Here is a 143214-nt window from a genome sequence, read left to right as displayed (position 1 = left end):
GCAATGCACTTTTCGTTAACTGTTCTGATCAAGGGTGAAAGAGATAATGGGTCAAGACTGAAGAACCCATCACTGAAAGTTTTTAAGTAAGTTGAGCTAGCCACACACATATACACCCCACCCGTCTTAACATCCTTCAGAATAGCAAAGCTGGGAACATTCTAAATAAGGATCTGGTAAAGCAGTCCATTCAAACAGGAGAACTTGGTGGCCGTCAAACAATGAATACACTTATACATGCTAACGTGGGAGTGTCTAGGCTGTGCTGGCGCAAGGAAAAGTGCCGAACAGCTACAACAGTACTTGTGGACTGAAGTCATGGATATTCTGGGATCACAAGAAACTTAACAGGGAGGAGTGGGGAAGTGTAAGTGGGTCGGTAGTTATTTAAGATAGTCTCCTAAGAATGGCATAGGGCTAATTGATTTGGAGCCCAGATGCTTCAAATATGAACAAAAACCATGAGAACGAAATTTTCTAAAAATTGTAGGCTTTTTTATTCAGTTAAGAGGTAGACAGATGAACATGGAAGGCTGTCCCATTTAACTTGCCCAAAGTTCATATTCCACTCCATTCATCCATCCCACACTGCCAGAAATTGTAAAGAAATAACCAAGACTGCCAGAAGGCTTTTTCTTCCTACTTCTTTTTAGCAATAATAGTGAACTGCTGGCAAAGAAGTTACTACTAACTTAAATTTTCACTGTGTCCAAAGAACCTCGTCCCTATAAGAAGTTCCCACATATGCCAATAGAACCTGCCACTACCGACAGGAGGGCAGAGTACAAATGGCTCTATTTCTCTAAGAGACTACAAGGGAAGCTTCAGTTATGTTTGTTGTTAAGTCCCTGTGCATGTTAGGGCAGAAGCTGGTGAAACCACCAAAGCAGAGCACACTGCGTCAAATGGCTCTGAATGGTTGTTTTAAAAAAAAAAAAAAAAAAAAAAATCGCAAGTTATCTTCAGAGACAACATTAAAACATAATGGAATTGAAGCCTGATACAAAAAGTAGAGAATTATGTACAGGAATTCACAGCCCAGAAGGAAAAGGGACCTCAATAGGAACCAGTGGAAACCTGGCTATTTTACATAGCTAATTTTGAGACAAGTCATATTTAGCACAAAAGCAATTATAGCACAAGTAACACTTCCCTCCCACAGCTCCCAAACTTTAAAAAGACTCTTGTCGGTCTTCTGTAACACTGTGATCCTTCTTCAAAGGAGCAGGAATGTGTAAGGTGGCCCCAAACATCGACACGAATTTTAATCTCCAACAGCTTCACGCTCTGAGGATGACATATTTGAAGACTGCCATAATAGCAGCACTGATCACGCCAGAAATGGGGACGGTAACAAACCAGGCCATAAAAATGTTGCGGAAGAGTCGCCAGTCAACAGCCTTTTTGGATCGGAGCCAGCCAACAGATACAACAGAGCCCACCTAGCAGAGAAAGGGATCAAGGAGACTGGTTAGTAAAGGCCAATGGTATTTTGGTAACAGACACATGATCTTATGTAGGTAAGGAGCCCCAAGCAGCTGATGAGACTGATTCCATGAAAGATGGTCTGTAACAGGATAAGAAGCAGATTACCCACGGGAAGATGAAGGCAAAAATGTAAAAATCCAATCACTACATCTGTGGTAATTGGGGTAATATACGAGAACAACATCTCCTTTCTCTCTCCTGAGCTACTGGAATTTTCATCAACTGCTTTAATAATGAACAGTTTTAATAAATTATTTTAAGTTTCAGGTTTGCCAAACATCATTTTAGAGGAAGACAGTTATTAAACCTCATAGCCAATCACCTGGAGATACCCTAGAAGAAGAAGGATGACTCACAGGCTGCATGATGAACCAACTTAAATTGCCTTAAGGAAGCCAGTTTTTTTTTTTCTAGTTATTACATGGCCATTAGGCAACTTCAGAATTCAACAAGATTCTCCGTACTTCAATTCTGAGGCTATGAATATAAATAACGCTGCCCTTCAACAGCCCAACAAGCCTCATAGATGGGCTAACTATACAGAAAAGGACTTTTGCCATCATTTAGGGAGAACATACAGTATTGGCTTAACTAAGAGTACTAGACCCAAGGAATTGTAAACTGTAAGCCTTTACATTATTGCAGTCATTTGTCCTAAATTTGTGAACTCTTCAGGACTCCAACAGCATAAAACTTTCTAAACTACAGTTATCACACTTGAAAAAACAAACAAAAAACTTCTCCATGTTACTAGAACCATTCAATAGACACAGCACATATACATTACACTTACTTTACAATGTGTTGTACTGATGGGAAGACCAATATTTGATGCAATTACCACCGTGAGGGCAGATGCTAGTTCAATACTGAAGCCACTGTAGACAAAAAGATTACTTGTCAAGAATGGAAGCTGTTTTATAAGCTAACATTACCTCAAAGTTAACACAATCTTACTGTGCTCTACTCAGTGACAAAACCTGACACTAACCTAACATCTTTAATTTGCTGTAGGTCCTGAAATCTATTCTAAGATTTTATTTATTCATTATTCATTTGAGAGAGAGAGAGCATAAGCGGAAGAGTGGTAAGAGGGAGAGGGAGAAGCAGACTCCCCACTGAGCAGGGAGCCCGATGTGGGGCCAGATCCCAGGACCTGGAGATCATGAGCCGAAGGCAGACATGTAACCATCTGAGCCACCCAGGCGCCCCTGAAATCTAATTTAAATCAGGCTCTCTTCCCTCTTCTCTAATGTTTTTGAGGTTTTAAGGGTTCCTAGAAGCCCATTATTAAAGTTTGCACTTCTATCTGGAAGAATTTAATAAACATCAGTCTTAGCTCTCAAGTAAAGACAAATAAAGGACAAGTATACAGAGCTATTCACTCCACACACACACCTTTCTCAGAAAAGTCGTATTATTAAGAGACCACTGGAGATGAGTACTTGACCAAAATTATGTTTAAGGGCCAGACAACATGTAAAATTGAAAAAGTTCACAACAATGAGAGTAACATCAGGACCTTATACAAGCTTGGGTTACATTAGCTGAAGATTTGTGTGGTAACACTACACAGTATTATGTATCCTAAGAAAATGAGCATTAGCCTAAGACCTGCTTTACCAACTTACCTAGAAGGTGTGATTGGTGTCAGATCTTTTCCCATGGTCTGGATAACTCTCCTTCCCCAAACCCACAGACCAATACAAATACCAACTCCACCATAGAGCAGAAGCCATATTGGTGTTGCTACTTTTGAAGAAACATCTCCCGTGTCATAAACCAGATACAAAGCAACCAGAGGACCGATGGCATTGCTGAAAGAAAAAAAGAGGACAAAGATGATTTTTCAGGCAGAACTAGAACTTGGCAAGATCCAGTTTGCTAAATGACCTACTAGATTATTTAAAGCAAAGCTGTCAAGCTCATTTAGCAAACAGTCCTTTCAAAAGAAATAAATAAATACACAGCAGAAAAAAATGGAAGCTGCTCTCAGAGAAGGGTCCCATGCATTTGGTGGCCCATCATCCAACATGTAGCCTAGAACAACTCTGGTTCCAATGACCAGTTTACAAACGACAGAACTACGGCCAACAACCTCCAAATTCATTCCCTAGGGCAGTGATTTTTAAGCTTTTCATCTCAGTATTCACCGAATTTACTATCACAAAACTGGATCCTATCTTGATAGACAAGACCTCTCCATGAAGAATATCTGTGTTTATCATCTACAGAAACATTCTTTGTAATCTCTCTAAAGGAAAAAAAAAAAAAAAAAACTTTTTTTTTTTTTAAGATGTTAAGTAATCTCTACACCCAACATGGGGCTCAGACTTACAACTGAGATCAAGAGTCGTGTGCTCTACCGACTGAGCCAGTCAGGCACCCTTATAAAAAAAATTTTACTGCCTGTTTTATTAAGTCAATAACTGCTATTACCTCACCCTCTCTAGCTTATTCGTGTCCCACGGGGTGGTATGGGACCAAAGCCACAAGCATAGCCTTATAAAAAGGGTAAGGTGATACAAAAATAGAAAGCGTGATGCTGTGATTCCAAGTCAACTGACCTGACGTCATTTCCACCATGGGCAAATGACCCAAAGCAGGCTGTAAGGATCTGCAGGAACTGGAAGAGGAGAGACACCTCTGGTTTATCCTGGTCATACCATTCTTCTAGAGAGCCGCTACTTCCTTTTCTGTCACCCAGACCCATCTCTGCCTTCTTGACACTCATGTCCATCTCGGATGCCGAGTGAATGTCAGACACAGCATTGCAGTAACTGGTGTAACTGTCCATTCGAATTCGCTTCTTGCTGTCTGCATTCGGCCATGTCAGTTTCTCCATTTCTTCACCTTTCTGTTCACCTTCTTTGGCACGGAATGAATCCAGAGGCATGCCACAAATTGCCATGGTGTAGGAAGTATAGCTATTATTGCGCCTCAAGGGTTTGTCGCCAGAGTCTCCCATGCAGTCTCCCACCTTGGCAAGATGTAATTTATGGAGCAGCTCTTTGTACAAGCCAGAATCTTTATGCACGGTGTGATACTGATAGTGCCCACTGGAGTTTATCTGGTTACTGACGGCTTGATTGAACTGAACAAGGTTCCCATTAGGCAACTGCACTGCCCCTGGCCAAGACCAGAAACAGTAACATTAAAAACAAACAGCATCAGGTCCAAACAGCAAGCCTCCTCCCCAGGATAGGTAACAAAGCCAAACTCTTATTTTCCCCACTGAAGAAACTCTACTCACCATTCATGGTGCTATCTATGCTGGTTTCCTCTTTCAGATCCACGCTGGGAAGCCTCTCTCGCTCTGGAGCTTCCTCCAAGTCTCCAAGTTTAAACGAGACTGTTCTCTCCTCCACCACAGCCCGGAGTGGCACAGTGGCAGACCCTACCTCAGAAACAGGATTCCTGGTTTCAATATCGCTGAGAGACAACTTTGTTTCTTCGTGGTCTTCTTTCAAGCTATTCTTTTTTTCCATTAAAGGGCTTTCAGAAGGACTAGACTTTATTTCTCCTAGAAAAAAGGGGGGTTTTTTTGGTTTGGTTTTGACCAAACTAACTCATTCCAGATCTCCCGTCTCCCCATCTAAAAAAAAATCCATCTCAAAGTAATATACTTTGGTGAAAATTCAGGATAATTTTCCCTGTCTGCTTCACTTGGCTTATCTCCTATCTTTCCTTTGGAAAGAAATCAGCAATGCTTCAGAAGTCACAAACTTTTTCAGTAAAGGGCCGACAGTAAAATATTTTAGGCTTTATGGGCTCTGCTGCATATTCTTCTCCTTCACAAAACAAAGATTCTGGTTTTACAAGGATAAAAACTCTTCCTAGCTCCCTGCTGACCCATTCTGAGGTGAAAGGTACCTAAAAAGCATGAGATGGACAAACTGAAATTTTACACTGCATCTAATTCATGTTCTTTTTAAAAAACGAATGCCCCCAAATTTCAGTCCAGGAGTTCAAGCAAAGGAACACAGCTCAATGCAGGCAACTAAAGATGACCACTTGAATTCCCACCTCTTTAAAACAGAGGTCTGCTTTAATGTTCTGCCTTCTGGTGCTGAATGCCATGACTAGGCAGGAATATTTTCTGCTCAGTCTACCAATGCCCAGTACGTTTACACGTTCATTCAGGCAGCACAACCACGCTATAGAGCAGAACCATAAAACATTAGCGAGACTTGTCTCCTCTTCTTCCAGACTGGGGGAAGAATGAGGTCGGGATGTCATGCAAGTCTCATTCCCACTGTGCGCACGGCACAGGCAGACTAGCACAGACTAGAGTCTCTCCGAGAGGGCTCAGTGCAGCTGCATGACACAGCACTCCTCCTAGTGCCCAGCAGTACGTGCATCCCTCCACTGCCCAACGACAAACTTGAGATCACTAACCAAGCATTTGCAGATGGAAAGGGCAGAAAAAGGTTACTTTAACAGATCTCAAGCCAGTAAGGAAACAAATACAAGATTTAAATAAGACTGACACTAACGAACTTTATTCCGTATTTAATTACACTCTACTGCCCTTATGTAGTAATGGTCTAAATGATTCCTTCACATTAACACTGGAAAATATCTACCTCTAGAATTTGGGTGACAATTCAGAGAATTAACCAAATCGAAAGTCAGATATAAATATGTGACTTAGCTTTGCATGTCTAAATCTGAAGTTACACACAGAAGTAGTGAGGATAAAGTTTCCTCCTTGAAAATATTTTGTACCTACCCCCCTATTACACATTAAGATATCCTCACACTTCCAATTAATGTTAAGCTACTTCTCTCTGTATTTCTGTCACCAGCAAGTGACGCAGTAAAAAGTAGACTGAATCACCAGTTTGTCCCCCATTATATGTCAACTATTCCTTATGAGTAGGTCTCAGGTCATTTCAAGTCAATAAAAACATAGTTTGGACAATAAACCCATCTCCTGAAATCTCATTTAAAATTTTTGACTTTGCAAATCTATCCAAATAGTGGGTTTTTATTAAGTGATCACACACAAAAAAACAAGCACATTGCTAGATAAAATGTTCTGCTACAATTTGTTACTTACGTTCGATTTTTCTCTTCATCCTGGGACATACAAAGAACCAGACGATAAGGGCACAGAAAACTGCACATCCCACCGAGATGAGGATGGTGCCCCACAGAGGAAGTTTGTCAAAGCCCAGCACTAGGAGATAAAATGGTGCATCTTGAAAACCCCAGGGCAACAGCCCCCTGCAACAATGTGTAAACCCTCCTCTGGGGACTCGGGGGTTCCCCAAGCCAACCCATCACCCTTTATAACTGCTGCCAGCCTTAGGTCCACAGGGTTTTAATTGTGCTCATAACTACACAAATTTGGGGGGGGGGAAATCCCATGGTCATCTGAAATCCACACCTCCACCTCTGGCTCACTCTCCACACCTGCTAGATTAGATTCGTGTCTCCCAAGCTCCTTCGAAAACTAGTTTTCCTTTCTTTACTTAGAAGATAATAAGGATCAACTATACTGAGGATCTGCAACTAGCTATGAAAAAATGGAAACCTTCCACTCCCTAAGCCTCCAGATGGTAGCTGCCACACATTATGTTTGCACATACAGATTTTGATGTTAAAAAAGAAAGGGGCCCCAAGACTCATATTTGTCATACTGACAGAATTCTCTGTGGAAGTTATCACATCCATTGTATTACCCTCCAGTAAAATCCTTTAACAAGATTATCTCTTAAAGAGGCATTATCAAACTAAGATACAGAAAACCAGAATATTATCAAAAGATAATAGTTCAAAGGGCTATCTTTCACAAAAAGAAAATAGTTTAGTGGTAATTTAATTAACAAGCCGTATCTTAGAGACTTGCCTACTTTTCACCTGGCTTTGGGATCATTAGTATCAGTCCTCATCTGTTTATCACTTAAATGCCAACAGGCTCCAAGCCACTAGCCTAATGACTGAAGCAAAGCACTACAGAATTCTATTTAAGCCTAAAAGATGTTATAATGATCTATAGTTCATCCAAGAATAGCTTGGCTACCTGCAGTTCTTTTGCTTTATTCTGATTAGGGGGGCGCCTGGGTGGCTCAGTTGGTTAAACGACTGCCTTCGGCTCAGGTCATGATCCGGCAGTCCTGGGATCGAGTCCCACATCGGGCTCCCTGCTCAGCAGGGAGTCTGCTTCTCCCTCTGACCCTCTTCCCTCTCGTCCTATGTCTCATTCTCTCTCTCTCAAATAAATAAATAAAATCTTTAAAAAAAAATAAAAAAATAAAAAAATATTCTGATTAGGAATTAAATTACTTATAAAATGGAAAATCTATTGTCCCCCCAATGATTAATATTTAAAAATCACATATAAATTGTGGTCCCTTCAAAACTAAAGTTCTATAGTGACTATAAATCTTTCCATTTTAATTCCTATCAATTATAACCATGTATTTAGTCACACAAACTAAAATATATATGAAATTTAATCAATGTCTATCACAATTTAAATTTGCCTGTGTTCCAAGTCAAAAAGGGGAGACGAGAAGGGGAAATTTTTCTTGTAAATGATCCACAAAGGACAGAACAAAAATATCCCAAGTTCCTTTTTCAAAAATGACTGAAAGTTTAAGTTTCTATTTCACTGAACTATGAGCTTTGCTGCTACCAGATAAAACAGTGCTTAGAGCCTCTCCTGTGAGGTTTAGCACAAAGAACTCAATTTAAAATAGAACGAAAATGCAGCATGCATGTTTTTCTTTGCCTGTACCATTTAGCAAGGAGTCTGGTATCCCCTAAGATCAATATTGTCATAAAGTTGTCCATTTTCCTTCCTAATTATTCCAAGAATAAAGACAAGGTTAAAAATACTTAGCTAATTCCATTTTTGGTGAGTGACTTATTACTTCAGTGAAGTTTAAGAAGCAAGTTACAATCCATTAGTCAGAAAAGTAATCAATTTAGCGGGCCCCAATGAAAATTAAAAACTAAAGAGAATTATCTGAAAATATGAGTGCACAGCACACAGTAAGAGTAAATAGTTTCAAAATACTATTCTGGTTTTCCTTCCTCTTTCTCTACATGGGTGTCTTGGGCAGCAATGTACAATGTATTTTTTCCAGTAGGTCACAGTGAAAAGATTAAAAGCCACTGACTTGACCATCAAGTCAAATGACCCTAGATAGCAAAACTGAGCTGATCAAAGCATGTACTGTCCTGTAAGTTACAAGTGATTGATCTTTTTCAGTTGTTAAATTGAACACGTATCATAATTTAATCCATGCTTTGCCTTAGTCCCAAAATAAAAGCAATAATTTCAATCTTTATATCCTCAAATTATTTTTCCTCTTAGCTGCATGAATTCTTCTTCCAAGTGCACTTAGACCAGTTGTTAAACATCCCAACTCTTCTCATTCAAGCAGATTCAGGGAAGTAAATTTAGTGCTTAGAAACAAAGGTAGCTCCATTTGGGAGAGAAAAATGAGAATATCCAGCAAACCAGTCCTAAATGACTGATTATTGAAGACCAAATATAACTAATGACTCTTCAGTAGTCAGTAGTTGAGGTATCACTTCCAGTATTTTTAGCATAGATAGGAGAAAGGGAGGGAGAAGGTCATATTATCGGTGGATCCTGTGAAGACTAAAGAGTAAAGGTCTGTAGTGATTTAGAATCTGAGCAGGTCTCTTTGGTTGAAAAACTATCTAGGTTAACTCAGCATACACTAGCCTGCAGCCTTCTGAAATGGGCGCAGGCCAGCCACCTTCTAGGAGATTTCAGCCCTGTAAAGCAAAAAGGGGTAAATTGGGCATTTAATGCAAGTTTTATAAACAACTTTAAATTCACATTTAAATATTTTGATATGTACTTACAAGGTGCTCCAGTATACATGATGGAAAAAAGGTTTATTCCAACTGTGCAGGCATAGAAAACTGGCAAAGCTCGCAAACCATTAGGAACTGGATCTGCCTGTAAAAGATCATAAGATCAATACCTTAAAAGGTGTTAAAGTTAATTCATTTCCACAGAACCTTGTAAAAGGGCAGGTTCGGGAATTACAGTGCCAGTTAATGGTCTCCAAGCAGTAGGAAAAGCCCAGTTGGCCTTGTTCCCGGAAGTCTCCCTACCAAGGCTGACCTCATCTTTTACATCTACCTGGATTTAAGTTTATGTTTGGTTTATTATTATTATGTGGGAGGGGGCTGCTATTTCTAACAAGGCTACCTATCCCAGTGACTGGTAATGTCCCAATTAATCAGTTTTATCACCCAGTGTTCTAAGGTATCTGATGTCCAGATATAAATTTGAGCATACATCTGAGATGTACATTTGTAAAAGATGTCAAGAAACAAGACTATGAGATGTTAGGACATTTCTCACCACGTCTGCAAAGATTTTTTTTTTTTTTAAAGATTTTATTTATTTATTTGACAGAGAGACAGTGAGAGCAGAAACATAAGCAGGGGGAGTGGGAGAGGGAGAAGCAGGCTTCCCGCCGAGCAGAGAGCCCGATGCGGGGCTCGATCCCAGGACCCTGGGACCATGATCTGAGCCAAAGGCAGATGCCTAACGACTGAGCCACCCAGGCACCCCTGGAAAAGATTTCTTAAAACCAAAACATGCAGAATTTACCTGCAACAAACATCTTTTCTAGACATCAACAGATATACCATTATTAATAATTTACCAAACTGCTAAGATAAAAATCAACTGTACACTAAGTCACCTCCTCATTCAACAGACTGTGCCAAACACTATTGTGGGCACTAAAATGTGGAAACGAATGAGACAAAGTTCCTGGCCTCAGAGAACTGACATTTACATTCTAGTAGAGAAAAAAGTAGCAATAAATACTATGAAGAAGATAAAGGAGGGTAAGGGGCAGTGATGGAAGGAGGGGCACACTGGGGAGTATCAGTGGAACATAGACACAAACGTGGTAAGTCAACAAGCCACGTGCATTCCTAAGGGTGGAAAAAAAAGCAAGCCACCTTGGGGGGGGGCGGGGATTGTATTCCAGACAGAGATATCAGCAAGTGCAAAAACCCTGAGGCAAAAACTCCAGATGTTTAAGGAACTGCAAGGCCAGTGTAACTGGAAATAAGAAGAGTTGCACTTACAACAAATATGTATTAATTCTACAGGAAAACATCGAAGTCAAACACTTAAAGAGAACACAGATTTGAATATACAGGGAAAACTAAACTATGAAGATATTACCCTAAAGGTTTAATGCTGTCTTGATCACAATCCAAAAGAAAATCTTGAGAAAGAAGAGAAAGACCCAAAGTGATTCTAGAGTTTCTGACTAAGGGTACATGGCTGGCTAAGTCGGTGGAGCACTTAGTCACGGTGGTGACTCTTGACCTTGGTTGTGAATTTGAGCCCCACACTGGGCACAGAGATTACTTAAAAATAAAATCTTTAAAAAATAAATAAGTAAATACAGCTTCTGACTAAGATAATCAATACATTGGGAAGAAGGAGGTAGTGGCTGAAGATGAACACAACAGAAGATGCCATTCCAAATCAGTAGAGATGAGCCCTCACTGAAAACCATTTTGAATTTTAGCTTCCCTATCCATACTTTAAATATGTATTTTTCTTCTAAGAACTATCCATGGTTTCAAGATCCTCCCCAAAATCAAAACCCATTAGGGTTCCATAAACCTTACATAGGGACTTCTCTTAACAGATTCTCAAATACTATTTGGTAATATGGTATCAAATCAAACTAATTAGAGTTGGGAGGAAGTAGCCTATGTTTTTATTTTTCTGTATAGCCCAATTATGTATTCCCTGAAGGTAACCAAAAATTAATTAGTTGGGGGGAAGGTAGGGAATGAATGATGCTACTACTGGTTTATTATGAAATACAGGCTCAGGGGCGCCTGGGTGGCTCAGTCTGTTAAGCATCTGCCTTCGGCTAAGGTCATAATCCCAGGGTCCTGGGATTTAGTGGGGCTCCCTGCTCAGCAAGGAGTCTGCCTCTCCCTTTCCCCCAGCTCACGTTCTATCAAATAAATAAATAAAATCTAAAAAAAAAAAAAAAAAAAGAAATACAGGCTTAGCCTAAAAAAAGGCTAAGTTCATAAATCAGCCGGGGGGGGGGGGGGTGATAAAACAAACCGTGTTCTCCCTTTAACTCCCTCCAGACTCCTCTCAGTCACTCACAAGAGGTAACCAAGGCTAACAACTTCTTAAAATTTTTATTACTGTATGACTTATCTAACACACACTTGAATCTTTACCTGAAAATAATGTAAATATCTCACCATCCAGTTATGTGAGATGTGAAAGGGGGGTCTTCATAACTCCCCATCTTCAACCAGAATAGTCCACTGTTTACATACTGGATGTTCCCATAAACCTTTGTCTAAAGAAAAAGGCTCCTCTGAGTTTGAAAAGATGTCCTAGATTTAATGTGATTCCTAACAAAAGGGAGAATGCTGAGCGACCTGTTTTCTCTAACTAGCATTTAAATACCCAACAGGGAAACTTTCCCTTATCCCCTATTCCTTGTTTATTGCCCCCAGTCCTTTAAAGGGAAGTACCTCACCTCCATTCTCCTTTTTCCTACTAGACCACCCAATACCCTTGAAACAGACACTGAGAAAACAGAAAACTTTTAAAAAGAAATTTTAATGTTAATTTCCAAAACAGAATCTTAAGTTGGGAAGCAATCTTAATGGTCAAATATTCAGACTTTAACAGCCAGGACCCCCAAAGGTTACCAGCATAAGGATGTTTTCTTGAGATTTAAAACCTAAGGTAACCAGAACTATTCACATTCATCACCTAAAGACTCACTGATAGACTGGGCACAAGGGTATATATGGGTCATGGGGAGGAAAGGGGGGTTTGGAGGTCAAGAAGGTTCTCAAAGTCAATATTGTTTTAAACACAATTCCAATCATTCTTAATCATGTCCATCCTCATTCCCACATAAAGAATATACAGTTAAGAAGTTAATATATTTAACTTTAGCTCTCAACTGTGGGTAAAAAATACCTGCCCGTGCATTTCTCAAATCAGAGATTCTGGGCACTAAAAATCCCTCCTCACACCTCAGAGCACCACCATTCCCCCTCCAAGAAAGAAGACAAGTTTGTTTTGTCTTGAGACACACAAAGCCTCTCCAGAATCAGAACAACCTGCTTCCCAGTAATCAACAAAGACCCAATGTAAACTTTTATAAAGCAGGAATCCCTAACGGGATCCTATTAATTCTTCTGGTTCTCTGGTATGGAGCAAGCTATATGGCTCTAATAAGAAGACTGAAAGATCTGACCAGTGACTACCGGTACAGCTCAAATCTAAGCATCGTGTTATCATATGCTACAACAGTTCTGGGGACTGGGAGGTAGGTGCTCATCATACCTGTTTGCTAAGTAGAACAATACCGAACTTCAAGGCCGTTAATAGTAACAATGAACTATTTACTCCCAAATTATAATCAACCTATAGATGTTTCAAATTTTCAACTGCTATATTCTGCCAGACTCAGGTCCGAGGAAAAGTGATTAATGAATCACGGTATTTCTACAGAGGTACAAATCCTTCCCTACAGAAGCTTACAACTAGACCAAACAAGTGGATCTGAATATATTCTTACCCCTTGGGATTAAGCTACCTATCTCTCTTCACTCAGATTTCTACCGTTTAGGAACATTTTTAAGAACTCACAATGGACCGTTAAGAGCCAGTCCCCTCAGAAAAAAGACAACTTTGTTTCCTGAGAAAAATGCATTTATTCTTACTAAGTAACTCAGTCCAATGACAACATCCCTTGTTGTCTACATTTATTTTGGAGCCAGCATCAGACTTCTTGATAAAAATGCTATTGGGTCACTCAAAAGGGATTTTCAAATGGGACAGGAAATTAAATGACTGTCTGGAAACTTTTTTTTTTTTTGCCAAGAAAAACAAAACAAAACAAAACCTACCTTTACTGGCTCTTTTACCTAGTCTAAGAAATTAGAGTCGAGTCACTGTGAGAGGTAAAGTCCCCACCTAGAAGCTTATAAACTGGTTATGATAATCAGCACTACAGAAGTAATTACGTGGAGACCCAAACTACTCAATTTAACTATCAGCTAAAAAAAAAGCCACAAGAGACATTGTGACTTACTGAACCCCAAGCTTGTAAGTCAAACTGGTCTGCATATGATGGTTTAAGTAAAGCAGTAATCAACAAACACCTGTACAAAGCCACCCTGAATAAATTTCCTTATTTTCTCATTCCCAGCCTCTCCTATTTCTTGGCACACCATAGTACTCATTCAATTTTTCCTTCTGAATGCATTCATTCTTGGTTACGGAAAATTTGTTTCTTTCAGAGAACTCAGCAACATTCAAGAGATATACGGAACATAAATTTTTTTAACTTTCTAAGGCCACACCAATCACATCTGGAAGAATGCTAACAGTCTGAATACCACGTGAGTATGACCCATCAAAGGTCATAATAGAGGAGAGAGAAAGATTACCTTACGGAGGATGAATGCACGAACAAGGAAGAATAAAATTCCAGACATAATACCAGAAAGCAGTGGAGAGATGAACCAAGACATCACTGGAACAGAACACAAAAAAAAAAAAAAAAAAAAAAGTCAATTAATGAAAAGCAGCAACAAAAAAAACCACTTTAAATTTTAATATTCTATCTTCAAAACTTTCTATTTTACACCATATATTTCATATAATGCCACGGTAGCACACGACAAGAATAAAAATTAAAAAACCATTTAGAATTAAACATACCAATTTTTATCAGTTCAGACCACTTGACACCCTCCTGCCCCTTTGCCACAAGGGAGAAACCAATGGTTGCACCAACAATACAATGGGTTCCAGAAATGGGAAGCTTCAAAAACGAAGCCACTAGTTGCCACACAGCAGAACCTGAAACACAGGCAAGTTTTATTAAATGGCAAAATTCTTAGGAACGCACTGCATTCTGAAGAAGAAAATCTGAAACGGAGAGCACAGGAATGGAACTACCCATTTGCTCACCCGCCACCAAGGAGCATACATAAAAAGAACTCACCAAACATCGCACTGACGGAGCCGGCCATCAACAGCTGTTGGGTCGAATTGTACATCTCCACGTCGATTAAGCCCTTCCTGATTGTTTCGCTCACTTTGGCCCCCAGTAGGACAGAGCCCACGGTTTCAAAGATACTCGCTAGGATGCAGGCTTGCTTGAGGGTCACTACACCTGAGCCCACAGCTGTACCAAACGAATTTGCTACATCATTGGCTCCCACGGAGAATGCCAAGACAAATGCAATAATGAAGCCCAGGATCAGCATCCATAGGTAGTCCACCAATGGACCAGAAGCAGCAGCAGCAGCAAAAGTACTGGTAGGCAGCGTTGTCACGGTAGATGCCATTCTCTAGACTAGTGGTTTGTTGTTGTTTTTTTTTTTAATTATAAGAGAATTACTGAGCGGCTTTCAAGATGTGTAAACAGAATATGAGGTATCAAAAATGCTATAATAAATAATATATATTATATAAAATTAAATACTGTAAACTACGGCACAGAAACCGAGCTGGGGAGTTACTGCTATACGCTGCGTCTGGGCATCTGTTGTCTGTGGTTTCTTTGGCTCTGGAGGGCTAAAAGCAAGGAGAATTCCATGGCGGAGAAGAGAAAGGACGCAAGTTCATCCTGGGGGGGGAGGGGGAAGAAAATAACAATAACAGCGAGCCCTGGGGGGACGCGTGCGGCACCCCGCGCTGGCCCACGCGGCTGGGGAACCCGGCCTTGTCCTCCTCCCGCACCCCCCGTCCCGGGCCCCGAGCAGGGCTCGCGAGGCGGTGGGCACGTGGCGCCGGGAACCCCCTCGGCCGGCGCGCGCCCAGCCCGCGCCCCGCCCCCCGCCCGCGCGCGCGCCCTCCCCACGAAAACCGGAAAAGAGCCGTTCCCGCGCGCGCGCGCCGCCCGGGGACCGCCAAAAAGGCCCGCGGGCGGGCGGGCGGGGTGGGGGAGGGAGGCGAACAGAAACGAAACTAGAATCTCGCCGCACCGCCCGCACCGGCCCACCCGACCGCCTCCCGCGCCACGGCGTCGGCGCCTGGCCCCGGGAAGAAGAAAGCCTTATCCACGGTGGCGCCACCACTCACCAGAGGAAACGAAGGGCCGAGCGGGAGACGAGAGGTGCAGGCTGCGGCGGTGGGTTGGAGCCACGGACGCACGCACCTGGGGTCGAGGAGGAGACGGCCCGGGGCGGAGGCTCCGGGGATGGTTCGGCGGGGCTTAGCGACCCACCCTGGAAGCACCCGCGGGCCCCTCAGCGGCCGAGAAGAACAAGCACGCAGCGCGCGCCGGCAGCCATCACTCTGGCGGTACACCCCGCCGGCCCCTACTTATAGCCCGGCGCCGCGACCCGCGTGACCCGCCGCGCCTCGCCCCGGCTCCAGAGCCCCGCCCCCGGGGTGGTGCAGCCCCCACCGGCCGGCGTGCCCAACCGGGTGAGCCCGACGGCGGCGCTCATTGGCCGGACCCGCGCCGGCGGCCACGCCCCCAGCGGGGAGCTTGTCCACGTGGGGAGGGCCAGCCCCCACTCTGCAGCCTCGCCCTGGCGTCTGTGTAGGGTCTCGGAGCACGGGTTAGTTCCTGGTGGAGACCGTGGGGGACCCTAGCGCTGCCGCCGGAGGTCGTCATGCGGGATTTTAGAGGCCGCGACCAAGGTCATTCCTAGTCCCCCTATCTCGCGGGCCCCGTTTCACAGTGCTGAGCGCTTCTCCAGGCTTCCTTTGAGCGCACTAGTGACCTGCCGCGTCCAGAGGCTACACCTAGCCGAGTTCCCCTCCGGTCCGTCCAGTGACGCTGCGGGAGAGCTCGAGCCCTCGGGCTCCGGATCCAGTCCTGGCACGTTGTCGCACCTGTGACTTGCCCTTGGCCAGACAGGCACTGGCCCTCGCCGGGGGAGGGAGAAGGCTCACGTGGTCGGTTTGCTCCCGCAGTCATGCACTTGGGTGAAAACAGAAAGACTGAAGAGTCACGAGAACCAGGTTGTCTCCCCGTTTATGGCGCAGAGCCTCAGGAAGGCTGTGGGTCATTAATTTCCTGTAGACCTGCGTTTTCTACGTCGTGGCTGTGGCGCGGGAGGAAGGACACTGCTTCGGATTCAAGTCCTGACTCCTACTTGCTGCAGTGTGTCACCTTGAGAAAATTCCAGATCTCTCAGACTGCATTGTCACTAATGTAAAATGTTAACAATCAGTACCTATTTTGTGGCAGGACTTAAATTAACGTAGCGCGAATGTGACCAGCACTCAGTAGGCACAGAATGCTAATTTCCGGTTTGCTCTTAATGTAAAAATGCCTGTTTTAGGATGTAGGAAAGGGTGGAAGGGGACGGTCTCTGTGCATCCCAGAAGCTTTTCTATTCTTTTGATGTAAAAATTGATTTCTGGGCTTCTACAGGGTATATAATACAGTTTTGACGTTAATAAGATTTGCTCTGCACATTTGGGGGCATTTATTCTATTGTGCAGCTTAAGATCAAAACTAATCATGCCGGGAGATTAAAGTCGTGCTTTCTTGTCGGGGTTGTAGTGAGATTGAAGAATTTCAACCAGAAATACTTACCAGGCTTAGAATGTTCTAGAGTCCTTTCCACCTTTTTGCCATTTCTAGTAGCAGGGCACTGAAGAGCAGAAGCAAAGAGCCTATAAATCATTGCTCTGTCTGGGACATCTATGGAGGCTTAAACTGCTCATGAGTATTCTCTGAGCTATCTAGAACATCTGATGGAGTTCTGTGAGTACCTTACAAAGCTCTAGGTCCCAAGGTCATGTCTGAAGCAGAAAGTGCATGTCTGGGAGCAATGACCCTAGAATGCAATGACCCTAGAATGCAATTCTGATGTAATTCTGGCACCTTAAAATGTACTCCTCCCTCCACCTTCAATTCATTCCAAGGTTATGAAAAAATTGAATAGAAGGACTGAGCTGTTAAAGGTCCTTAGTGTTCTGCCATTTTAAAACGATGATTTTGGGTTGGGGGAGATGTGTGTGAAATAGGTGAAGGGGATTAAGAGTACACTTAGGGTGATGAGTACGGAGTGATGAATTGCTGAATCATACACCTAAAACTGATATAACATTGTATGTTAATTATATTTGAATTTAAAAAATAATAAAATTTTAAAAATAATTTTCAAAGCAATTGTTTGTAAGGGAATTGCTTAGGACTTTTCAAAGCATGTGTGTCTTGTTTTGGTTTTTTTTTTCTTTTTGTCCATGGACATACTTTTTCTGGTCAGTGGTATTAGCTCTTCAAGTTCGCAGATACTTACTGGACAACCTCTTGAGTCAGGGGGTGGGGCAACCACTGTGAGTAGCCATCAGGGTAAGAGAGCATAGCCCAGGCCCCTTGGGATGGGTTTGCAGGGAGTCGGAGAGACGTGGGGCAGAGATTCAAAGAGACTTCCCCTTGCATTACAGGTGAATTACATTAACACCTGTAGGCTGGTCCTATCCTTCCTCCTCAGGACAACAGAGTGCCTCTGCCAACCAGGTTACAAGGAGGGAGAAGTTGGGGATTGGGGTGGGTCCTGACCACCTCACCAGGGGAGAGAGCATCAGTGGGGTACAGGCCTTAGAGACCTGGAGTTGCCTTGGTCCTGATGCCTTCATCCTCCCAGGGGGGAGGAGAGGTAGGACTCTGCCTGTAAGAGAAGTTACAGTGCGCTGAAAACGGAAAGAGGAGGTAGGAAGACCGCCACGTCAAACACAAATGGCACTGGTTCCGACCTTATCGCTGAACTTCGGAAAGAAGACAGAGATCCTAACAGATTCTCTGTTAGAATCAAGGTGTCGGTGCACGCTCTCTAGGATCTGAGTGAGGCCCTTTGGTCTGGTGGTTAAACACACAGACTATGAAGCCAAACTACCTATTCTGCTATTCACTAGTTATGTGACCAAGGACAAATAAATTCTCTGCCTTATTTTTTTCATCTGTAAAGGGGAGATGTTGAGAGTTCCTACTCTATAGGGCCATTGTGAGGACTCAAGGTATATAAAACTCTTCTAAAGTTCTCACACATGGCTGGCACTACTTAGGCATTCATACTCTCCTTACTCAACTGCTGAAGGCCTACTATGTGTACGTCAGCTGTCAGAGCTGCCGTCTGGGCCAAAAGCTCATTCAGACTTCTCCCGCTGCTCAGAGAAAATGAGGGGCCACATAAAACTGGAACCTGCTGCCAGAGGGGGAGGGGCAATGTGTGGCAGAGGACACATGGTGGGCTCACTGGCCTGGGAGTGGGAGGCCTGGGCCTGGCGCAGGCCCCGACTGCCCATAGGATCTTTGGTAGATCAGAGTCACTGTCACTGAGCTCACATGCCCAAGGGTCCCTCACCCATCCTCATCCTCAAAGAGGACAGAAAGCCTACTACGTGCTGCTAAAGATCAACTTGGGCACCATGGGTTTGGAGTTTTCTTGGAGATGTCTCCATCTCTCACTAACTTGATGGAGTTAAGCTTCTGAAAGCTGGGAAAGCAGACCCACCAGCACCCCCAGACCTGCCGAAGTGGGACAAAAGGAGGCAACACCACTTTTGCACTTCCTGAACCCGAGAGACTTGCAGTCAAGGAAATGCATCTGAGGTCACTGTTCAATGAGCAGGAAGTAAGCATTCTGGAAATAATCTACTTGGAGGGGCAGAGACTACAGTGGGAATGGGAACATTGTGGAGCCAGACTAGGATCAGAGGCAATTTCAGAGGCTGTCCATTAGGACTTGGATGAAGCAGGGAAGAGAAGGTAGGAACCTTTGAATAAAGGAAAACCACCTCCCTTCTACCCACCACTCCCTACCACTTGGCTACAGTCACAAATGAATGAGGTTGTAATATCTAGGGTTGGGATTAAATGTTTACAATGTGCCAAGCATTGTTTCAGGTGGTCTGTGTGTATCATCTCATGGAAGGCTCTCCATAAACCTCTAGTTGATGTACCTTATTTTACAGACAAACTGAGGCACAGAGAATGAAGGAACAGGTAAACCAGTAAAGAACCTAACAAACTGTGAGCTTATAGGTGCTTCTTCCCTGGCTGTCAGTAAGTGCAGGGGAGGCAAATATGATGCCCTTAGGTGTTAACTCTTATTTGCACTTAAGTTAACACATTTACTTCCCCCTTCTTTCCTCCTTATTTTTATTAATTCTGTTGCTTTTACTGCCTGCATTTTAAGCCTCCTCAAGTCCTGTTGGAATAGAAAGGGCATTTCTAGGAGACCTGACTCCAAGACTGTCCCCAGTTTCCCCAGAATAAGAGGAGGCAGGAAGCCAAGGGCACAGGTTCTCTCCAGAAATAAAGTCGAGGCAGTAGCCTGACCATGTTTCAGAGTTACTGAAAACTCCATTCTCTTGAAACTTCTCAAGAAAGGAAATCTAGGGGCACCTGGGTGGCTCAGTCGTTAAGGGTCTGCCTTCAGCTCAGGTCATGGTCCCAGGGTCCTGGGATCTAGCCCTGCGTCGGGCTCCCGGCTCCGCGGGAAGCCTGCTTCTCCCTCTCCCACTGCCCCTGCTTGTGTTCCCTCTCTCGCTGTGTCTCTCTCTGTCAAATAAATAAATAAAATCTTTAAAAGAAAAGAAAGGAAATCTATCTTGCGCCCACCTGTAGTCAATTCTTACAGGTAATAGGTTCAGAATAAATAATTAATAATAATAAGTGAATAATAAATAATAATAAAGTAAGGACCACGGATCACCATCACCACCAGCACTTTCCCCCCTGCTGTGGCTATGGCTGGCCACTGCCTTCAAACGTTTCCTCATTTCCCATCAAATAGGACTGGGCACCCAGTATCCATGGCTCTGCCCACCAGGTCCAAGGAAAGTTCCAGACAGAGACGGAGTGTAGGGGGAGGGTGCTTTCAAGCACTCAGACAGCCAAGCTCTGATGTGGAGACACTGGTTGAGACCCGTCTTAGGCCAGTGTCCCACAGCAATAAAGAGCCAGATTTTGGTTGCCTCAGGCAAATGGGTCAGTCCATTCCTCTGCCCACCCAAAGAGTGGAGGACAGGGCTACCCGCTCCAGACTTTATGTGCCTCCTCCTGACTGCTCATGGCCTGGTCTCTCCTTGGTGTTGAGTTCATGCATTTGGGTGTGATGGGGCCTTAGGACCCAGACAGAGGGGGCAAAAGTACAGTTCTTAGAGCTTGAAATGATTCTGAAGTCTCTAGTTCTCCTTCGAGCCAGCTTTCAGGACAGCCCAGTGTTTTTGAACACTTCTTCAGAAACACCTCTCTCTGGGGAGACCTAAACTGGGACTCCACTTTCTCCAAGGCCCAAATTTCTCAGCTCTTCCCGGGAAAGCAGGGAGGAAAGGCAACTTGCTGGAAACTCAGGAACTGTGTGTCATGAAGATCCTGTGGCAGAAGTGGGGGGAGGAGGTCAGCTCACTGCCACCACACCCCAGGACATGTGGTTTTCGGCTGAGAAAGTGAGTGGGCAGCAGGACGTGAGTCATCCACATAGCCATTCCAAGGACAAGGTAGAGGGTAAGGGCTCCAGGCACTGTGTCGCTTCCCCTAGCTCTTCGTTGGTTCATTCATTCAACAAATAGTTCGCCTTAGATCTGGCAGATAAACAAGATCGACCAGCCCATGCCCTCACAAAACACAAACTCCTTCTTACATCTAGAATTTCACACTGAGAACTGGCCACAGACACAACACCCAAGGAGGCAAAGTCAACCTTCTACCCCCCGCCAGACCTCTCACTCCTGTACCCAGCTCACACGGCTCCTTTTCCAGGACACCCTTATTATTGTTCTCTCAGCGAACATTTCCAGGGCCCAAGAGAGTGCCAGGTCACTCATCCCAGAGTCTACCCCCACACTGCCCCACCTCCTGCTCTCCATAGGCTCCCCCCTCAGCTGGCTCAGGGTCCCTCAGTCTTCGAATCGCCTCAGCAAGAGAAAGCTGGCCAAGAAGAACGCCACAGGGCCCCGTGGGTGAAGCTGAAGAAAAAGCTGTCTGTCTTGGGGGAGAGATCAGAGCCTAGGGAGGTCCAGAAATTCAGGTGTTTGGGGACTCAAAGAAGGGCTTCAGCTGGTGGAAGCTGCCTCGTGGGAGACCGCGGATCTGAGCAGAACCCAGTTTCTTCGTTTTCAGTGGGCAAGTCCATTTCCAGTGACGGGCACCTTCTTGCCCTCTGCCTAGAGCCTTGCTCCTTAAAGTGCGGTCTACAGACCCTCAGCAGGGCAGTTTGCAGAGTCTCAGGCCCCACCCAGACCTACAGAATCAGAATCTGCATTTTAACAAGGTCACCATGTGATACATATGTACATGACAGCTTCAGTAGCAATTACGGGAAGAATAATGATTCTTGTTACCTGGTAAGTTTAGAAACATTATGTTAACACATTCTTTTTCAGTTGGACATTGAAAAGGCATCCCTTTTTTTTTTTTTTTCTATATGGAGTCTCAGTTTCCTGAGGAGTGGTTCGCAGAGGAGGCTCTGGGGTCAGACGATCTGAAATTAGAATCCTGGCTCTACCATATCCCCGCTAGGCCCGCAGGCAAATCACTTCTCTGTGCCTCACACCCCCCCTCTATAAAGTGGAAATAACAGGGTTGTTACGAGGATGGAATAACTACAGTGCTCGCACTGTACCTGGCATTTAGCAAGCACGTGATACATTGGGATACTAATTGGATTTGGGTGTCCCCCAGTTTCCTACGCACTACATTTACCATCTTTTAGGCTGAAATGCTTCCGTAGTTGATGGTCTCATCAATTATGCACGGATTCTTCCTAGTTTTATTTTCCAAAGTTCCTGGGGGCAACTTACCGTCACTCCAAAATACATCCATTTCGGGAATGTCCGTTTATTTATTCCATACTTGCCATCCGCAGGGAATTGAACTTTTCTTTCCGTCTTTTTTTTTTTTTTAATTCCATACAGCGCTGTATTAGTTTCAGGTGTACAATATAGTGATTCAGCCATTCTGTATATTACTCGATGCTCATCATGACAGGTGTGCTCTTAATCATCCTCACCCTCTTCACCCATCCCCCCACCCCCCCTCGCCCCCTCTGGTAACCACCAGTTTGTTCTCTGTAGGTAAGAGTCTGGTTTTTGGGGGCACCTGGGTAACTCCATCAGTTAAGGGTCGGCCGTTGGCTCACGTCGTGATCTCAGGGTCCTGGGATCCAGGCCCTGGGTCGGGCTTCCTGCTCAGCGGGGAGCCTGCTTCTCCCTCTCCTCCCCACTCGCGCTCTCTCTCCCTCTCTCCCCTCTCTCTCTCTGTCTCTCTCAAAGAAATAAATAAAATCTTAAAAAAAAAAGTCGGGTTTTTTTTGTTTATCTAGGTTTTTTTTCTTCCTTCATGTGTTTTGTTTCTTAAATTCTACATATGAGTGCAATCATGTGGTATTTGTCTTACTCTGATTTGATCTCACTCAGTATTATACTGTCTAGATCCGTCCATGTTATTGCAACTGGCAAGATTTTAGTCTTTTTATGACTGAGTAATATTCCATTGTGCACGGTGTGTGTGTGTGTGTGTGTGTGTGTGTGTGTGTGTACCACATCTTCTTTATTCCTTCATCATATATGAACACTTGGGTTGTTCCCATATCTTGGGCATTGTAAATAATGCTGCAATAAACATAGGGGGGCTCATATCTTTTCAAATTAGTATTTTTATATTCTTTGTATAAATACCCACTGGTGGAATTACTGGATCATATGTTGAGTCTATTTTATTTATTTATTTATTTATTTATTTATATTTTATATAGTTAACAGTGTAGTTAACATACAATGTTATGTTTCAGATGCAAAATACAATGATTCAGCAGTTCCATATATTACTCAGTGCTCAAGATAAGTGTACTCCTCCTCCCTTTCCCCTATTTCACCCATCGCCCCACCCACCTCCATAATTCTAGTTTTAATTTTTTGAGGAACCTCCGTAATGTTCTCCGGAGTGGCTGCACCAGTTTGCATTCCCTCCAACAGTGCAAGAGCGTTCCTTTTTCTCTGCATTCTCACCAACACTTGTTTTTTGTGTTGTTGATTTTAGCCATTCTGACAGGTAAGAGGTGATATCTCATTGTAGTTTTTTTTTTAAGATTTTATTTATTTGACAGAGAGAGAGCACAAGTAGGGGGGAGTGGCAGGTAGAGGGAGAAGCAGGTCCTGAGCCAAAGGCAGACGCTTAACCAACTGAGCCACGCTCATCATAGTTTTGATTTGCCTTCCCCTGATCCTGAGTGGTGTTGATATCTTTTTATACGTCTGTGGGCCATCAGTATGTCTGTTCATGCCAATTTTTGACTGGATTATCTGGTTTTTGTGTGTTGAGTTGTATAAGTATAGATTTTGGATACTAACTACTGCAGGGAATTGAAGTTTTGGGGTGTTTTTTTTAAGTATTCACTACATGCAATGTGGGGCTCAAACTCAGAACCCTGACATCAAGAGTCACACACTCCCCCAATTGAGCCAATCAGATGCCCCAGGAATTAACTTTTTTGACTGTGACCTTGGATAATGCCTCCGATGATGACTCATAAAAACCTCAAATCTGTATATAAGGCTCTTATCCTCCTGGTTCTAGATAGCTCCAAAAGCTTTTTCATTTCATCTTCACATCTGTGTGATATAGATGTTGTTGAAAACCGACCTCCTGCTTTGGAGCCAAAATATAATGCAAAGATAGAGGTTGGGATAAAGAGTAATAATAGCTTCATTGCTTTGCCTGGCAGCAGGCTATGGCCTTCAAAGACTGCAAGCCTGCCTGGAGGAAAGGGCTTGGGGTTGGGGTGCGAGTTATAGGGAAAATTTGTGTATATGCTGCCAGCCTCCTCCGTCATTCGTCATTTTCAGGATGCTACCAGGTTCCTGAAATGAGTGACGAAGAAGGGAAGAGGGGAGGTTTGAAGAAGAGAGGAAAAAGGTTACTTTAAAATCAAGCTTCACTAAAAAAATAAAAATAAAAAAATAAAATCAAGCTTCGCTGAAGCATTAGTGCAGCCATTTTGATTTTTGTTCAACGCTATGCTTTTAAGTGGTTTCAGAGGCAGAGCAAGTATTACCACCCCATCTTACAGGGATATGAAAGTCCAAGAGCCCACAGCCAGAGAGTGAGTAGAGGACTAGGGCCTGAAACACTGGCACAGTGGACCCTGGCAGGGATTCAGTGAATGAATAACTCAAAGGCCAACGTTCTTCCCTCCAGATTTAAACCAGAGAAGCTGTTTACAGGAGTGAGGCTTTCAGGCCAGATAAAGGAGAGAGAAGGAAAGGAGAATGTACTCCATTTCCTAGTATGACCTCAATTTGCAAATATTCTGTTCCATTGTCCCCATAAAAATTCATATGTATCAGCCTTGTGTTCTGACTATCTGTTCACAAAATGTGGTCACTGAAACTATCAAGCTAAATAATATGTGCTCCCATTAAAAACCACACCGTGCAGATATTAAAAAGGAAATCCAGGCCCTAAATGGAGTCACTTATGCTAGGCCAAGTCACCAAACTGGGGCTTAGTCCTTAACCTAATGGCAGTTCCAGCTTTCCCCAAAAATGTGGTCTTGGGCGCCTGGGTGGCTCAGATGGTTAAGCGTCTGCCTTCGGCTCAGGTCATGATCCCAGGGTCCTGGAATCGAGTCCCACATCGGGCTCCCTGCTCCTTGGGAGCCTGCTTCTCCCTCTGCTTCTCTCTCTCTCTCTCCCTCTCTCTCTCATGAATGAATAAATAAAATATTAAAAAAAAAAAAAAAGAAATGTGGTCTTAACCGGTTGGCCAGGAATTTTCTGGTAAACACCCATGAGGTCATCTGTCACAGAGGCCCTCTCTGTCCCCCAAAGGAAGATGAGGTATCCACCTAATAAGACCCTTGCTCTTCCCCTTAAGAAGACCTTGCCTGAAAATATCCTTTCTTTTCTTTTGCTAATTGTTCTATCCTCACTGCCCTGCCCCCCATTTGCCTCTGTTTCTGCCTATAAAATCCTTCTATTTTGTGTAGCTGCTTGAAGCTCCTTTCTATTTGCTAGATGGGATTCTGCCTGATTCAGGAATTGATGAACAAAGCCAATTTGATCTTGAACTTTTTAAAGTTGATTTATTTTTCTTTAGTAATCTCTATACCCAACATGGGGCTTGAACCCCAAGATCAAGAGTCTCATGTTCTTCTGACTGAGCCAGTCAGGCACCCCAAGTTTGGGGAGGGGTTGTATGAATTTTTTTAAAGATTTTATTAATTTATTTGACAGAGAGACAGAGAGATTGAGAGCACAAGTAGGCAGAGCGGCAGGGAGAAGGAGAAGTTGGCTCCCCGCTGAGCAGGAAGCCTTATGCAGGGCTCGATCCCAGAACCCTGGGATCATGACTTGAGCCAAAGGCAGACGCTTACCAACTGAGCCGACCCAGATGCCCCTGAATTTTTTTTAACACAGAATACTATCTAGTTAAAAATGCCCCTCCATAGAACCCTATTTTTATAATCTATAATTGCTTTTTGGGGATTATAATCCCCCAAATAATGACTAACAGTTCAAGTTATCTGTATAAATATATACAGCTTTTTGTATGTCAGTCATACTTCAATAAAGTGGTTTTTTAAAAAAAATTCCTTGTGATACACATGCAAAAACATATAAGATATTCATATTTTCTATAATACATAATATACATCATTTTTCTTTTTTTAATCAATTGAAATACTACCATGCACAATTATACAACTTGTTCTTTCCACTTAACCTCGTCTTAGATACTTTTGCATGTCATTACAGATAGAGCTCTTTGTTTCTTTCCTTTTCTTATATGAATAACAGTCCACTATAAAGTATGTGTGTGTGTGTGTGTGTGTGTGCGCGTGCGCGCCCTAGTAGAGTAGCTGGGCCATGGGCTATGTGAATGTTTTCATTTTCTATGATATCGACACCCACCCAGCATATAAAGGAAAATGACAGTTTAGAGGCTCAGGATGTTTTAGATCTCCTTCAGATGACACGTGGTCAGGGCCTAATAGCCCACCCAGACCTCCATCCACACAAGCTACCCCTTCAGAGCGTCTTCACGCTCAGTCAGAATGAAACCTTCTGACTCAGCCCCTGCAATGGGCTTCCCCCCCCCCTTTCACTCTCGTCATCCCTGCACCAGCCTTTTTCCTCTCATGCTGTCCCTCCCAGCTTAGATCTGTCTTCCCACCCCATACTCTCAGGAACAGCCTCCCCCCACCCAGCAGGGAGCAAGCACCTCCTTCCCCTCCAGGGGTATGTTTGCTTCTCTGGTGAGGTCACCCTCACAGACACCTCCTGCTTGTTGATGCTCCTACCGCCGCTGGCTTGCTGGGGCGGTGGTGGTTCTGTGCTCAGCACAGGTGACCAGACCCTGAAGAGACACAGACTGTGCTGCTAAGAATTCTGTATCTGTAGTTACTCATTCACCATCTCAGCACTGGCTGGGAGCTTGCAGCTTAGAATTCAGACGATTAACCCAGTCCTCACCCCCTCTTCCTCATGGTCACCCCACTTTCACTTCCTGTCTGCCTGCTTGTGCCTGCGCGCCTAAAATCGGGGCCGGAGGCTTCACTACTGTCTACAGCCCTCTGGACGGTGTCTAGCCACCCGCACTGACCAGGTCCGATAGAGAAAAGAGAGGGAGTCCGTGGCCAGCCGTGGGGAAAGGGATAACTGCTGGTGCTCTGGGTCCCAGCCCCCGGGGGAAGAACGCCCCCGCCATTTGCAGACTTCCTTCTGCTGCCTAAACACAAGAATGAGGACCGTGGTCAGTGAGGGGACCCAGGACCCGGCCCAACACTGAGGGGCAAGGAGATGCAGAAGTTGTGAAATCCAAGATGAGCATCTCCAGCGACCTCTTCTGGGTCCGGTCCTCATTTTATCCGTTCTCCTGAGCGGATTCAGTTCTCTCACCTCTGGATCCTTCCTTCTACCTTCAAACTTTCGTGCGTTTCCTTTTGTTCCTACTTGTGGCTTCTTTCTGCTACACGCTCCTTGAGATAACGACCTCTACCTGTTACCTTCCCCTCCACCTGCTCTCCTTGACTGAAATATGTTGTCCCCTTCTCCATGGCAGCAGAAATCCCTATCACCTCCTAGCTTCAAACCCTGGGCTTTTCTCTGCTCCGTTCCTCTGGAAGCCGCTGTAGTTAACAATGCTAACAGACCTCGTTTTCCTCTGCTGACATCTGTTTCCAATTCCACGTTAGTCTCCTTGCCTGGTTTCGCTTACACCTTTCCCTTCCCGAGTCTCTCTCTCCCCACCTTGTCCCACTTCATCTCCCTTGGGAGTCTCCCATTTAATCCACTGCAGCCCTCCATCAGCACCTCCATCTCCGTCCTAGATGGCAGCTGCATACTTCTTCCATCAAATGTAACACATTTAAATCAAAATTTCTCTCAACTTCTCACACCCCACCCCAAGCAGCTGCCTTCGTATGACTTCCCTGTCGCAGGGACGAGAGCAGAGTCTCTAAGATGCTCTGGAGCTTCCCTGGTGCCTTTTGGATCCTTCGACTCCCACCCTGCACCAGTCTTTACATCTTCAAAATTTCTGGGGCGCCTGGCTGGCTCAGACAGTAGAGCATGCGACTCTTGATTGGGGTTGTAGGTTCAAGCCCCACGTTGGGTGTAGAGATATTTATTTTTTTTTTTAAGATTTTATTTATTTATTTGACAGAGAGAGACATAGCAAGAGAGGGAACACAAGCAGGGGGAGTGGCAGAGGGAGAAGCAGGCTTCTCGCGGAGCAGGGAGCCCGATGCGGGGCTCGATCCCAGGACCCCGGGATCATGACCCGAGCCGAAGGCAGACGCTTAACGACTGAGCCACCCAGGCGCCCCGGGTATAGAGATATTTAAAAAAATAAAATCTCGAGGCACCTGGGTGGCTCAGTTAGGTGTCTGCCTTTGGCTCAGGTCGTGATCTGGAGGTCCTGGGACGGAGCCCCACGTCAGGCTCCCTGCTCAGTTGACGGGGAGTCTGCTTGTCCCTCTCCCTCTGCCTCCTCCGCCCACTTGTGCTCTCTTGCACGCTCTCTCTCAAATAAATTGATAAAAATTTTTTAAAGATTTTATTTATCTGACAGAGAGAGAGTGAGAGAGCACAAGCAGGGGGAGCTGCAGAGGGAGAGGGAGAAAGAAGTAGGCTCCCCACCGAGGAGGAGACCCAATGCAGGGCTCCATCCCAGGACCCTGGCATCATGACCTAAGCCAAAAACAGACACTTAACTGACTGAGCCACCCAAGCACCCCTGGATAATATATATATATATATATATATATATAATTTTAAAGATTTTATTTATTTATTTGAGAGAGAGAGAATGAGAGATAGAGAGCACAAGAGGGAAGAGGGTCCGAGGGAGAAGCAGACTCCCCGCTGAGCAGGGAGCCCGATGCGGGACTTGATCCCGGGACTCCAGGATCATGACTTGAGCCGAAGGCAGATGCTTAACCGACTGAGCCACCCAGGCGCCCCTGTAAGGGACTTCTTGAAGCTGAAATGAAAAGGCACTATAATTAGTAAGAGGAAAACATGAAAGTATAAATCTCATTGGTAAAGGTGAATATATAGTAAAATTCAGAATAATCTGATGTGAAGGTGGTGGATTAATCACTTATTTATAAAACTAGTTAAAGGTTTTTTTTTTTAAGATTTTATTTATTTATTTGAGAGAGAGAGAGAGAGAGAATGAGAGATAGAAAGCACGAGAGGGAAGAGGGTCCGAGGGAGAAGTAGACTCCCCGCCGAGCAGGGAGCCCGATGCGGGACTCGATCCTGGGACTCCAGGATCACGACCTGAGCCGAAGGCAGTCGCTTAACCGACTGAGCCACCCAGGCGCCCTAAAATATCTTTTTAAAAAATAAAAAATGAAAATAAAATCTTTAAAAAAAATTTCTCCCTAATTCGGCTCCCGCCTACCTTCTCCCTTTCCTGGATTGTTTTGTGCTTTCATCATCACTGCCCTGTGCAAACACCTCCGAGTTCCTGTGCTGTGTGTGTGCTCCTTCTCCAGGCTGGCTCCCCCTGCCTGTCCCCACCCAGGAGCACCCCTACCTCATCTCCATTGAGACCTGTCTCTTCCAGCAAGTCGCCCCTGACTTCTACACAGCCTTTTCTCATGACCTTAGGGGGAGAAGATCTCCTATGTAAACTCAACTCCAAAATACAAGTGTCTGCCCCACACATTGGGTCTGTCATCCTAGCCTCTTGGCCTGTGTATTTGTCTCGTTTTCCCAGCAATGTTGGAAGCTCCTGGAACATCTTTGTGTTTCTCTGTGCCTTCCAGGATGGGATTGGTAAATTCATAAGCTCAGGGGTGAGACTAGGAAGGCAAAAATACGAGGCAGAGGGGGAGCAAGGGTGATGTGTAACATAAGAGAGGGTGCGGGGGCCTGAGTTGGCCAAACAAAACCCATCTGCAGGGTGAACAGACCTGTGGCCACCAGTTTGAGATCCTCACCCAGGTGCTATGTCCTGGCCACTCTTCCACGACTATTTCTGTATGGTTGATTTTCCAGAGGCAGCAGTCAGTCCCTCAGTGCCTGGCTAGTGAATCGGGTGACCTGATTTCCTTGGCCTGGAGTAGAAGGAGCAACGGGCCTCAGCAGCCCAGAGCTGTCACCTCTCTTGTCACACCCCCCCCCCCCCCCGCACTGTGCCGTACTTGATGTCAGGGGCTGTGACTTGGCTCTAGCTTCCTGTGAGGCCTAACCTGCAGTAGCTTTTCTCACTCACATACCAAAGAAAACATGGGCCTGCCCTCCCCACTCATGATCCAATCAATGCCAGCCAGACCAGCCTTACCCAGGGAGGCCCACTGGGCAGCATCTTTATCATCCGAAGCATTTGCTGCGCTGCATTTGCGTGCCTCCTTAGGTGGTAGAGGGACACAGGGCTGATAATGGAGGTGGGGGTAGGGGTAGAGACAGAAGGAAAAGAAGGGGAAAAAGCAAAGACAGGGGGGAAAGAAGCAGTGGGGGAAACATACAGAGCAACTGGAAACCCAATTTGGACTCCTCCGGGGGTCTGCCTCTCACACCTGCCCCCCCCCAGCCTTCTAAGTCCAGCACCTCACCCCTATTCCCAGCCTCCAGCCTCACCCCACTTCCAACCAGACTTTAGGCCGGACTAATCTGCCAAACCACTACTTTCATGAAGTCTTTCACCAGCTACCATGGCCTACAGGACCAAATGCAGCCGGCTCTGGCTGACGAAGGTTTTCCGTGACAGGGCCCTCAGACCATCCAGCTTCATTTTCCACTGATTCACAACAGAAAAAACATACCCTGCCCAGGCTGGCTGGTCACCTCTGTCTCCCTTCTGTGCACTGAAGCCAGTGGGCTTGCATGGTCACCTCAGAAAGTTAGCTGTTCCCACGTATTTCCCCTCATTCCCCTCCTCTCGGAAGCCTAGGGAGCAGTAGAGTGGTCCTCCTTCTACAGATGAGAAGAAACCGGGTGCAGAAGGAGTCTGTCTCCTTCCAAGACCACAATGCTCGCTCAGACCTTTGTCCTCTGCAGGCAACGGCCCGCTCCCTTTACCTTAGTTACGTGGGAGAGGTCAGCTCAGGGGAACGAAGGCCAGGTTCTCTTTCCCGTGTGACAAACAATGCTTACGGTGGGTTATAACTTGGGTGTGTAACAGAAAGCAGAACTAGGCAAACAGCTGAGAGGAATTCGTTTTCGTTTATTTTTAACCTACAGAATTGCTTGCTCAAATCCTTCTTCAAGGTAAATTTCCTCCCCTGTGGGAGACACCACAATGCTATCCTGCTAGAAGGCATTCAGTTAAGTTGAAAGAACAAAAACACAAAGGGAGTGGGGCCCAGAGGCAGGCACAAACCTGCTGGAATGTTCTAGAATCAGATTCCATCTTCCCTTCTGTGGTGTTGGGCCCTGTACAGAATGGAGCTGGAGATGTTTGTTGTTTCTTGCTTTGGTTTTTTTTTTTTTTTTGTCTGTTTGGGTTTTTTAAAAAGATTTTATTTTATTTTTTTTGTGAGAGAAAGTGCACACAAGAGCCAGCGTGAGAAGGCTCTCTGCTGAGCAGGGAGCCCGACTCAGAGCTCGATCCCAGGACTCTGGGATCATGACCTGAGCCGCAGGCAGACGCTTAACCGACTGAGCCACCCAGGCGCCCTGTTTCCTGCTTTGTGAAAGTGTGGTTACCACTATCACAGGACAAGCAGAAGCATAACTTACGTTTCCCAATGTAATGTGATTTATGTGCTACTCATGTTTCATGATCTGTGTCATTTCCAACAGTTACGCGGAAATTTTCTACCAGGACGATTAGCATGTTGGATTGAGAGGTGGGGGGGCGCATCATTGACCACCTTCCCTCCCTGTATTCCACTTACTTGCTCAGGGTGAGGCACAGCGGAGAAGAGGTGGGAGCTCTGAAGTCTCTGGGGTTGGGTTAACCAGCCAGGACAGGACTCAGGTGGGTCACCTTTGCACTCAGTGCTGGGCCCTGAGTTGACTGCCACCTGCCATTCTAATTAGTTCTTCAGCAACTCTAGTCCCAAGAGCCTGCTTTTGAGTGTCAAAGTTTACCCTAAAGCTCAGGTTTATCATCTTCCTTTCTTAAATTGTGAGGTTTCTACACAAAGGGAAGAGATAAGAGGGCTTTGTAAACTCCCTGTTGAATTCCAGCCACTGCTTCCTGCCTCTGGGTAGCACCTGCCCATCCTGCTCCAAAGTAGCTGGACCTGGCCTGCTTCTCCCTGCTCTCATCCTCCTGAGCCCCTGGCAACCCCCTACCCAGGCCACGATGAGGAAGAGATGGGCGCCTGCAGTCCCCCAAAGTGCAGCCATTCATCTCTTCTCAGCCGCACACCAAACCCTTCTTGACAGCCTTTCCCATGCCAGGCTCCGTCCAGGAATTAGGTCGAGCAGCCAGCACCGTAAAACAGACTTGCATTACAGTCTGGCGTGATAAGAGCAATCAGGGAGGGCTGAACAAAATATAGCTGGGGCAGCGAGTGCAATGGGAGGAACTCTTTTGGGCGGGGGTAGGGGGATGGTGGTGGTTAAGGTGTGTGTTAAGGAATGAAGGAAAGCTATGAGGGACTGAACAGCAAAGCTGCCAAAGGGTCGTTGTTGCCCCAAGCTGTGGTCCATCACGTGGTCGATAAAGCCCACAGAGCCCTCTGCTTCATAGTAAGGCCAAGACCCTTATGGTCTGCACATCCTCGAGCTGACGGAGGCCCTCATTTGTTTACAGCTTAATACTAATCTGATCCTGGCTTGGAAGGGAATCTCTTCTCATTTTAGCTATGACAGCTTCTCTTTGTACTTTAGGATCGTGGCTTTCCACCTGCAAGTCCCAATAAGCACTTTAAAAGAGAGAGAGAGAAATAAAAGAGAAAATCTCAGAGTGCATCCTACCTAGTAAGTATTATTTCTTGAAACTTTTGTTTCAGTTAGGTGTGTGTGTGTGTATGAGCCTGTGTAAACTGGGTCGTGGTGTAAAAAGTATTTCTTACTGAGAGCTGTGGATTAAAAAGTTTAGGAAACATGGTTTTAAGGGGAAATATCCATTCCTCAAGTAGACAAATACCATCAAAAACTGTATCTTGGTCTAGTGGAGAAAAAAGCAAGACTTGGCTCCTGTCCTTAAGAGGCTCTGAGCCTGGGGGCGGGAAGACAAACATATCACCAGGGTAGAATGTGAAAACCACACTGACAGAGGGGTGTGCACCCCCCCCCCCAGTTCGCAGGAGGAGGGGGCCACCACCTTGCCCCAGAGTCCCACTTCTCCCCTAGGAAGTGGTGTGTGGCTGCTCCTGAAAAGTGGCTGCTGGGGGGGTGGTGGGGGGGGTGGTGGTGGTAAAGGGAAGTGGTGTTCCCAACTTGGGGGCGGGGATGAACACAGAACTGCAGGGGGGCTGGTGCAGCTGGGCTAAGGCAAGGCTTGGGGGTGGGTGCTGGGGAAGGGAACAGGGGCCGTGCTGTCAGACAGCAATGAAATGATCAGAAGGGGCCAGATGATGACTTTATCCTCTGAGCGATGTGAGGTTAGTTCTATTGTTTCAAAAGATGATGACACCACACCACACCGAGGGCAGCAATCTGAAAGCCATTGTTGTGACAGTCCCTGGTTCAAGATAAACTTTTCAAGTTTATCTGAATATGGGTGCCGATAAAAACCCAGGATACAGTTAACCAGGAGTCTGATAATGATGCCCATATTTTTATTTTCTTCATGTTCCCGCTTTGCTGCTTAGCCAGAACCAGCATTGGTGTCTGCCCACCAGGCTCGGCCGGCTTTCCTTCCCTCCAATCACAGGGCCTCCTGGCTTTCTCTTCTCATTTCCTCTCATTATCCTTGCTGAGCACCAAACCTTCCAGCTGGGGAGGAGATGAGAAGGGGAAGTGCTTTCCCCTAACACTTCTCCTTGCATAGCCCGGGGGCTGCCCTCAGGCTGGCTTTAGACAGGTGCAAGGCTAACAGTCTGCCTTTCAGCTCAGCAAACAAACTGGGAGTGGCTTCTCTTTCTGCTTGTAAATCTTCGCTGAGAAAGTAGAGCTGGAAGAGAAGAGCAAAAGCAACCACAGGAGCTCGCATTTTACTTCCCCTTTATGCAAAAAGAGTTTTTAACCTGTTGATCCAGAATGTAGTGTCTACCTTTTCCTGGTAAGCTCATTGAGACCAGTAACTGGAAAGGGACTAGACAGATATCAAATATCAATATGCAGCTACTAAAGAGCTAACGTTTAGGGCCTGGGAATTCACTGACTTCATCCCAGCCTCATTGTGGACACCTTCCTCCCACGATATTCAACTTGACTTTGAACTCCAACAGGTCTCCAAGAAGGTTACGTATGTGCCCTTCCATGTTGTCCATCCTTCTGCAAAGGCTCCCCCACGCACCAAACCCCTCTCTGCACCTCTGCTCCCAGTGGGTTCTGCTGCCTGGAATTCCTTCGCCCCTTTCCCACACCTGCCTGAATCCTGCTTAGGAGGTTTCGGTTTCGCTCAAATCCCATATCCTCCAGGAAGCCAGCCCTCAAGGAATGCTCAGAATTCCTGAAGTCTTTATGGCCTTTAAATCTTTATGAATGATGAGGGACTCATTCATTTCCGTATTTTTATGGCCTCATGGTGTTAAATGTTAGTCACTAAGGCTGTAGATTCTTGGAACCCAGCGGGGACTAACTTCTACTTCTGTGCCTGGTACAGAGCTGAGTGTATCATATGATCTCAGAACTGAGACCTCCTACAAATCTGATACAAAATTCGAGTTCAAGTCCCTGGGAACTTGGAAGCTTCCTGACTCTCACTGAGACATGACTCCGTCTCTTGTAAAACTAGGATAGGAAAGTACCTAGCATTTAGAGACGTTGCCCAGATTAAGTGAACCGCAGGGTAATGTTTGACACATAGTAAGGGATCAACTATTTCTACTAGAATGTAAGACAGAAGTCAAAGGGCATTCCTTCTTACGTGCTTATTTCTAAGTATATTCCGTTTTAGGGTTTCCCCCCTCCTTGTGAGTTTTATTTTATTTTTATTTATTTTTGAAACGAGAAACATTAGAAAGGTTCCCAGAGCCAAGTCAGAAAAGAAGGTATTTCAGAGAAATGTCATCCTTCTCGTTCCCTCTGGCCTTTCCGTCCTTGTTCCCGCCGTGCCCTGCAGCTAACTAATCTCATTAGTCTGTTTTCCCCTTTTTCTCTTTTTTTCCCCTTGAATAAGTCGGTAAATGTCCTTATTTCCTCCCCCCAAATGATAGTCTTGAGAGGACGTGCTTCAGAGACCGGATTTTTCAGGACCCCAGTCATCTCTTGCACCGCTGCATGGGAGATGCTGGGAGCGGGAGCCCCCAGACGGTGGGAGCCCCCCGACAGGGGGGGCTGGCTGTTCCGAGTCCTCGGCCGGATGCCGCATGGTGAGAACGACTGACACTCCTCACCGGACTGGCTCTATCAAATACTTGCCCCAGGTCCCAAAGGTGTCCCTAGGACCGGTCATGAGGCCACAGCCCTATTCCTGCCACTCAGGAGGCTGAGCCCTAACGAAGCATCCCCGCCACGCCTGCCGACTCCCCAGGACAGGGTGACCGTGCCAGCCAGCCTGACCGCGTGGAGTATACGATTACATAACCCTGGATTTTTGAAAAACCACACTCAATACCTGCAAAGCCACTACAAACAGGCTGCATCCCTGTGACCTTCTTCACACAATACGGGGAAACAGCACTTCATGCCTCGTGGTCATTACTTCCTGGTGAGTTCTGGGGAATCGAGGCTGCAAGTCCCCTGCGTCCTTCTCTGTGGGACCCCATTTCAAGGAGGAGGAAAAGACGAGTAAATGGAAGCGTCTAGCCGTAGGGAGGTGGCCAGAGGAAGTGGAGAGCCACAGCTGGAGGTATTCATTGGAAAAAGCAGTGGGAGGGAAGGATTCTGTGTTGGAGTCAAGCTGTCCACAAGTCAGCTCAGAGGCTGTGACTCACTGTGAAGCAAAGGAGGGCCCTGTATCCTGGGGGAGGCTACTTTCTCCAAACGGGGGGGGGGGGGGATCGGTGGCCAAGGAAGGAAATGAAGTAATCCAAGACGAGGCAGCCCGCACGGCAGGCGGGGCTGGAAGTCCAAATCGTCCCCAGCTACTGAGTTTAATACTCACCCTGCACAAGGGGGGAACGACACTGAAGGGACCGGACTGGTGAGAAGGGGAACCGGGCCCGATCTTGGGCAAGTTGGTTTCCCTTCCCGGACCTGAAAGAGAGACCTGGCAGCCAGCATCCCAGCTCAGCCCGTGGCCATGTTTTCCTTTCCTCTCAGTGAGAAGCTGGTGAATGTAGGTGCTTTGGCGCAGGCTCGTGTCTCCAGCTCCCACAGCCACGGTCACTCCCCACTGTAGCACCCTGAGTCAGTGAGACAAATTTAGGCTCCCTGCCTGCCTTTGAAGTTATTTGAAATGGCAGCTCCTGGACCAGCAGCTCCAGAGTCCCTTCCAGCTCTGGGGCTCCAGGATTCCAGGCCTCGGAAAAAGAGTCTGAACAGTGAGTAGAAATAGGGCAAGCAGCCTGCACTGGGATGAGAAGGAAATGATCCTTCGTCCCAGGACCCTAGAGAGGGTGAACGGGGCAGAGTGCCAAGGCTGAGCATCTGCCAGGCAGAACAGCCGCAGCTTAGAGAGGATTCAAAACAGCCTCTTTTTTTTTTTGCAGCCTCCTGGTGCATCCTGTTTCTCTCGGGCTGCTGCCACCAGCGAGTGGGCACCATGCCCAAGCTTCAGTGGGCAGTGAGGGGGCTAGGTGCCCATCTGTCTGGTTCCTAAGCAGGTGGCCAGGGAAGCGGTGCCCAGGCTCCGGCTGCCCTCTGCTGGGCAAGCACAGATGCTGCTGTGGGGTCAGAGGCAACAGAAAGATCCAGAGGGGAAATAGGCGCCCCTCTCCTGGAGTCTCTGCGTCTGTGAAGGGCGAGAAGAGCGTTAGGTGTGGGTGAGGTCTTTGGCTGCTCTACCGCTTTCCCAGGAATGCTTGGTCTCCTTGGGTATCAGCACCTCTTAAAAGGCCTCTAGTGAGACAGTCTCCGGTCACACAAGTCTTCTGCAGTTAATCAAAATGATATTTCTGACATAAGGTCTGGCACAAGGATAAATATTTATTGAATAAATAATTAGGTCAGCAATCATCTCAGGTGGAAACTGCTCCTGGCTTTGTTTAGGAGAGCACTTACAGTTTTTGTTTTTTTAAAGATTTTATTTATTTATTTGACACAGACAGAGAGAGAGCACAAGCAGGGGGAGCGGCAGGCAGAGGGAGAGGGAGAGGCAGGCTCCCCACCGAGCAGGGAGCCCAGTGTGGAGCTCGGTCCCAGGACCCCGGGATCATGACCTGAGCTGAAGGCAGACGCTTAACCGACTGAGCCACCCAGGCGCCCGGAGCATTTACAGTTTATTGTCTCTCTTTCTTGAAATTCCTCTAACAGACCTCTTGCCTGGCTCTCCTGGTTCCAAGCTGCTTGTCTTGGTGATCCTACCTGGGCTTCCTTCCTCCTTTGGTCTCAGGGGCCTCTAACTCCTTAACCCCACTCCCAGCGCCCCCACTCCCACCCAGAGATGCTTACTAATCACATGAGACCTAATGCACAGCTTCTCCCCCCTTTCTCTCTATGTATGTTCTTCTGTCTCCCTCTGGACCCCTGGATTCTCTTTTGGCCTTTTAGTTCATGGGACTTAGAGATAGTGTCTCCTTCATACAGCAGCGACAGGCAAGTCTCTCTTTCCTCCATTAACAACTGACTGTTGTTACTTGAAACTTGTAACTTAAGATGTGGGTGGGAAGGGCTGGAAACTTCTGGTTTCCAGGAGGGACCTCTGGGAACCGCCCAGGGTTAGTCTGGGGGCAAGGCCAGGCTCAGGGAGGGGTTGAGGAGGGGCCTCAGGACCAGGCCCACGTGGCAGGATACTCCGCAAGCGCTAAGCTTTCCTTCAAGCCTGTCTGGGTATTCTTACACCGCCCCATGCAACCATCTCACCATACTTAGTGTGTGTGGTCCTTATGTTTTGCCCCGTTATGCTTATTTCTCTTACAACTTGTTTTTCCTGATCGATAATAGGGATCTAGGGGCACCTGACTGACTCATTCGGTAGAGCATGGGACTCTTGATCTCAGGGTCGTGAGTTAAGCCCTACATTGGATGTAAAGCTTACTTAATAAGAAGAAGACTAGGGATCTAACTTATTTTTGATTAGCTAGGTAAAATATATTGTGTTAAAAGATAGGGGCAACTGGGTGGCTCAGTTGGTTGAGCGTTCGACCCTTGAGTTCAGCTCAGGTCATGATCTCAGGGTCCTGGGACTGAGTTCTGACCGGGGCTCCACGCTCAGCAGGGAGTCCACATGAGGATTCTCTCCCTCTCCCTCTGCCTCTACCCCCACTCATGCTCTCTCTGTCTCTCTAAAATAAGTAAAATAAATCTTTAAAAAAAAATTAAACCGAGGCACATTAAAAATTGTTTATTTGAGCAAAAATCAATTTGAATCTGGCAGCATTCAGTCTAGCGCATAGAAAGGAGCTCTGAGGAGCTATACCAAATGAAAGACTTTCATAGCCAGATGGGAGCAGGAACAAGGAAGAAAGTCACACTAGGCAAAAAAAAAAGTGGATAGGGTATCGCAAGGTTACTTTCCTCTAGGGCATGGCAGGGGTCTCCCAGGCAGGTTGTCTAACTAGTGCTCATCAGATGGCTCCTGATTGACTGGTTTAGTATTTCCTTTCTGGGAGACATGAGAGTTTAACTAAGTTTTGGTTTGGTGATATGGGCTCAGCATGAACAACTTTATTTGGGGCCTGTTGTCTTGTTTTTAACAACTGGTAGGAAAAATTCAAAGGCTGAATAGAGTCAGTGAAAATTACAGTCACTCCCACTCTTTCTCCCATTCCCCTTCCCACGGGAGGTCTGCTGCCTTTTCCTTGTGGATCCTTATAGAAATAGTATCATGAACATACAGACACATGTGCATAGTCATTCATTCAATCAGTACTTACTGAGCGTCTGCTATGATCCATGGCCTGTTCTTGCCCAAAACACACAAAAATTCTTGCTCTAGAGAACTTACACTCCACAGAGAGGTGAGGGAGTTGGGCAGTAAATGAGATAAATCAAATCTGTGATGTGTTAGCTGCTGATACTGGCAATGGGAAACACTTAAGTAGGGTGAGAGTCTGGGGCCTGGTCCCGAATGCCCTTCCTCTTTGCTGCCACAGCCACACCCAGAGAACCTGGGGCTGCCGCCTGCCCCCATGAGTCATGCCTCCTCTGTGCTTCCTACTGCAAGGAGGGGCTGTGGCAGGCCCTGGGGGATCAATTGGGGAGCAACCAAAGGAGGTGTTGGGGTGGGGGCTGCTCATCTTCATTTATCCTGGGCCAAAGTTTGTGAATATTTTTCCGGCTTTAATTCTTTTTTTTTTTTTTTAAGATTTTATTTATTTATTTGAGAGAGAGAGAGAGAGAGTGCAAGAGAGCACAAGTGGTAGAGAGGGAGAAGCAGGGCGCCCATTGAGCAGGGAGTCCGACGTGGGGCTCAATCCCAGGACCCCAGTATCATGACCTGAGCCGAAGGCAGACGCTTAACCGACTGAGCCACCCAGGCGCCCCTGGCTTTAATTAAATGTTACCAGAATATGGGATGCCTGGGTGACTGAGTCAGTTAAGTGTCTGACTCTTGATTTCAGCTCAGGTCATGACCTTGGGGTCATGAGATTGAGCCCCACGTCTGTGAGATCAACCCCCCACGTCGGGCCCTGTGCTGGGCATAGAGCCTGCTCAAGATTCTCTCTCTCCCTTGCCTTCTGCTCCTCCCCCACTCCCTCTCTGTTAGAAAAAAAAAAAGTTACCAGAATACTCTGACTACTCTCCATCAGTAGTTCTTAAAGTGTGGTCTACAGGCCAGCAGCATCAGGTTCAGTACCATCTGGGAACTTGTCAGAAATGCAAATTCTTTGGCCCCACCCCAGTCCTACTGGATCGTGATTTAAGGCGTGAGTCCAGAAATCAGTGTTTTAACTAGTCTTGATATCTGCTCTACAGAAATGCTTTACCAATTCACATCGCTACAAGCTATGGTTAGAGCACACATTTTCTACAGTTTTATGAATTAAAAAAAAATCTTTCCCAAATTAAATCCTAGACTAGGGGTGCGGATTAAATGTTAAGAAGTAAAAGATAAGGGGCACCTGGGTGGCTCAGTGGTTAAGCGTCTGCCTTCGGCTCAGGTCATGATCCCTGGGTCCTGGGATCGAGCTCCATGTCGGGCTCCCTGCTCAGCATGGAGTCTGCTTCTCCCTCTCCCACTGCTCCTCCCTCCTGCTCTCAATCTCTCTCTCAAGTAAATAAATAAATAAAAATCTTTATTAAAAAAAGAAGTAAAATATAAATCTTATAGCTCCATTCTTCAAAAACAATGGTCAAGGCATTTGATTCTCTGGGCCTTACTATCCAATTTGTCATGTAAGAATATTCATTCAAACTGATGACTGACTTAGATCTAAGTTCCTATTCCTAAATTCTATGTTATTAAGAAGCAACAAGAATTGGAAATAAATGCGAAATAATCAAATTGCATAAAATGAGCTATTAAAACACTGATAGATAGTAATATATATTTCTATCCTTCTTTACAATGTCCAGAAGAAGCCGCAGACGGTACTGATGGGTGTTAGGCTGTATCCTAGGCAGTGTGTAAAGCACTCGGTGTGTAATCTTACCACATCAGCACAAACAAGAAACAATCAGAAGAATATCTTTGGCTTTAATTTACGAATGAGCAAACAGGCTCAGAGAGTTTAAGGATTTTGCCCGATAACACGCCTAGCAAAAGACAGGATCCGCAGTCAGGTGCTTTAATCTCAGTCTGTGCTCATTTTACTGAAAGCCACGTTTGTAGATACTGGTGCTTATCTGAGCCTAATCCCCGGAGCACTGTGATTCACTGGAGAGAGGATTAGGGAGGTCAGGAGGAGGGTAAGTGTTGGCCAGAGTCCATCTTATAGAAGGTCAAGTGGGATCCCAGACTCACCATGGGGCTATTTTGCCAGCCTTGCTTCCCCTACCAGAGGAATAGGTCTATTATGGTAAGAATGGCCAAATGAAGTCCTTGAACGGGGCCTCCTACAGCCAAGATAATACCCCAAAATTCTGTGCTTCTGGGACATCGCAGAAATTAGTTCCATAAAGATTTGAAAGACTCAGGGCTAATGATTTTTACCACATTTGCATTTACCTCCCCTGTGTGGTCGGTGTGAAAGGCTACTGGTGGGGAATGAAGGCAAGCGAATACAAACATCTTCTGGGTATGGATTTGCTTACCTGCCCACAGCACTTCTGCCAACATCGCTGTCCATAGATTTACAACTGCTTATTCAGTTACAAGGGTGTCCCACAAATTATTTGGCCATGGACACTATTTTATGACCAAAAATGTGGGCAGTGTGCCCAAATCACGGAATCCCCTGACGTTACCACATGCCGTATCTCATAGAAGCAGATAGCCTCCCAGAATGCTGTGCCGGCCTGCTGGAGTCTCGGTTGTGGTGGCAGTGTGAACACAAGGACTTTAGGGTCTGTAGTTGACCTGAGGGCACCTCCCTGAATCCCCATCAGGACTCATTCCTCCAGCTGCTGGGGTATTAACTGCTAGTGGCCCACAGTTGAGTCCCCTTCCAAGAATGACCTTGGCCCACAGGAACAATTGCATCCAAGGTCACGCACCCTCCACGATGTGGGACACACAGCGGTTTCAAGTATATGTAGAAGTTCTCTTGATGGTAAGAGACCCCGTTGGGCGGATGCTACAACAAGGACAGTGCCGGTGGGATGACTATCCGTGCAGGACCCTGCAGGCGCCCCCGCCCAGCCCTGCGGTGTGGGGGAGGCATCATAGGATGTGGTAGAAGAGCTGGTCCGGGCAGGAGCGCTTCACACCTCCTTCCCGCAGGCTGTCCACACTGCCCTCCCCCTCTGACCAGCTAGTCCTGGTGAACCCTTTATTTTCTTTTTAAGTTTTTTTAAAGATTTTATTTATTTATTTGACAGAGAGAGACACAGCAAGAGAGGGAACACAAGCAGGGGGAGTGGGAGAGGGAGAAGCAGGCTTCCCGCAGAGCAGGGAGCCCGATGCGGGGCTCCATCCCAGGACCCTGGATCGTGACCTGAGCCGAAGGCAGACGCCTAACGACTGAGCCACCCAGGCGCCCCCCAGTGAACTCTTTAAACTGCAAAAGCCAGTGACTGGCTGCTCCACAGGCTGGAGCCTTCAGGCATCAAAGGAGTCATGTTGCTGCATAAAAACGTGGCCAGACATCCCCAGATGCAGCAAGCCCAGAGGGAAAGTTGGTGCCAGCACCCCCGGCTTCTGGGGGGCATTAGTGCACCCAGGTCTCTGAAGACGCCTGGGCCTTGGTTCATAGATGGATCAGCCAAGTGAAAGGCCACTGGAATGCCCTTGGCCCCTGCAGCTTGTGCAGCGACAGAAAACAAGCGTTTAAAACTTTGCACAAAGAAGAAAACTCTTCCCAGTAGACAGAGTGGGAGTTAGTTATGCTTGTTCTGAATAAACCCTCCAAAATGGACCTTGCTCTACTTTCACTGATTTGTGGACAGTAGTCAATGAATTGCAGGGCCTGGATATACCGATCCTGTGAGCAGGAAAGGAGAGCAACCACTCAGGCTCGTGGTAAAGGAATACCTTAGACCTCTCTTGACTCTCGCCTGCACAACACCTGGCTGGGCCTGTCATCTTCCAGTACTTTGGTAACCTGGTCCCACACCATCACCACTGCCCTCAACCTAACCACAGGACACCCATTCTAGTGGAGACCTTAAATTAAGGACTTTCAAAGTAGAGAATCTCAGCCCAACACATCAAAAGAATTAATTTTCAGGATACTTAGGATTCTACTTAGCTTGATCTCCCCCCTGTAACCCCCCCAAAACCCAAACAAAATTCCCTTTGATTGCTGAATCTGTCTTACCCTCTTGACCCTGCTGACAAACGCTTGAGAGTTCCTCCTTTGAATACTGTGGAAGTATCCTTCTAGAAAGTATTCTCTCTTACAGGTTTTTCTGGTACTTAAATTTCCTTTACGTGGTTAATCCCAACCCCCAGTCTTGCAAGAACTGGACCTTGACTTCACATCAACAAAATGCTACTGCTAAGGTGATTCAAACCTACTGTTAGCAGAATCTAAGTCGTCTTGGTCGGGACACAGTGTTGAGGTTGGGCTGGGCTATGATAGCTAGACGTTACACTTCGAATATATCTTTGCCCCAAGTGAACAGTACTGTTTACAGTGAATATCAGGTATCTAATTGCCTGCCGCTCATAAACAGCCTGAACTCTCTAGTGTGAGTGGTGATGGATGATCACATTGCCTGGATTTTCTGCTGACCAGTCAAGGCAGGGTATGTATAATAACCAACACCTCTTCTGGCACCTAAATTAATGTCATATTAAATTGGCCTGGGCCTCGATGGGAAACCTGGTTGCAATCCATCTTCTTCCAGATTGGCCTGGTTGTCCTAAGAGGAATCATGGTCACTCTCATTCAGTGTTGCCTAAAGAAAGGAAAAAGGATTTGGTCTAAGCCCCTATCAGTATAACTAACTATAGCAGTTGAAGGGATGGTTTATATTTCTTTCTTTTTTTTTAATTTTATTTTTAAGTGAACAACATGGGGCTCCCAACGTTGGGGCTCTCCACCCAACATGGGGCTCAAACTCACAACCCCAAGATCAAGAGTCCCATGCTCTTCGGACTAAGCCAACTAAGTACCCCTAAAAAGAATTCTTTTTTTTTTTTTAAGATTTTTATTTATTTATTTGACAGAGAGAGAGAGACAGTGAGAGAGGGAACACAAGCAGGGGGAGTGAGAGAGGGAGAAGCAGGCTTCCCGCGGAGCAGGGAGCCCTATGTGGGGCTCGATCCCAGGACCCCGGGATCATGACCTGAGCCAAAGGCAGATGCTTGACGACTGAGCCACCCAGGCACCCCCCCTAAAAAGAATTCTTAGTAGGATATATGGAGGTCCAGAGGTGGCAAGGTAAAACATCTCTACCATAGTGCCCTGGTGAACTTGTATGCCTCCACATAGGCCATGTAAGCAAGGCTAAACTAAAGTCTAATGCATGTCTTGGAGGAACACCTTACTAACCCCCTGAACTATGGCAACATAGGCAGTCTTCTGAGGAGCTGTCAGGAACCAGTTTATCATCTGCCTCCCTGGTTCTGGAGAGGCATGGGGCTTTAAGCCTTACCCTCCCTTGAGGACCACCACAGACTATAAAACGGTGGCTATCGTTTAGAATTGGCACCTACGCTCATGGGGTGAGGATTAGACAGGACATCACAGCAGGGGGTGGGAATCTTGAGGGTCACCTTAGAATTCTGCCTACCACCCCTCCTGCCCCATATAGCATGGTAGCCTGCCATGGGTGCCATTCATTGGCCATGTTGCTGTCATTTGGCCCCTTTTGTTTTGGTGTCACCCTGCACGAGGTCCCCAGGGATCTGGCACCTCTGACTCCTCACACTTTTACTTTCTATATAAGTAATAAAGTGTCCAGTCTGAAAAGAGGCTCACTGTTTTCTTTGCCCACATGTCAGCCAGGCCTTACGCCACTGGAGCTACCACGCAGCTGCTTACAGGTTGCTTGGCCACAGCAGGAAGAGACCAGGTCTACCGAGTGGGGATGGACTTGGACTTGAACACCAGAGGAACTGCAGGACACGGCCAATGTGTCCAGCAGGAGCTGGGGGGATCGACTGGATTCTCCTCGTGCTGCATCCAATGAGGCAAAACATGAAGTTGGATAAGGGAGTGTGGATTCAACTGGGAGCCCTGTCATGCGGTACAGGATTTAGCACCCTAGCAAGGAGCTGGCGATGGTATTTTTTTTTTAAGATTTTCTTCATTTGTTTGTCAGAGAGAGAGCATGCGCACAAGCAGGAGGAGTGGCCGGCAGAGGGAGAAGCAGGCTTCCCCCTGAGCAGGGAGCCCCTAAGCAAGGAGCCCAAGTGGGGCTCGATCTCAGCACCCCGAGATCATGACCTGAGCAGAAGGCAGACGCCTAACCAACTGAGCCACCCAGGCGCCCCTGAGGATGGTATTCATGTTCTCGTGGCTGGCTCATGGAAACTTAGGACAAGCCAGGGCCCACACTAAGTGAAACAGAACTGTCAGAGCAGCCGTGGCAGACTCAGTGGGACTCAGAGCAGTGGGCCTGCTGGTGTAGAGAGGCCGCTGAGGACAGAAACCCACCAGGGGGCTGTGGTCCACAGGAGGACCTGAAGAACATTCTATTTCCCGAGTGATAAGGAATGTGCCGGCGAAGGCGGCCCGCAGCATCAGTGAAAAGTTCAGTGGTGGCTCCTTTCTAGGCCAGTGCTGGTGGGACATGCCGTTACAGAAAGAAGTATGCTTCTAATTCTAACGGGGGGTGACAGAATCTCCGAATAGTAGGGGCCAGGTGACAGCACGCCCACAGCCGGCAGCAAGGTGGGTGAGGTTACTGTAATACGTGACAAGGCGATGGTAATATATGGCAGTCAGAGGAGTCTGTTCTCACAGAGAATTACAGAGGTGGTATTAAACCACAGTATTCCTAGGGGGCAAGATACAGCTTAACTTATACAACAACTAAAGGGAATCAGGATGGATGATAAAGGCTCGAGGCAGCCATCTCAATAAAAAATTATGATCCTGAGGCGCCTGGGTGGCTCAGTCATTAAGCGTCTGCCTTCAGCTCAGGTCATGATCCAGGGTCCTGGGGTCAAGCCCCGAGTTGGGGGTGGGGTGGGGCTCCCTGCTCAGTGGGGGGTCTGCCTCTCCTCTCCCTCTTGCTGGCTCTCTCTTTCTCAAATAAATAAATAAAATCTTTAAAAACGCCACGTGGTCCTTAGCCCATGGGAAAGCCTCTGAAACTGTTTCCCCTGACCAAAATAATCCATCAAAAACATCACTCATCCCAGGGGGACCGGCCCAGAGTAGAACCACCATAAAGAGGAAAGAACAAGCAGGTGGAGGTGCCTATCAAAGGGAGAAAGATCCCCTTAAATCACATCTGGTTCCCACCCCAACCAGATGTGTCCTGGCAGAAGGCGGGTAGACAGCTGTGCACACAACCAAAGGGTGGCTCCAGTGATCACCACTGCCTCGCCTGAGGGGGTATCCAGGTGTCTTCTCAGGGGAGCTGAACAGGCTATCAGGGATGCAGCAGACAGTCAGTGATCTGGCAAATGGCTCTTTGGTATCCCTGTCAGTTTGCCCCAGGGTATAACTCTCCCACCCTCTGGTTGTGGTCAAAGATGATTTGGGGTGGAATTGGGAGCCCCTGAGACAAGTCTGGGTTAAGTAAGAAAAAAAAAAATCTTGCAGGGTCACAAGCAGGAGTAGACCAACTAAAAGTGTTTCCAGATAACTGCAGTCATATGCAACCTAATGAGCACAGAACTCCCTTTTGGAAAAAGAGCTCTGGGGATTTGGATTCTCTTCTAGTATCTGCTCTCCTCCCTCAGGATGGACTGGGGCAAGAAACACTGGAAGCAAGGAAAGGGGTTACTTCTACAAGCCCTGCAGCGTCTCTCCCAAAGACCAACTTTCCCCACTGCCTCCCCTGCCCTGGGGCTTGACCCCATCCTGCAAATTCTGCTTTTATTATACCGTCCTCCCTAGCTGCTCCAAACAGGAGACCTGCCCCTTCTCACCTAAAACGAAGCAGGGAACTCCAGCCTCTTCTGTCTTCCTACCTGTTGGACTTTTAACTCCCCTCCCTGCATTGCCAGTATCAGGAATCCTTGACCCTCAGCCTCTACGGCTCTCAGTCTGTGCCTCCCACATTCGACCCGTGAGTCCAGCAGACACAGGCAGGTGCCTCAGACTGCCTGAGTTCCTCTAAAAGAATATTTTAATCTTTCATCCTGGAGACAGCTGCTTGCTCATTTCCAGGCCTGAGTCATTCTTCAGGCAGCCCAGGTCACAAGTTATGATGAGCAGGAAAGCCTCTGGGTATTTAACGACCGAAGGCCCCTTCCTGTAGAAGCCCTCTTTCCACCATGTTTGGGCAAGTATTTGAGTTCCTACCATATGACAATCACTGTGCTTGAGCTGAGGATATAAGGATAACATCTAGACTTGCAGCTAACTTCTTGCCAGCAAGATTGGAAGCCAGAAAATGATGGAACCTACCCAGTGTTCTGAGATGAAATGACTGTGTGTCGGGGCTCTTTCAGGTTCAGGTTCAACAAGTCACCAGGAGGGCTCACAGGACTCAGCATACAGTCAGACTCATGCAATGATTTATTAGAGTAAAAAGATACAAAGGAAAAAAAAAGGAAATGGTGCATGGGGCACAGTCCAAAGGAAACCAGATGCAAGTTCCAAGAGTCCTCTCCCAGTGGAGTCACACAGAACACGCTTAATTCTTCCGGCAGAGTTATGACAACATGTGTGAAATGTTGTCCACCAGGGAAGCTCATTAGAGACTCAGTGTGTAAGATTTGTATTGGGAACTGGTAACGTAGGCACCTCTGTCTAGCACATGTCAAAACTCCAGCCTCCCAGTTGGAGAGCAGATGTTCAGCATAAGCCATATGCTACGGTTTCAACACAGGAAGCCATTCTTGTCAGTTAGGGAATGATGGGAACCCTTCTGAAAGCCAAGGACCCAGATGCCAGCCAAGGGCCATTCTTGTAAGCAGTCCTTTCTAAAGATAGCAGCCTTGGGCCTGCTATGTTAATTCTTTTTTTTTTTTTCCACTGACTGTCGACTTGGAATTTTGCAATCAGTAAAAATACTCCTGAAGAATGAAGCAAAATGAAGACATTTTCAAGCTAACAAAGTAGAGGGGGTGCCTCCAACAGAGCTTCAGTGAATTCTAAAGGATGTATTTTAGAAAGAAGGAGAGCATTCCAGAAAAAACCTGAAGGAAAGAAAGAAGAACATCTACGGTGCAAAACATGATAAAAATGTCTGCCAGGCTTAAAATAACAAGATGAGAAACAAAATAAGGGACAGAGGATGGGAAGTTAATGTATTCAAATATCCTTGTATGATGTGAAGGATAGTAAAGCTATTCATTAATTTTAGACTTTAATAAGTTAATTACGAGTGTCAAAATATCTAGGGTAAAAATTATTAGGCTAGAGATAGAAATCCCATACTTATTCAAAGAAAAAAAAGGAATTATAGACAAATACTTAATCAGTACAAAAGAAGCCAGAGACAAATAGAACTAGAAAGGAAGGCAAATAGAAAGCACAAAATAAGATGGCCAAAATATTCCAAACAGCTTGCTGATTATCATATAAATTGTAATAGAATGTATATCACACACAAATAACTGAAAATTTTCACTTAAAAGATTTATAGTAAAGGAATGCAAAAGGATATATTTAGACAAACTAAGGAAAAGAAAGCAGATGTGGCTATGTTATTATCAGACCAAATAGAACTTAAGGCAAAAAGCATTACTAGAGATAAAGAGGATCACCCCATTATGATAAAAGGTTTAATTCATCAGGACATGAAATAAATACAAACTGGTGCGAACCTAACTAAATAGCATAAAACACTGTATATAAATAAAAAATGGGCAGAACTACCAGGAGGAATTCACACTACTACTATCCATGGGATACTTTACACAGCATTTCCTGTAACACTTTGACCCAGATGTTACTATACTGACTACACCCAACAGCCAAAGGCCGAAATGTAACAAGCATTGTGCAGCGCATACTATTTTGAATCTCACATCGAACTTTTATGAAAAAGGACCCCACATCACATTTTTCACCAGATATCAAAGGATTGATGTCACTTCCTGACCACAATTCAATTAAATAGGAAGTATTAACCAAAAAAGAAAATTAGGAAACATCATATTTGGAAATGCATGAAATAACTTCTATTCTTTTTTTATTCATACTTTTTAAGTAGGATCTACTCCCAAAGTGGGGTTTGGACCCACGAGCTGAGATCCAGAGTCATACGCTCTACCTACTGAGCCAGCCAGGCGCCCCCTCATAAAATTACTTCTAAATAATTCATCTGTTGAAGAAGAAACCATAGTGGAAATCACTTAGGATGTAGAAATGAAAAACAATGACAATACTACCATATCACAAACGCTGTCTAGACATTATAGCCTTAAATGGTCATGTTAGAGAAAACTAAAGGCTAAAAATTAAAGACCCATGTAAGTAATTTAACTTAAAAAGTTGCAAAAAGACAAAATAAATGAATTTCTAGGCAGTGGATTGCTGCCTTAAAGTTATTGATATTTTTCTTGGTCTTATTAAGTCTCTCAGACACGCTTCTCCAACTTACACTCCTATTAGCTATGGTTGGAACACAATTTCTTACACCCTCACCAACATTTAAAAAAAATAATTTGCTAAATTAAGTCCTAAGATAGGGAGGGAGTACAGATGTATTTTTTATTTAATTTTGAAAAAAGATTTTATTTATTTCTTTGACACACAGAGAGAGAACACAAGCAGGGGAAGTGGAAGGCAGAGGGAGAGGAAAAAGCAGGCTTCTTGCTGAGCAAGGAGCCCGACACGGGGCTCCATCTCAGGACCCCGAGATCATGATCCAAGCCGAAGGCAGATACTCAACCAACTGAGCTACACAGGCGCCCCAGATTCTGGTCGATTTTAAAGCCTGTGCTCATTCCCCTAGATGCCATATTGTGCATAATGGCTCATATCTGAACCTAATCTCTGGAAAGGCAAAGTGCCCCATTGTCCATTGGAGAGGGAAGAGCTTATGGAGGTGAGTAGATACAGAGTTTTGGCAGCAGTCCGTCTCACAGTGGGTCAGGTGAGACCCTGAACTAATCTTATGGTTATTTCCCTGATCACATCAGATATACTTCCCAACTGGTGAAATCCCCATGTTTCTTCCCTGACCCAAAGAATAAAACCTATTATGATGGGACAGGTCAAGTGAAAGCTTCTAGAATGTCTCCCTCCCCACCTCCACCTTAGATACTCAACCAAAAATCAATGCCCTATCCCTGGGGTGAGGGGGGCATCCCTCTCTCTTGCTAGCACCATCCAGAATTACCACCAGCCAGAACTCAAAAGATGCAGAGGTGGTGATTCCCAACATATCTTCATTTAACTTACATGTTTGGAATGTACAAAATCCAGATGATAGGTTTTCACAAATTTAATCAGGTGATGATACCAATGCTCAGCAGGCCCATGTACAAGTGGGAATAGTATACATGGAACAGTTCCTGTATGACATGGCTTGGCCATAGTGAGTAATGGAGTCCATGCATGGGTTCAACAAAATGGCTTTTTTCTCACAAAGGCTGCTATGGCTGTGACATTGATGAATGTCCAATCTGCCGTCAAGGGAGGCCAACACTAAGCTATGGGAATTTGGAAATATGGTTCACTCTAGCCAAGTTGACACACTACAAAGACATCACAGTGACCAAACTGCCTTCCCCAGGTGTTTGGATAAGGAGGAGAAGAGAGAGTTGATTTTTGAGGAGGATGTTTCAAAGCTCAACAATACCAGAAGCCTGTGGATGATAGAGAGCATATAGATTCATTGAATACTTGGACTCTGAGTCCATTGTTGGGTGGCTTTGCAGGCTTTGCTACAAAAGGTGCACCATTGTCAAACTGTAAATGTTCCAGAAAGCCAAATACACTACAGTTTGGTTTCAAAGACCACAATGGTGGGCCCAGAGTCAGCTGATCAGACTGGAACAGCAACATCATAACCTTAAAAAGTGTCAACAATAGTGAAGCACTGTTGGAAGCCAAAAAAGGAGAGTCAAAAGGTCCAGTGTAGTCAATCCATCAAGAGTGGATAGAGCCAATGCCCTCTGTCCTGTGGCTTCCTTCACTGTGAGATAAAGGGGCCAACTTTTGGCAGAAGTCACAAGTCTGGTATGCAGTGAAGCTTCTGCATCAGAAACAGGGTCCTCGGCTTTGTGTCCAGTGTATGATGGTGGCTGTAGTGCCATGTTCAGGATGACCATGGGTCCAGGAGACAGTCTGGACCACACAGGCTTGACCAGCACCTTGACTCCACTCTCCTCAGAGAAAGGGCCCTTATGGGCCCAGTATGCTGAATCACCAACCACAGCTATTTTTCAGTTTGCAGTCCAAAGAGGGGTGTCTTTAATTTGTCAGTCAGTAGTTTTAAGTAACAGAGCAGATGGCTAGTCCACTGGGGACGATCCAAGAGTCAGTAAAAATATGACTGGTTCTGTAGAGTATCATCTAAAGCAATGGATCTTCCCTTGTGCATTTGAATTGAATTGGTGTTGCCACCGTGGAAAACAGTGTGGAGCCTCATCAAATAATTAGAAATACTATATGACCCAGTAATTTCACGACAGGGTATTTACCCAAAGAAAACAAAAATGCTAATTAGAAGAGATATAGGCACCCTATGTTTATTGCAGCATTATTTACAATAGCCAAGATACAGATGGAAGTGAGGTGTGTCCGTTGAGAGATGAATGAATAAAGAAGATGTGGTAGATATAAACAATGGAATTTTACTCAGCCATAAAAAAGAATGAGATCTAGGGGCACCTGGGTGGCTCAGCCGTTAAGGGTCTGCCTTCGGCTCAGGTCATGATCCCAGGGTCCTGGGATCGAGCCCCGCATCGGGCTCCCTGCTCAGTGGGAAGCCTGCTTCTCCCTCTCCCACTCCCCCTGCTTGTGTTCCCTCTCTTGCTGTGTCTCTCTCTGTCATATAAATAAATAAAATCTTAAAAAAAAAAAGAATGAGATCTTGCTATTTGTGACAACACGGATGGATGTAGGGGGCATTATGCTAAGTGAAAGAAGTCAAACGGAGAAAGACAAATGCCATATGATTTCACTTATATGTGGAATCTAAAAAACCAAAAAAACAAAGCAGAAACAAACTCATAAATACAGAGAACAAACTGGTGGTTGCCAGAGCTGAGGGGGTGGGAGGAAAGCAAAATGGAGGAAGGGGAGTGGGAGGTATAGGCTTCCAAGTATGGAATGAATAAGTCAGGGGGATGGAAGGCACAGCACAGGAAACCCAGTCAATGGTACTGTAATAGCATTGCAGGGTGACAGATGGGAGCTACACTTGTGGTGAACAGAGCATAAGATATAACAGTATTGAATCACTATGCCATACACCTGAAACTAATGTAATATTGTGTGTCAACTATACTTCAATTAAAAAAATAATAAATTAATTTTAAAAATGAAGCAATGGTTCTTAACCAAGACTGATTTTTGTCCAGGGGACATATGACAATGTCTGGAGACATTTTTGATCTCCATGACTGTGGGTTGGGATGCCACTGGTATCTAGTGGGTAGATGCCAGGGTGCTGCTAAACATATTACAATGCCCAGGACCTCCCCCCACTCTCACAAAGAATTATGAAGCCTAAAATGTCATTAGAGGGGCACCTGGCTGGCTCAGTTGGTAGAGCATTGTGACAGTTGATATCGGGATCATGAGTTTGAGTCCCACATTGGGCATAGAGCTCACTAAAAAAATAATAGTATAAGTTAATTAATTAATTAAAATGTCAATCGTGATGAGGTTGAGAAACTCTGGGGTAAGGCCGTTCAGCCCACTGTGCTGACTGGCCCTACTGTAGTTGATCTTCCAGAGTGGTCACTGGGCTGGATGGTTGTTCATCATTCTAGTCTATTTTTGTATTTATTTTAAATTCTCTATAATGAGGGGGCACCTGGGTGGCTCAGTCGGTTAAGCATCCAACTCTTGATTTCAGCTCCTGTCATGATCTCAGGGTTGTGAGATCAAGCCCCACATCAGGTTCCACACTGGGCTTGGATCCCGCTTAAGATTATCTCTCTCTCTCTCTCTACTTCTGTCCCTTCCCCTCTAAAAAAATAAAATAAATAAAATAAATTATCCGTAATGAAAAGTGTAATTAAATGTAGAGATCTAAGGAACCAGAATTTTGGGTAATCTTTTTTTTTGTTTGGTTGGTTTTTTTTGGAAGAGGGGAGGAGCAGAGGGAGAGGGTGGGAGAGAATCTTGAGCAGGTTCCATGCCCAGCACAGGGCCCAACAAGCAGGGCTCGATCTCACAATACTGAGATCAGGACCTGAGCCAAAAGCAAGATTCCGACGTTTAACCAACTGTGCCACCCAGGCGCCCCCCACCCCCTTTTTTTTTTAAAGAGTTAGAAGTTTATCAAATACGCCACAAGGGGTCAGTGGGCAGGCCAGCCGAGGAGAGGCAGTCAGCCCAGATTTTTTTTTTTTTTTTTTTTTGAGAGAGAGTATGTTTGTGTGCATGGGGCGTGAGGTGCAGAGGGAGAGAGAGAGAATCCCAAGCAGACTCCATGCCAAGTGCAGAGCCTGACACAGAGCTCAATCTCACCACCCTGAGACCATGACCTGACCTGAAACCAAGAGTCGGGACGCTTAACTGACTGAGCCACTCAGGTGCCCTTTGACTAACTAGAACTTAAAAACTTGAAACATTAAAAAACAAATTAATTAATTTTAGAAAAAGAGAAAGCAGAAAGAAAGAAACAAACAAGCAAAGGAAGAAACGCAGTACTCATGAGCATTCAGTCCCTGTTCCTCCCTCTCCCTAGTCCCTGGCAACCATGAATCCACTTCCCTGTCTCTGGATTTGTCAATTCTGGCCATTTTATATAAATGGAATCACACAGTATATAGTCCTTTGTGACTGTCTCTTTTTACTCAACATGATGTTTTCAAGGTTCATCCATGTTATAGCATATACAGTACTTCACCCCTTCTTATGGCTGAATAATATTCCATTGTATGGAGATAGCACATTCTGTTTATTCTTCAGTTGATAAATATGTGGGGTTTTTCCGCTGTTGGGCTATTATGAATAATGTTGCTATGAACATCCTTGCACAACTTTTTGTGTGAGTATGTGTTTTCAACTCTCTTGGGTAGAATCCACCTAGGAGGGGAATTACTGGCTCATATGGTAACTCCATGTTTAATTGATTGAGGAACTGCCAGACTGTTTCCCAAAGCAGTGGCGCCATTTTGCATTCCCACCAGAAATGTATGATATCATGAATACCATGGGTTCTTGCATAATGATGAATTTCATATTTCACAGTAGTGAAAAGCACCCACTAAGCACCCACCTTATTGCTTCTTCTCAAATTAAGTAAAAATCTTGATTTTAACAAGTGATTTTGCTGAAATGAAGGCAAAATAATTTAAAAATAAATATTTAATAATTCTGAATTCTACTTGTCTTTATTTTATTACCCATCCAACCATCATCAATTATCCGGACATGAGCAATAAATATTAAATGTAGTCATCTTTAAAATGTTGTCAACCTTCAGGTGCCTGGGTAGCTCAGTGGGTTAAGCATCTGCCTTCAGCTCAGGTCATGATCCAGGGTCCTGGGATCGAGTCCCTGTGTCAGGCTGCCTGCTCAGTGGGGAACCTACTTCTCTCTCTCCCTTGGCCCCTCCCCCCTGCTCATGCTCTCTCTCTCTCTCTCTCAAATAAATAAATGTTTTTAAAGATTTTATTTACTTATTTGACAGAGACAGACACAACAAGAGAGGGAACACAAGCAGGGGGAGAGGGAGAGAGAGAAGCAGGCTTCCCGCTGAGCAGGGAGCCCAACGCAGAGCCTGATCCCAGGACCCTGGGATCATGACCTGAGCTGAAGGCAGATGCTTAACCACTGAGCCACCCAGGTGCCCCTAAATAAATCTTAAAAAAAAAAAGTTTAAAAAAATAAATTAAAAAAATGTCAAATTTTATCATCTATAGCCATAGCTTTATACATGTTTTTTGATTTTGTTAATGTAAATATATATTTATCATGGGAGGAAGATAGGATGCTGAATAATTTAGCATCTTGTCAGTTTGACTTTTTTTAAAAGAAATTAGTATATGAATATTCTTCCTGAGATATTATAATTTGCATTTTGTTAGACATATATGACAATATAAGGAGAACTATCTTCATTTTCAAATTATTCTATGCATCCCATTTTAGAGACAAACCATTATTTCCAACCATTCATTATTCTAAGCTCTACAGCCGGTGTATCCTGTCCATTCATGTTTGTACACACGAAACCTAAATTCCAACAGAAGGAACGAGATAGTTCCACACTGCCTTCAGAAAGGCCAAGCCTGGAGTGTTCAGAGAGCAGGAAGAAGGCTGTGTGGCTGGGAATGTGGAAGGAAATGAGGTCAGAGAAGTAATGATGAGGAGGGTGCCCAGATCACAGAGGGCTTCCGAGGTGACTGTAAGGACTTTGACTTTTGCTCTGAGTGAGCTGATGTGCCCGTGCACAGTTTTAGACAGAGATGTGACATGTGTTCTGACTTATGTATTAAAAGGGATCCCTCTGGCTGTTGTATTGAGAACCCACCCAAGGGTGGGAGTGAAGTGGAAACGGGGTTGGCAGGGAGGAGGCTGCTGCAGAAACCAGGGGGAGTGACATTGGCTTGTGCCGGATTTCGTAACAGGAGGTGTGGCTCTGTTTTAAAGATGGAGCCAACAGAATGTCCTAATACACTGGCTCCTGAGAAAACAGGAGTCAAGGAGGCTCCGAGGTCTTTGACGGGAATAGCTGGAAGAATGGAACCGCCTGAGTTAGGGAAGTCTGAGGGTGGAGGGCTTGGTTCTGGGAGCAGGATCAGGGGCTCAGGTCTGAGCTTGGGAAGACAGATGTTTCAAGACATCAAAATAGAGATGTTGGGCAGGCAGTTGATTGCAAGTCTGGAGTTTGGGAGACAAGTTGGAGTGGAAATTAAACTTCAGAAGTTGGGGCGCCTGGGTGGTTCAGTTGGTTCAGCGTCTGCTTTCGGCTCAGGTCATGAACCCAGAGTCCTGGGATTGAGTCTCAGGGCAGGAGCCTGCTTCTCCCTCTGCCCTTCCCCACCATGCTTGCTCGTGCTCTCTCTCTCTCTGAAATAAATAAAATCTTAAAAAAATAAAAAGCAACTTCAGAAGTTGACTATATTCCATAGTTGCTGTTGCTGTGCCCCTCCCCCACCCCCCCACAGCCCCGGTCTATACTGCATGACTCAGAATAATAAATCATGCCTGGCCGCATGACTCTGAACGACAGTGACTTATGTGTGCAGCTTAAGAACATTGTAGTTGTGTGTTAATAGTCTGTCTTTGTGGATTAACTGTTGTGTTCTATAGGGAGACAATACTAGTCTAACTTTTTTTTTAAAGATTATTTATTTTGGGGAGTTGGGAAGGGGCAGAGGGAGAGGGAAATTCAGAATCTGAAGCAGACTCTGCACTGAGCGTGGAGCCTGATGTGAGGCTCGATCCCACCGCCCTGAGATCATGACCTGAGCTGAAACCAAGAGTCGGAGGCTTAACCGACTGCATCACCCAGACGCCCCTCTAATTTTTAACATTGTATCATGACTATATTTTCTAGGAGTCTGGATAACTCAGATAAGATGCCAGCATGACCCAAACATCACCGAATACAAAGACTAAATGATTAAGGTAGTTTCATCACAAACGGGAGGACATGTGTAACTGGATTAGGGAAGTAACCGGAGCAGATCACACCGCACACTGCGCAGAAAGCAGTGTCTGCTTGCGCATGTGCAGAGAGGTATAGGCAAACAGAGACGGAGTCTTACAAGTTCCGCGTAAGGCAGGTGAGCACTTCTAAATCTATCAATAGTGGAGGTGTTTTTGTCTCCCCGAAACATACCAATGCTCAGTAGAAACTAGCAACCACTGAATTGGCTTGGGCACACCACACGAACAAGCAGACATCATTGTATTGTATTGTTCCCTTAAATGCTCTGTAAAACTGAGCACCCTTCTATTTCCTGACTGAGATATTGCAACTCAAATGTCTTGCAGGCTAACCTAACCCTAAAAGGGAAATCCTGATAACAGAAGTGTTGACCCCTTAGGGTGCAAAACCGATTGTATTAGATCTTCCTATAGTTATTCATGCTATAGTTCTTCATCCTATAGTTAGGCAACTGCAGCATGGCGGCAAAGAGAAATGCCCCCCTCCCCCCCCCGCCCCAGCTCTTAGGTACTTTGGTTTGAAAAATAGAGTTTCAATCATCTTCTTAATTTCTGTGACGACTGTAATGAAATCGCAGAAAACATAAAAGATTGCTGATCTTTTATCAAAGACAAACTAGGCTTTTCTTATTTATTTGCATATTTGGCAGGCAGTGCAAATTTAAATTTCGGCCCATCCCATTCAGTCCACGTTTCTTACCAAGGAAAATGAAAAGATCCTACTTGTTAGATGTCCTGGACATCTTATGTACAACATTGCTAAAACAGAGATGTGATTTACTTACCTATGATACTGAGGCTTTCATAATGTGCATTTTGGTCATGTTTCCATTTCTTCAAAATGTACAGAAGCATTTAATGAGATTTTTTACTTGATCACTTGTACTTCATTACATAAAATCTGCTTTGACTTGCAGCTCAGCAAGCCCACATCACGCTGATTCCTGGTGTCAGTCTGATGTGATGCCATCAAGTTCACTACTCTCTCAACAAAAGCATGGACCATGGAAGAATTAGGGTTTTCAGTTTTACCACCACATAAAAGAGAAGGACATCCTCAAGAATGCAGGCAGTTTGGAGAATTATTACTGGAAAAGGAAATAGAAAAAGCAAAACTGAGGATGCCTGGGTGGCTCAGTTGGTTCAGCATCTGCCTTCAGCTCAGGTCATGATCCCAGGGTCCTGGGATTGAGTCCTGCATCAGGCTCCTTGCTCAGCGGGGGTTTGCTTCTCCCTCTCCTTCTGTCTGCCACTCCCCCTGCTTGTGCTTGCTTGCTCTCTCTCTCTCTCTCTCTGACAAATAAATAATATCTTTTAAAAAAAAGAAGAAAAACTCTTACTGTATCAGACAGAAACACGTGGTTGTTTTTTATTCAATAGAGGTAACTTGCTTTTTTTAGTTAGTACTATTGGGTTTACATTCTGCTTTTTAAAAGTCTTGCACTTATGTAGCTTAAGAACATACATGCTTGCCTCGACCCAGTTCCCTGGGGCTGGTGCTCTGCTGGGACTAGATGCCTGGGGGTCGTTCTGGTTCTTCATTTTTCTGGTCTGCATTTCCTCCTTTTCTTCACCAGGCCCCTGCACTGTTGCACCACAGTCATGGTGTTATCCCATGTGGCTTATCCTGGGAAGGATGAGATTTGCCTGTCAGCCCACGCTCTGCAGCAAAGGCAGCTCCAGGGACGGTGTCCAGGCATCTGCCCTTGAGAGCCTCAGGAGTGCAGGTCCCTTCATTACACAAACTTGTCTGTGTCCTTGGCATTTTTGCTGCTTCTTAATACTTTTCAGAGTGACATTCTTTCCTCTGTCCAGCTGACCCAACACACCATGCATCGCATAATTTCTGGCCCATCAGAGAAGAAGGAAGGGATTTGAATTATTTGGGTCTGACCTTGTCTTACACGTCACCATCTCGCTGGTAAATATTTATTGAGTTTCAAAAAGAAATACTATTGTGACACACATCGACTCCCTGGACTCTGAAACCTCTGTAACACCAGGGGCATCAAAGTAGGTTTGACAACTTTCAAACCTTAATTCCGAGCATGTTAATATTATAAAACACAGTCAAACAAAATTGAGGAATTCCACTAGGCAGTGGTTCTCAGCCTTGCCTGCATATTGAAATAGATTTTAAAATTGGGATATATATATCTACCCAGGTGCCCTAAAACTATTAAGTTTTTATGGTAGTTTAATGGGATATATCTATCCCAATTTTAAAATCTATTTCTAAATATATATATATATATATATATATATATATACACAAATATAAAGATTTTATTTTTAAGTAAGCTCTATACCCAACATGGGGCTCGAACTCACAGCCCTGAGATCAAGAGTCACATGCTCTACCCACTGAGGCAGCCATGTGCCCTGCCAGCTTATTTTCTTTCAGGATTATGAATTTCCTTAGAGAATCTGGCCTCTATTTGTACAGATTCTGCTCAAAAGTTTTTCACAGCATAAACCAAGTGCTTACCTACTGAAGGGAGTGCTAACTGAAATATTTATCATTCTTATTCTGATTATCTTTATCAACAAAGTCAGTATGTTCAATGGCAAGCACAAATCCTCAGTTCATCCACCAAAGGTGAAATGGAGACTCTCGATGACATACTCTGCTTTCTGGTTAACACACCCTACCTCCTCACCTCTGCACTCCTTTGACTGGCACATTCTGCCTCCTCAGAATCCTGAGGGTCATCAGCTCACTGGACCACTTCAACATCTGCACATGTACCCCTACACTGACACCTGTCTCTTCCCCACACCGTTCTCAATACTCCCTTAGGTTTCATGCCTACCACTTCTAGTTGGCCTCCTGGGTTGAATGGAGCCATCCTTTGTGAACAGAGTCAAGCATTTTGAAAGCATTCGTGTTACTGCAAAACCTCCACCAATGGTAGTTGTGGTGGGATGCAGTCATGGGAGGCAGCAGTGACGGCAGCAAAGGGAGTTGAGATGATGGTGGCTGCTGCGGAGGCAGCCATGACAGGCTGGGAAAATGGTGGCTGTGGCCATGGGTCTCATTGCAATGAATGGCCACAGGGTGGCTCCCACTGAGTGAACCCCACTGAAGCTGATCTTTGCTGGAGTTTTCTCTCCCCCAAAGCCCACTCTGCCTGTGTGTCTGGCAAACAGGAAGCAGCACGGAAATTAAAATCCCAGCCCCCTAAGTGACCCTGAACAAAATGCCTGATGGGGGTTAGTGTATAAATACCCCCATCCCTTGTGGAGGAAGAGTATGTTCTCCAGTTTCCAGAGTTCCCCAGAGAGTTAAGCTGTTGCCCAGTGATAACTTGCGCAATTGATAATGCAGCCTTGATATGCTGCTTTCCCTTCCTGTCTCACTTCCCTCTGCCCTGCCAGTGCTTTCTGAGGCCATCTCCCAAAAAGCGTTGCCTCAAAATCTGTTTCTGGGGGAACCCAACCTAAGATAGTGCATCATGAACCAAGGATTATGATTCAAGCACAGATGGCACATTAACAAAAGCCAACCCTATGCCAAGCCGTGAAAGTCTCAACATATTTCTAAAGATTGAAACCATATAAAGTGTCCCTAATTCAATTGCAATTAGGCAAGATAACGAGAAAAATCCCCACATGTTCAGAAATTTAAAAATAGTTTTAAACTTCTAAATAATCTGGGATCAATGAAAAATGCAAAATAGAAAAGCTTGCTTTGTGGGGAATTTAAGTGTGTACATTAGAAAAGAAAAAAGGCTAAAAATCAGTGAGCTAAACATTCACTTCAAAAATACAAAATTAAATCCAAAAAAGGTAATTATAAAAAAGATAATTAAGTTACAAACAAATATACAAAGAACACCAGCAAAGCCAAAAGTAAATTCTGGCAAGTAAATAAAAGATTAATAAATTGGTATACCATCAAGATGGAATAAGAAAAAAAAAAAGAGGGCACAAATAACCAATGTCAGAAATGAGAAAGGGGCTTTCACTACAGATTCTGTAGGTCTTAAAAAGATTATATAAGGATATTGTGAACAAATTTATAGCAATTTGAAAATTCAGATTATGTGAAAACTCCCTAAATACAATTCATCAAAATAGACACTATAGAAATAGTGAATAGAAATAGAATAGAATAGAAACTATTCTTAAGATTTACTTACTTATTTTTTCATGAGAGGCAGAGTCCGGGAGCCTGATGCAGGACTCGATCCCAGGCCTCTGAGATCATGACCTGAGCCGAAGGCAGACACTTAACTGAGCCACCCAGGCATCCCTAAGATTTATTTATTTTGAGAGAGAGAGCGAGCGAGCGAGCACACACTGTGGGGGCAGAGGGAGAGGGAAAGAATCCCAAGCGGACTCTGTGCTAAGCACAGACATGATGCCAGGCCCAGTCCCACGACCCTGAGATCATGACCTGAGCCAAAACCAAGAGTCCAACACCAAACTGACTGCACTACCCAGGCGCCCTAAAACTCTTAAAGTTTTTATGGTAGTTTAAATGTGGGCAAAATTCCTTTCAGCCAAAAGCCATTGAGAGGTGGTCTCCCCACACCTTTAATCTGGGTTGGCCCTGTGACTTGCATTGACCAATAGAACGTGACAAAAACGATGATTTTGAGGTTTCCTTTTTTGCTCTCTTGGACCCCTGACATACCACCAGTTAAGGAAGCTGATCTAGCCTACTGGAAGAGAGGCCACTTGAGAGATTCTAAAACGTAGTCTCGACCTGTTTTGTTTGTTCTTATCACCTTCTTTTATTTAATTGGGGGGAGGGGCAGAGGGCGAGGGAGAAACTCAAGCAGAATCCCCACTGAGCATGGAGCCTGACACAGGGCTTGTTCCCATGAGCCTGAGATCATGACCTGAGCTAAAATCAGGAGTTGGGCACTTAACCCACTGAGCCACCCAGGGCCCTCTTGTTACACTCCTTTAATTACATGGAGCAGAACCCCAACTCAAGCTTACCCAAGGAAAGTGGGGTTGGCTGAAAACAGACAAAGAAATCTGAGGACTCAATCCACAGCCCAAGAAAACTGAAGCTGGGAACAGAAAGCCATCAGGACCCAAGCAGCCTTTTCAGAAACCACAAGAACGATCACATTCCTTTCTCTCCCTGGGTTTTCTCTGGCTTGCATCACATGGCTTCTGGTAGCTCCCACAACCCTGACTGCAGGATCCCACCTTAGCTCCCAAGCCAACTGACAAGTCTGTCTTAAAGATCAAATCCCCAGGAGACACTCTGGCTCATTTTTCCAAATCAGAGCACAAGCCTTGGGTTTCCAACAGCCAGTCCAGGCAGCACTGGCCAGTCACTTCTAATTTCTGGAAGTTTGTGGAGTCACCTCCAGGGGGAAGTGGCCTGTCTGAATGGGGAATCTGGGTGCAGGCCCTGGGCACACTCAGCCGGACACGCCGCGCTCTCTCTCCTGCATCTGTGCCTGTCTGCCCTCTGCCCTTTAGGACCTGCCCCGTGCTGGGGAGCAGGGTGATCAACCAGCCGGGCCCACAGAACATGTACTCATGAGGAGAAACTGAGAAGCTGCCACAGCCACTGCTGGTCCTCGCCCACGTCCACTCAGCACTCTTCTGGGTGCTGAACGTTGCTTACTTGATTCTTGGCTACTCTCTGCTCAGGGCTCGTTGATGGCAGGGCACGTGACCACACATGGGGCAGGCAGAAGTGCAAGACGGTCACTGCCCATGAAAACGGCCCCCAGTGACAGACGGGCAGTTGGTGATCTATATCCCAACCTCCTTGCCCCTTAGATTGAGCCCAGCGCCCACTGTGATAACTGGCGCGATAACACACCTTTTACTGGCTGCCTTCCTCTCTGTCTCACCACTCCACTCCCCTGCAAATGTTTCTGGAATCACATTCCAAATATTCTATCTGCACTCCAATTCTCAGGGTTAGATTCTGGAAGAACACAAACCAAGACAGAACAGAAGTCCAGGACAGCAGACTCTAACCCACACTTCTCAGAGCAGCTGTTCCCAGTAATAAAGCCAGTATTTTCATCCCCATTGCTTAGAGCCCATGTCTATCACACAACTGGCTCAAAACTCAGGAGGAAAAGAAGTGTGATATTATTGCTCCCTAAACCTCAAGGAAACACTCAATAAAGACTCGGTAAACGCTCGAGTGGAAGCGAGAAAGAGCCTTTTCCCATGTCTGTGCGGCAGGAGACAGGAAGTGGCTGTTGGCAGAATTAACGAGGAAAGAGGGGTCGTCTTAACCCTGGTGAGCAGGCCCTTCCTAGGCACACTGCGTGAAGCTGGGGCATAGAGGAGCAGGGTTTCCGCCCAGCCAGCTCTCCCCTCAGTTTCCCCTCAGTTGCTGAAGGCAGAAGTCAGTCTGATATACAGAGTCTTTATTTATTGTGAGTCCTGCTGTCCAGAGAAGCCAGACTCCCATCCAGGCCCCTCATGACTCCACCTGGCCACTCTTCAGGACTGGGGGCATCAAGTGGCCAGTTGCTCAGGTCCAGTTTTCCTATGGTTCAAAGAGTCCTCAGGAGGCAGGAAGTGGCTTTGCCTATGGAAAAAACACATGAGCATCTACTAGCACCTATTTTGTGCCTGGCCCTGGGGCCCCCGCTGGGGGAAGTTATGTAGACAGCAGAGGCTGCCCCTGCCAAGTCCAGAGTCTGGAGAGAGAGAGAGGGTATCAGGTGATGGCCTTGGCCATCTGCCATGTGAACACGTCTGACACAGTGAACTGTCACTGGGAGCAGGGAAGGCACCATTTGCTGTATTTACTGAGCACCTGCAGTGTGCCTGGCATTGTTACAGGGCAACGGATGAAGCAGGCACAAATCTCTGACTCTAGGAAGAGACAGGCAACAAATAAACAATAAAAAGATGTCAACTGTCTACAAAGAGAAGTAAATCAGGGTAAAGAACACAGGTGTATGCGGAGGGGGAGGTACAAGGAGCATCTCAAATTGCCAGCTATGTGAACACAAGATGTCTTTGTATCATGTTCTGTGAGATGAGACTGCTTGTATGTAGAGTAGAAACCAGAGGCGGCCCAAATCTCACTGCCTGCAGTCAGGGGGGAAGCTGCAGCAGGGACGCCATCACCCGGAAGGAGGACGGTGAGGAGGACCAGGTGTGGGAGGAATCACTCTGGGTGCACTCAGGAGCCACGACAAGGCCGGAAAGGGGAGAGATGTGACCTCACTTCCATTTTTACAAGGTCCTGTGGCTGCCAGGGGAGAGCAGATTTCGGGGCAGGATGGCCACAGGAAGACCAGGGAGAAGCTGGCTGCTTAACCAGGGCGGGAGCAACGAGCTCTGAGCTGGAAAGGCGAGGCCTTTACTGTTCAGATGCCCAAAAAACTTGAAAGAAAGAACATATGACTAACACAGAGCCAATATACAGACTAAGAAACTAACATGAATAGTACGCAATCATTACTAAATCATTTCTAAGAATTAAAAGTCCTTCCTGCTGGTGTCCGCTCCTAGAGCCTGAACCTCTCACTCATTACTGCCATATTAAAACAAAACAAGGACTACAGGGCCTGGTAGAAGGGCATCTCCCCCATCTTTAACCCAGAACTCAGCTCTGAGACAGGAATGGGAATGGAGCAGTTACAAGGCAGTAAGATATAAGCCATACTGGAAGGAGCTCAGAGACCATGTGAGCCCGGGGAGGGGATGGGCCCACAGGAGAGGTTTTCGGAGGGAGTGGTATCTAAGCCGGAATAGCAAGCAGCCAGGTAGCCTAGGAAGGGCAGTCCAGGCAGAAGGAAACAGCTGGATAAAAGCCTGCCAGCAGGAGAGACATGCACTTGAGTAATTGCACCTTCACCAGGGCCAGAACACAGAGTATGATGTAGAAAGTGGAGAGCGGGGGGTGGGGGCAGAGTCCAGACCATGCAGGGCCCTATACAGGTTGTGTTGGACTTTAGATTTGGCCTGATGGAAGTGAGGAGCCATGGAAAGCTTTTTTTGTTTTTATTTGTTTTTTTAAAGATCTTATTTATTTGACACACAGAGAGAGAGAGAGAGAGCACAAGCAGGGGGAGTGGCAGAGGAAGAGGGAGAAGCAGGCTCCCTGCCCAGCAGAGAGCCTGACGTGGAGCTCGATCCCAGGGTCCCAGGATCATGACCTGAGCTGAAGGCAGACGCTTAACTGAAAGGTTTTTAAGTGAAACAGAACATGGGGTGCCTAGGTGGCTCAGTCAACTAAGCGTCTGACTCCTGATTTTGGCTCAGGTCACAATCTCAGGGTTGTGAGACTGAGCCCCATGTCAGTGTGGAGCCTGCTTAGGATTCCCTCTCTCCCTCCCTCTCTCTCTGTCTCCTCCCCGCTCACACTCCCTTTCTCTCTCTCTCAAAAAAAAATAAATAAATAAAATAAATAAGTGAAACAGAACATGGTCAGATTTCCTTTGGGATGGCTCTGGGACCATCACAGAGAGTGGACTGAAAGTGATAATACAGAGCACAGAGGCTCCAATGAGAGAACGTTAAGAGGGAGGTGGTGCAAGATGTGACTTTTGCCTTAGGAGCGCACAGTCCGGTGAGGGGAGGCAGTAAATATCTAAAGTAGCATTTCTCAGGGCGCCTGGGTGGCTCAGTCAGTTAAACGTCTGTGTTCGGTTCAGGTCGTGATCCCAGGATCCTGGGATCGAGTCCCGCATCAGGCTTCCTGCTCAGCGGGGAGTCTGCTTTTCCCTCTCCCTCTGCCTGCCGCTCTGCCTACTTGTGCTGGCTCTCTCTGTGTTAAATAAATAAAATCTTTAAAAATAAATAAATAAATAAAGGAGCATTTCTCAACTTTGTTTTTACTACTGCTCACCAAGGGGTCTTTTAAGACAGCTTTTAAAAATTGCAGCCATCCATGAAATCTTAATCCCATAGTTATACTGCATATCTGTTTATGTACTGTATACATTAAAGAGAGTAAGACTCATTTGCCCCCTCCTCACCCCCTCACCCAGTACAGCTGAGGGACAGTAAGGAAGGGAATAAGAGAGCAGGTAAGGAAGGAGGTGGTTGAGGTCAGCCCAAGGAAGAACACAGAGAACCCAGCAAGGACCTGGGATTTTGTTCTGTGAATGGGAAGCTACTGAAGAGCTCTAAGCAAATATGTAATGTGAATAGTTTTCAGTTCCTAAATCTTCTCTCTGCCCACTGTGTAGGGGGCAAGTGAGAAGGGATTCAGAGAGTCAGGGAAAAGGCTGGGGCAGGGATCCTGGAGATGAACAGTTCGGGGAGGTGTCTGGACTCAAGCAGGGACTATGGGAAGGGGCAAGAGGTGATCATGTTCTGGATCCCGGGTGCACGGTGCAGGTCTGTGTGGGGCGTAGGGTGGGGCTGAGAATAACTCCCAGGTCTTTATTCTGAGCAACCAGAAGGATGAAGGGGGTGAGAACTGATGAGCCCCCCCCCCCCCGCCTCACCTCCACAGCTGAGGGTGAGTGTGCTGGCCGCACCTGCTCAGCACACTGAAGGAAGCGGCGCACATGCTCTGCACAGTTGCCCACAGCTGCCTCATTCTGTCGAAGACACTCCTCAAAGGCCTCAAAAGGCTCAGCACAGGCCTGGCGGATCTGACGGATGATTGGGCTGTGGAGGAAGGGCATTTCAGGCATTCACACTTCCACTCCACCGCCTCCCCCCTCCCCCCCCACACACCCTGTCCCATTCTTGCCCACACTCACTGGGAGGACGTGCATTGAGCAATACTCATCTTAAGGTGATGACAGTCCCGCTGCCATGACTCAGGCTTGGCCGCCACACACTGGCCATATTGCTCCAGCTCTCGGCCACAGTAGCGAGCAGTGACCTCCAGGGCCGCCTGCCTGTGGGACATGGTGGGCTGAGGATAATTCCAGACAACAGACAAGAAAGGGAGTTCTGATCTTGGTAGGAGGATGGAGCAGGGAACAACACTAGGGATCTCGGGCAGATCCGGGAGTCTGAAGGATCCTGGGATAGAGCCAGGGAGATGGAGGAGGAGGTAAGGCATGAGCCCTGGGGATTGTGGAACAGCCTGGGGGCTTCTGGGAAGATGGTGGAGATCTTTTCCAAAAAAGATTTAATCATTCGAAGGCAAGCCTTGGGGTCCTGGAAGAAGGGTCCTTGAGTTCAGGCATTCCCTCGATAGGGCCTCAGAAGTAAGATCTTGAGTTCTAGGAGAAAACCTGGGAGCCCTAAAGGGGTTTGGAGTTCTAAAAAGAGGTTTAGAAGTCCAAGGGGTAAGGTCTTTGGTCCTGGGGAAGCGTCTATTTGACCAGAGTCTTAAAGATTAGGCCTGAGGACAGGGGTACTGGAGATGAGACTTGAAGCCCTGGGGTGGGTTTGGGGGTCCTAGGGTGGGTCTCAGAGTTCTAGGGACATGATGTGGAAACCCTGGGGAAGGTTGGGGCTCTTGGATAGATCTGGAGGTTCCTACAAGTAAGCTCTTGGGAACAAGATCTGGAAATCTAGAGCGGGACCAGGGGTCTAGGAACAAGTCTGTGGGTGATACAGGTGAGGTCTGGGATACTGTGCAGACCCGAAGGTTCAAAAGGTATGGTTAGGTGATCTAAGGGGATGAACCCGGAGCTCTAAGAACGGGTCTAAGAATCGTAGAGGTCCCGCGACAATTCTGCAGTCCTAGGGTTGGTGGTGGACAGTGCCAGGGGTCCTAGGGACAGCGATTGGGTGGGTGTTAAGGGTGGACCTGACAAGTTCCCAGTTACCACGAGGAAGAGGGGAGGAGTCTAAATGGTCAGGGGGCGGGGCCTGGACACTCGGAGGGATGAGACTTGTAATGGACTGCGCTGAATCCTAAGGGTCGGATCGCCGAGGAACAAAGAAGCCAATCCTTCCTCCCGGAGTCCTGGCGTAGGTCCAGGTCACGGGAAGAGAGGGGGTGCGGCGGCATATCCGGGGTAGGCGCTCCCGCTACTCACATCTCCAGGCCGGTGCCGGTAGGGAATCAGTCAGGGAGGAAAGTCCCGCCTTTTCCGGTACAGGTTGTCATGGCGGCGCCCAAGTCCGCTGTCCTTGCCTCGTTTTTTCCGGTCGCAGAGCCGGCAAGCGGACCATTCCATTCCCTTTAGGCCCAACCTGTCATGGCGGCGCCCTGTCTCTCCTTCCGGCCCCGCCTGTATTGGACGCGCCTGCGCAGCCATCGCGGGCCCCCATTCGGCTCGGTTGCTCTACCCCTTTCTACATCCGGCTTGCCAAGGCCCCGGCGGAATGCACCGGAAATAAGGGATGGGCGCCGGCAATAAGGGATGGGCGCCGCCTCGTGTGCTTCTGTCCTAGCCGTCCGCCCGGAGCTGGTGGCGAGCGGCTGCTCTGGCCACTCAACCTGGCGCCGTTGGTGGCCAGGTTGGGCGCCGTGGCTGCCGGCTGCTGGGCGCGGGGACTGGGAGCCTGACGCCTAGCCACCTCTGTCTTGCGCAGGCGCTCCCCGTCCTTTCGGGATGCTGGTTCGTGCGCGCGCGCGGAGCCGCGGGAAGGGGGCCACCGCAAGAGTGGGACCAACCGGCCTGGACGTCCCTTCGGCTCAGCCTGGGTTACCCAGACCAGGCCACCTCCTTCTTGGCATAAACCCTGGGGCCAGGCCGGAGTTGAGTGTTAATATTGGCTCCACGTCATTATGGGCATGTGTAGTTCTAATTCCTCCTGGTGGGGTACCGTTTCCATCTCTTGATCTGTCCTCCGGTGTGAGGCCTGGGGGTACGTTTTCCCCTCTTTGAGGTTGGGCGCGAGTATCCCATGATCAGAGAAAAACTAAGCATCAGCCCAGCCATCTAGTATGTGGATGTCTTCCCAGACTCCAACCAAAATGAACACAAAATGCACTTCATCATAGTGTTGAGGAACAAGAGCTATTTGTGAGCAAGTGTGCTCATCTGTAAATGGGGATAATGATAGTGAGATCCTTTACATAGGGCAGAGTGCCTGTGAACAGTTTAGGGCAGAGCGTGGACCCTCAGGAGTTCTGGATAAGTGAGACCTGTCACGGGAGCCTGTTACTGTGAGCTGTTCTGGTTGGCCCTTGACATATGATTGCCCCACTGACCATCCGAACCTGCCTCGGATGACAGGAGTAGGTTTGGAGCTATGGGCACCGAAGGAAAGCTTTTCAACCAAAGCCCTCCTATTCTTCCTTCTTGCAAAAACTTCCAAGTGTGGGGGCGCCTGGGTGGCTCAGTTGGTTAAGTGATTGCCTTCGGCTCAGGTCATGATCCCGGAGTCCCGGGATCGAGTCCCACATCGGGCTCCCTGCTCGGCAGGGAGTCTGCTCCTCCCTCTGACCCTCTTCCCTCTCGTGCTCTCTATCTCTCATTCTCTCTCTCTCAAATAAATAAATAAAATCTTTAAAAAAAAAAAAAAAACTTCCAAGTGTGTATTCTTGGTGGGAGAAGCGGAGGGGGGGGGGGAGAAGCACACCCTCAATGACAGAGAACACTCTGGCTTCAATTGTGGACTGAATCCTCATATTTTTCTCTCCTGGGAAAATGAAATCTTAACCTGTCCCTTGGCGCTTCCTGAGTCTTATCTCAAAGTCCCTGTAATGTGCTTCCTCAAGAGAAGGTGTTCAAACGTGGGCTCATTAGTAGGTACGATGAAGACCCCAAGAGGAGACACCCACTCTGGGAAGTGTGATACCTGTGCCTCCAAGCTTCTAGGTTGTTTTTGGGCTGTAGCTCAAGACTAACTTCCTCTCTAGGGATCAAATGCAAGGCAGACCTATGGAGTGAAGGCGACCTGGGTTTGAATCGGAGATCTTGGACAGAATCTGCTCTCTGGGTTTCAGTTTCCTCCATGACAGCTGCTTCAGGATGCCCTTGTGAGCAGAGACTGAAATGATACCTGCAGAGCACATGGTGTGGAGCACTTTGTACTTTCCTTTTTCTAGCCTTATCAGAATTTGTTACTGTATTTGCTTATTTTCTGCCTTCTTCAAGACCCATGAGGGAAGGGGCCTTGTATCTGTCTCATGGTCACCGCTGGATCCCCTCCATAGCATGGGGTCTGGCAGAGTAATAATGGGACAAATGAAACCATCTGCTCACAGGATTGCATGAGGATAAAATGAGATCCACTCATTGACTCGTATGATACTTAAGTGCTATATATGTGCCAGGAACTGGGGAAACAGCAAGTAAAAGACCAAAATTCATACTGCTAAAAAAGGTGTACAATGGGATGTGTTGGTATACATAGGCATAGTGAAACGATTACCGTAGTAATATCCACCAGCTCACGTAGTTAACATTTTTTATGTGTGATAAGGACATTTAAGATCTAATCTCTTAGCAAATTTCAAGTACACAATATGTTATTATTATCTAATGCTATACATTAGGTCTCCAGAACTTACTCATCTTAATAGAGTTTATACCATTTGACCAATATCTCCCCATTTCCCCCACACTCCAGGCCTGCCAACCACCATTCTGTTTCCGTGAGTTCAACTTAGATTCCACATATAAGTGAGATCATGTGATATTTGTCTTTGTGCGTATTTCACCGGGCATATAGTCCCTCCAGGTGGGGCATGTCAGACTTGATGAAGGGCAGGGAGTATGATGGGTGGATACAGGGTGGTGGGTGGGAGGATGCACTTGTAGAATGTGACCTGGAGGGAGTTGTCCCGTGCTTCGATCCCTGGCCAGACTGAGAGCCTCCATGAATGGCAGCACAGAAACGACTTTGACCAGATGACCCGTGAGCTGGCAGCAGCGAGTCCTGACCCTTGACCCCCTAAAGGGGCCATGTGGCAGGAAGGGATGGCGCCTGGGTGTGTCAGGGATTTCCTAACGGTGTTATGAGAAGAGTGTTGTTGACTAGGAGAGGGTCTCCAGGACTCCTGAGGGCTCCTTCCCTCCCCTCAGTGGCTTCACTGCCACCTTCATCTGGGTTTTTCTTTTCTAGAAGCTCTCCCTCTTAATCTTAAGTTTATAGAATATGATGGGTGGGAGGCACATCCTGATGAGCCCAATACATAAAATCTCCAAGCTGAGGATGGCAGTGAGCACGCTTTTCCAGCCACATTACATCTTTTCTCACTAGCCAGGTGGCTAGTGACCTAGAGCTTCAGGATCATTCCTCCTCTGGAAATAGTAGCACAGAAATTTGTTAGAGGAAACAAGATACTCTGACTCTGAGGGGGTGTCCCAGCTCTTGACTTCTTTTTTTCTCCTCATTAAGCTCCTTAGTTTAAAAAAAAAGAGAGAGAAATGAACACTTTGCTTGAAGCTTAACTTCCACTTTCTCATTAGTGTCTCTTGGATCCTATGCCTCCCAGATCTATTCTTCCAGAGCCCAAAGCCTTAGGATTCCTGGGAACTGCAATGAATCCCATCCCTTCCTCCTGCTTCTGGATTCCAGCCATTTGTTAGTCTAGGCAAGGGCCGGTGGGGCTTGGAAAAGGGTCCACTTGTTGGGTCCTGCCGTGCTGTGCACACAGGCCTGTAGTAAGGGTGCTGCCTTCCCTCTGGTGCTGGGTGAGGGGAGGGCTTGAGAGGAGGGGAAAGCCATGGGCTCTGCCCTAGAGGAACTGACAAAAACACCAGCTAACAACCTTCCTACCTGATGATGGGTGTGAGGCAGCAGAACAGGGTGTGGTGCCCTCGTGATGAGGTCTGCTCGGCTCTATTCTGCCCCCCGGGGACTGGTCTTAGGCAAGACGGTGACAGCTGACCCAGGACAATTCCTTTATTCCCACACTGGACGGCTGCCTGAGACTGAGATTCCAGTGGGCCTGGCCACCCCCGCAGCACTGTGTGCGCCTTCCTCATCCACTGCAGGTTCGTGGGGTCTGAGGTGTAGGAAATGCAGATTCCGAAGCTGCTGCTGCTGAGCGCATCCCAGTGCTGATCTCTTCCAGGTCCTCGGGAGCTGTGGGCCACAGGCTGAAAGGGAGGTGTGCAGAAACCGGTCCCAGATAGAGGACACTGCCCTCACTTCTTGGCTTTGCCTCCAAGACGTGGCATTTGATGTTTCAAATAGAACACTGCACCACTTGGGAAGGGTTAATTGAGTTTCCCTTACAGCCAATCTGGGCCTCCTCACCAATCTCAGTATGACCTTCTGTCCACATGGAGGCATGGCACATTTAGAACCCATGCTAATCTGTGCTCTGTAAGGAGCTGAGCCTCAGTGGGATTGGCTTCCTGAGGTTGCTGTAACAAACTGCCACAAACTGGGTAGCTTAAAACAACAGACATGCATTTTCACAGTTCAGGAAGCCGGAAGTCCAAAATCGAGGTGGGGGCAGATTCCTGCTGGAGGCTCTGAAGAATCTGTCCCATGCCTGTTTCCCAGCTTCCGGTGGTTACAGGCAGTCCTTGGCATTCCTTGGCTGGTAGACACATTACTTACATCTCTGCCTCTGCTCACATCACCTTCTCTGTGTGTTCTTTTAAAGGACACAAAGGCCAAAACCCCAAGGGGAGCCTTCACCTACATCCCTTTGCCACAGGCTGCACCCTGTATCATTGTCAGTAACGCAGTTGAAAAGGCTCACCAGGACTAGCTGGTCAAAGGGGGAGGGCAGTGTGGACAGCCTGCTGGAAGGGGGTCTGAAGAGCTCCTGCCTGGACCAGCTCTTCCATTGGTGCGGTGGGCTCTTCCCCACATCCTGTGCTGCCTCCCCCACACCGCAGGGCTGGGCTGGGGCACCTGCTGGGTCCCACAGAGATACTCAACCCACTGGCACTGTCTTCACTGTAGATCTGCCCCACAGGAACACTTCTTACCATCAAAAGAAGTATCACACATACTTGAAACATCTATTCGTATAATACAACTTGCAGTACCTGTTACAACCACTTGGGTGTATGGAGTGTCCATTAAATAAAACAGGTTAGTTTCAAGGACCACAGTGGGGCAATTCATTTTTGTTGGATCATTTTTTTTTTTAGATTTTTATTTATTTATTTATTTGATAGAGAGAACACAAGCAGGGGGAGCAGCAGAGGGAGACGGAAGCTCTCCACTGAGCAGGAAGCCAAATGTGGGGCTCAATCCCAGGGCCCTGGGATCATGACCTGAGCCGAAGGCAGATGCTTAACCACCTGAGCCACCCAGGCGCTCTGGATCAACATTCTTAACAGAGACAAGTTATTTATTCCATCTTGTGTGTAGTTCTGTTCTTTCATTAGGAAACTTATAAACAATACAGAAACTTATAAACAATACAGAAATATAACATACAGCCCTATTTTATTGCAGTTTTTAATCTATTCATGTATTATTCAGATAATTAACCTATTGTTCAATTTTTTTTAAGCTTTATTTGACAGAGAGACACAGCGAGAGAGGGAACACAAGCAGGGGGGAGTGGGAGAGGGAGAAGCAGGCTTCCCGCGAAGCAGGGAGCCAGATGCGGGGCTTGATCCCGGGACCCCAGGATCATGACCCAAGCTGAAGGCAGACGCTTAACAACTGAGCCACCCAGGCGCCCCCTATCATTCAATTTTGTATTTTCTTCTTTAAAATATTGTTATGCAATATTCCATTCATCGATGTAACATTCAGTTTTACATCTCCATCCTTCCCTCGAAGGTATTTGTTTTGTAACAACATTCAATTTGTATAAATATGTATCTTGTCTATACCTTATCCCTTCACTGCATACATTGCTTTGTGTTTTATCAGCACAACATTCAAAATGATACATAATACATCACCCAATCCTCTGGCAAAAAAAAAAAAAAAAAAAAAGAATCTTGATCTGAACCTCACACCTTATACAAAAATAAACTCAAGGGGCGCCTGGGTGGTTCAGTCATTTGGGCATCCGACTTGATTTCAGCTCAGGTGGTGATCTCAGGGTTCTGCGATTGATCCCCGCTTCATTCCCTGCTTCGGGCTCCCTGCTCAGCAGGGAGTCTGCTGGAGATTCTGCCTTGCCTCACCCCACCCCCTCCACTTGCACACTCTAATAAAGGGATAAATTTAAAAAATATAAAATAAACTCAAGGGGCGCTTGGGTGGCTCAGTCGTTAAGGGTCTGCCTTCGGCTCAGGTCATGATCCCAGGGTCCTGGGTTCGAGCCCCCCATCAGGCTCCCTGCTCTGCAGGAAGCCTGCTTCTCCCTCTCCCACTCCCCCTGCTTGTGTTCCCTCTCTCACTGTCTCTCTGTCAAATAAATAAAATCTTTTAAAAAAATCTTAAAAAAAAATAAACTCAAAAGGGATAAATGGATCACAGATTTAAGTGTACAGCATAAAATTATACACGTTTAGAATAGAAGATAGTATGATAAAATCTTTGGGCTTGAAGAGTTCTTAAGACATGACACCAAAAGCATGATCTACCAAGAACCAAACCCAAATAATAAAAGTATAAACTGCTCCATATCATGGAGTGCTGAGTGACAGTAAGAAGGAATAAATTACAGATACATGCAAGAACTTCAGTGGATCTCAGGGGAATTGGACTGAGTGGGCCAATTTCAAAAGGTCACATACTGTATGATTCCATTTATATAATATTCTTGAAATAACAAAATGACTGAGATGGAGAATAGACTAGTGGTTGCCAGGGGTTAAAGTTGGGGGAGGGAGTTGGGGTTGGCTATAAAGGGAAAACATGGCAGAGCCTTGTGGCGTGGAATAGTTGTGCGTCTTTTTTTTTTTTCATTTAAATTCAATTAATTAACATAGTATGTTATTACTTTCAGAGGAAGAGGTCAGTGATTCATCAGTCTTATGTAATACCCAGTGTTCATTACATCACTTTTCCTCCTTAATGTCCATCACCCAGCTACCCCATCCCCCCAACTGCTCCCCTCCAGCAACCCTCAGTTTATTTCCTATGATTAAGAGTCACTTATGGTTTGTAGTTGTGTCTCATGTTGGTTACATCAACCTACAAGCGTGATAAGATTGATCAGAACTATCCACACATATATAAACGAGTGCATGTAAACTGGTGAAATAGGACTAAACTCTGTGAATTGTCCCAATGTCAATTTTGTGAATCTATAATTTAAAAAAGCTAAGCAAGTAAGCCAAAGAAAAGACGTATGATTTCACTAATATGTGAAATTTAAGAAATAAAACAGATGAACATAGCAAGGGGTGGGAGGAAGAGAGGCAAACCATAAAAGACTCTTTAACTCTAGAGAACAGAGGGTTGCTGGAGGGGAGGTGGGCAGGGGGATGGGGTAAATGGGTGATGGGGATTAAGGAGGGCACTTGTGATGAGCACTGGGTGTTATATGGAAGTGATGAATCTCTAAATTCTATTCCTGAAACTAATATTACACTATATATTAATTGGAATTTGAATACAAACTTAAAACAAGTAAAAGTTAAAACAAACTTATTACCATTTTTAGTGCTCCTAAAAAAATTAGGAGACTTGGAACAACATACCTCAGCTATGGGATTGTGAGATAGACAGAGACTGTCTAAAGTTCAGCTGGGATTCTACTAACAGTAGGTGAAAGTATCAGCCACTAGATTTAAGGCATTTTTCCTTATTTTTTTCCCCAACAGTTTCATGAAGCAAAGCCAGGATATACTTTTTTCTCAGTCTAGCCCTATCCACCTTCTAGTTAGTAACAGACACCTAAAGCCAGACTCAAAAATTATCTTAGTGAAGCTTAACATCAAAGAGCATGATTCACGAGCGAATACAAGGTTATCTACCGCCAGCACTGTTTACAGTAGCCAAAGAACGAGGCCACCCAAGTGTAAGCCAACAGGGGGACAGCACGTACATACGATGAAATGTACAAAGAAAAATAACCACTGGATTTTAGAGATTAATATGAAAAAAGAATGTAAAATATCTCCATAAATTGTTATTATATGTGGAAATGGCATTTTGATTATATGACATTAAATAAAATATAGTATATGAACATTATTTCTAAGGTATGGAAACAACCTAAATGTCCATCAGGAGATGAACCGATAGGGCCTGGGTGGCTCCACTGGTTAAGCATCTGCCTTCAGCTCAGGTCATGATTGTGGGGTCCTGGGACTGAGCCCCACGTTGGGCTCCCTGTTTGGCAGGGAGCCTGCTTCCCCCCCTCCTGCCCCACTGGTGCTTTTTCTTGCTCTCTCAAATAAATAAAATCTAAAAAAAAAAAAAAAAATTTGAACAAATAAAGAAAATGTGCTATACACACACAATGGAATATTATTCAGCCTTAAAAAAAGAAGGAAATCCTGCCATATGCAACAACATGGATAAACCTGAAGGCCATTATGCTAAGTGAAGTAAGCCCATCACAGAAGCACAAATACTGCATGATCTCACTTATATGAGGTATCTAAAAGAGTCAAACTCATAGCCTAGAGTGATGGCTACCAGGAGCTGGTGGGAGGGAAATGGGGAGTTGCTACTGAACAGGTGTAAAGCTCCACTTATACAAGATGAGTCAATTCTGCCTGTAGTTAACAATACTCTATGGTACACCTAAACATTTGTAAAGAGGGTAGATAGCAAATTCAGTGTTTTTACCAAAAACACACACAACCCCAAAGTGCACAAGGAATCTTTTGGAGGTGATGTTTACTACCTTGATGGTGGTGATCATTTCACAGGTGTATGCGTATGCTCAAACCCATCAAATTGTACACGTTAACTATGCACAGTTTTGTGTAACAATTACACTTCAATGGAGCTACTTTTGGTTTTTACTTTAATGTGGGTATAAGCAAATATAAAATTACATATGTGACTTGCACGGTATTTGTATTGGATTGCTCGGTTCTAGATGGAGAAATGTTCGATGGTCACTGCCCACTGAAAGTAGGGTACAAAGACCCTGGGGCTGGAAAGACTTCTTATATATCCTTCTATCAGTGTATCATTTTTAAAGAAGATACTTGTGGAATTTTTTAACAAATATACTGAAAATCAACTTCAGTCGTTACCATACTGGTCAGACTCAGAAATCCTGAATTCTTAGTTGCCAGGTCTTGGTGGAAAACTTGAACACCCTTGAAAAAGACTCCAGAGTAACCAAGTCATATCTTCACTGAGCTCAAGGTATATTTGGTTTTAATCTGAGAGTTCTCCTAACCCAAAAGGCCACATCAAGTTAAATGACGTCCAGTTTCACCTTGATGTTCATAGCTGCCAGTTCAGCTACAAAATACCGGAAAACGTAAGGCACAGAAACAGTGTCGACGGTGTCGCTGCGATCACACAAAGCACAGTTGTATTTTCTGTTGCGTGTGGCAGACCAAGAAGGGGGTGGCTTCTCCAGCAGCGGAGAGAGTAAACTACCACACTGCACGCACACATGGGCTACTGAGCGATCCGAACAGTTGAAGAGGCGGTCATGAAGGAGAAAAGATGTACCATGAGCTAAAAGAGCATCCCGCTCCATTTCCCCAAAACGGATTCCACCCTGGACATTTCTTCCCCCAATAGGCTGGTTCGTGACTTTGTCTCTGGCTCCCGTGGTTCTAACCTGGAATTTGTCTGAAACCATGTGGCGTAAACGCTGATAATAAACCACGCCTATGAAAATGTCTGCTTCCAGTTCTATGCCACTGATGCCACTATACAACCTCTCGGTGCCATAGAAGTTGTAGCCAGCGGCTTTTAACAGCTCGCCAAAGTACTCTAAGGCCGAGTTCTCCTCTGAAAAGGTGAAGGGTGTTGCATCATGGCAGAGACCATGCAGAGCAGCAGACTTCCCTGCCATACTTTCAATTAACATCCCGATGGTCATGCGGGAGGGAAAACCGTGAGGATTGAACAGGATGTCTGGGACCATCCCACTCTCAGTGAAAGGCATGTCCTCAACTGGCCACAACCTGCTCAAGATGCCCTTCTGCCCGTGGCGACTAGCGAATTTATCTCCGATAGTTGGGTTCCGAGGGACTCTCATCGTGATGCAAATACACTTGAATTTCCCACTGCCAGTGTCATTACTACACACTTTGATGTTATCCACAATGCAATTTTCTTTACTCCTGGGGAAAAAAAGCAGACAGAAGGTCAAACTATTTTCTTTACACTGACAAACGCACCCAAGTTTCACTGACATAATTACTGCTTCATAAAGGATATTTGCAAAACATATTCTCACATTTCTTCTCCAGTACAAATAGAGTTGGTATCCCTAAAAGTATTTATGAACAGAGCTACTGATTCTGTTCGCTACAGAACTCTGCTCATCCGAAGAAAAGCAAGAGACCACCAAAACACTATTACGAAGACCTACCGCTGAAACCATTTCGTAGATGGAAAATAAACTAAACATTTTTAATTTTAAAGAGAGGCATCATGAACTTGACATTTTTAGCTAGGGAAATCCCTCACAACATGCATGAGAGAGATGACCAAGTTTGAATAGCCGAGTTTTAAAAAGTCACAGGCAGCTTGTCAAGTCGTAACACTGACAAGAGAAGCAGAAAAACAAAGGCCATCCAGCAGACACAGAACTCTGTCTCATTTAAGAAATGCCAATTCAGGGGCACCTGGGTGGCTCAGTCTTTAAGCTTCTGCCTTTGGCTCGGGTCATGATCCTAGGGTCCTGGGATCGAGCCCTGCATCGGGCTCCCTGCTCAGCAGGACGCCTGCTTCTCCCTCTCCCACTCCCCCTGCTTGTGTTCCCTCTCTCTCGGTCTCTCTCTGTCAAATAAATAAATAGAAAAATCTTAAAAAAAAAAAAAAAAAGAAATGCCAATTCAGTTATGACTGAGTCAGTAACTGAGCTACCACTTTTATCTTCTCCAAAATTCTCCTGTTACAAGATAACTTTCACTGACCTCAGCAATTTCACTGAGAAACAGCCTTTAAAAAATAGCACTGGGTACCCAAACTTACTTATAGTATATCACAAAGCTCTCCCCGGTGTTGAGGTTCAGGTAGCTGTAATACGGGTCTCCATACTGTAGCTGGGCTCCAATAAACGGCAACCCATCATCATCTAACTTCTGCAAAACCCGCGGGTCACCAGGTTTGACTCCAAACACCAGACTATCATCTCCTTGTTTAATTTTTTCAGACAGATCTATGAACTCAGACTTGTAGACACTTCCATGGGCAAAGCCTCGTTCCCAGGAGGCCTTATTCACGATCTACAAGGTCAAAGAATCATTAATTCAAGAGACTGAGGTCAAATGGGGATTTTCACAATAAAAATGGTTAGAATTAAAATACTTGGTTTAGGATAACTGGCATTCTAATTTAAAAACTGCAAATTTTCAGGAGCGCCTGCGTGGCTCAGTCAGTTAAGCATCTGCCTTTGGCTCAGGTCCTGATTCCAGGACCCTGGGATCGAGCCCCTCGTCAGGCTCGGAGTCTGCTTCTCCTTCTCCCTCTGTCCACCCCCACTGCTTGTGCTCTCTCTCAAATAAAATTGTAAACAAAACAAAACTCCACATTTTCCAAGCCACCTACACTATTAAAACCCACTTATAAATTGGCTTAAAACCTAATTATGCATAAATATAAAAGGCAGATATATTCAAGACTATATTCATTCAACATCTACTCATACTATGCACTCAAGTATGCACAATATATGCATATCTGAATATTTAGTGAATATCCCTCAGGGCTTGCCACTTTCAGTGGAGACTAGCAATTAATCATTTAACAGAACACTCACGCACCAGGACGCAGAAAAACAGTAAACAAAAAACTTACAAATGGAAAGGAATGGAACTACATCTCTTGGCAGAACTTACCATGGCATCTTCCATATCGTAGCCAGTATAAGAAATAACAGCAACGATGGCATTTGTCCCAATTGGATAGTTATCCATGTCATAATAATCATACATGTATGGTCTCACTAAAGGGCTTTGTGGAGTCTGAAGACGGTACAGTTTATTATCTGACCGAGCTTGGTAAGTGAGAAGTGGAAAGCCCATGGTTTGCTTCCCTACAAAGGGAAAAAAAAACTTTAGCATCTTGTTTGTTTCCCTTGATTACAAAGGTCATATATAAAATTGGAGGGGCGCCTGGTGGCGCAGTCGTTTAAGTGTCTGCCTTCTGCTCAGGTCATGATCCCAGGGTCCTGGGATCAAGCCCCACATCAGACTCCCTACTCAGTGGGGAGTCTGCTTCTCTCTCTGCCTCTCACCCCACTCTCTCAAATAAATAAATAAAATAAAATAGGAAACAGTAAAACATTCATCATAGGGGAATGAATAAATCAATCGTGGCAGACTAATACACAGCATGAAAATGAAGCAGAACCACATGTATGTATGTAACCAGACCATGAAAACAATGCTGAGTGGGAAAAAGCACAGAATGACATTTAATATTGGATGATTTATGTACATTTGTAACACATCCCAGACAATTCCATGCCTAGTTTGTGGACATGTGTATAATGTAAGAAAAGCATAAAAAGGGGATAATAAAGGATATAAATAAACTACAGGATATTACTAGTGGAGGAAGAAAAGGGGTGAAAAGGGGACAGTAACTATTATTAGATTATTTTCTTACACAGAGCAAAATGTCAGTATTTGATAATTCTGGGTATGGGGTACAGAGCGTAGGGAATAAGACTTCTTTCTACTACTTTACATTATGGAGAATCAATCTGAAATAAAATGATTTTTAAGATTAAATATATATATGTGCATTTTAAAATGCAGAAAAGGAGACTTCCTGCTTTCAGTAATAGAAGGCTACTCCTACAAGACCACCCTCAGCACATAAGATCCAGAACAATACAAAATAAAAAAATCACCACATGGGCATGTGCACACACACACACAATCTGAAAGCACTGGAGAGTAACCAAAAGTGGCCAGGAACTGGAGAGGAATTTACACTTGGACAAAAGAAACGGAAAAGTGCGAACTACTAGCTTTTTCGGTTTTTAATGTTTTTGTTTCTTTTGGCCTGGTGGTCCAGTCACTATAGTGGCTACAACCTAGATATAAACCTACAGTTTTGCTGGCTTGAAGAGTCAAGGAACAGAGTTCAGAGCACAACAGCAACTGGAAAGTAAGGGGGGACATTTTAGAAAGGGAAGAACCATAAAGGGAGAGCCTTAAATTCTACATATAAACTGAGTCCAAATCTTTGGTGGACTGAACTATGCATGCGTGGGACAGATCTAAGTAGCCCACCTAAGACTAAAAGAACTTCAACTGCTGTGTTTAGCTATCAGTTAAATCTAAAAACCAATCCTCTTCAAAGGAACATAACAGAACCCAGAGTCTTAAAACCTATCATTCACAATGTTCCTGATATGATTCAATAGTACTAGAAATATAAAGTAACAGGAAAACACAACCCATACTCAAGAAAAAATGTAATCAATGGAGACTGATCCCGATAAGACCCAGATGTTGGAATTAGCGGGGCACCTGGGTGGCTCAGGTCATGATCCCAGGGTCCTGGGATAGAGTCCCACATCGGGCTCCTTGCTCAGTGGGAAGCCTGCTTCTCCCACTCCCCCTGCTTATGTTCCTTCTCTCGCTTTGTCTCCCTCTGTCAAATAAATAAATAAAATCTTTAAAACAAAACAAAAACATAAAGGAAAATATGTTCACAAAGAAAATAACAGTTTCCGAGAAAACACAAACTATAAAAAAGAAACTGAAAAATTAAATATCTGAAATAGAATAAAAAGTCAGTGAGGGTAACGATAGATCAATAAAAATGATCCAGTATGAAGAGAAAGCAAACAAAGAGGGCGCCTGGGTGGCTCAGTCGGCTAAGCATCTGCCTTCAGCTCAGGTCATGATCCCGGAGTCCCGGGATCGAGTCCCACATCAGGTTCCCTGCTCCATGGGGAGTCTGCTTCTCCCTCTGCCCTTTACCCTGCTCGTGTTCTCTCTAATAAATCAAATCTTGAAAGAAAGAAAGAAAGAAAAGAAAGAAAAGAAAGAAAAGAAAAGAAAAAAAAGAAAGAAAAAGAAAGAAAGAAAGAAAGAAAAAAAAAAAAAAGAAAGAAAAAAAGAAAAAGAAAGAAGAAAAGAAAGGAAAGAAAGAAAAGAAAGAAAAAGAGAAAGAAAAGGAAAGAAAGGAAAGAAAGAAAGAAAGAAAGAAAGAAAAGAAAGAAAGAGAGAGAGAGAGAGAAAGAAAGAAAAAAAAAACAAAGGAAAAAAGAGAACTAGAAACCCAATGGCTTAAGGGCAATTATCAAAAGGTTTAACATAGATGACGCATACTGAAAACTCAAGAGGAGGTATGAGAGAATGGGGCAAAAGCAGTGTTTTTAGAAATAATGACAGAAAACTACAAATTTGATGAAACCTTTTAAAACAGATTTTAGAAGACCAGTAAGCCCCAAGCACAAAGAGCATCATATCTAGGCATATCATACTCAATCAGCTAAAAACCAGATATAAGGAAAAAATCTTAAGGACAGGGGAAAATAACACATTATATACAAGCAAACAATGACATGTATAACCACTGACTTCTAGAACAAATGACAGAGACCAAGAAGAGACCCAGTAATATCTCTTAAGTGCTGAAAAAATATAACTGTCAAATCAGAATCGTACATCCAGTCCCAAGTGAAGACCAAATAAAGACATTTTCAGAGAAATAAAAACTAAGAGGATGTGTAGCCAGCAACCTAAACTATTAAAAAAGTGCTAAAGGAAGGTTTTCAGGCTCAAGGGATACGACACTCAATGGAAACCGGAATCATCAGGCAGGCAGGCAGAGCACCAGCAGTGGTGAAATGTGGGTGATGACAACAGCCTGTGTTCCTCAAAAATCAAATCACAAGATCTCAGACAAATTCAAATCGACGAACATTCCACAAAATAAATTACCTTTTTGTTCAAGGTACAAAAAGGTCAAAAAGGTCAAAAATGACAAAGGCTAAGGATCTAATTTAAAAGACTAAAGAGACTCGGCAACTAAATGCAACGTGTGACCCTGGATTAGGTGCTGCACAGAAAAAATTTGCCATAAACCATATTTTTGGGACAATCAGTCAAAATCTGAGTAAAAACTATAAAGCAGTATGATGACACCAATGTTAAACTTCCTGATGTTAATACTTGCCCTTGTAATATGCAAGGGAACACCCTTACTGTGAGGAAATACACATGAAATACTTACGGGTAAAGGGGCATCGTGTCTGCAACTTACTTACCTCCAAATGGAAAGCGGTGCACATGGGACAAAACGTTAAGAGAATCTACATAAAGGGCTTATAGGAGTTCTTGGTACCGTGCTCACAACATTTCTCTGAGTTTGAAATTATTTCACAATAAAAAAGTTACAAGCGCCTTTCTTATGTGAATCCCACTGCCCTCCACTCCATCTTACCCATCTGGCACTGGTACATGTTCCGGGGACTCTGGTTGTGATCGGAGAAAGGGATGAAGTTGGCAATCACGCTCAGCAGGCTGTGAGGGAAGAGCTCCTGGTGAGTGCTAACTCCAGCCAAAACCTCCTCCTCAAAGATGGCAACGTTCATGAAGATCTGGAAAAGAGGAGGACGAGGAAATTCAAGGCACAGAATAACTGACTGCGAACGTATTAACTCGTCCTGTCTCTCAGAGTTTAGGACCCAAAGACTAGAACAAAAACCTTCCCCACTCAGCATCATGAACACTGATGGGATCCACTGGGAAGCTTCCAGTCAGAAATACTGTTTGCTTGACACATTTCATTCCAAATCCACCCTGGTCCAACCGAAAAGGACAGGAAGAAAGACATTCTGAAGTAGCACAAAGCCCACAGTTTTGCAACTGTGAAGATGTAGGCAAATACTGTGAGTCTAATGGAATGTTCCCACCTCACCACCTGAGGCAGAGCTGGACAGGATGGGAAGGCAGGTAATGTGACCACCAATCCCCTCTCTTGATGTGCGAGAGGTCACAGAGGAGGCAGAAAGTAAGTTCTGATTTTCTTTCAAATGCCCAATTGTTACTAAACAATGACAACACTTTCTTTATAAAAAAAATTTTTTTTTGAGAAAGAGAGCGCACATAAGCAGGGGGAGGGGCAGAGAGAGTCTGAAGCAGACTTCCCGTTGAACATGGAGCCCGATGTGGGGCTCGAGCCCACGACCCTGAGGTCATGACCTGAACTGAAATCAAGAGTTGGACTGAGCCACCCAGGCGCCCCAATAACACTTTTAAAAAACAGTGGTTGGGGCGCCTGCGTGGCTCAGTTGCTTAAGTGTCTGCATTCGGCTCAGGTCACGGATCTCAGGGTCCTGGGATCAAGCCCCACGTTGGGCTCCCTCCTCAGTGGAGAGCCTGCTTCTCCCTCTCCCTCTGCTGCTCCCCGTGCTTGTGTTCTGTCAAATAAATAAGCAAAATCTTTATTAAAAAACACAGTGGTTATTAAGTCTCCGAAAGTTGTATACTACACGAGCACACAGAGGAACCAATCACAATGCTCTACGTACCTGCTCCATAGTTCCAATTAGTTCTTCTTTGCCTAATTCCAAGTTCTGCACGGGCCGCACCAGTCTACAAGGAGTGGTAAACAGGAACAATCCTGGGAACAGACTTGGTTTTCCTGTCATGGGGATAAGGGCCACTTCCATCCAAGGAGGAATTCTTTTTTCTCTCAACACCTGTTTTCAACAAAAAGAGAGTTCAATTAAGGAGTGATGTGTTTTACATCTACCCCCCTGCCACCCAGGAGGTGGGCAGAATGCGAAAGGAGGTCAAATATAAAAAGCAGTATCAGGAAATTAGTTATGCCAGTAACAACCTAGTGCCCTGCCAGTCTCATCACCATACAGAATGCCACTCACCCAGTATCCAGAGTTGGCAAAAGCCCTACCTTTTGAGGGGCTCAGCCTCACTATGCGGCAAACTGGTAATGGGGGAGACTAGGGAAAAGGTAAACCAAGAAGGTGCGTGTGAACACACTAAATGAAAATTTGTCCTCTGATGTCTAGAATGTAGTACATTACTGGTTTTATTTTAAACTGTATTCAATGAAAAGACCCTTCTACCTGGAATTTAAAAAACAAAACAACAAAACTTTTATTAATCAACTCCTGGGTAAAATACAAACCCACATTACAGAAATGTGAAAAAAAAATGAAACCTAGGGCGCCTGGGTGGCTCAGTTGGTTAAGCGACTGCCTTCGGCTCAGGTCATGATCCTGGAGTCCCGGGATCGAGTCCCACATCGGGCTCCCTGCTCAGCGGGGAGTCTGCTTCTCCCTCTGACCCTCTTCCCTCTCGTGCTATCCCTCATTCTCTCTCTCTCAAATAAATAAATAAAATCTTAAAAAAAAATAATGAAACCTATATATCAGAACTTAAGTGCAGTCACAGCTAATCAAGTCATCAAGAAAAACGGATGGATTAAATTCTTAATGCAAAAGCTAAAAAAAAAAAAAAAAACCAACAAAGACACACAACCACACAAAACCCCACAAGTTAACAAAGATATAACCTGAAATTAATGAGGTATAGTACTGAAAAAGGTTCAAAGCAAATCAAAATTCTTCATTCTTAAAAAAGAAAAAAAATCAACAAATATCCCTCACTTAACTATTCAAGAAAAAAACGGGGACACATACACACAAATGTACTGAGTAAGAAATGACAACAAGAAAAAAAAAACCCACTGAAACTAAATTTTAAAATCATGGGTATACTCTGCATACCTCTAAGAAATCAAGATGAAATGGATAAAATGCAGTTCACCAAAACAGACCTCAAGAGAGGTAGAAAGTCTTTTAAAAGATGATCAATTTCCATTTAGAAATAAAGGTATCCAGAAACTAACCCCAAAGAAAGCACTAGAGCCAGATGGTTTCAGAGGCGAATTCTAGCAGACTTAGGCCCAGATAACCCAATGCTCCACAAACTGTGCCAGGGCACTGAAAACAAAGGAAAACTTTATAGTTCTTTTTATAAAGCAGATACTTATGTCAATTAAGAAAAAAATACACCAAGAGCAAGTGGGATTTATTCCAGGAATTTAGTATTCATTATTCATGAGAGAATGATGATTAGAGAATAAATTAATATAATACACTCAGTGTACATCTAAGGGAAAATATTACAGATCTGTCCCCAAATATACCCAAAAATGAAACACGGAATTACTGTATGCTCCAGCAGTTCCAATTCTAGGTAGGCACCCAAAAGTACCAAAAACAGGGACTCGAACAGGTACCTGTACACCCAGGTTCATAGCAGCAGTATTCATGATAGCCAAACGGTGGAAGCTACCCAAGTGTCCACCAACGAATGAATGGCTAAACAAAATGTGGTAGTATATACAACAGAGTACTCTTCAGTCTTAAAAAGGAATGCAATTCAGACCCATGCTACAACATGGATGAACTTGGAAAATACTATGCTGAGTAAAATAAGCCAGACACAAAGGGACAAACATTGTATGATTCCACTGACATGAGGTACCTAGCAAAGTCAAAGTTCATGAAGAAAAACGGAATAGTGGTTACCAGGAATTAGGGAAGGGGGAAATGGGGAGCTCCTGTTGAATGAGCACAGAGTTTCAGCCTGGGATGATGAAAAACTTCAGCAGATGGATAGGGTGATAGCTGCACAACAATATGAATGTGCTTAATGGCACTGAACTATACACTTAAAAATGGTTACAACGGTAAATTTTGTTATGTAAATTTATAAACCAAACCAAACCACGGGAACTTTCTGGAGAGTGTGGAAACGGATCCAATTTGAGCATCAAAATAAGCAACAGCAACAGAATACTCATAAAACAAGCATCTTATAATCTATGCTGACGTGAATAAACAAACAAATGAAGGAGAAAGGAAAACTGCCTTACAAAACAGCAACTCATAAACATGGAAGGAATGATGGAGCTAGAACCATTTGGCAGCCACTAAGTAATAATTCAGCAAAGAATCATCAATGGAATAGTAATAATTCTGCAAAGAAGTCACCAACTCGTAGGGGGAAAATTTGATGAGGGAAAGGGCTTTCACGTAGCTTCCAAATCTCTGTCCACAAATTACTAATTACACAGAAAACTGGTAATAGCACAATGGATCAACCTAGAGCATACAACCTTAGAGTGGTCATAATTAACATCACCAGTTGTGGGACAAGCCAACACCATGTGCCTCTTGAAAGGATATCCTGAATCTCATCATCAAAAAGCTCCACACCAGCATAAATTAAAGAATATCTATATAATAACTGGCCTGTAGTTTTTTTTTTTTTTAAGTCAAGACCTGAAAGGCTGAGGGACTGTTCCAGATTAAAGGAGACTAAAGAAACATGATAATTACATGTAATACATGATGCCGGCCTGGGTCCCAGCCCAGGATGGCAAGAACAATACCATAAAGGACACGACTGAGACAACTGACATCTTCTGAGTATCAGCCGAGCATTCCACCACCCTGGCCTTCCTTGATGTTAAAAAGCATACTGTGGGCCGCCTGGGTGGCTCAGTCGGTTGGGCGACTGCCTTCGGCTCAGGTCATGATCCTGGAGTCCCGGGATCGAGTCCCGCATCGGGCTCCCTGCTCAGCGGGGAGTCTGCTTCTCCCTCTGACCCTCTTCCCTCTCGTGCTTTCTATCTCTCATTCTCTCTCTCAAATAAATAAATAAAAATCTTTAAAAAAATTTAAAAAAAAAGCATACTGTGGTTATTGAGGAGACAAACTCCTTGTTCTTAGGAAGAATACGCTGCAATCTTTGTGGAAAAGGGGTCTTGCCTGTCTACCACCCTCAAATGGTTCAGAAGAAAAAACTACGTACCTATTTATAAAGAGCGTACAAATGGATAAAGCATGTGGAGCAAAACATAACAATTGGTGGATCTGGGTAATGGGAGTTCTTTGTGCTGTTCTTTGTGCTGTTCAAGCATCTTTACATTTGCAATTATATCAAAGTAAAACAATTTTAAAACTACAAAACCAAAACTAAACCAAATAGACCAGAGCATGAACTACAATTCATCCTCTTGCCAAAGAACAATTCTTCAATGCAACACTCTTCGTAGCAACACTCTTGTTAGGAAAATTCCAAGTAGGTTAGTTAAAGGATGTCGTTCTTTTTGACTTTTTAAAAATATACTTTCAAGATCCAGAAGCCAATATGATAGGACTTATATCTTGCCTATCTTTAATACTACTTGAAATATAAAGAAGATATTTTGAGGCTCCCTTTATGCCACTAATATTTACAAAACAAAAAAAGTTAACATTTGTTAGACTAGGGCCTCAAGGAAACTACCCAAAAAAAATGCCTTCAGGTCAAAGTATCTGTCACTGACCCCAACCTATGAGGCCAGCACAAGACAAGACTCTGCCACTTTGGGGATATATGGGCCCTTGTGGAATTAGCTTCTGACCTCCAGACCCCCTGACCACTCTAGACGGCCGTGGGGCTACCTCAACAACGAGAAAAGGACCGACAATCAAGATCAAGGCATAGTACAATTCACAGAGATGCAAGATCACCTTAAAATGTCGAAGAGAATCTGCAATGCTAGGAGCAAGCTCCTTATCCACCCAGCCAACCATGACGCCATCCAGCAGGACGGGGTAGCACTCGCTGTACGGTCGATGTGGAGCTCCGTCAACCGGAGTGACCCCTGGTGAAACGAACAAACAGAACGCTCACTTCAGAATGCTTTTTCCTACAGCCAGAACTCCCTCCAGATGGGCTCAGCAACTGCTTCGTCATTTTAGACCTCTAGTTATCTTACCTCTAAATCAGTACATTTTTGTATTGCTTGAGTGTTTACAGGTCATTTCAGCAAGGACACATGGGCAACTCGTGACTCAGTCTGGGGGGGGAGAGCAGCTGGGGGACAAGGGTGTAAGAGAGGCTTTCCACTGTCTACCTTCTGTATTTTGATCTGAACCACGTAAATAGATTTAACTTTTTCCCCAAAACCTAACTACATTTGATCCTGATTATTTGTGGATTCCACACCTGTGAATTCGTCTACTTGCTAAAATGTATTTGCTTTTGTGGTCATTCCCGGACATTCAGCCAAAGCAGAGAGCGCAGCTAGAAGGTCCCCGGGAACAAAGGCTACGTCTCTGATCAGAGTACGGACTAGACAACTCCTTTTTAACTGTCTTCCTGCAAAATGACAGTTTCCTACTTAGAGATGCAGCGGTTGCGCCACCAGATGCAAGGAGAGTGACCCCAAATGTTATTTCTGATTATTAAATGCTGAATACTGCTTTATTTCAAACGCTTTGACAACTTTTTTTGGCGTGGGGTGGGGGGTGATGGTGAAAGAACAAAACTACAACATTTAACTCCTTCACTCATTCTCAAAAAAAGGCACCTGACCTATAGAAGAGCCGAGAGACCAGACCAACTCCTGCACAGAAGAGGAAACAGAATTCTTGCTGGAATTCTCTGCTCAGCCCCCAAAGAAGCAAACCTTAACAGTCTGCACCTGTGAAAGTGCACAGCCCCAAACCAACGACTTCCGGTCGCACGCCACATACCCAGGCTGCAGAGCAAGGCGGGAACAGAGGCCGTGTGCACACGCTGTGTGACGACCTCGCACACAGCGGTCAGGTGGTTCATGAGGCCACAGGGCTCCCCGTCTGGGGTGTGCACGGGACACAGGAAGCCCCAGGACTCCGGCAGCAGCCTGCGCACCGTGGTGGTCCTCATCTTGGCAAAATCGGCCCCTCTGTGCACACAGCGGAAATGGGAGAGATAGCGTACGAAGTTCAGCTTATCAGCCACAACGCAAAGGCCAGAATCTTGCAGGAAGCCAAGACCTTCATAAAACAAAAATCGTTCAGAAACAGGCTCAACTTAGGGCGCCTGGGTGGCTCAGTAGGTTAAGCGTCTGCCTTCAGCTCAGGTCATGATCCCAGGGTCCTGGGATCGAGTCCCACATCAGGCTCCCTGCTCTTTGGGAGCCTGCTTCTCCCTCTGCTTCTCTCTCTCTCTCTCTCTGTCTCTCATGAATAAATAAATAAAATCTTAAAAAAAAAAAAAAAAAAAGAAACAGGCTCAACTTAAAAACACAAGTCTATTTTGATTTGAGGCTCTGAGGACAAACACCTCAGAGCACAGTACAAACCACAGAGTTACTATGAAGTTTATTAGCTCTAATGAGTGGGAAGAGTTTACAAAACTAGTAGTAAAAAGGCAGTAAAACTCCCGATTTCCCAAATTATATTAGTGCCCCTGGTTCCCTGTCTCCTCTACTATTACCTCCTTAGTGGGAACATTAAATGAGTTTGAAACAGCAAGTAACTAAATGGGATTCATCAGAGAGGGCTAGAGAATATGTAAGACGTTGTTATTCCTAAGAACAATCTACATCAGTACCATCTGTTTAAAACAAAACAAAACAAAACAAAAAAAACCACGAGATTTCTGGGCCCTCGGTGACCACGTAGGCCTTTCTGACGCACTGGTTTAGGGACAGGCACGTATCTACAACCCTCCCAGACTACCTGTCCCAGGGACCATTCCTCACAGATTTACACTGTCCTTAGTATTCTGGAAGGAGCCACAGGGATGCATGTGACGATGAGAAGTGTGAAGTTCTACGGATACCTTGCCTCAAGTCCTTCAGACTGATACACACTTGTCAAATTTACAACATGAAATCAGTCTTTACTGAAAGGGACAAGTTCACTTTCAAAGAGAACCTCTCTCAGCAATACATAAATCTATGCTGAGCAAATGAAATGTCACTAAAATGTAGCCAATCGATTTAATTTTACCTGTTTTGGAACGCAGATTCCCAGTAGCAAGAAGATATTCAAATGGTTTTGTAAGGTCTGTTCCCAGGTTAAAAATCTTCATCAAATTTTCAGTGTTTATGGACACATTCGTCTTCTGAGCCCTCTTGTCTAGAGCTATTTTAATAGACACTAACCAAGATTCCATTTTTTCCTGAAATAAAATTTAAGCCATTAAATTCAAATTATTCACGTTTCATATTTACTCCCACATAATCTGTACATCTGCCAACAAAGGCCCACTAGTTTATACATTTGACATGGAAAACATCTGGCCTATAAACCTGAAAACCAGAATTCAATGGGTGGACATTCTTAAGACAGAAGCTACAAACACCTGTAGATCAGAGTTTCTCCACCTCGGCACTACTGACATTCTGGCTGGATAGTTCTTAGGGGCCGAGCATGCGTGTAGGATGTCCAGCAGTGTCCCTGGCCCTAACCCACTGGATGCCTGTAGCACCCTCCAAGCTGTGACAATCAAAACTGTCTCCAGGCACCATCAAATGTCCCCTGCAGTGGGGCAAAACTGCTCCCAGTCAAGATTATCGACAATAATGGTTTGCTCTGACTTTAGAAAAGTTTGTCATTAAAATGCTCTTATCAAGCAGTCAAAACAGCTCCAACAGGCAGAAACAGACAACAAAAACAAAGCTTTGAGACCAAGGAGCAGCCCGTTATCCTAACAAAATAAGAAGAAAAAACAAATAACTAAGAAGAGGTCAAAGTCTCCAAATGACACCCAACATACAAGATGGGTGACAAACCAGTAGTAAAGACTGACTCTTTCTTCTTCTAGAAATCTGAAACACAATGGAAAATAAAATAAGACAGACAGAGACACCGGTAGCAGCTCTGTAGCCCAAGACAGGAGACTGGGGGAATGAGGAGCTGGTTTTTCTCCCTTGTCACATGTCTGCCTACTGTCACTTTGTCATTAACTTGCTAAGGTGAGCAAGTAGCATTTCTTGGGCACGTACTGTATGCTGGCACTCTGCATATTTATTTAAGCCTCGCAACAAACATTTCCTCAAAAAGCAGTACATTACAGAACCACTTGGGCCAAATGTACTTCAGTATTAAGAATTTTCCAGACTTCAGGGGTGCCTGGATGGCTCAGTCGTTAAGTGTCTGCCTTCGGCTCAGGTCATGATCCCGGGGTCCTGGGATTGAGCCCCACATAGGGCTCCCTGCTCCGCGGGAAGCCTGCTTCTCCCTCTCCCACTCGCCCTGCTTGTGTTGCCTCTCTCGCTGTGTGTCTCTCTCTGTCAAATAAATAAAGAAAATCTTTAAAAAAAAAATTTTTTTTTCCCGGACTTTAGAAAGTTAGCAAGTGCATAAACCTAACACCTATTACGAAGACTGAGGCACTGACTCGTAATCAAACACATTTCTACAGTGAAACATACAAACTGTCACACTAAGTAGAATCAATAAAAATTATAAATAGCCTCCTGCAGTGCAGGTCAGGTTTTCCTGCCAACTCGCATTTTTTAGGTGCTAGCACTTTCGGGATTTAGAAATGCAGTTGAGTGACTGGGGACGTGTATGTATGTACAGGCTGCGCACGACACAGCAAGAAAAGCCAGAGCGGCCTCTCAGAAGCCCTCCTGGGAGGTTCACCAGCCTTTCCAGTGAAAGGCTGAGGCATATAAAGCTGAGCAGACAGTGCCTAGGGCAGGAGGGGAGACACCACAAAAGGTGATGAACGAGGCCCAGCCTATCTGTTCTCAAGTTCAGCAAGGGCAGCTCTGCAATCTCTCTCGCTTCCTCACCATTAAGAAGCCCTCAGAACCAAGCACAGAAATCACAGGACACCTCAGTCTCTGCTGCAACACTCAGCTGAAATGGCCGATGAAGTCTGCAATTCAGATTATGTCACTGTCGTGTACCTTCCTGAAGATTCTTACTGTGTCCCACATTCAGAGGTTCAGAAGCTTAAAACAAAGCTGGTGCAAAAGTAAGGAGATCACACACGTTAGGACAGTTACCTGTTATCATTAAGGTGATGACCAAGGTGTGATGTTGTCTTCACTTAGCCTCTAAGAAACACGAGGGAAATTTCTGAATTTGGTATAAATTAAGATCTTTGATTAAGTCCCTTACTGCTCAGCAAACAAACAAAAAGAAAAGGCAGACTCTGTAAAATGCCCACACTACAAATCATAAACACATAGGAAACAATACTGCTGGGAAGTGCCTCACCATTCCAAGAGAGGGACAGCCGGCCGGGGTGAAAGCAGTAGGCGCTTACCTTCAGAAACATGAGGAAGAGCTGACCGGGCGTCAGGACTTCCTGATTCACTAAACTATCAGGATTGTCCTCCATGCACTCTCCTTTGGCTAAAGCAAAGAGCTTCCGGGTCATGAGACAAAGCATGTAAAACTTTTCAGTATTGGATTTCAAGTGGATACAGATGCACTGGCTGTCAAAAGAGAAAGCAAAGTTTAAAACAGTTTAGCTGCTACCAGTACTTGATGATCTACTGACCATGGTCCCCAATCCCTGTTTACTAGAAGTGCTTTACTCATTTTAAAAAAATTGCTTTTCGGGGCGCCTGGGGGGCTCAGTCATTAAGTGCCTGCCTTCGGCTCAGGTCATGATCCCAGGGTCCTGGGATCGAGCCCCACATCGGGCTCCCTGCTCCGCGGGAAGCCTGCTTCTCCCTCTGCTACTCCCCCTACTTGTGTTCCCTCTCTCGCTGTGTCTCTCTCTGTCAAATAAATAAATAAAATCTAAAAACAAACAAATAAACAAATAAACAAAAAATTGCTTTTCATCTTCACCGGCAGCATGAGCAAAAGGATAGGACATGGCCACAAGGTCTAGAGCTGTGCTGGACAACACGGCGTGACAAGCACCATGTGGCCATTTACATTTAAATTAATTAAAATTAAATAAACTTAAGAATTCAGTTTCTCAGTTGCACTGGCCATTCAAGGGCTCAAGATGGGACTTGTGGCTCCATATTGGATGGCGCCAAGAACTATCCAGTGGTTACGGAACACAGAGTCTTTGCCTTGGGGAAAGAAAGGGACATCATGCCCACAACTTCCAAATATTGCAGAAAAAAAAGTGTTTATGTGCAGAGAAATTAAGAAAGCAAATGTAGTAAAAATGATTAACAACGAGTGAATAAAAGTGTCCACTGTACTATTTTTGCAGCAATTCTGGAAGTCTGAAGTTGTTTCAAAAGAAAAGTATAAAAGTACAATAAAATAAAATGAAAATGCCATAAAAAGGAAAGGTAAAGATGGCCATAGAAACAGAGCTAGCCCCTACTTCCTTAGACCAGAATTCTACCTGCAGGTCCGTTCTGAGCCCCAGCGGACTCACCAGCCCTAACTACAATCAATACAAAGAACCACTGACATCTTCCGCCCGACAAAAAACAGTTTAAGCAAAAGCACACATACTTAAAGAGAAACTCTGCAGCTTGTTCATTTGGACACCAGTCAGGAAGACTGAGCTTTACTCTGAAGCGTTCACCTAGATAGTTAAGGACCTGTTTTTGTGTGGAACAACCCTCTTCCATGACAATCCTTAACATCTGAGAAACGGAGTTCCTAAAGAAAGAGTCCTCCTCTTTGCCTTTGATGAGCTCCTGAAAAATCTGATAATCGGAGAAGTTGACAAGTGCCTAGAACAGAAAAAAAGTTTTCTTTTTAATTGCTTGTAATAACTAAACCATTTTACCCATTAGGTAACAATCCTCTATTTTTCTAATACCCAAGACAAATTAGCACTCCACTATTGGGGAATCGAAATGAATTCTCCAAGATAAGGCCTGGCTTGTATGATAAGAAGACATCAAGATGGCCCCAGCAATCCTCGCCTTCTGGTACTGCAGAGCCTCCTCTCACACTAAGTCAGCGCTGGCCCGTGTGACCAAGACAATATGGTGAAAAAGTGGATGTGTGACTCTCAAGGACAGGTCATAGAAGGGACTGTGGGTTCAGCCTTGCTCTCTTGGCTAGCCCTCTCGGGGAAGACAGCTACCTCAAGCAGCCTCTGCAAAGGCCCACTCGGAGGAACTGGGGCCTCCTGCCAACAGCCCGCACTGACGTGCCAGCCGTGAGCGACCACCTTGGAAGTGGACCCTCCGGCCCTGGTCCAGCCTTCTGAATGACCGCAGCCCCTACTGACATCTCACTGCAATCTCCTGACACCCTGAGGCAGACGTACCCCCAATCCTAGCCACTTTCAAATTCCCGGCCATAGAAATAGTAAGAGGGAAATGTTTACTGATGGTTTAAGCCACTGAAGTTTGGGTAATTTGTTATGGAGCAGTGCGCAGCTGGTACAGCATGGACTCCGCCAACGAGACCCTTTCCACCCGTTCTGCACAGAATGTGACCCCCAGTGAAGCTCTTCATAGCAAAAGAAATATATTCATGAAGTCACACCTTAAGTACAAATCCCAAAGGAAGAAAAAACAGTTCTTTCCGATAAATAAAGTTCAACATAACAGTGCCATTTTCCAAGTAGTGAAGGTTCATATTGACTGCAGAATGTTCCTCCCTCACACAGTGCATTGAGACGCCTATTGAAACAAAGCAAGAAGTCAGAAACTCAGTAATACTATAATTGCTTCCATCATTGTTTTTTTTTCCTGAATTATTTTTACTCTCTTAAAAATAGAGTCAAATCACAAAGGTTAGCCAAGACTGGCAACCAAAAATGTTTCCAGACCTTGCCAAATGTCCCCTAGGGTGCAAAATCTCCCTGGGTTGAAAACCTCTCAAAGTAACCAAAGCTACAGAAATTTAATCCAACTTCAAAGTTTCCTTCCAGAGCAGGGTCCATGTCTTATAACACATTATATCGCTAGCACCCTGCAGAGCCTGATCATATAGCATTTTATATCCCTCGTACCCTGGGGAATCTGGTGAGGAGATGATGGCTTGATCCAAGAGTTCAAATGGAAAAAAGCAGAATTTTAGATTTTAAGCTTGTTTCAGTGTTAAACAAAAACTGCTAAGACATTCTGGATCAGTGGTGCAAAAGAACAAATGACTAGCCATTTTGACTTGCGGAGATGCCATCATTCTAAATACAGTATGTATGGCTATCATTCGAGGCTGATTTTTAGCTCAATTATTGGAATAAATTATTTAATTGCAGGGTTTCCCAAGAATGTAAAATGTTGTCTTATGAAGCCAGGCACTGTCACAAAGAGTGCTCAGAGGCCAGGTGGCTGTCAGCCAGGGACCCCAAGAGGAATGCCATGGTAACCTGCACCAGAGGACTTCTGAGGCCCATACCTACCTCTGGTTAAGTCAGGCCAACCTCCACCTTCATAATACCATAAATACATGTGTTCTTTCAATATGGAAAAAATGATACATAATAGAAAGTAGGGTTTCCCACTATAAAATCTTAACATAGAAATGCTTACTAGAAAAACTTTTCTAAAGAACATTCCAAAAGTCACTACAGCTTACCATACTGAGTATAGCCAGGCCCTCTGGTTTTCCATTTTGGTCTTATCATTGCAATGGGAAAATTCCTCCGAGGCATAATCAACATTCGGATGACTTTTTCAATGCCATTGATTATAAAATAGCCTCCCATTTCCTGCCAAAGAGATGAATTATAATTTGTTGGACAAGGATACATTAATTGTAAACATGAAGCTACTTGCCAGATACAGTGCAACATGCACAAGAGGCACACAGAGGTGAAAGGTCTACAGACCCCCTTGGAAACTGTCAGCGTGTGAACTAACAGCCTTCTCAAGTGCATTAAAAAGGTTCTAGGGACCTGGGAGAAAAGTATGGAAGAAAATCAGGGTAATTTCTTCCACGGACAGGCTCGACCTAACTTGCCCTTTTGTCCCCTAAAACGATTTGTCTTCAAATGATATTTAAAAGCAAAACATAACAGAAAAACTTACTCTAAAGAGATGAAAACAATAGCCATTTGCTTCCAGGCAAATAAGGTTTCCCAAATAAGTTAAAAAAAACTTTGTACAAACACTCTGGAAACCAGACATTCAGACGAGCTAAAGAGGAAACTATTTTTCATAGCTCTGGTATCACATTTCTGTAATAAATAAAAAGCTACTACACACTGCCCCACTGTGAAGCAGGCGTAAGCATGCTGGGCTGCTCTATGTCTCCACCCCATTTAATCCTCATAATAACGAGTGGCACCGTTGTTATGCCCAGCAGAGGAAATGGAGGCTCAGAAAGATGGAATGTGCCCAAAGCCACATAACTGGTAAGTGGAGCGGCGGGGTGTCAAACCCAGATCTGACACCATCACCCTCATTCCACCACGTTACACTATCTCTTTTTTTTTTTTTTTTAAGATTTTATTTATTTATTTGAGAGAGAGAGAATGAGAGATAGAGAGCACGAGAGGGAAGAGGGTCAGAGGGAGAAGCAGACTCCCTGCTGAGCGGGGAGCCCGATGTGGGACTCGATCCCGGGACTCCAGGATCATGACCTGAGCCGAAGGCAGTCGCTTAACCAACTGAGCCACCCAGGCGCCCCAGAGTCTGTATTCTTGATCACTTCAACTCAATACTGCAAAACCACTTAACGCAGCTAAAAGAGATGCCAAAGAGAAGGCAGGGGAAGCATTTAATATGCTCACACAATCTTACTGCTGGTAAAGCAGACATCTCTAAATATGTATGCTACAGAAAATTCGGGAAAGTCCTATCAACTCTTCCCCCACAGTAATACTGTTCTCTAACTGGACCACCACTTTTCATACACTGTCTCCTTTGAGCCTCATTCTGAGCCCTGCACAGGATGCAACGAGGCAGCCAGCCCCATTTTCCCTATCCAGAAATGGAAGCAGAGAAAGAAAACCTGACTCCCACTGACACGTGTCGTATCTTCTCACCCCCACCTCAGGCCTTCTCTAGCGTCACCTGGCCTTGCAGCGTACGTACTGGCCGCCCACAGTTACCTCTGCTTCCTCATGGTGCTCAATGAGGGCTTTGGGGGGAAGGTTGTGTAAGTTGCAAAGCTTAGACTTCACCATGATGGGAACATAGCCAAGAAACTGTTTAATGATTCCTCTGGAGATTCCATTCACTGCCCAGCTGATATCAGCCTAAAGGAAAAGGAGAGAGAAAAAATACTTAAGAAAAAGAAACTATGTGGATCTACAAGAACAAGTATTTTAAAAGAGTAAGGAAGAAGGCCTTAAAGTAAATGATTTTATGCTTTAGATTTAGAAGATGGTATCTCTTTTAGATGACAGTACAAAGAAAGCAGAACTGTGGTATACACTGTATTAGGCATCAGCCTTATTCTCACAAACATACAGTGTGAGGGTCACATGCTGTCACTTGTACTCACGGTCAGCTTGCCCCGATAGGTGCTCCTCCGACCCCGGCATTCGGCTGGATAAATGTTGAGCTCTTTGCAGATGTTCCCTTTGGGAACCATGGGTGGACTGATGACAGCGTCCACGATAGTAAGAGAGATCCGCTCATCTTTGAAAGCAAATTCAAAGGGAGGGATAGCCTGAAATACAAGTCACACTATGAACTGCTTGCATTTCCAAGGCCCTCTTTCTGTAAGATCCTTCCAAACCCCACATGTTCTACAAGCACTGATGCCCATCATGCCAAAGGTGACCTATACAGGAAGATGGTTAAAGCTACATCCATTCTACTCATACCCCAAGTCCCTGAAACGATAACGCGCTACTTCAGATGGTGTCTACTACATGTCAAGTTCATAGTAGGCTCTAGGGTACGGTTGTGTACAGAACAAAGCTGTTCTCTGAATCAAGTGCCTACCTTCTCTATTATACCTGGTGTCTGCTAAATACACAGTAAGACAAATGGGACTGTGGCTAACAGGCAAGGATCTGGAAACATCCTCCTGATGTAGGACCGGACACTCTAATGCCCTTCTTTGATATTTGTACATTTCATCCCCCAGTGGCCTCATACTGATGCCAGAACCACACAGGTGGTGGGCCCTTGAAAAAGTGAATCTTCTCCCTTCTAAAAATTAATGCTTCAGGGAGCATGGGTGGCTCAGTTGTTAGGCGTCTAGGTTTTTCCTAGATGTTAGGTTTTTCCCATTCCACAACAGCTGCTTCTCTGCACCACTCCCTGGAGAAGCACTGCTGTTCTGAGGAAAGGGTATCACTGGGCTCTCGTACATATGAACTGTGAACAACCTCCTAGCCTTAGCGTTAGAATAAGAATGCCAAAAATGGAGCCAAGAGTATAAAGAAGGTTCTTCTCCTCATGTCAGTTCAGTTGACCTTTTCTAAATTTTAAAATTTTATCTAAAGCTGGTATTGTTTTAGAATTTATTATTTTATTCTAAAATGAAATTTTAATCTGTCCTATTTAAGGAAGAAGCATTAATTTTTTTTTAAAGATTTTATTTATTTATTTGACAGAGACACAGCGAGAGAGGGAACACAAGCAGGGGGGAGTGGGAGAGGGAGAAGCAGGCTTCCTGCTGAACAGGAGAACCCGATGTGGGGCTCGATCCCAGAGTCCTGGGATCATGATCTCAGCCGAAGGCAGACGCTTAACAACTGAGCCACCCAGGCGCCCTGAAGCATTAATTTTTAGAAGGGAGAAGATTCACTTTTTCAAGCCACAGGTGTACTATCTTTATCTCAATACAATCTCATTACTTGAGATAGTTATGGTCTGTAATGTTGCCACAAACACTGAAGTAGTGAATACTGAATCACTGTTCTTAGGGGAAATACAAGGTTAGGTTCCTGTGAGTCTCTGATCACACTTCGTCAACTGATCAATACATAACCTTGTTTTAAGGATACCTTATTCAGTATATATATTTTTTTCTTTTAAAGATTTTATTTATTTGAGACAGAGAGATACAGAGAGAGAGAGAGCACGAGCAGGGGAGAGGCAGAGGGAGGGGGAGAAGCAGGATCCCCGCCGAGCCCGGAGCCAGATGCGGGGCTCGATCCCAGGACCCCGGGATCATGACCCGAGCCGAAGGCAGACGCCCAACCATCTGAGCCACCCATGCGCCCCTCAGTATATGTTTTTGATGCATTGACACTAAACTCACAGCCAACAGCACTAACTCATGACTGAACAAAGGTTATCTAACACAGATTTTCTCTTATATCTAACACAGATTTTCTCTTAAGGAGTACGTCACAGCCTTTCTGCACTTGGAACATTAGACAGCACTTTAGCACTGTGCTTGAGGACCATCTTAAACAGTGAAATCACCAAGAAAAAGCACCAGAATAAGAAAAACTGGACAGACTTTGAAAAAGATACTTATTTACAGTCTGAGAGCCTGAAACAAGAAAGGAGAGCATCACCTTCTTGGACCTCAGTTGGGATGAAGCACATGGGGCAATTCAAATTTTTCATCACTCTGCACATGATAAATATTGATTTGGGGGTTACAAATAAATTTTAGTGAGTAGGCAATTCACAAATATGAATTCCTGAAAAATGAGCATCGACTGTATTCCGAAAAGATGACTGTGAGGCATCAATTTGGACTCAGAAAATGAAGGAACCCATCCCCCTGCCCCCCGAATTGGGCAAACCTCTAAATAAACAAAAATATGACAAAGGCTATTCTTCCCTCATTTACTTTACTGTGTTTTCTGTAACACCATTTTCACTTAGTCTTATGGTACCAGCTAAGCTGCAGCATCATTATTTGTACAGGCTATACTTTCTACATGTACTTCAATCAAAACAATGTATCATAAGACATCCAATACAGAAGCAGAAATGGGAATCCAGCTGTCTTCTAATAAGCCAGACATTTAAAAGATATGCAAAAATATCATTTACGTTTAATTTTTTCTGCTTTAGAAAAGAAAAATTTTTAAACCACAGCACTAAGTTTTATCAGGGATTTCATTAAGGTTAAATTTCTAGAAATAAGGGGGGCACAAAGCTGATGAAGCCTCCTCAAATATCATAAAGAACCACCAGCTCAGGCTCTTTGGTGGAACTGCCCCCTTGTTCCATGTACAGATTATTATAAGGACATTGCTTTGGCCCCATGGGCTGGTAGGTGGGGTAAGTTTCCCCAACCCAAAACATGAACACCATGAAGACCACGAAACCCAAGAGGTGCTTACACATGGGATTTCAGGTAACAGGCATGGGGGATGTGTCCACAAGGTTCAGGATATACATGTCAAGGTTCCAGTGCATCGGCTCACCCAAGTTCAACCTCAGGTCTGGGTGGTCCCAGTCATACCATGGACTCCTCTCCTGCCATGAGCGGTCAGGGAGCTTCGGGTAGTTGCCACACCCTATGCTGTCATCTGACTGGTTGGTAGTCTTCCACCCCCGTATTATACTTCTTGGTGATGGTGGCCGGTTCTTCTGGGGTCTTGGGATAGGGTCCCAGGAGCACGTCCTTGGTAATGTGGGAGGCTGTCTGTGCACCCAACAACACCAGCTGCCCTTTTGCAGCCATCAGACTCCCAGGACCCCCACCCTGATCGCCACCATCTTCACCTTCCTCCCCAAAAACATTTTTATTAAAATGTTAATATATATTTGGTTTATCTTTTAAATGAATTAGTGTTTTAAACATTTCTCAATTCTAATTTCTAATAGAGTAAATACTGAAAAACAAAAGCTCTTTAGGATCCCTCAAGAATTTTAAGAGTGGGAGAGGGTCCTGGAGCCAAAAAGTTTGAGAACTGCCAGTCTATATATCACTCCTCATAAAAATTCTTACGTACATGTGCTTTTATATTTTAGAGAAAGCCTTCCTTGATCATCTCAATCCCAGACTCTTTTTTCACCATTTTAATAAACCCCAGTGCCAATTAACCTTTAGTTAGATAATGGTTTTCCTCACAGATACGATACAAATATTTCCCATCAGCCTTATCTTTTGCTGAAAGGTGAAGGAGTATTAATTAATCTTCAAAGAAACCTCAATGGCTCACATATTATTTGGAGAGTTCAAGTATCAGAAACTGGCAAAGCTCTCCATTATCCCTATTTCTCACAACACAAATCCTACCCAACAAACCCACACAGTAGTGTCCCCTGAGCTGTGCTCTTTCACTTCCCCTGGAGGGAATGCACTCTCCCCTCCCCCTTCAATTCATCTCACCCCGCCTTTTCTCAAGCACCTGGATTAGCCGCACCTCCTATGTGCTCCCCAAGTACCCTACACCCTGCTTGGCAGAGCATTTCTCAAGAGTATTGGCACTGACTGCTTCCATGTCTCCACCACCTCCACTCCACTTGGCAAAACATGATACCAAGCACTCAAAAGCAAGAACTGTGTCTCACACAGGACTGCCTCTTCCTCACCCTCAGAGCCTAGTACCTGGAGACACTGGCTATGCTGACTAAATGAGACACGACCTCCCCCCACCATCTTCACTTGAACTCTGCTACTATATCCTTTAGATCAATCCCTTAATGTTGACCAAGTGTTACTGCTACTCAATCTCGCTTCTATGCTCATCTGTATCTTCCTCAACACCCACCTAATTCAGAACAGGTGTCCAGTAGTTTCTCCCGATAAAGCTCTGAAAGAAGAAAACCGTGGAAGGATGACCTCCCATAGTAGTCTATGTGCGAATAGGCTCAGAACCTTTTCAGTAAGTTTCTCGGAGAAGTAAAACTCCCAGGGATACGAAAGCGCGTGCGTTGTGAATGGCTGGGAAGCACACCCACCCGGGGCACTTCCTCACTCTCACCGCACGCTGAAACTGTCCTACAGAACACTACGGTTCCCATCACAAATACATCTAGTATTCCCCTAGTCGACTCGACTACAAGTGCCAGGCCCCGGCGCGGAGTCTGGCGCGATCAAGGGGTACAACTATTTGGGATTATAGTGGGACCTCCCAGCCATCTCTCTGGGACCTCTACCCGAGGCCAGTGCCCCACTCCGCCCAGGCCCCACTCACCCCCGCCTCCTGGATCTCCCTCTCCCTCAGCGCCACACACGCATCCTGCCACCAGCCTCCCTCCTCCAGCCCCGCGGGGCCCCTCTCCTCTGCCCGCCTCGAGCTTCGCCTCGTCGCGGGCCGCGCAGGGGGGAAGCGGCGCCAGGGAACGCAGAGCCGACGGGAACTGGGAGGACGCCGCGCTTACCTGCACCGCGTGGCTGAGCCCCTCGCGCACAGCGTAGTTGAAGGACTCAACATGCGCCCGCGTCAGTTCCTGCAACGCTGGCTTTTGCTGCTCCCGCGGAACCCCGTAAGACGGGTCAGTTAAGTGCTTTAGGCTAGGCCCGCTGGGCAGATTCTGCCACCGGCCGGCCGGATCCATGCGGCCGCCTGTATACCGGGAGCCAGCTACCGCTCCGCACGCGCAGGGAAGAAGGGCAGGCACCCCGGCACCCACAGCCTGCTGGGAAATGTAGTTCCTCTGGTTCCGCCGGACCTTGGCCCTTCGATTTTACAGGGTCGACTTGAAAATCTAAACCATGGAATGAATGGGCCGGTCTAAAACTGTACAGAGCCAGAGCGCGGCCGCCCCACCCATTCCCCTCTCCGCAGAAGGCAGGCAGAAATCCGCTTCACGTCAGCTCCACGTTCTGTTCAGCCTGTGATCTGTTTAGCGTTTATACGCGCAGTCGATTAGGCCTGGAGGAGGGTGGTCTTCAGAGATTCCTTACCCCCCTGTTCGCCTTGATCATTTTCCGATGCCGATACCTGATGCTGACCCTGACTTCTGGAAAAAAGCAGATGTTGGCCACCAGACCGACTGCTCTCACCACCCAACTCTTAAGTCGTAAAGACTTCACAGCGATGGTGAGGGAGTGGTCTGTCCTCGCTACCCCTCTCCCCACATCTAGACCTGATTCCTAGGGGGCCGGGAGGTCCGGACATCCTAGGGGACCTCCAGCCTTAAGATCCTTTGAGTTTCGGGGCGCCTGGGTGGCTCAATCGATAGGCGTCTGCCTTCCGCTCAGGTCATGATCCCAGGGTCCTGGGACCCAGTTCCCTGCTCGGCGGGAAGCCTGCCTCTCCCTCTCCCACTCCCCCTGCTTGTGTTCCCTCTCTCACTGTCTCTCTCTGTCAAATACATAAATAAAATCTTAAAAAAAAAAAGATCCTTTGAGTTTCCATGAGTCCTATGAATCACTTCTCCCCCCAAAATATGGGTTTATCAAGGAATGCCTGCAAATGTTTTCCAACTTCATCTTCTGTGTTTGTATTTAACAGTTGTATTCCGTATTGCGGTATAATTGACATAAAATAAGCCACACATTTAAAGTGTGCACGGTGATGTTTTGACCTATGTATACACCCGCGGAGCCATTGCCACAATTAAGATAATGAATTAATCCACCAATCCTACAAGTGTCCTCCTGCCCCTTGGGAATCCATCCCTTCTGTCAATCTTACCTTTACCTACATCAGATGGAAGTTTTCATTCCTATATCTCTTTTAAAGGTCATCTTCTGTTTCTATCCAATGCTGACACCATTAAACCTTTCAATAATTTTAATTTTTTAAAGTAGTATCTATATCCAAAGTGGGGCTTGAACCCATGACCCTGATATCAAGAGTCACACTCTCTACCAACTGAGCCAGCTAGGGCCCCTGATTTCAATAATTTTTAATTTACTGAGTCATTAAGGTCTACCATATGGTTTATTCCAGAGAATATTCCATGTGTTACTTGAGAAGAATGTATTTTGCTTTTGTTGGGTGGAGTTAGCTATATTTGTTAGATCTAGTTGGTTTACAGTGTTTTCTATGTTCTTGGTGATCTTCTGACTAGTTCTTCAATTACTGAAAATGGGGGACTGAAAATTCCAACTACCGTTGAATTGTCTATTTCTCTCTTCAGTTCTGCCAGTTTTGCTTCATGTATCTCGGGGTTCTGTTGCTAGGTGCATATGTTTATAACTGTTCTATCTGCCTGATGAATTAAGTTTTTTTACCACTATAAATGTCCTTCTTTGCCTGTAGTAACATTTTTCTTTTCTTTTTTTTTTTTTTTTTAAGAGAGAGAGCACACACATGAGCTGGTAGGGTAGGGAGTGGAGTCGCAAAGGATAAAGAGAGTCTTAATTAAGCAGGTTCCACACCCAGCGCAGAGCCTGATGTGGGGCTAGATATCACAACCCTGAGATCATGACCTGAGCTGAAATCAAGAATCAGACACTTAACTGACTGAGCCACCCAGGTGCCCCACATTTTTTTTCCTTAAAGTTTATTTTGTCTAATATTAGTATGGTCACTCAAGGTTTCTAAGCTACTATTTCCATGATACATATTTTACATATTTTTACTTTTACCTATTTGTGTTTGGGGATTTAAGTATGTCCCTATAGACAGCATGAAGTTGGATTATGTTTGATTTGTTTTTGTTATTTATTTTGCCAGTCTGCTTTTTTGGTTGTAGTTATTTAATCCATTTAATGAAATTACTGGTAAGGTAGGATTTCTGTCCGTCATTTCGGTATTTGTTTTCTATATGCTTTCTATCTATCTTCTCCATTTTTTTATTACTGCCTTGTTTTTTTGTTAAAGATATTTTCTAGTGTAACATTTTAGTTCCCTTGTCTCTTTTACTATGTATTTAGAGTTATTATCTTAGTGGTTGATGTGTCTTGGTGTGGATCTCTTTGAGCCTGTCCCACTTAGAGTTTGTTGGACTTCTTGGATGCATTTTAATGTTTTTCATCAAATGGGAAAGTTTTTGGCCACAATTTTTTCCGATATGATTTCTGCCTCCCTCTCTCCTTTCTTCTAGGACTCCTGTTATGTGTATGTTGGTATACATATACATTTCTGGAGCACTGTTCATTTTTCTTCATTCTTTTTCCTTTTTTCTTAAGATTTTATTCATTTGAGAGAGAGCACATGTGTGCATGAGCAGGGGGGAGGGGCAGAGGGAGAGGGAGAAGCAGACTCGGCTGAGCAGGGTCCTGGGATCAGGAGCTGAGTCGAAGACAGACACTTAACCGACTGAGCCACCTCAGAGGCGCCCCTCATTTTTTTTTTCTGCTCCTCAGGCTGGATAATCGTAATCGATTTCATATTCGATTCCTTCTTTTGCCAGCTCAAAACTGCTTTTGAACACCTCTACTGAATTTTTCATTTGCATTATTGTACTTTTTAAAGCCAAAATTCCTACTTGGCTCTATTTTTAAAAATGATTTATACCTCTTTAATGATATTCTCTCTCTGGTGACACATCATTCTCATCATTCTTTTGGTTCTTTAAACATTTTAAATAGCTAATTAAAGTCTTTGTGTAATAAGACCAATGTCTGGGCTTCCTCAGGGATGGTTTCTACTGATTGCCTTTTCCCTTCATGGGCCATACTTTCTTTTTTCTTTGCATGTCTCATAATTTGTGCTGAAAATTAGAAAAATCTAATAATATGATGGGGCAACTTTGGAAACCAGATACTCTATCCTCTCCAGGGTTTATTGTTGTCATTGATTAAATATTTAGAGTTTCCTGAAATAATTCTATAAAGCCTATATTCTTTGATGTGTGTGGCCACTGAAGTTTCTGCTGCTAGCTTAGTGGTCAACTAATGATTGAACATTAGTTCAATCTAGAACTAATTTCCTTAAACACTTGCACCAGTAAGTCTCCCAGTCTTTGCCAAGGGGCTGTGTGTGCGCGCGCATGCCAGGGAGGCTTGTGTAGATTCTCCTGGTCATATAGAGGTAAAAACAGGGAATTCAGGGGGTCTGGGTGGCTCAGCCTGTTAAGTACCTGACTCTTGTTCTCAGTTCAGGTCTTGATCTCAGGGTTGTGAGTTCAAGTGCTGGGCTCCATGCTACTTAAAAAGGAAAGAAAAAAAAAGGCTGAGGGAATTCAGGTCTCCCCAGGCCTGCACATAGCCCTATACATGTGTGTGGCCTTCTATGTTCTTCAGAAACTTTTCAAAACTTCCAATGGATATCTCATTCCCCATCTATTCCTAAGTTTTTTGGTCAGCTTGTTGTTTGTTCCAACTCTTTTAGCCAACTCAGGAAGCTGAGGTGTTAAACAATTGCTGCTGATTATTTTTAACAAACTCACCTAGGGAAAAGGTTGTTCACAGTGGGCACACTTTGAGAAATGTCAAAGACAAGCCCTGAGATGAGGACTTACATGGAACTGCCACACAGGTCAAATAATGACAATTCACTGGGGATGGGGCTTTTTGGAGGAGCTCCAACCCCACTCTGTACCCTCCAATTGTTGCTAGACTCCTGGATTTTACTATTGTGGGGCTGTTCATTTCCAAGGCTATCCTGGAGCTAGGAAAAGGGGGATGAAAATAGGGTGAATTAAAACATCACAAAACTTGCTATTCTTACCAAGGTGGTACCACTTTTCTTTAATAAATGTTTCTGCATTGTTGCAAGCCTCTGGTTAATTTCTAGAAAGTTTTTGCCAGTGTTCCCATCGCTTTCATGGAGATAGGATTTTCAGAGGTTTTACCCTGCTGTTCTTACTGATGTCCTCTCATGTGAATTTTGAAAAGGAATTTTGCTTGCAGCCCCTGGGACAGGGGCTCATTTTCCTTTGACCTTAGGGATGTTTTGTGGGAGACATCTTTAAAATATCACTGAACCTCTGGGGCTATGGGATAACTTCAGGTTCTTTAAGGAGAAGGGGCAGCTACTGACAGCAAGCAGGACCAGCCACGAAGAGAAGTCCTCTGAAGGCTTTGAACCTGTCCACTCTCAGGATCCTAAGTAGTTTCCTGCTTGGGTCCATGTCTGCCTGTCGCTGCACCCTGCCCATGCAAGCTACACTGAGTCTGGTAGGTGTGTGTCATATCATATCAGAAACCTGTCTGGAGTGCTTAAGCCAGGGTTTCCATTTGTGGAAGGCCTTATCTCTGTGCCAGAAGTATGTTTATGGAGTGAAAGCAGCCATACATGGGAAAGAAGTCCAAAGCATTCAGTCTCTCTACACAGGAAGTTACAAGTTAACTACAATTTACATAAATGACACTAAATGCCTGAGGTGTGTGAGACTTACAGGTATTTATATACGTGGCCTTAGTGAACTCTTAGGACTTCATGGCCTTCTGGCTGAATGCAGAATCATATTAGAAGCCCCTCTACCTACTCCCTATGTTTGAAGCACACATAATCCTTTCTCACAACCATGGGTCTCACTGGACCATCTGTATCATGATTCAGACAATACACAAGCCATGTAAGAGATGGATTGGATTTTGGCAGCAGAAATTATTTCAATGCTTCACCTTAGAGGAGCTCATTACAGTTTCAAAAGACAATCTATTGGTTTATGTATTGAATAACATGCTATGTCAGCAAACAATGGCCACATCTGGCTTGCGTCTGTATGGCCTATGAACTAAGTCTGTTTGTTTTTAAGAGGTGGTTAAAAAGAAGAATATGTAACAAAGAACCTGTTTGGTTTGCAAAGCCTAGAATATTTACTAATCTGACCCTTTCTGGAAAAAGTCTGCCTACCTGAGTAACAGAATCATGGACTCAAATAACCAGTGATATCCTAGGACAGTCAACCACCATGATAAGATGATAGAACCAAAGGGCACAAAAATGCTTGAAATATTACTTTAATGCTCTGGGCATTTTAAACATTCATAAAATCGCCTTATTTCAGAATTCATTTCCTCTTAGGTACAGATTCTGTGTCTAGGATCAGAGACAAGTGTATCACTGAATTTTCTCCACAGCACCCACACGCTGCAGGGGACCTACTCTGGCCCCTTGTCTTCTCCAGCAGAGTACCCCCACACACCCACACCAGGGCTGGATCCACACCTGCCTGACACAAGCTTGGCTGTCAATGAAAACACACTCTGTAGCTTTGCTGCTGCTTGCGGATTCTGTGGATCCCATACATTTCCAACACTACCAGATATTCCTAGTCTGGAATAATCATCCTGAGGCGCTAGTGAAACAGCAAGTCAGCCGGTAAGCATGCCAGTACCCGCTGCACTGAATCATACAGACACTGAGGCACTTCAATGTTCTGGGTAAAATCGAGTTTATAATTTCCACAGGAGTTCAGAGTGAGGGAAGGGGCTTTTCTCTCAGTAATGAATACCCTTAACACATATTTAGCAGATTTATAAATTCCTGTCTGTTTACATTTGTTGTCAAGACTTCACAAACTATTTAAGGAAATGAGAGCACGTTTTGAGTTTACAAATCTGGGACAAGAAGCAAAAAGAGAACATGCTTAGACAGCAGTTGCTTGTATCATGAATACGTAGGTCAACATGTTGACCAACAGCAGTCATTCTTAAAGAAATGGCTGTCCTTCCAAAAGGAACTTTTAAAAAAAGTCCTAGGTCTTATTTGATTATTCTAAGGTAACAATGTGTTTGTCCTTCCTTCTCAAGCAGTGGTGCAAGGCATCTCAAAGCAGACTGACGCCTCAGGTTTCTGATTTCATTCATCAGAGGTGGGAGAAAAAAAGAGGGTATAGAAACCAACATTTTTAAAAAGCTTCTCAAGTGATTCCAGCATATAGTCAGCACAGAGAACCTTGGTACCACAGGTTCTTGAGTCTTCCTAATCTCACCTGTCCTCACTAAAAGTCCTTGAGGTAGTCCCCGGTCAGGCAACAATCTCCTCCATGAGATAAGAAACCAAGGCACAGAGAGGTTAACGGGATCATATTACACTGTGAGGCCAAATGACAGCGGCAAGATTGGAATTAACATCTCTAAATAAAGAACACCTCCTCCCCCAGCAACTGGCGACACGTACACATACTGCACGTATAAAGACTGAGGAGCGAGGCATGACCATCTGTGCCAAGGGTATCATGGAAGGGTATGGAACAGTTCTGAGCCAACCATCCCACCCGATCAAAAACAAATGCATAAAACAGATACATATTTGAAACCACGTGAGGAATGAAGCATAACTTTCTTTTAAACCCTTACTTCCCTCACATATATGCCAGTGATTTATGTTTCTTAGAAAATCCATCAAGATCCATGGACTTGCAACATCTACATTCTTAGCTCTGTCACTGTAAGAACTGGAAAACTCTCAAATGTCCCTTTAATTCAGGTCCAAAAGATCATTACAAATCTATGTTCACATGCGATAGTACGACAAAAACCTCCATGCTTTCCCCGTCACCAGTCCACAGAGACTTCTCAAGGACTCAGTATCTTACACTTTCTAGAAGGGTGTGCACCTTGTTATGATCAAAGTCCCCAAACACTAACCCAACAGTGCTGGGCTTCCACGAGTGACTTTCACTGCTGTTTTATTTTGCTCTGGATGCAAAGTTTATTATCTGTATTCTGGGTAACCAGAATATTTTGTAATTCCAAATTCACATAAGAGCCAAACCAGTTGGGCCTTTCTCCTTCACCCCGACATAATGCCACCACATCCTACACCCACTGCTGCATTTTTGAAATACTCCTTATTCCTTTCTTCACTGTAAGCTCCCACATCTCATGTTTCAGGAGGTATTGCTCTTTTCTCCTTTTAGAAAAGTCTCCCTGACTGCAGAACTGTTGTCTGGTGCCACATAGAAAGAATAATGGAGCACACATATACACAAAGGAAGAACACAGCACTCTACTGGACAGGAGGCCTCCTGTGGTTCCCAGTACATTCTAAGAAGGACCTGTTCATTCAGCTCACAATGAACACAAGTAGCATCTTGTTCTTCCCACTGCTAGTGATGTAGCCTCCTAAAAAATCTACAGAACATTTGATCCAGTAAGTGGAAACTACACCTAACAGGACACATTTGTTGACTTATAAGATGCTGTGTGGAGCTCTGAAACCACGTCTTTCCCATTTTAGGAGACTCCCCCATTCAGGCTAGACATACACTCATTTAGACCCTCGCCCTGATGTGAAGAGGCACAAACAGGCAGATAATCCTCCCTGGGACAAAACCTGCCCTTCCAGCTCCTGCAGAAGGTGCTTCGAGGACAAGAAAATGGGGGAGAGCAACCTGTGTCTGGGGCAGTGCCACCTGGTGTGTGTGTGTGTGTGTGTGTGTGTGTGCGTGTGTGTGTGCGTGTGTGTGTGTGTGTGTGTGTAATTCTACTTCTCCTGCCCCCTAGAGGGGGTTTTCCAAAAGTTAAAACAACAAAAAAGCGAACAAAAGGGAACTTCGCAAAAGTGCATGTAGAATTCTGGTTAAAACAAAGATAACTGAGAATCATCGTATTTCAAAGACCCACCACACCCAACTATTAAGTAAAGCAAGACATCGTGCTTTTTGTTTTTTTTTTTTTCTCTCTCATGCTTATTTGATGCTTATGGGTTTGTGGCAAACTTGCTGCTTGGTTTCTAAAACATGCACAGAGCAGATCGAGAGCAGCATTTGCTGTTTTGGTGCCCAGCCCACACCAATCCTGACAGGTGATTGACCAAAGGCCATCAGGAACATGAGGAGGCAAGCCCCCTTTGCTGTGAGGTGGCGCCCAGCACAAAACCAAGGACTGTTTGTGCATGCTTGTCCAGACCTTCGAGGGCAGGGTGTTGTGGAGAGGGACGGGCAGGGAACTCCTCGGCAACCCCCCAATCCCTGCCCCGGACGGAGGGTTGCAGCTGGGCATAGAGCTAAGGCACTAGGGCTGCAGCAGGTGGAAAGACACCAACCAAAGGTCCAACAGTCTCAACCCTCAGGGAGGAGAGGCGCTGCTCACAATGCTGCCTTAGGATAAAAATTGGATTTTTTAAAGGGTGAGAATGTAAAATAATCAAATCCCTGTCTTTTCCCCTTAGAAGAATATTTTGCTCTCTCCTCAGAGAAATTTGCTTCAGTTTTCACATCTCCATAGCAGTGCTGAGAGCGCCCCCTGGGAACCCCTGAGCCACCACTCTTTGGGGAAGTGGCCTTTTCTTCTTGTGTTCTCCCTTGGATCACGGCTTTGCGGTTTGCCTCTCTTTCTCCAGTCCCGGCTTGGTAATGAGCAATCCTGACATTTCACCTTCCCCTGGAGCAGGAGCTCGTGCTTCTTCTGAGGCAGCTCTGAGCACCTCCCTCGGTCACAGCTTGATGAAGGCAGCCAGCTGCACGTGCTGTGGCTCCGCGTCCGGGGGCGGGAAGACACTGGATATGGCTATGTCCACGATGCCCTGGCACAGTTCTGCATAAAGCTTCCTGCAACGTGTTTTAAAGAGTATCACTGAAGATGTTCCTCAACGTGCACGTGAAAAGTCAAAGTTTTTTTCACCAGGACCTGCCCTAGATGTTCCACCTCACGACCAAATTCATAGTATTGGTTTCCATGGTACATACAAATGCTGCATGAAGATCAAGCATCCCCTCAACAAATATTTCTGGAAGGTCTCAGGTGAATAGACAAATGACTCCTGCTCTCACTGGCAGGGAAGACGGGCAACTTCAATCGAGTGTGAGAGCCATCGTGCCTGTCTGTGGTGGGGATACTTGGAGGGAAAGCACCTTCAGCGTGGCTGAGCAAACTCTAGGAGAGACTCTCCAGGGTGACAAATAAGCTGAGACCTGGGGAATGAGTGAAGTCAGACAGTGGATGACAGGACAGAAAAGAGGAGGGAGAGGAGAGATACACCCAGAGAGAGAAGGAGGGGGGAAGGAAGGAGGGAGGAGGAGAGAAAGAGTGTGTTGGGGGAGGGGGAGAAGACGGGCTGTGCCAATGGCAGGAGTAGTGCACACTGAGAGTGGATTTTATTGGGGCAAGAGCAGAAGGGGGGGTCCCCGTTAGAAGGCTCTCTGCAAAAGCCTCCACAGTGATGGAGGACAACCTGTGGGAGAGCGACAGTGGGGGCGGACGGCAGAGGCTGCCAAGGCTGGAGGCTGAGCTGACAAGGTCCCAATGCACAGAACCTGAGGGTAATGGAAAGAAGGAGGCTGGATCTTGATCAGCATTCCAGCTTAGATTCTGTGGGGAGGGGAGGTAGACATCCATGCAGTTGGGCGAGTCTGGGGCAGGGGGTGCCTCTTAGACACCCACAAACATCCTTGTAGGATGGTGGGCAGGCAGGTGGAGACCCTGGTCTGGAACTCTGGGCTGTGATGTAATATGATGGTTTTAAAATTGAATTGAATTGAAACTGAGTAAGATCCCGTTCGGAGAAAGCGCCGTGGAGAGAGAAGACTAACACCCAAGACTGAGGCACTGACTGGGGTCCGCTGATGAGGAGCAAGAGGCCAATCTCGCCCACACCTCCTCAGTCGAACCTTCCCACTAGAGAGTGTGCCCGAAGCCCCAGCAGAAGAGCATCTCAGCAAGGTGTGAGCAGCTGCCTCAAATGCTGCTGAGAGGTCCAGGGATGTCCGCACAGAAAGGGGCCACTGCACTTGGCAATATGGACTTAGCTGGGGACCTTCAAAGAACAATTTCTATGGGGTGGAGGGGATGGCATCCAGCCCAGAATGGACCACAGCATGGGTGAGGATAGAGGAAGAGGGGACAGCCTGAGCAGACACTGCTTTCCAGAGTTTGGCTGTGACAGGTGCAGGGAGGAGGAGCCTCCGGAGCAGAATGTGGCATCAGGGGAGGGCACTTTTTCACCAGCTGGGGAAATCTGCTGCATATGCACATGCTGATGGGAACCCCGAAGAGGGAGCAAGGTGGGAGAGGCTGACACTGTGAATGAGGAAGGCAAAGGGACACAGGACAGCAAGAGGGGTGGACAGGGCATAGAGCACAAGGGAGGACTGAACCTTTATTAGAAGGACAGGGGAAAACAGGCACGCTGCTGTGGGTCTGGTGAAGGGAAGATGTGAGCCATCCTGCTCACCTCTCCTCCCTCCTTCCGACTCAGTTCCAAAAGCCACGGCTCAATAGCAGCCCTTTGCTCAATGATACTACCTTTAACATCCTTTATCAAGGATAAAGCATGTCCCAGTTTGTAATCTGTATTTGTCTGGTCCTTTGTCATGCCCACAGTCTCTCTAAGGACAAGGGCCGGTGTCTCTGCTCATGACTGTGACCCAGGCCCCACTATGGGGCCTGGCGGACTGGAGGTGCTAATGAATACTGGTTCGCTGAAGGAACTGCCGAACGAGACAAATCACACCTGCCATGTCACAGTCACTGAGCAAGTGGTAAAGGCCTGGCTCCTAATGAAAGAGCTACTTGTGTGTTAATGCTGCCCCTTGTAGGTCCAGGACTTTTTCTGAAACTTGTGGAACATCACCTCAATTCCTCCAAGACACGGATGTGGGGAACCATGAAGGGGTCTTGACCTGATGAAAGTGAATCTTTAAAAGAACCAGCAGCATTCAAGGATCATGTCCAGGGGACTTCCCCTAACTTCTATGGCCTCCATGAGGCTTTCGTGGGCATGTTCTCCTCATCTGTGCATGTCCCACAGAGCCTGGCACAGGCAGGGTCCCACTGGATGCTTTGCCCCCCTTCTGAAGGCTCTTCCCTCCTCTCCATGGTACATGTGACACTCTTCTCTTACATCCCCATTCTAGCTCCACTGTGTCTACAGTGCCTTCTCAGAACACTTCCTGCCTGGAGAGACCCTCTATTTCTTGGTTATCAGTGTCCCCTCCAACTCACAGGACCCCATTCCCTGACCTGGTCACATAAGAGGGTCTCCTCTGACAGTTATTAGCTTCGTTTGAAATTCTCATAGCAACTACCACCCACCTGAGCACAGACTACTGGTCAACACACATGGGGGAATTGGGAAGGACTGACTCAGCAGCAGAGCCCCCTGCTGGCCAGGGTCCTGCCAAAGGCCACCCTCCCTAACAGCAGTTAAATGGCTTACGCTTGAACACTCTGGAGATGGGAGCTCACCACCTTGCCAAGACAGGCTATTTCAACTGTGGAACCAACTTCCCATTTGTTAAAACACAGTGGTGTTCAGGCTTACTGAGCACAAGCCGGGGCGCCGTTGACCTCAATGAGCCAGACCTTCAGCTCCTCGTCCACCATGAAGTCGAAGCCAAAGAGCTGGAAGCTCTGGTAAGGGAGGTGCCTGGTGCTGATGGCGGGCTCCACGCTCATGAGGCAGCTTCTGCGGGACAAAGGGGGAGAGCTCACTGAGAATGGGCTGGTTGAGGGAGAAGGAACATGGAAGATGTGCTTGGATGATTTTATATCAAAAGTGATGATAAAAAATCCACTTGGACTTAATTTTATTTATTTATTTTATTTTTTAAAGATTTTATTTTGAAGTAATGTTTACACCCAGTGTAGGGCTCAAACTCACAACCCAGAGGTCAAGAGTTGCATGCTCCACCAACTGAGCCAGCCAGGTGCCCCAATTCTCTTTTAATTACCAATAGATTATTTAAGACAATGCTATTTATCAAGCTATTTTTTAGAAAACTCTGCCAATACTCATGTTCTTACAGGTAGGGGCTGTTTTCCCAGCACAGCGCTAAGTCACCACAGACCCTGGAAATGTGGATTCCTCCAACAGGAGACGACCACCATGTTTGTAATAAATAAAACACTCCCATGCATTGTTGCCACATAGAAGAAATGGACTGCCATTTGGTGAAGAGCAGAATCTGCAGTGAAGCTGGCCTCATTCATACTTTCATTAGCTCTGGTTCTAATGCCAAATTATTACTAATTAAAAGATTTAAATATTAAAATACAAAATAGAATTACTATTAACATCAACTACTGTTCAAAAAAATTGGAAAAAAAAACACAGAAAACTGAAAACACAAAAATGTTGAACATGAACCTCAGAAACATACTGAGTTAATACATGAGATCTAAGGTCAGGGGCCTAAGGCCAGAATCTTGGACAAGTTCTTTAACCTCTCTTAGCCAAGCTTTGATTTTTTTATCCATAAAGGAAGGGGTAAAAATAATACCTAGTCCTAGCACTGGGATGGTTCAAGGAGGTAATTACATGAAGAACTTACGAGGGTGCCTGGGTGGCTCAGTCGGTTAAGTGTCTGCCTTCGGCTCAGGTCATGATCCCAGGGTCTTGGGATGGGGTCCCACATTGGGCTCCATGCTCAGTGGGAGCCTGCTTCTCCCTCTCCCTCTGCCCTTCACCGCCCCGCCCCCCCTTGTGCTGTCAAATAAATAAATAAAATCTTTCTAAAAATATATATGTATATACACATATATATATATATAAACCTTACTAATAATAAATCACTGTTTTCTAGAATAACCATCCCAGAAAACCTAGGTCATTTCTGTTTTATGCAGATGTTCCCTGACTTTTTCCCTCAACTGAATGTTGGGGCAAAATATCTATTTTAGTCATAAAATATGTTATGATGACTCTAAGATTACCAGAAATAGCTTTCCTCCTACACAACTGTATGTTTAGAAGGAAAAATGAAGGAACTGGCTTTCATGTGATTAACTCCAAGATGTATCCATACAGGTACGTCTTGACTCATGACTTTAAAGAACAGAGACCTCTCTGAACTTGGAGCCAGAGTCTTGTTCCCCCAACCTCCCTCCACCACTACATCCCCCTACCCCAGCCCAAGCATCAACTTACTTCTCCCCCACCGTCAAAATAGGAAAATATTTCTATGCTTATGTTTAAACCTCTAAAAGTAATTTTGGGCAGTTAACCATTTAAGAATCAACTGGAATGAAAATTTCTTCTCTCAATCATCTTTAACCTACACTGGTAAGCCACATATCACTTTTTTTTTTCTATAGCTTTATCTCGATTCTATAAGGGAATACCCTTAACTTTTGTTTTAATTAAAATACCCTTTCCAATATTATAATTAAGAAAACTTTTACATATAATAGAGGCTCATGGTTAAAAAAAAGAAGAAAAACCCCCAACAAAGTGAAAGAAACACTAGGCTCAAACACATAAAGGAAAAACTGAGAGCCAGAAGCAAGTCAAAATTAAATATTATTTTTTTATCTGCTAGAAGCTCAAGATTAATAATTCAGTTTAAAGAATTTTTTTTCATCATCAGAGACTTTATACAGTACATCTTTTTTCAGCAGGAGTGGGAAGGTAGGGGGAGGCTAGCTGGGGGGGAAATAAAACCATGAGAGCTGTTAGGAGCATTTATAGCACCAAAGTAGCAAAAATCTCTGAACTGTACAGAACAAGGGGGGGAGGAGGGAAGTAACAAATATCCAATAAATCTTTGCCTAAAATAGGAAACCTTTCTTCAGCACACTTGATTTATCTGGTGTTAGAATTCTAAGCACCTTCATCTTGCCATTTGCAATGAGGTGGATGGAACTGGAGGGTGTTATGCTGAGTGAAATAAGTCAATCAGAGAAAGACATGTATCATACGACCTCACTGATATGAGGAATTCTTAATCTGAGGAAACAAACTGAGGGTTGCTGGAGTGGTGGGGGGTGGGAGGGATGGGGTGGCTGGGTGACAGACATTGGGGAAGGTATGTGCTGTGGTGAGCGCTGTGAATTGTGCAAGACTGTTGAATCACAGATCTGTACTTCTGAAACAAATAATGCAACATATGTTAAGAAAAAAGAAAAAGAAGAAGATAGCAGGAGGGGAAGAATGAAGGGGAGTAAGTTGGAGGGGAAGACGAACCATGAGAGACGATGGACTCTGAAAAACAAACTGAGGGTTCTGGGGGGATGGGTTAGCCTGGTGATGGGTATTAAAGAGGGCATGTTCTGCGTGGAGCACTGGGTGTTATGCACAAACAATGAATCATGGAACACTACATCAAGAACTAATGATGTAATGTATGGTGATTAACATAACAATAAAAAAATTTAAAAAAAAAGAATTCTAAGCACCTCCAATCCTTGAAGAAAGAGGACTAGTTATTCTGCCAGACTCTATGTAAGAATACCTTAAGGAAAAAGTCTCAGTCATTGTGATAAGGTGGTAATGACACAACAGACAACAGACCAACAGAACAGAATGGAGATCCCTAATATAAATGGCCACCTGATTTATAATAAAAGCTCACTAAATGCAGTGGGAAAAGGCCAGTCTTAAGCACAAATGGTCCTCGGGCAACGGGATACCCCGTAGAAAAACATGAAACTTGATATATAACAATTCAGGTGGATTATAGGTCTAAAATGTAAAAGATAAAGACCAAGATGTCCATCAACTATAGAAGGGATAAACCGTGTAATAATCACATAATGAAATATTACACAGCAGTATAAAAGGTAAATCACTGGGCGCCTGGGTGGCTCAGTTGGTTAAGCGACTACCTTCGGCTCAGGTCATGATCCTGGAGTCCCGGGATCGAGTCCCACATCGGGCTTCCTGCTCGGCTGGGAGTCTGCTTCTCCCTCTGACCCTCTTCCCTCTCGTGCTCTCTATCTCTCATTCTCTCTCTCTCAAATAAATAAAAATCTTTAAAAAAAAAAAAGGTAAATCACTGCTCTGTGCAACAATACAGATGAAATCCGCAGATACAATCATGAAAAAAGTTGGAACACGAAACAGGAAATACAGTATAATTCCATTTACATAAAATGTAAGAGTAAGCAAAAGGAATCTATGATGATAAAAGTCAGAAGAGTGGCTCTCTGTGGCATGATGTATATATTTTGAGGGAGTCCAAGGGAGTACTCGGGGGTGCTGTAAATGTTTGTTTGTTTGTTTGTTTTCTTTTTTTTTAATGAGAGACAGAGAGCATGAGAGGGAGGAGGGTCAGAGGGAGAAGCAGACTCCCTGCTGAGCAGGGAGCCTGATGTGGGACTCGATCCCGGGACTCCAGGATCATGACCTGAGCCAAAGGCAGTTGCTTAACCAACTGAGCCACCCAGGCACCCTGTAAATGTTTTATATTCTGATTCGTGTTATGATTAGCTGAGTGTATGCATAATTAAAAGTTCACTACATTGTACACTTACGATTTGTGGACTTTACCATACGCATGTTACACCCCAATTTAAAAAAAAATCTCTATTGGATTTAGTAAACTATAATAAATGAATAACACTAAAAAATTATTTCCAGACATATTAAGAAACAGGACCAAGAGAAAAAAACAGACAATAGAAACAAGACCTATAAAAGTCAGGGGTTGGCAAACTTTTTCTACGAAGGACCAGACAGTAACTATTTTAGGTTTTGAAGGCTACATACGGTCTCTGTTACATATTCTTCTATTTCTAAATAACCTTTTAAAAATGTAGAAACTATTTTTAGCTTGTGGCATATATGAAAACAAGCTTTAGGTTGAATTTGGCCCATAGAACACAGTTTGCTAACCTCTACTACAGGTAATTCTGGTTTCAAACTAATCAAATAAAGATGTTGAAGAATTGCCATTAACATTTTCAAGATGTTATAAGACAAGTGAGAGATTTCACAAAAGAACTATAATCTAAAAAAGAGTCAAATGGAAATTCTAGAACTGAAAAGTATAATACCTAAAATCAAGAACTCAACAGATGAATTTAACAACAAATTTTAACGGCTTTTTCCTTTTTAAATAGGTTGTAGTTGCTGAAGAGAGAGATCAAATGATACACATGGGAGAAACGGGAGAAGGTGAAAAGGACTGGCTTCATGTAAATAGAGTCCCACAGGAGAGAAGAATGGGCCAAAAGCCATAAGTGAAAAGATAGTAGCCGTGAATATCCCAAAACAAATAAAAGACCTGAAGCCACAGATTCAAGAAGCACTATGATGCCTATGTAATGGAAGCTGGAAGACAATGGTAAGCCATCTTCAAAGTGCTTTAAAAAAAAAAAAAAAAGGATTCTACTGATTTAGAAATGTTTCCAAAGCAAGTGTCTTTTTTTTTTTTTTAAGATTTTATTTATTTATTTGAGAGAGAGAGAAGGCAGGGGGAGGGGCAGAGGGAGAGAGACAATCTCAAGCAGACTCCCCACTGAGCAGGGAGCCCAACACGGGGCTTGATCTCACAACCCTGAGATTATGGCCTAAGCTGAAGACAGTTACTTAACCAACTGAGCCACCCAGGCGCCCTCCTTCTTTATTTTTTTAAAGACATTTGCTTTGGGGGCGCCTGGGTGGCTCAGGTCAGATCTCAGGGTCATGAGATTAAGCCCTGCATCAGGCTCTGCACTCAGCAGGGAGTCTGCTTCAGATTCTCCTTCCACCCCCCCAACCCCTGAACATGCTCCCTCTCTCTCAAAAGAAAAAAAGAATAAGGAAACTGATCCTAGACAAAATTAAGAAAATACATGAAAGAAAGAGAAGCAACATAAACTGTAAAAATGTATGGGGAAATCTAAATTAATATTAACTATATAATAATAATGATAATAATGTTGTGTGAGTTTACAATATAGGTAGCATTAATGACCATGCATTTACCTACAATCCAATTCCTTTAAGCCTCTTTCTTGGGTTCCTCCTCCTTCCACTTCAGAGACAACCACTATTTTGAATTTTGTGTTTTTCATACTTTCAGTTCTCTATTTTTACCATACATGAACATTCTTCTAAATAACTTATTTAGTTCTGTTTGTTTTTCAATTTATATGAACACAATCAATCTGTATACATAACATATATATATATATATATATATATAATGTTTATGTAACACCAGTGAAAATATCCTTCAGGAGGGGCGCCTGGGTGGCTCAGTCCTTAAGCGTCTGCCTTCGGCTTGGGTCATGATCCCAGGGTTCTGGGATCGAGCCCCGCATCGGGCTCCCTGCTCAGCGGGAAGCCTGCTTCTCCCTCTCCCACTCCCCCTACTTGTGTTCCCTCTCTCGCTGTCTCTCTGTCAAGTAAATAAATTTCTTAAAAAAAAGAAAAGAAAAAAAGACAATCTCAGATGACAGAAAATTAAACAGAGTTATTACCTAAAGAACTTCTCTAAAAGGAATGCTAATGTCAGAGAGAACTTGGAACTTTAGGACTGAAGGAAGAGAATAAAATGGGGCAAATATCTGGGTAAATAAAAAAGAATATTTTTCTCTTTTTATATTTGAAGTGGGTTTCTTGTAGACAGCATACCATTTGGTCTTATATATATATATTTTTTAAAAATCCAACCTGACAATCTAACATATAAATAAAAATATATATGACTATTGATAGCAAGAATTATAATATTATGCAGTAGAGATTTCAGTGTACGTAAGTGTAATGCACACCACAACTATAGAGGAAGAGAGTTAAAGGAACCATAAGGTTGTAAGTTTTCTGCATTTTATTTGAAGTGGTAAATTATTAATTCTAAGAAGGCTGTGAAATAAGTATTAGGTATATAAGTCATAATCCCTAGAAAAACCACTAAAAAGAGAGAGAGAGATAGCCAAATACTCAACGGAAAAGTTAAAATGGAACCCTAAATAAATTTTAAAAGGCAGGAAATGGGGATGCCTGGGTGGCTCAGTTGTTGAGCGCTGCCTTCGGCTCAGGCCATGATCCCAGGGTCTTGGGATCGAGCCCCGCATCGGGCTCCCTGCTCAGCGGGGAGTCTGTTTCTCCCTTTGCCTCTGCTCCCCCTGCTTGTGCGCGCACGCGCTCTCTCTTTCCCTCATTCTGACAAATAAATAAAATCTTTAAAAAAAATAAAAATAAAAAGGCAGGAAATGGGAAAATGAAAAAAAAAAAACCAAAAGGGAGCAGATAGCAAATAATAAAATAGTACATGTAAATTCAACCAAACCAATAATTACATTAAATTTAAATGATAAAGACACACCAATTAGAAAGGTAGAGATTACCGTATTGGATGTTTTGTTAGACAAAACAAAAACAAAACCTAACTATATGCTGTCCACCAGAAGCCCACTTTAAATATAGAATGGAATAGGGTAGGATAGAATTAAAGGGATGGAGACATATCACTAATCAAAAAAAGCTAGCGTGATTATATTAGTATCAGACAAAATCGACTTTCAAAATATTATCAGAGATAAAGACAGAAATTACATAAGGTTAAAGTAGTCAGTTGCTAAAAACAGGTAATAATTCTAAATGTATATGCACCTAAAAACAGATCTCCAAATATATGAAGCAAAACTGCTAAGTCTAAAGGAGACATAGACTAATCCATAATTATACTTGGAGACGTCAATGTTTTTCCTCTCAATCATGGACAGAACAAGTAGAACAGAAATGCAGCAAGGATATAAAAGACTTGAACAACACTACTTACTACCTTCACCTAATTCACATTTATAGAACACTCAGCCCAACTATAGCAGAATAAACATTATTTTTAGTGCACATGGAACATTCACTAAAATTGGACCATATTTTGGGCCATAAAACAACTTCAACAAATTTTAATGTTCTCTAACCACAATGGAATTAAAGTAAAAATCAGTAATAGAAAAATATCTGGAAAATTCCCAAATACTTGGAAATTAAGCAAAAATTTCTAAATAACACAAGTCAAAGATGAAGTAACAAGGAAAACTAGAAAACATTTTAATAAAATGAATATGAAAACATAACACAGCAAAACCTGTGGGATGCAGCTAATGAGTACTCAGAGGGAAACTGACAGCATTTAAATGCATTTAAAAAATGAATTCTTTCAAATCAATGATCTAACTTTTCGCCTTAAGGAAACTAGAAAACAAACCCCTCAAAAAAGCAGAAGGAAGGAAATAATAAGGGACATAAATCAAAGAAACAAAAACAACAGAGAGAATCAATAAAACCAAAAAGTAACCTTTTGAAAAGATTAATGATATTGATAGATCTCTAGCCAATCTGTCCTGGTAAAACAGAGAATATAAGGAATGCAAGCCGTGACACCATTACAGATCCCATAGATACTGAAAGGATAATAAAGGAATATTACAAATAATTTTTGTCCTTAAATTAGACAGCTTAAATAGAATAATTCCTTGAAAGGCACAAACTCCCAAAGCTTCTTCAAGACACATAACCAAAAAAGATACAATTAAGTTACCTTATTATATGTTTAATTTGTAGTAAGATACTACTTTCCAGGGTAATGTTCAAAGCACTTATTAGGTACTGATTGAACTCCTCAAAGAACATTTCGTTCCCTTCTTCATACTTTCCATAATTCTTTGAGTACTCCTTTTGAATGCAGTGATTGGTCAAATGGCAGGTTTTGTCTTGGAAATTATCAACATGATATGGTTCTGAAGCAGTCCGAAGCACACCCTCTTTATAGAGGTAGATATTATACTGATGATCCACCAAGACCCAGCTTCTGCAAGTCAATAAAAACAGATTCACTCAAGACATTCAAAGTTTCTCCACAGTACATACATCATCACCACACTTTAACATTTTTGGAGCGAAGTAGAGGAAGGAGATAGGTTCTAAAATTCTATGAGGCAAGCCATGACAATTAGCCAAGATAGTGGATTACCACTGTAATGAGGCAAATAAAACATTTTACCATACATGGCAAGGAGCCTTTGATCTGTTCAAAGGACAGCATTTTGAAGAGATCTGGATGGGTTGGGTCCTAAGGTTTATCCACAAAACCTCCATTTGCCATGTTGGCTCTATTAGTAATCTTAAGAGGAAGACTCTTTATCCTAAAGCTGATCTGACATAGGATTGGAGTTCAAGAAGCAGCAAGTCATTATGAAGACAACAAGAAGATGGAATCCTCAGTGAGGAGATGTCAGCAAGGCCACAGGAAAGCTGGGGAGAGGGCTGTTTAGCTTTAGAAGGCATGATACAACCTCTTATTCTATGCCAGGCCCTTTGCTCATGAAAGTTAGAATCCAAAAAGGTATGTGAGGTGTGTTTACGAAATCCTTAAAAACTAGAGGACACAAGTAATGAAGCAAGGACATATTATTTGTTGTGTCTGAATTATGTGTTTTATGTTCATCTCTCAGCTGCTTCCATAAGCAAGCCCCATACAGTTATACTCTCCTCTTTGGAGGCAAAAGTCATTTTGATTAAAGAGAATATATATAAAAAAGGAAAACCCATAATTTTAGTAATGTTTTCTAGAAAGAAAAGAGAAATACTGAAGGAAAAATAGAAACTTGGGTCAGTTCTCTTCAGCTGTGCTCAATTTTGGCTATGTATTAAACATGGTCAAATACTTCCTCTCATTCCATGTTACCCTTATTACCCACCACTGCATTTCTCTCAGATTAGTAACAAAAACTCTGGGCGCCAATGCATTACCGAATGTCAAACTTGCGGTGACCTGGCTCCAGAAGTAGAGGGTGCTCAAGGTATTTCTGGATCACGTGCACCTGACCCTGGTTGTCAATGAAATCCAGAAGCTCTGTAGCCTCCGAGGAGATGAGGATGCCTTCACCTAACAGGGCAAAATTGTAACAGAAATCAGTCCAGTTCATCCCAAGAGGAAAAGGTCTCTAGAAAACCAGAAGAGAAATACTGACAGCAGGAGAAAACTGAGAGGGGCTTCTATTGGACTGCTCACTCTTCTTCCTCCATCCCATCACTTCCCCAATCTCTCACATTCTCCCCTCTGCCCACAACAGCACCAGGGCCATTAACTCTTTCTCCACCTAGGACTGTAAACACTACCTTGACAGGCTCCAAACATGTAACTTCATTTTTACAGACATTCAAGATATCCAAGCATCCTAAGTAAATGCCACTTTACTGTTGGTCACTCGGCTACTTTAATAAACCCAGTTCTCAACACTATAGCTTATAGAAATATCCAGAAAGTTAGGGCATAAACACAACTGTACAAGTCAATTCCCTACAGCACTGTAATAGGAAAAATCTGATAAATGTAGTGTCCATCAACTTTAAATAAATGATACAATATCCTTCTCAACAGCTTTATTGAGATATATGTTACATAACATAAGATTTCCCCTTTTAAGGTATTCAATTCAATGATTTTTCATATATCCAAGAGATTTGCAACCACCACTAACAATTTTAGAACATTTTCATTACCTCCCTGCATAAACCCATATCCATTAGCGGTACACTCCTCATTCCTTCCTTACCCTATTCTGACAACTACTAATTTACTTTCTGTCTCTGGATTTGCTTAGTCTAGATGATTCATATAAATGGAATCATACAGTATGTGGCCTTTGTGTCTGGCTTCTTCATTTAGCATAATGTTCTCAAAGTTCATCCATGTTGTAGCATGTACCACTACTTCATTCTTCTTTTCCATGACTAGATAATATTCCATTGTGTGGATATACCATTTTTGTTCATCCATTCATCAACTGATGGACACTTGTGTTTTTTCCACTGTTGCTTGGCTGTTATGAATAATGCCGCTATGAAGATCTGCACATAAATTTTTGTGTGGACATGTTTTTAATTCTTTCATGAATATACCTAGGAGTGGAATAGTTGGGTCATATGGTAACTCTATGTTTAACTTTTGGAGAAATTGCCAAACTAATTTCCAAAATGTCCAGGCCATTTTACATCCTCAACAGCAATGTATGAGTGTTCCAATTTTGTCACATTCTTGCCAACACTGTCTTCTTGATGATAGCCATTCTAGTGGGTGTGAAGTGGTCATCTCATTGTGGTTTTGATTTGCATTTCCTTAATGACTAACAATGTTGAGCATGTTTTCATGTGCTTATTAGCTATTTGTATATCTTCTTTGGAGAAATGTTTACTTAGGTTCTTTGTTCTTTTCTTAATTAGGCTGTCCTTTTATTATTGAGTTATCCAAGTTCTTTACACATTCTGGATACAGGTGTCTTACAAGATCTATGATTTGCAAATATATTCTCCCGTTTTGAACAGTTCCATTATCATGGATACCTCAGTGTTGCTCTTTTAAAGCCACAACTACCTCCCTTCCCATAACACCCTCCTGACAACTACTAATCTATTCTCCATTTCCATAATTTTGTCATTTCAGGAATTTTATATAGATAGAATTATACAGTATGTGATCTTTGGGGATTGGTTTCTTTCACTCAGCATGACTCTCTGGAGATTCATCCAAGTTGTTGCATGTATCAATAGTTCATTCCCTTTTATTGCTGAGGAGGATTCCAAGGTATCGATTCGCCACAGCTGGCTTAATCATTTGGCTTTTGAAGGAATTTGAGCTGTTTCCAGTTTGGGGCTATTACAAATAAAGCTGCTATGAACAATCATGTGCAGGTTTTTGCATGGACATAAGTTTTCATTTTCCTGGGACAAATGCCCAAGTGTGTGCAATTGCTAGGTTATATGGTAGTTACAGGTTTAATGTTACAAGAAATTACCACACTTTTTCCCAGAGTCGCTGTACCATTTTACATTCCCACCAACACTGTGTGATTGATCTAGTTCCTCCTGACCCTTGCAGCATTTGCTGTCATTACCATTTCTTATTTTAGCCATTTTAACAGGAGTGTTGTGGTTTTCATTTGCATTTCCTTAATGGATAATGATATTGAAAATCTTTTCATTAGTTTATTTTTTAATCTATAGAGCCTTTTTCTTTTCTTTTTTTTAAGATTATATTTATTTGAGAGAGAGTGAGCAAGAGAGCACAAGCAGGGGCAGAAGGAGAGGGAAAAGAAGACTCCCCACTGAGCAGGGACCCTGGGATCATGACTTGAGCTGAAGGCAGATGCTTAATAGACTGAGCCACCCAGGCATCCCAAAAAGTCTGTCCATTAAACTGCTTTTGCACCTTTGTCAAAAATCAGGTGGGTATATACGTGGGGTCTATTTCTGAGTTCTCCCTTCCACAGATTTATGTTTCTGTCCCCTGACCGATACTGCAGTGGAGTGATTATTGTACTAATGTAGTATGCTTTAATACCAGGTACAGTGATTACTCCCACTTGATTCTTCTTTTTCAGAATTGTTTAAGCTATTCTAGGGCTTGTGCCTTTCGATATGAATTTTAGCAGAAGCTTTATGTCTGCACAAAATCCTGGTTAAGGTCTTGACAGCAATTGCATTAAGCCTCAAGAACTCAAATTAGAGGTAAACTGACATCTTTACAATGTTGAGTCTTACAATCCATGAACATGGTACGTCTGTGCATTTACTTAGATCCTTTCTGAACTTCAGCTGTTTTGTAATTTTCAGCATTAAGATCCTCTACGTGTTTTGCTAAGTTTATACCTAAGCATCTCATTTTCTTTGGGGTAACTATTAAAAAGTATTGTTTTTAATTTTAGTTTCAATATATTCCCTGTTAATATACAGAAATGCAACTGATTTTTGTGTGATCTGATATTCTGCAACCTTGCTGAACTCAGTTTTTTAGTTCTAGGACCTCTGACCTACGCTTTGATTTATAGCTCATCTCTACTTGGGTCTCATGCTTTCAGTACAAATTGATTTAATTTTGTTAATTAATTTAATAATTCAACTTTCCTAAAAGCCAACCCCTTTTACAACTATCTCATTTTTGTCACTTGGTCCATCATGTGGTTAGCTCTTAAACAAGAAACTGCGAATCAACTTGGAAAAGCTCCTTCCTCTCTTTTTGTAGGAACAGGATTCTTTCTGTTTCATCTCCCTCAGGAACTACACTGAGATATCCTGGTTCCTCTTTATTTCCATTTGCCAATTTTATACAGACCTCAGTCTCTCTTCCATTTCACTTCTTCTAAAATAGTTATCCTAAGGGGCGCCTGCGTGGCTCAGTCGGTTAAGTGTCTGCCTTCAGCTCAGGTCATGATCGAGCCCCACATCAGGCTTCCTGCTTTTCCCTCTCCCTCAGCCTGCCACTCCCTCTGCTTGTACCTCTCTCTGTCAAATGAAGAAATAAAATCTTAAGAAAAATAAATAAAATAGTTATCCTAAAACGTCCCTTCCTACTAATGCCCTGGAACTGTACCACCCTTGATGTCCTGCTCTCCATAATATACTCACACTCCCTCCTATTTGCTCCAACTTTGTTTCCCTTAATGCTATTTCCTTATGTAAACTATTTCTTATTCAAAATATACCTCATGCTGATTGATGGGAAAAATAATGGAAGAAGGTAGAAAGATACATTTTGATAACTTTAAAGAACTATTATTCTTGAAAATAAAAACATGGCATTCAAGTAAAATAGAAAAGTTATCTTTAGTCTTACTTCCTAATATAATTATTTTTATCTTTTAATATCACCTTCCTTTCCATAAGGGCAAAGACTGGCTCAGTCATAGTGAACTCACCTTATGTTGTCAATTTTTTTCTCCTTATGTTGTCAATATTTTCACTGTTTCTACATTAACATTACAATTATGTTAGCAGCTGAAGAAAATTACACATTTGTTTACTGATTGCTGGACAGTGGGGTTGTTTCTAAATAAAATGTTGCTGTTACAGGTCACATAGTAGTAAATGTCTTTGCTATAGATCACTCTTGTTTCTTTTAAAGTATTTCCCTGGAGTTAAGTTTTCAGGAATGAGATTAGTGAGCCAAAGCCTATGCATTCTCTATGGCTCTTCCTTTGTATTATCCTATTGCTTTTTCAAAAGGCAGTGTATCACAACTAAGAGGAAGCAGTTCATAACAAACTTCCAGCAACAGTATCACTGAAGGTCTCTCTTATTTTGTAGGTATAAAATGATGCATAAAATCTACCTATATTTTGTAAGTTTTGCCTACCAGTGTAGCATGTTTCCATGTGTTCGTTAACTGTATTTCTAATATTATTTCTTTATATCCTCACTAACTAAACCTGGAGAAATTATGAAGAAACTCTGCAATTCTTTAAGGAGCTTCAAGGTGATAGTCTTTTTTTGTTATTTGTTCTCATGTCAACTATTTATCTGGAAATAGATGCATCACTAGCCTTCTTTCTGACTAGATTGGGTCCATAAGGGCAAGAGATTATATCTATTTTATTTATCCCTGGATCTCCAAACACTCATTATTTCATTCATTCGTTCATTCATCACTCAATACATATATTGAACTTCTGCTGGGTTCCACGTGCTGCCCCAGCACCAGGGAGACAGCACTGAACAGATGTGACAGGGTCTGACTGTGCTTTAATAGGATCTCTGACTGCTGTACTGTGGTAGACTCTGGAGAATGGCCAAGGGCAGGAGGACAAGGAGCAGTGCTCCAGGTGAGAGGTGAAAGTGGCTCGGGTCCAAGATCGGTGGTAGAGGCGGTGAACAGGGGGTCTTTATACTGGATATAGTGTGAAGGTTGAGCCAACTATTCCCATAATGGGTACACATTAAATACTTCTTTAACAAGAATAAAAGCCATTCATTCATCCTATTGGTTTCATTTTGTAGTTCCCAAACAAAACAAATGCATACCACTTATCTCAACTTCCTAAAGCAAAATTTCTTCTTTGTTTGGCATTTTATTCTCTCTTTACCTCTTCCTGATGCTGACCATCAATCTATAGACTTGTCTTGGTGAGGGTTCAGACACGACCCAGGTGGGATCGCTGCCATGACCTGACATGCGCTTCACCAAGAACCCTGGCTCACTCCTGATTCTCACTCCAGCTAAGGCTCCATTATACAAGATGTCCTTACAGTGGCCATCCTGACTCGAGCCCAAATCCACAGAAGGAATATCGAATACTGCAGATGTCTATTTCCTCTTCCAATTCCCCCATTTATCATTAGAACCAAACTAGGGGACAGTACTTGAGAAGAGGTCATAAGAGGGGAGAGAGAAGTAGGTGAGGTACCTGGCTTGTGGCAAGAGTCCAACTCTCCCCCTTTCAGGAAATTCCAGGTGATGCCCTCCTGTCTCATGGTTGGTGGAAAAGAAGGTGAGGTCCACTGGACCAGGGATAGAAATGAGTACCAATGGCCAGATGGTCTTCCAAGGCAATAAAAGAAGAAGTAAGTTCAAAATAGAATGGTTTTAAAAGGAGCATATGATGGTAGCTATAGAGATAGACCGTGTTTATGTGTTCACTACACTGGGAACTGCCTGTATTTTGAGCTTGAGTCAATATTATAAACCTCATTCCTTCTATGCATTTATTCAACACACATTTACTGAGTGCCTCTGGGGAGGGTAGAGATGAACAAGACAGAAAGTCTGTGTTTACATGGAGCTTATGGTATGAGAGAGGAGACAGGCAGATAAACAGATATGTAATAAAAGTGCTAGAAACAGGTTAGTGCAAGGAGGAAAAATAAAGCAGGAAAAAGGACAGAGAGCAATGGACATAAAGGCTATTTTAGAAAAGGCTTCTCTGACAAAGCAACATCTGAGCTGAAAAAAATAGAAAATAATCCATAAGGACATTTGAGATACACAGACAACTTTAGGGTATTTGTAGGACTCTAGGCAGGCGTGGCTACAGAACAGTGAGCAAGGCCAAGAATAGAAGATGGTACCAGAGATAGAAGCAAATGTTAAATAGTGTAGGCTCCATCAGCAATCTGAAGTTTATTTGAACTGCATTGGGAGGCCAGCTGGTAAGCCTTGAGCAGGGACTAACATGACCAGATTTACGTTTTTAGACATCGCTCTGTCTTAGAGGAAAACTGGCTGTGAGCAGGCATAGCAATTATACAGACTAGAAAGTAGTTTTGACTTCAAGTGATAGCGGTGGAAATGGAAAGAAAAAGTCTACTTCAGAATATATTTTGAAGCTAGAGCAGGCAAGACTTGCTGATGCATCAGGTATGGACTGTAAAGAAAAGAGCAGTCAAGGATGAAGCCTAGGTTTTGGGTTTCAGAGACTGGGTGCAGAGTGGGATCACATACTATATGGGAAGACTGAAAGAGGGGTAGGCTGGGGTGGGTTAACTTGGGCAGGAAATGAAGAGTTCTATATCAGACATGTTACATTTGAAAGGCCCACCACACTGGATCTGAGCTTAAAGGGAAACACTTCGGCTGGAGATATACATGTAGAAGTCATCAGTACCTAGATAAATGTTTAAAACTATGTAACTAGACATGGTCTCTACCCTTGAGCATTCAGATTCACTGATCTGAAGATATCATTGAATTCTAATGCACAACTGAACAAAATACATGAGAACCTACAGGAAAGGAAGGAGGGGACAATAATGCCAACTCACCTTTGGCACCAGCTGATGACTTTGCAATCCAAACATTGCCCTCTCCATCTTCTTTCTTTCTGTTATAAGAAGCCAGGAAGAACTCCCTTTCATCTGTCCTTGAATTATGGATTGGTGGGTGAATTCCATTCTGTGCTGGAGCAACTGGGGTCTTGAGATTAGTTGGATAAATCACATAGGACTCTGGAAACCATGTGCAGGATTCAGCCAGGTCTGGGCTTGTCTTGATTAGCCTGACAGACGACAGAAGGTCAGTTTCCCTTCTTAGTACACCCTGCCACTCACTCTATTCAGAAAAGCCAGTGCTTTCCCCCAGAGCTTATCAAAGAGGCAGGACAATACTGGGGCTGGGAGCTGGTCTTTTCATTTCTTTTTTCTTTCTAAGATTTTATTTATTTAGAAGCCAGTCTTTTTATCCCACTCTTTGCTCTTGTCCTCCTTGAGCTGACCTGTAATGCACTGCTGGGCAGTACTCAGCTGTAACATGCAACCCTAAAGGCATGCTTCAAGTAGTTAAAAAGGAGCTCAATGTCCAGGACTTTAGCGCCTTTTAAAATGCATCTCTAAGGAAAACTGAAGTAATTCTGAGACAATACTTTTTCAACATACATGTTGTGGTTGAGCAAGACACATGCTAAAAAAAACAAAGTAGAGAACTTAGAAAACTATTTGGCTTACTAGAAAAAATACTATCCTGGCCCAACTCTCTGGAGAGCAAAGGCTACTCCTTAGGAATCTGAATTATCTGAAGACTTATTTTAGTTCTTCATTTCTTGCTTTTAGCTCAGCCTGGCTTCAATGACATGTAAAGGAGGAAACTTTCTAATGGGGCACACGACTACAGTGGTCATAACTAAATGTACCTCTGGCCCCCAAAATAATATAACACAGCGGAAGATAAAGTCAGGCCATGGGCAAGGCACTTAATAAACACAAGGGCTTATGAAGGGCTTCCCGTTGCATTTACTCTCCAGTCAGACCCTCAGTGGGGGCGGCACTAGGATCTCATTTCACAGATTAGCCAATGGGTCACAAAGAAGTAAATTTCCCAAGATTATAAAGGTAGTTAAGAAACAGCCATTAGCAAGCCCCAAACTCCCAGTCCTTACTCGAAACTTCCTCCCCAGGAATCGGAGGCAGGAGGGAACTCACCCAAAGACATCTGCAGGCCTTCCTTAAGCTGTGCTCCCTCCTCTGTCTAGAACTATTAATGTTAAGCCTGTATTAAGATCCACTTGCAAAAACCAATCTATGAGCAAATTGCAGAAATAATGAAAAGAAATGAATAATGAAAATAATGACAATAATGAAAAGAAAAAAATTTTAAGATTTTATTTATTTATTTGACAGAGAGAGAGAGAGAGTAAGAGAGAGAGCACAAGCAGGGGGAGTGGCAGGCAGAAGGAGAAGCAGGCTTCTTGCTGAGCAAGGAGCCTGATGCGGAACTTGATCCCAGGACCCCAGGCTCATGACCTGAGCCAAAGGCAGATGCTTAGCCAACTGAGCCACGCAGGGGTCCCAAAAAGAAATTTTTAACTGAGATTTAAAATAAAGTTATTTTTTGGTTGAAAGACCTAAATGTGAGACAGGAGTCCATCAAAATCCTAAAGGAGAACATAGGCAGCAACCTCTTCGACCTCAGTCACAGCAACTTCCTCCTAGAAACATCGCCAAAGGCAAGGGAAGCAAGGGCAAAAAATGAACTACTGGGACTTCATCAAGATAAAAAGCTTTTGCACAGCAAAAGAAACAGTCAACAAAACCAAAAGACAACTGACAAAATGGAAGAAAATATTTGCAAATGACATATCAGATAAAGGGCTAGTATCCATAATCTATAAAGAACTTATCAAACTCAACACCCAAAGAACAGATAATCCAATCAATAAATGGGCAGAAGACATGAACAGACATTTTCCAAAAGAAGACATCCAAATGGCCAACAGACACATGAAAAAGTGCTCAACATTGCTCAGCATCAGGGAAATACAAATCAAAACCTCAATGAGATACCACCTCACTCCAGTCAGAATGGCGAAAATGAATAAATCAGGAAACGACAGATGTTGGCGGGGATGCGGAGAAAGGGGAACCCTCCTACACTGTTGGTGGGAATGCAAGCTGGTGCAACCACTCTGGAAAACAGTATGGAGGTTCCTCAAACAGTTGAAAATAGAGCTACCATACGATCCAGCAATTGCACTACTGGGTATTTACCCCAAAGATACAAATGTAGGGATCCAAAGGGGTATGTGCACCCCGATGTTTATAGCAGCAATGTCCATAATAGCCAAACTATGGAAAGAGCCAAGATGTCCATCGACAGTTGAATGGATAAAGATGTGGTATATATATATATATATACACATATATATATATATATACACACACACACACAATGGAATATTATGCAGCCATCAAAAGGAATGAGATCTTGCCATTTGCAATGATGTGGATGGAACTGGAGGGTATTATGCTGAGTGAAATAAGTCAATCGGAGAAAGACATGTATCATATGACCTCACTGATATGAAGAATTCTTAATCTCAGGAAACAAACTGAGGGTTGCTGGAGTGGGAGGCGTGGGAGGGATGGGGTGGCTGGGTGATAGACACTGGGGAAGGTATGTGCTATGGTGAGCGCTGTGAATTGTGCAAGACTGTTGAATCACAGATCTGTACCTCTGAAACAAATAATGCAATATATGTTAAGGAAAAAAAAAGAAGATAGCAAGAGGGGAAGAATGAAGGGGGAGAAATCAGAGGGAGAGACAAACCATGAGAGATGATGGACTCTGAAAAACAAACAGAGGGTTCTAGAGGGGAGAGGGGTGGGAGGATGGATTAGCCTGGTGATGGGTATTATTCTGTATGGAGCACTGGGTGTTATGCACAAACAATGAATCATGAAACACTACATCAAAAACTAATGATGTAATGTATGGTGATTAACATAACAATAAAAATTTAAAAAAATAAAGTTATTTTTAAGCCAAAGGCAATAGAATATGACAATTACTTGAATTCAAAGGAACAAAACCCAATCTTCTTTTTTTTTTTTTTTAAAGATTTTATTTATTTTTGAGACAGAGTGTGTGTACAAGCAGGGAAAGCAGCAGGCAGAGGGAGAGGGAGAAGCAGGCTCCCCGCTGAGCAGGGAGCCCAACTAGGGGCTTGATCCCAGGACCCTGGGATCAAGACCTGAGTTAAAGGCAGATGCTTAACTGTCTGAGCCACCCAGGCGCCCCCAAAACCCAATATATTTCTAACTCACTAAATATTCAACTCTATCTATATTGGCCAATAAGGTGGCCAGTAGCCACACACGGCTTCTGAGTATTTCAAATATGGCCAATGTGACACAGGAATTGAATTTTAAACTTTGTTTAGTTTTAATGTAAAAACTGAAGTATTGGGCGCCTGGGTGGCTCAGATGGTTAAGCGTCTGCCTTCGGCTCAGGTCATGATCCCAGGGTCCTGGGATCGAGTCCCGCATCGGGCTCCCTGCTCCTTGGGAGCCTGCTTCTCCCTCTGCTTCTCTCTCTCTCTCTCCTCCTCTGTCTCTCATGAATAAATAAATAAAATCTTAAAAAAAAAAAAAAACTGAAGTATTGTAAAATATTTTTCCATTAATCACAATTGTACTCTTTTGGTAGGATGACATTAATCACCGCACGACCCAAGATATTTTTGTGGTACGGCAGCGTGCATGTCAGGCGCACGTGTTTCTAGTAGGATACATAAACACATCACTGTTCTACTCAGGGACAATAGATTGATTCAGTTCAAGTGACTTTATCTTCCATGCACTGATGAGACATTATCTGGTGTTTATTACACAGACAGCACAAGTTACAATGATAGCTATGTAAATCATAATTGGTAACTAATGTGAAACATAAAGTTAAAAAATAAGTATGGACAAATTTTTAAATTTAAAACAAAGGAATACTACTGATGCCGAATTTTTTTTTTGTCAAGTTAATGTGATAGCTTTATTCCCTTTGAGTTTGTATATTATCCACATCTTCATTGCTGGAATTCCTTTATCAGCTCTTAACCTGACAACCAACTTCATGAACACATCCTCCGGCACATTTCTGGTGTATAGAAGATATGCATTTAGCATGGCTTTGTTAGAGAGTGTAAGCAATTTCTTCTTCTCTCAGTTTTTGGTTCTTCTTATTTTTTAATCAAAGATTGATGGAGAACTGAGTGAGGATGCCAAAGCTAGAACTCTGACCAGAATAGTAAAGGAAAAAAAAAAAAAAAAAGAACCGGCAGAAGGTATGTCAGAAATTTCATAATGAATGGCAATTGCAACTTGCTATAGCAGAGTAAAATGAAAGTTTGTCTGCTGTACAAAGGAGGCATTTTCAGCAAATACATAGTGAATTTCATAAGCAGTTTCCTCTCAACCACCAAACAAAACAAAAACAAAAAAATGAGAGAGACAAACCAAGAAACAGACTCTTAACTACAGAGAACAAACTGATGGTTACCAAAGGGGAGGAAGGTGGGGGGGATGGGTGAAACAGGTGATGGGGATTAAGAAGTGCACTTGCTGTGATGAGCGCCAGGGTATGTATGTAAGTGTTGTATGTAAGTGTTGTAAGTGTTGTATGTAAGTGTTGAATCACTAACTTGTACACCTTGAAATTAATATTACACCCTGTTAGCCAACTGGAATTTAAATAAAAACTTAAAAAAAATCAGTGAAATTTGTGGCTGAAATCAGAATTAAATACCTTACAAAAAAATTTTAAACACAATTTTAACAGGCTCTGAGCTTGTAACTCCGGTCAGTGATAAAATGGCATGGATTCTTGCACAAAAAGGAAAACAATTTTTTTCAAGATTTATTCTTAGAGAGTGAGAGAGAGAGTGCGAGCGTGTGAACACACAGTGGGCAAGAAGGGAGAGAATCTCAAGCAGACTTCCCACTAAGCACAGAACCCAATAAGGAGCTCGAACTCACGGCCCTTAGATCATGACCTGAGCTAAAACCAAGAGTCGGACACTCAACTGACTGAGCCACTCAGGAGCCCCAAAAGAAAACCATTTTAGGGGCATCTGGGTGGCTTATTTGGTTAAGTGTCTGCCTTCAGCTCAAGTCACGATCTCGGGGTCCTGGGATGGAGTCCCACATAGGGCTTCCTGCTCAGTGGGGAGTCTGCTTCTGCCTCTCCCTCTGCCCCCCCATGCTCTCTCTCTCAAATAAATAAATAAAATCTTAAAAAAAAAAAGAATACCATTTTAGATAGAAATACAGTTAGAGGAAATATTCTGAGGAAAAGAGTAAAAAAGATATTTTACAAAAAGTGAACAGTCTTTGCCCAAGGAGTATAAAACCTTTCTAATAATATCAAAGACTGATTCAAAAGTAAAAAAATCTCAAATATTTTTCTTTAGTTTTAGTTGAGTTCTATGACACGAGATGTTGCCCAATTAATACTTTGGGTATGTTCTGTCTCAAACAATTTTCAAATACATGAAAAAATATTACTGAATTGTAACCTTAAAACTATTAACCTTATGGTGTAGATATTTTTTTAATCTTTTACATCTGTCAAAGACGAATTTCACTTATACGTGAAAATTTCTATCGTGACAGTACTTCAGCTAGGTTGGGTTGAAATCTGACTTACTGGGATTTTAACAGACTGATGTTTCTTTTATTGCTTCATTGTACTGTATGTTACATACTGGAAACACTTGCACTCAGTTTTCTGAAGCCGGCTCTATGAAAACTATCATAGATACAGTTGTTGAAATGCCTTAGTATATACTTGCAAATGCTACAATGATTCCCCAGTATGGAACTGTTGAAAGAAACAGAAGACAATGAATTTAATGATTCTGTGTTCTCTGCCAGTGTTCACTGACTGAGAGATAAAGTTCTACAATTCACTGTACTGTCAACTCCAAATCAGATTTCCTTGCAATAAAAGAAAATGCTTCCCAAATCAAGAAATAATTATTTCACTCAATAATCAAAGATGAAACATGGCAGTGGGATTGACATTTTCTCACCAATATCCACACTACATATGATCAAGCTAAATTTAAAGGTCCAAGGAAGGGAAAAGATCTTACTTATGACCTAGCCATACAAGTGTGAAAATTTATGTTTCAACTTCATAATACAAGTCAATAATAATGATTTGACATATTTTTATAACATGATTCAACATGTAGATCTAAGTTGAAATAGCATTACGTTAATTGGCGGCAAAAACTAAAGAGAAATTTGAAGAACACTTTGTTGATATTGCTAAATTTAGAATTTCTTTTTAATTTATTCAATATTTCTTTTGAATTTGATATTAATGATACTGTGTTGACACAAGAGTTAGCAAATTTACTTAACCTGGACATAGTTCTGAAAAGTCAAGTCAATTCTTCTAAAAGTATGAACCAGTTTTGTCAATGTGCATGTGACTATTACAGGAAAAAGGATTTTTCATTCAGTTACTGAAAAAGGTTATGTGGGAACAACTTAAGTATGTAAATCTACTTTTTCAACCATAAATTTTTATGAAATCTAAATACAGGGCAAATGTTTCAGATGAAAATTTAGTGTCTGGATTAAGATGTTCCAAAAAAGTAAAATGCACACCAGATTTTGAAGACTCAGAATGAAAATAAAATACATAAAATATCTCATTAATTGTTTTTTATATTAATATCATGTCAAACTGATTATTTTGGATTTTTCTGGCCAAATAAAATATATTATTAAAATAAATTGCACTCTTTCTTTGTACTTAATGTGGCTACTAGGTAACTTAAAATTACACACGTGGCTAGCATTCTATTTCTGCTGGACAGCATCCTTTGCAATTGCTGCATTTCCTCATAAGCCCATTTGAAAAGAAATCACAAAAGGAGACTTATTTATGTATACAAGGGAGAAAAACTCACAGTAGGAAAAGAAAGCCTCCACCCTGGGTCAGAAGAAAAGCCATTCAGGGCTCTGAGACTACAGCCTCAGGGCCTTGATGAATTTCTGAAATTCCCTGAAGTATCAGGAGGAAGGGACTTGCTGTAAATGGTCCAGTGGAGAACCCTATCGAGGTTCTGGGAAGCCCTGTGAGGGATGCCCAGTCATACAGCCCATGGGTCCCATTTGTACAGATTAGAACTGTCTTAGCTCAACACTAACTGCTATGGCCATGGGCAACCCAGCTGTCCTCCAGGAGCTGCCATTTTGTCCCACATTAAAATGAGAAAATTACATTTTTAACTCTCTGGAGCCCTTTCGAGCCATACAAAATTATGAGACAAAATGACAAAGGGACAATCAATTCCTGGAACTACCACAATCCCTTGCAGGACACCTGAGAGAATGAAGGAAGCTTATGTGGATGATGACAAGCCCCGGCCTGCATAAGTCATGTCACCATTTACAAGGTGCCATTACAGACCATGTCACATGCCACAGAAGGACACAGAGCAAGTATGATCACCACCATCCACATTTACAGATGGGTCACTGGGATTCAGAGTGGCGTTGCCCAGGGTCACAGAGATCTAGAGACCTACTCAGACCCGATCATGACTCCAGCCATGTACTGACTCCACTTTGTTATAGCTGCTAACTACGCAAATATGTAGAATGTTATATATATATATATATTTTTTTTTACAGCATCCTCTGTTCATACTTATAAAAGCTAAATTCTACCTTTATCTTCAGATTAAAAAATCATAGTAGAAAAAAGATTGAATACACCTTTTTAAAGATTTTCTAAACGAATAATCTAAATAAACAATCATGTCCCACTTCTACTCTTAGTCCTGGTGAAACAATCTTTTGCATTCTAAATATTTGAATATGTAGTTAACAAGGAGCACCTGGATGGCTCACTCGGTTAAGCATCTGCCTTCGGCTCAGCATCTGCCTTCGGCTCAGATCATGATCTCAGGATCCTGGGATGGAGTCCCGCATCAGGCTCCCTGCTGAGCAGGGAGCCTGGTTCTCCCTCTCCCTCTGCCCCTCCCCCTGCTTGTGCATGCACTCTCCCTCTCTCTGTCAAATAAATAAATAAAATCTTTAAAAAAAAGGTAATAACAGGACTTCACAAAGCCTTGCTCACCTTTAGGGGTAGCTGGTGAATCATGAAAATCCAACACAGAGAGAAGTGGATACATACGTTACTGGGGCCAGTGAGTGTAAACAAAAAGGGGAAAAAAATGCCATGAACACCCAACCTAGTAAATAGATGGAGCCCAGAGAGAAATGTGAGTGGGGAAAAGAGCATTTACATTGAGTCATATCTTCCAGTATCTTCTTCCCCAAGTGATTTGTTTGGCTATACACACGTGTTCATTGGTCATCACGGAAAGAATACTGGAGACCTGTTACAGCCCCAATTTTAGGGGCACTACCCAGTGTTTCCCTACTCAAATGAAAACAGTCATAGCAGTGACAGCCATACTAATAGTAAGGAGAAGAGCTTTTACTTATGTAGTGTGAACTATGAGACAGACATTACTCAAAGCCGGTATACAAATTAACTCAATTAATTCTTACAACAACCCTGAGGTACTTACTATTACCATTACTACCCCCATTTTATTTATAGAAAAGGAAACTAAGGCAGAGTCAAATACTATTTACCACTTTACACTGTCTCCCTATTTAATCCTTGCAGCCACCTTATGAGGTAGATTCTAAGGCTCAGAGGAATGAGGAAATTTGCCCCAGCTAAGAAGAGGAAGAGCTGGGATTAAAACACAAGCTTCTGATCCTAGATCTTAATCACTGTCTAAGTGATTCCCTCCACCTTACGGTACCGTTCTTCCGACACCTCGCCGTAACCGCACTGCTCAGAGACAGGCGGTGTAGCAGCTACTGTTAGACCCTGCCTGGGTGTCCTTTCTGAGGGGACCCCTGGCTGCTGTGAGGTGGCTTCCAAGAGCTTATGCATGCCTTTTCTCCAGGGTCTAGGCCCTGCCCAGAAATGGGGGGGGGATGCCCTACATTTTTCACTCCTCCCTACAGCCAGTGCCTGAGATTGGAGGACAGAAGCCAGGTCCTCTTGTCTCAACTCTGAGGTACCCTTAACTCCTGAGCTCCATGGAGTCAGGCTGAGGACAGACTTCAGCTGAAACCGCATCTTTGCTTGGCTTCTTCTCCTGCTGTCTGTCCTCCCCCCGCTTGCTTCCAAGTGAGCTTCTCCCAGGAGCCTCCACCTCTTCCCCCCAACAATCACCCACACGAGAAACCTGGTTTCCCCTTCTACTTCTCAGGAGCCTCACCTAGGAGACAGACAGGCTTTATCAAGCACAAACAGCAATGTTTTAGACTGCAATCAAAGTAGCACAGAGGATGCTCCAGAACTAGTATCATTGGCTTTTTAGATAAAAGTATTTTTATCCTTTAAAAAAAAAATTCCCACATTTTTGCTTAAGTTCCTTCAGGATGAAAGGTAAAAACATTTATGTAATACACTGAAAGGATCTTAAACACTTACTTCACTAAAGAAGCTTTGCGACACAGTTTGTCAGCCCCTCTGTAGTAATTCACCAACTGCATCAGCCCAGGCTCGTGACCTACAAAGGAAAGAGAAGGCTCAGAAGGGAAAGAGGACAGGTGGGAAATGACAATGTCAGCACCAGCATATAGGAGAGAACAGCTGTGTCATGCCCAGCTTTTCTTCCTCCCATCTCAGGACTGGTTGGCGGAAATGGAACATTCCGCCGCCCTGCACCTGTACTCCCCTTCCGCAGCATGGCACTGGAAACCCTCCCCCGCCCCACAGTGGATACTAAGGTCTCAACCTCCCAGGTCTGCCAAAGACCACTGCTGCCTTTGTTTTTCTTCTTAGGGTGGAAGGGTATTTTCTATGTCACTTCTCTTTGATCCCCACCACACCCCATTCTTGGCTTAACACAGAGGAATTTAATAATTTCTGTACAATACAACTTTAACAGTCATGCTTCGACACCCTTAACCTTGCTTTTCTACAGCCAGCAGGGAGGGCAGTAGAACTATGCTATTGCTGTTCTCAAGCATGTCTACCTCTGCGAGCTTCTAGGAGAGCCACAAGAGGTGAACGAAGGTGTGGAGAAGCCATGTCTATAAAATCAGAAGCCCTGAGGACTTTCTTCGGTGTATCCTCCACAGAGAAACTCATCTTCAGTAAATCTTATTGCATGTCCCCTCCTCTATAAAATAGAGCAGAAAGGATACAAACAAAAACAAAAGCCTTCACTTTTGTTTAAAATCCTAAGAAAATGCATTGAATTTCCAGCAACAAAAATAAAAGTAAAACCAAACAGGACGCTGAGTGGCTCAGTCAGTTAGGCATCTGCCTTCGGCTCAGGTCACAATCCCAAGGTCCTGGGATGGAGCCCCATGTCCGGCTCCCTGCTCAGTGTAGGGGGGGCCTGCTTCTCCCTCTCCCTTTGCCCTTCCCCCCCACCCAGGTCATGCTCTTTCTCTCTCTCACTCGCTATTTCTCAAATAAATAAAATAAAATCTTTTTTTAAAAAAGTAAAACCAAACAAAGGGAGTTTGAGTAGAAGATGCCAGAGGTAAGAAGCCTACATCTGAGAATAGCATATAATTAAATAAAAATATTTAGGCACTAACTAGCTCTCATTGTCTCCCTGGGGCAGATGAACCTGGCTCACACCTCAACTGCCTACCTTCTCATCTCCATGGCACCAGCATTCCCGAGACTTTACCTGGCTCTATAAGCCATCTCTTTGGGTTTCACACTTTAAGCAAAAACTAAATATCCCTAACAGTGAAGACATATAACCATATGGCTATGAGACGCTGTTTTCTTTTCCATAAAAAAATTTACTTATCATCTGTAGACTCTGTGGTACCTGTTTAGGATTTGGACCCTGTACATTTCTGCTCCTTCCCTCTAGCCCTAGCACCTTAGCAATGCCAACCACCCCTGCTTCAGCCCTGTCAGAGACTATCCACAGAGGAAAATAAGTCAGTCGGGCAGGGAAATGCAAAAGCAAGAAGGAAATATATGTTCTCAACTATAGGTAGTTCTTCTTTCAGGGAAGGTATTCTCTTTGCTGAGGGCTTCCTGGAGAGACAGGTTAACCAAAGGGAATCTCCAGGCATATTCCCTGTAGTCCCAGATTTCTGGGGGTTGGGGTTGGATTCAGCCCCTCCATGGAGTCTCCATCATACATACATCCTAAATTTGTAGAACAATAAAAAGTTGTCCATGGTACCATTCCGAAGAAAAAATTTCCATAAGGCTATGCTAAACACCCTTCATTCCTGAAATCACTACAACTGTACACCCCCCCACCCAAAGGCTCTAATAGCAGTCCACCAGTGGCCAGTCAGTTCCCAATGGCCTGTTTTCAATCTGCCCATTCAACCTCTCCATCCTCTGACCACACCTATTTCTAAAAACTGTTTCCTCTGCTGGACATTGAACACCGCTCTCTCTGGGTTGCCCTCCACGGCAGAGATGACTTCTCCTCATTATTGATTCTCCTCTCCTGTCTTTGGCAATTCGATCTGGTCCCCACCCCAAGAGAATTTTGGCAAGGAACCTGGCTACTGTGAGAGAGGCTGCATCTCCGGGATGACTGCGCAGTGAGAAGCCACGAGCCTGTTCAGGTCAATGGGTTGTTAAGTTGAAGTGATCTGCACAACTTCTGGATTACGTCATCTAGATAGGAGCTGCTGGTCCTCTCCTTTCCCCTGCCCCTCCCTATAGGCGAGGATGTGCATATGATGCCAAGCCAGCATCAACCATGTGAGTGAAGGTAACTCCCTCGGGATGAGCAGGGCGGAGAAGTGGGACGCAGGGTGAAACCAGCGCCCTGTAAAATCTGCATTCAACACACAACTGTGGAAACACATTCTTTGGGGGAAGCTACGGAAAAGTCTCCCTGGCTTGGCTTACTTCTGAAACTCCTGCTTTTGGAATCCGGAGGTCTCTTACAAATCCCCAGCTTTATCTGAGCCTTCGGGGAGCTGAATCCTCAGGGTTTTCAACACACACAAGGATCCCTCCCGCGCCAACATCAGGCAGGGTGGAATCCTCAGTGCAGAAAATTCGCAAGAAGACTCCAGCCTGAGGTCGTTCGGCGGCTCGGTGGGACCTGGCCCCGCCCCAGCTCGACCCCTCGCGATTTGGGGGCGTCCGGCAGGGGCAGTGCGGGAGTGAGCGGCCGACGCCCCCCGCCCCCCCGCCCCGGCTCCCCGGCTGCAGGGACTTGCCATTGTCCCGGGGCAGCGGCGGCCCTGAATCCGATTTACAGGACGAGAAGGCATGCAAAGCGGTGGGTTTAGACCATTATGGATCCATTTTCTCTCTGCCCGAGGAACGACGGAGAGGGAGACTTATGACCTTAAGACAAAAGCGCTGGTGCTAACGAGCCGTGGGAGGAGCAGGAGGGCGGGGACGAGGAAGCGCTCACCCAGTCTCCCGAAGGGCAGCCGGTTCCTCTCGCCCAGCATCAGGTTGAACCTGGGGTTGTCGCGCCTCAGCCTCTTCCAGTGGCCGGTGGCGAGCAGCAGCCGCGAGACCTCGGCGTAGACGCTGCTGTTCTCGTCGCGCACCACGAAGGTGTACATGGCGAAGGGCCGTGCGCCCGGGCCGCCCGGGCCGCCGCCGCAGGGACCAGCCGGCCGAGGTGGCGGCTCAGCGCGGAACCCGCCCGGGCGCCCGCCGCCGCGCCGGCTCCCAGAGCCACTGGGGTCCCGGTGGCGCCGCGCCCGGGCGCCCGCGCGTCATCCCGGAGGCCGCGCCCCCTCCCCCTTCATCAACTCCCGGCGCGGCCCCGCCTCCGCCCCGTGATGCCGCGCGGCCGCCCCCGCCCGGGCCGGGTTGGGGTGGGGCGGGTGTTCGCTGCGGCTGGGCAGAGCGCCCTGGGCCCAGGTGGGGGCTCCCCGGAGGCTGGCGGGGGCGGGCGCGGCTTTGGTGCAGCGTTGGGAATGTGCGACCGGGGGAGACCGGAGACAGCGCGCGTCCCAGTGAGTCCCGGGTCCCAGCCAGGGGGCGGTGCCAGCGGAGGATTTTCCCTCCCACCCCCACTGTTCCAAAGGGACGATTTGTGGATAAAAATGAAACGTTCCAAGACACAATCCCATGTCTGCGGAAGGGAAATTGAAAAGGCAATTCTAAAATTTATGCAGCAATGGAAAGGTCGAAGTATAACAAAAGCAATCTTGAAGAAGAAAGTTGGAAGACTTTACCAGATATCAAGACCTATAAAAGTTATGGTATTTAAGTACAAAGCTACAGTGATTAAGAAAGTATGGTTTGGGCACAGGAGAGACAAGTAGACTATCGATTGATAACTGTAGTCACTTGGTTCATAACAAAGGTGACATTGGAGATCAGTGGGGAAAAGGGTGGACTTTTCAATAAATGAAGCTGGGTCAATGGATATACATTTGGAAAACAAAATTAATCTTTAAAAAAATTTTTTATTGTTATGTTAATCACCATACATTACACCATTAGCTTTTGATGTAGTGTTCCGTGATTCATTGTTTGTGC

At 44.3% G+C, this 143214-nt stretch overlaps 4 protein-coding genes and 1 pseudogene across 11 annotated transcripts; all 5 read right to left on the bottom strand.

Moving 5' to 3' along the window:
- Positions 1-473: 473 nt before the first annotated feature.
- SLC20A1 (solute carrier family 20 member 1) lies at positions 474-15843 on the bottom strand. Its single transcript, XM_025868203.2, has 11 exons — positions 15596-15843; positions 14514-15140; positions 14228-14368; positions 13954-14039; positions 9337-9433; positions 6551-6670; positions 4742-5011; positions 4056-4617; positions 3120-3305; positions 2282-2366; positions 474-1442 (listed from the first exon to the last, which is right to left on the bottom strand). Exons 2-11 carry the CDS (start codon positions 14857-14859, stop codon positions 1281-1283), a joined length of 2055 nt encoding a protein of 684 aa, XP_025723988.1. The 5' UTR covers positions 14860-15140; positions 15596-15843; the 3' UTR covers positions 474-1280.
- Positions 15844-47254: 31411 nt separating this feature from the next.
- Positions 47255-67851, bottom strand: CHCHD5 (coiled-coil-helix-coiled-coil-helix domain containing 5). Of its 5 annotated transcripts, none has more exons than XM_073897407.1 (5): positions 67404-67810; positions 66168-66325; positions 65907-66072; positions 60651-63028; positions 47255-47900 (listed from the first exon to the last, which is right to left on the bottom strand). In XM_073897407.1, the coding sequence occupies exons 2-4, from the start codon at positions 66317-66319 to the stop codon at positions 63005-63007; spliced, it is 342 nt and encodes a 113-aa protein (XP_073753508.1). In that variant the 5' UTR covers positions 66320-66325; positions 67404-67810; the 3' UTR covers positions 47255-47900; positions 60651-63004. The 5 variants fall into 5 exon arrangements, with proteins under 5 accessions (XP_073753508.1, XP_073753506.1, XP_073753507.1 ...); XM_073897405.1 differs by lacking the exon at positions 47255-47900 and adding an exon at positions 57849-58354; XM_073897406.1 differs by lacking the exon at positions 47255-47900 and adding an exon at positions 57849-58135.
- Positions 67852-76094: 8243 nt separating this feature from the next.
- Positions 76095-102654, bottom strand: POLR1B (RNA polymerase I subunit B). 3 transcript variants are annotated; one of them, XM_025868197.2, is made up of 15 exons: positions 102127-102654; positions 97382-97549; positions 96987-97133; positions 95510-95642; positions 94472-94608; positions 93482-93705; positions 92319-92490; positions 90047-90218; positions 88805-89086; positions 87797-87930; positions 83777-83947; positions 82687-82843; positions 79119-79315; positions 78253-78506; positions 76095-77396 (listed from the first exon to the last, which is right to left on the bottom strand). In XM_025868197.2, the coding sequence occupies exons 1-15, from the start codon at positions 102301-102303 to the stop codon at positions 76514-76516; spliced, it is 3408 nt and encodes a 1135-aa protein (XP_025723982.1). In that variant the 5' UTR covers positions 102304-102654; the 3' UTR covers positions 76095-76513. The 3 variants fall into 3 exon arrangements, with proteins under 3 accessions (XP_025723982.1, XP_073753501.1, XP_073753500.1); XM_073897400.1 differs by having other exon boundaries at positions 97382-97518; positions 102127-102267; XM_073897399.1 differs by lacking the exon at positions 102127-102654 and adding an exon at positions 101940-101957.
- LOC141373583 (NADH dehydrogenase [ubiquinone] 1 beta subcomplex subunit 8, mitochondrial pseudogene) lies at positions 99189-101920 on the bottom strand (annotated as a pseudogene).
- Positions 102655-107530: 4876 nt separating the features above from the next.
- TTL (tubulin tyrosine ligase) lies at positions 107531-142452 on the bottom strand. 2 transcript variants are annotated; one of them, XM_073897402.1, is made up of 7 exons: positions 142130-142452; positions 139198-139276; positions 129720-129952; positions 122937-123072; positions 121726-121995; positions 113796-113939; positions 107531-111447 (listed from the first exon to the last, which is right to left on the bottom strand). In XM_073897402.1, exons 1-7 carry the CDS (start codon positions 142284-142286, stop codon positions 111390-111392), a joined length of 1077 nt encoding a protein of 358 aa, XP_073753503.1. In that variant the 5' UTR covers positions 142287-142452; the 3' UTR covers positions 107531-111389. The 2 variants fall into 2 exon arrangements, with proteins under 2 accessions (XP_073753503.1, XP_025723980.1); XM_025868195.2 differs by having other exon boundaries at positions 107531-111084; positions 142130-142450.
- Positions 142453-143214: the final 762 nt, after the last annotated feature.

This window comes from Callorhinus ursinus, unplaced genomic scaffold (genome assembly GCF_003265705.2).
Source record: "Callorhinus ursinus isolate GAN/ISIS: 27379988/994484 unplaced genomic scaffold, GSC_fseal_2.0 scaffold10, whole genome shotgun sequence".
NCBI classification, from domain to species: domain Eukaryota; kingdom Metazoa; phylum Chordata; class Mammalia; order Carnivora; family Otariidae; genus Callorhinus; species Callorhinus ursinus.
The sequence above is the reverse complement of the archived record's forward strand: the minus strand, read 5'-3'. Positions and strand labels throughout refer to the sequence as shown.

Excerpts from the sequence above, each read along its gene's own strand:
- SLC20A1 (XM_025868203.2), bottom strand. The coding sequence starts at position 14,859 with ATGGCATCTACCGTGACAACGCTGCCTACCAGTACTTTTGCTGCTGCT. Across the intron at positions 5,012-6,550 it reads GATGAAGAGAAAAATCGAAC|GAGAAATAAAGTCTAGTCCT; the intron begins GTAAGTAACAAA and ends CCTTTTTTCTAG. Across the intron at positions 3,306-4,055 it reads CATGGTGGAAATGACGTCAG|CAATGCCATCGGTCCTCTGG; the intron begins GTCAGTTGACTT and ends TTTTTCTTTCAG.
- CHCHD5 (XM_073897403.1), bottom strand. The coding sequence starts at position 66,319 with ATGTCCCACAGGCAGGCGGCCCTGGAGGTCACTGCTCGCTACTGTGGC. Across the intron at positions 66,075-66,196 it reads GGGACTGTCATCACCTTAAG|AGCCCAATCATCCGTCAGAT; the intron begins ATGAGTATTGCT and ends CCCTTCCTCCAC. Across the intron at positions 58,355-65,906 it reads ACTCACCCTCAGCTGTGGAG|AAATTATGCGATGCATGGTG; the intron begins GTGAGGCGGGGG and ends CTGATGGGCCAG.
- POLR1B (XM_025868197.2), bottom strand. The coding sequence starts at position 102,303 with ATGGATCCGGCCGGCCGGTGGCAGAATCTGCCCAGCGGGCCTAGCCTA. Across the intron at positions 95,643-96,986 it reads AGCACCATGAGGAAGCAGAG|GAAATGGGAGGCTATTTTAT; the intron begins GTAACTGTGGGC and ends TCTCTTTGGCAG. Across the intron at positions 79,316-82,686 it reads CATGTACCAGTGCCAGATGG|GGAAGCAAACCATGGGCTTT; the intron begins GTAAGATGGAGT and ends TTCCCTTTGTAG.
- TTL (XM_025868195.2), bottom strand. The coding sequence starts at position 142,286 with ATGTACACCTTCGTGGTGCGCGACGAGAACAGCAGCGTCTACGCCGAG. Across the intron at positions 129,953-139,197 it reads CGCAAAGCTTCTTTAGTGAA|GCTAATCAAGACAAGCCCAG; the intron begins GTAAGTGTTTAA and ends GTCGTCTGTCAG. Across the intron at positions 121,996-122,936 it reads CACCGCAAGTTTGACATTCG|AAGCTGGGTCTTGGTGGATC; the intron begins GTAATGCATTGG and ends ATTGACTTGCAG.